Source organism: Anomaloglossus baeobatrachus, chromosome 3 (assembly GCF_048569485.1).
Source record: "Anomaloglossus baeobatrachus isolate aAnoBae1 chromosome 3, aAnoBae1.hap1, whole genome shotgun sequence".
In the NCBI taxonomy this organism is placed as follows: Eukaryota; Metazoa; Chordata; class Amphibia; order Anura; family Aromobatidae; genus Anomaloglossus; species Anomaloglossus baeobatrachus.
Genome location: NC_134355.1, coordinates 28,656,200 through 28,800,378, shown reverse-complemented (window position 1 = coordinate 28,800,378; position 144,179 = coordinate 28,656,200). Strand labels below are relative to the sequence as shown.

Below are 144,179 nucleotides of genomic sequence, written 5' to 3'. Positions count from 1 at the left end.
GGAAGGGGAAGAAGTACAGGAGGAGTCATATGTGGAAGGGATAACAAGATCTACGAGGTCCAGATGGTCAGCGGCACCTAGGCAGCAGTCATGGTTGGGGAGAGGGATTAACAAGGGCGCTTAGTATCAGCAAAAAGTGTTGAGGAAGGTGCAGGAGCCCATGAAGAAATGGAGGAGGAACTGGCGATGGGCATGGAAGACTCAGCAGATTAGTGAGAGCTTGCTCACATTTCGGTTGTGCGAGGTTGGGGGGAGAGGGCAGAGGAAGGAGGCACGATTCTCACCTCTCTGCCACCAACACACCAAGGACTTGGTCCTCCTGGATGCACAAGACACATGAGTGCCTTCTTGCTGCACTACCTACAACATGACCCTCAGATTGTACGAATTCGAAGTAATGCTAACTACTGGGTTGCCACACTGTTAGATCCCCGGTACAAGACAAAATTTGGCGAAATAATTCCTGCCATAGAAAGGGACGCACGTATACAGGAGTATCTGCAGAAGGTGGTACGCAATCTTAGATCTGCTTTTCCACTAAACACCAGTGCTGCACAGAGTGAATCTCAACGCTTTGTCATGGATAGGAGGAAATGGTCTTTTACTTGTCCACATCTGAGGGACCGAGGGCTGGCTGCTGTGCTGAGATGGCATTGAGTATGGTGTCCCTGCAGAGTTGCACTTTTGGTCATATACAATATGAGTTGAAAAAGGACAGATGCTGGTGGAAAGGGGAACAGGTGTGTTGGAAAGGGGAAAAAAGTTTTTGTCCGTGGGTTTGGTGGTTAAGCAAAAGTAACGTTTGCTGAAGAAACACCATCTGTTACGGTGGGACTGGCAGATTTGGATAAGGGCGTATACAATATGTTACCGCTATATAACGAAAAGTAATAAGAAAAGAAAGAGAAAGGTATATATCCCCATCAGCAGTCAGTGTCCACCATGCTCCCAGATGGAAAAGGAGAGGTTGGCAACTGGAAGGTTTGGTGGAGGATACAGATCTGTGTGGCTATGAAACTAATAGTAGCCTGAACCGAGTTAGACGCCACTCGGATCTGGAGACTGGGAGCCCTGTTAGCGTCACAGGGTCCACACGCCCACCCAGCCCAGGAACTCCCTGTTAACAACACAGGGGCCATTGAGTACGCTGACCGTGTGCGTAGGGGCCACACCTGTGGACAGCAGGCGCATCAGCAGCAGCAGGCCTGTTAATGCCACTGGGCTGCACAAACAGGACTTGTAGGATAGGAGCTGGTCTTAACCGTTCTGCGTTACCAACTGTGGTGGTGGCCTGCATCGACGCCCTATCCCTGCCTACCTCTGGCCTAAAGCCGTAATGGGTTCAACACATGGAGGTGTGCTCTTTCGGAGCATAATAGAAGACTGCGCACCTCCTTGTTGGCTCCAGCCCGTTTTATAACCTGGGTCCGCCCCAAACCAGGGTGGACCACAATGCACCTCCTGGAGACAAAAGCAGAGTGACACGTCATGAGTGGCATAACGAGCGTCCTATTTGGAACCGCAACTTCAATAATGACCTCATGGCTGCCACGACACAAACACCTCACCAGTCATTGTCTGACCATCAATAATGAGGTGACAAGTCATAGGGGCGGGCCTCTGCAAGCCATTTGGGAGTGGCCTGGCCACATCGTCAGGACACCTGATGCCCTGTGGTCTATATGGGCCCCCCACATCAGGGGCAGGGCCAAAGAGTTCATTACCGGACCTAGTCTCTGATGCAGTAAGTGCCTGAGCATGCTCAGTAGCATGAAATACAGTCTCTGAAAAAAGACTATCAGCTTTAGCATGGTGTCTAGGCACAAAACAGGACTTAGACCCGGCACAGAATGCAAGTACCTGTGCAAAGAGGCTTTTCGTACTAAGTGTGGGAGCATGCACTGTATCCCAAAATGAAGACTTAGCCTCAGGAATGGCACAGTCAGGCTGAGCATACTCACTAGGCGAAACACTGTAGTTAGGCTGCGGCTGGGGTAAATCGGCACACGCATACGCACTAGCTGCCCCTCCACACTTAGACGTGGAGGAGAAATTGCTCTTCGGGTGTGAACTTGGAGATGCTGTCTATGAACAGAAGGAAAAGCTAAAGGTGTGTGTTACAGCAAGGAGCCACCGCGGAAACACTTCGTTCAATTGTGAGGGGAGTCATTTTGGAGTTTGGTGAGGAGTACCGTAACGCCAGTGAGCAGCATCCTGTGCCACAGACCAACATTCTTACTGTGCTGTCTATACTGCTTACCGTGAGAGGAGCGTAAAGTCTGTATTTCTGGCAACTGGACATCACAGTACCCGGGTACGGTAGGCTGTGCCCAGACAATAATGCGGGCACGCAACACTTTGTTTTATTAGCAAAACACATATCTGTTCTGGGTAGGCCGACTATTTATAGACAATAAGACTTGCTGCCTCTGCACTGTCAAATTGTCACGTACAGTTTAAATCATAGAGGGACAGCGACACATGTTTGCATTGACTGTTGATTTTCAAGATTTCCATGACTGTGTTGCAGAGCTGTGTGGTTTGCATTCACACTGTTATCATCTGCATTATCTGTGAGGCTTCAGCTAACAAGGGTATTCAGGGGGGGTAATGTGTTTTGTCTATGTTTACGTAGATAACTGGGAAGCTCTTGTCATGCACCACTGGTAAATCGTGTTCGCACACACACACACACACACACACACACACACACACACAAACACACAATTACTGCTACGCAGAGGGATTAGCAGGTAGTAGGCAACAGAATAGATTTTTCAATTATTTAAATTGTATGCATGGTTCTTATTGTTTGTTTTGGTAAAGTTAAACAATCATTTATCAACCCAACTGCCTAGAGTCCTTTTCCTGTTGCGTGGTTTTGCTGCATACTGGGGAGCCCACCCTGTACACGACTTAAAATGAAGCATAAGTCGCAATGTGAATTTCACTGTGCTACAATGCGGCCTAGCGTGCCTGTGCAACCACCGCCTGCCCCATCAAGTGCATCTGCGTGCTCTTCATCCTCTGTGACTGGGGACAGCAGTCACACATGGTTTTTCACACTGAACTTCCACCCCTTTACACGCAACAGGGAGTGTGATTGGCAGGTCATCACTTGTTTTGGAAGTGGAAACAGATGGTATTGTTGAGCTGTCAGACATCGAGAAAACCAACATTGGATGCAGGCTACATTATATCCACGCCTGCACCTTCGTCACAGATTGCCTGGACTACCTGCAGTTAATAATTGCATTCCAGAAATGGAAAGGAGTGTAGAATGCACATGTGTTGTACCTTGCTTGGCAGCAAAGGAACACTAACTTCGTATTACAGACAATTTTAGGAAGGCTGAAAAAGAGTCAGCTCTTTGGGCAAATTAAATAGCGTGGCAAAAGTGGACAGGTGGGTACAGGGGCCGTGTTCTGTGGGTACCAGGACAGTAAAGGAAGCCTCACTTTCTATCCCTCCGAATGATCAAATGCAGCAAGGAATTCCCTGAGTTTGCTATAAAATTAGCGTAGCAAAATGTGCATGAGGGTGTCATGCAGATGTGCTGCAAATAGATTTGCACCAGTGGGGCACTAATGGAAGTCCAACAGTCACTTCTTGTATGCCACTAAATGGCAGCAGTTTTTGCTCTTATTATAGCTTATTAAAAACAGAGCAGGAGGGTGTCATGCAGAGGTGCTAGAAATAGCTTTGCACCAGTGGGACAATAATGAAGTCCAACAGTCACTTCTTGTATGCCACTAAATGGCAGCATTTTTTGCTATTATTATAGCTTATTAAAAACAGAGCAGGAGGGTGTCATGCAGAGGTCCTAGAAATAGCTTGGCACCAGTGGGACACTAATGGAGTACAACAGCCACTTCTTGTATGCCACTAAATGGCAGCATTTTTTGCTATTATTATAGCTTATTAAAAACAGAGCAGGAGGGTGTCATGCAGAGGTGCTAGAAATAGCTTGGCACCAGTGGGACACTAATGAAGTCCAACAATCACTTTTAGGATGCCACAAAGTTTCCTCAGTGTTTGCTAGTATAATGGCTTAGTAACAATGAGTTTGAGTGTGCAATGCAGGCAGACGTGCTGCAAATATCTTTGCACTAGTGGGACAATAATGAAGTCCAACAGCCACTTTTAGGATGCCACTAAATGGCAGAATTTTTTGCTATTATTATAACTTATTAAAAACAGAGCAGGAGGGTGTCATGCAGAGGTGCTAGAAATAACTTGGCACCAGTGGGACAATAATGGAGTACAACAGCCACTTCTTTTATGCCACTAAATGGCAGCATTTTTTGCTATTATTATAGCTTATTAAAAACAGAGCAGGACGGTGTCATGCAGAGGGGTGCTAGAAATAGCTTTGCACCAGTTCCAACAGTCACTTCTTGTATGCCACTAAATGGCAGCACTTTTTGCTATTATTATAGCTTATTAAAAACAGAGCAGGAGGGTGTCATGCAGAGGTGCTAGAAATACCTTGGCACCAGTGGGACAATAATGGAGTACAACAACCACTTCTTGTATGCCACTAAATGGCAGCATTTTTTGCTATTATTACAGCTTATTAAAAACAGAGCAGGAGGGTGTCATGCAGAGGTGCTAGAAATAGCTTGGCACCAGTGGGACAATAATGGAGTACAACAGCCACTTCTTGTATGCCACTAAATGGCAGCATTTTTTGCTATTATTATAGCTTATTAAAAACAGAGCAGGAGGGTGTCATGCAGAGGTGCTAGAAATAGCTTTGCACCAGTGGGACAATAATGAAGTCCAACAGCCACTTTTAGGATGCCACTAAGTTTCCTCAGTGTTTGCTAGTATAATGGCTTAGTAACAATGAGTTGAGTGTGCAATGCAAACGTGCTGCAAATATCTTTGCACTAGTGGGACAATAATGATTCAGTCCAACAGCCACTTTTAGGATGCCACTAAGTTTCCTCAGTGTTTGCTAGTATAATGGCTTAGTAACAATGAGTTTGAGTGTGCAAAGGGCAGGAGGCTACAGTGGCAGGATTGTGGGGCTCTGGGTAGAGGAATGGAAGCCTGCCTTTCTATCCCTCCTAATGGGGAAATGCAGCGAGGAAATCCCTGACCATAGCTACAAAGACACTGTCATCTTGTGTAGCTGTTAAAATCTGTTTTCACGGACCTGACTGTCACTGTAGAGAAGCACCCAGGCATCTTTCCTATTATGTTCCCATTCCATTTGAGTGTTTTTTTATACTCCTTTCAACGATTTTCCTCCCCCCTGCCACCCTCTTGCTGGGGTCTTCCGGAAATGTTCCAATTTCCCATTGACGTTCATTATACTCATTACTAGAATCAAGCCAGTCCGAGTGTCCAACGTGCTCAACTCGAGTAAAGACTGTATCCCACGATGAATTTGAAGTTTTGGATCATTCTCCATCTTTCCATCTTTTTATATAGATTACACATTTGAACGATTAATTTGTCTCAATACCTCATCCAAATACTGATGTGTCTTCACAACAAGCTAGGACTCGCCCTTATAATCAGGCTTGATTCTGAGGAACTGCCATCAGCTAATGCCTTCAAGGCACATACTGTAACGCCTTACTTGTTAAAATGGATTGCATGTCATCAGATGCGTTATCTGATTGTAATTCACCTATAACTTGCTTAACCTGTGCAATAAATGGATCCACTGCAAACACTTTCCATGATGATGATGATAATTAGTGATTGGCGGCGAGCAATAAAACTCAGGTGCTCGTTAATTTGTCCCATGTATACTTCCATACAGAATAATGGACCCCACATAGCTCTCCATACAGAATAATGGGCCCCATATATTCTTCCATATAGAATAATGAGCCTCATATAGCCCTCCATACAAAATAATGGGCCCCACATAGCCCTCCATACAGAATAATGGGCCCCACATAGTACTCCATACAGAATAATGGGCTCCACATAGTACTCCATACAAAATAACGGGCCCCACATAGCCCTCCATACAGAATAATGGGCCCCACATAGTCCTCTCTACAGAATAATGGGCCCCACATAACCCTCCATACAGAATAATGGGCCCCACATAGCTCTGCATACAAAATAATGGGCCCCACATAGGCCTCCTTTCAGAATAATATGCCCCACATTATCCTCCATACTGAATAATGCCCCCACGTAGTCCTCCATACTGAATAATGGACACCACATAGTCATCCATACAGAATAATGGGCCCCGCATAGCCCTCCATATAGAATAATGGGCACCACATAGCCCTCCATACAGCATAATGGGCCTCACATAGCCCTCCATACAGAATAATGGGCCCACATAGCCCTCCATACAGAATAATGGGACTCACATAGCCCTCCATACAGAATAGCAATGCCGGACAAATAAAATCAGCCTGCAGGTCAGATTTTTGCTACGGGCTAGACTTTGACATATGTAGTATATGGGAAAATAAAATTACACCTGCCGTTAATCACCCGTAAAAGTAATTTAATAATTTTACTATCTTATGCAGGCAAGTGGTGTATGTTACATGGTCAGACACATATTGTTTAATTTATGAAGAAGGGACTAAACTCACAAAGCTTATATGAACAATACAAGAACTTTCAAAAATAAGAAGGGAAAGCAACTCTGATACACCCTGTATTAGACATAAAGAAGGGCCACATACACATTCTGTTGGAATTGTTAGCTTGTGGGACTGATACGCTCAAAAAGTTCAGACAGTAAGTGCAAGGGCTGCCAAAGTTAGAAGGAGTAACTCCAATACTCCCTGGAAGCCATGTAGAGGTGGGTCTCAGTCATCATTTTTTCACCATTTTTAAAGAGTGGGAATTTTTAGACTGGTAAAGCCTATGCACTAAGTGCAAGGGCTGCCAAAAAATAGAAGGAGGGACTGGAATACAGTCAGCAAGAGACATGGAGTAGAGAGTCTGATTTAATTATGGAACAATAAATCAAAGACTCCTACTCTGAAACTGGCAAGTTTTGTAAGAACTATCTAGAATTCCAAAGAGGGACTGTACATGCATGATTCACACTCCTACCCTTGTACAGCCTATCCACTCATTGCAAGGACTATCTACAATGACAAAGAGGGGTTGTATACAGTTAGGTCCAGAAATATTTGGACAGTGACACAATTTTCGCGAGTTGGGCTCTGAATGCCACCACATTGGATTTGAAATGAAACCTCTACAACAGAATTCAAGTGCAGATTGTAACGTTTAATTTGAAGGTTTGAACAAAAATATCTGATTGAAATTGTAGGAATTGTACACATTTCTTAACAAACACTCCACATTTTAGGAGGTCAAAAGTAATTGGACAAATAAACCAAACCCAAACAAAATATTTTTATTTTCAATATTTTGTTGCGAATCCTTTGGAGGCAATCACTGCCTTAAGTCTGGAACCCATGGACATCACCAAATGCTGGGTTTCCTCCTTCTTAATGCTTTGCCTCATGAACTCCTGGGTAGCTTTGGCTGTATGCTTGAGGTCATTGTCCATCTGTACTATGAAGCGCCGTCCGATCAACTTTGCGGCATTTGGCTGAATCTGGGCTGAAAGTATATCCCGGTACACTTCAGAATTCATCCGGCTACTCTTGTCTGCTGTTATGTCATCAATAAACACAAGTGACCCAGTGCCATTGAAAGCCATGCATGCCCATACCATCACGTTGCCTCCACCATGTTTTACAGAGGATGTGGTGTGCCTTGGATCATGTGCTGTTCCCTTTCTTCTCCAAACTTTTTTCTTCCCATCATTCTGGTACAGGTTGATCTTGGTCTCATCTGTCCATAGAATACTTTTCCAGAAATGAGCTGGCTTCATGAGGTGTTTTTCAGCAAATTTAACTCTGGCCTGTCTATTTTTGGAATTGATGAATGGTTTGCATCTAGATGTGAACCCTTTGTATTTACTTTCATGGAGTCTTCTCTTTACAGTTGACTTAGAGACAGATTGTTACGGGGGGACCGGCAGATTAGGACCAGGGGGTATATATCCTAATCGCCAGTCGGGGCCCACCGTGCTCCAGATGATAAAGGAGCTGCTGGCACCTGAGGGTTAGGCGGAGACTATAGAGCTGGATGGTTCTGAGATAACCCAGGAACTCTGGGAACCGGTCACGTGTGTTGGGACACGTCAGACCGGACGACAACCCGATTAGCGTTTTGGTGCACCTAGCGCTACACCAACCACGTGTGCAGGAAACACGTCAGACCGGGTGGTAACCAGGTAGCGTTGACCGGAAGACCGCCACGAAAGCACCCTGTCGGCCACGTGTGTAGGACACGTCAGGCCGAGCGGTCCTCCGATTAGCGTTTCTGGCCACCTCTCGACTGGCCACGTGTGTGTAGGACACGTCAGGCCAGATGGGTACACCAGTAGCGTTGACCGGGAAGCCGAGGAGGATAAGGAACATCCTGTTAACTCCACAGGGGTCCTGGTGTACACTGTCTGTGCGCGTAGGGGGCACAATCGGACAGGTGGCACAGCAGGTGCGTTGTCCGTGTGCGTAGGGGGCACAATCGGACAGGTGGCGCAGCAGGTGCGTTGTCCGTGTGCGTAGGGGGCACAATCGGACAGGAAGCACAGCAGCCGCAACCCAGTTAACGCCACTGGGCTGCTATAGCAAGACTGGAACGGCAGGAGGGAAGCACGGCGCCTGACCCTGATGTGCCGAGCCACGAATCTTGGCGTGACAGGCACCGTTCGCCTAACCCTACCTACCGCTTCCCAACATAGGCTTATGCCGCAATGAGGCTCTAACATGGAGGTGTGCTCTGACTGAGCAAATGTGAAGACTGCGCACCTCCATGTTGTCTCCAGCCCCTTTTATAACCTGGGTCCGCCCCAAACCCAGGGTGGAACCACCAAGGTCCAATAGCAGAGTGCCATGTCATCAGTGACGTCACATGCAACCTATCCGGAACCGCCATGTCATTGATGACCTCATGGCAGCCACGCCCCAAACACTTCACCAGTCATCGGCTGACGACCAATACTGAGGTGCCAGATCATAGGGGTGGGCCTCTGCGAGCCAGTCCGGAGTTGCCACGTCATCAGGACACCTGACACCCTCTGCCCTATCAGGGCCTGCCACCTCACGGACATGCTCAGTGAGGTCCTTACCGGACCTAACCTCTGATGCACTAAGTGCCTGAGCATGCTCAGTAGCCTGAGCCACAGGCTTAGAAAGCAGACTATCAGTTTGAGCATGCTCAGTAGGCACATCCCAGAACTTAGACACAGCACGAAGTCCAAGTACCTGTGCAAAGAGGCTGTTAGGGTTAATTGTGGGAGCATGCTCAGTAGCTTGAACTGAGGACTTAGTCTCAGACATAACACAATCAGGCTGAGCATGCTCACTAGGCAAAACACCCGGCTTCAACTCTGGCTGGGGTAAATCGGCGCACGCATGCACACTAGCCGCCTCTCCACACTTAGACGTGGTGGAAGGAACAGCCAACTGGACGACCCGAGGCACGGCCAAGAACGGCAGCCGGTGCCTGGGCGCAACAAGAACCGCAGCAGGCTGCTTGCGGCTATGGCGGCGCCGGTTCGTAACAGTACCCCCCCCTCTAGCGGCCCTCCCACTCGGATGGTCTATAGTCGCCACAGATACCACTGAGCGACGGGCGGAAGATGGAGACATGCAGTGGGAGCTACAAGACTCGCTCCACCGCGTAATCACCCCAGACGACCAGTCGATATGTGGGGAATGCTGCTTCAACCAAGGAATACCCAGCAGAATATCATCTGCACCCTTAGGGAGAACCAGAAATGAAATGGTCTCCCTATGCCCAGATGACATGGCAAGGGTAATGGGCACTGTCTGCTGGTGAATTACCTTGGGCAACAAGGACCCATCCACCACACGGACTCTCACTGGCCTTGGCATTTGCACCAGCGGGATGGCATGCCGCCGGGCAAAAGAGGAGATGAAACTATCCCCAGCACCTGTGTCCACACTTGCCCTTATGGACCATGTTGACCCCTTAAAGGAAATGGACGCGGGAAACGTCACCCTAATGGATGACGCAGAGTCCAGTCTACTTCCAGCTATGGTCACCAATCGTGGTCGCTTATCCTGACGCTTTGGGCAACGGTTGGCATAATGACCATACTGCCCACAAGCGAAACAGGAAATGCCCTTGCGACTCGAAGACCTAGCAACACCAACCCTAGAGATGTCCATAAAGACAGAGATGTCCTCTAAGGGAGGTGCAGTAGGAGAGACCACTACAGTGGCTGAACGACCCTCTGACCTGCGCTCCAGCTGACGTTCGGAGGTCCGCAGGTCAATGCGGGTAGCCAGAGTCATGAGGCCCTCAAGGGTAGTTGGTACCTCACGCGACGCTAATGTGTCCTTCACGTGCGAGGCTAATCCCCTCCAGAACAGTGGAATGAGAGTCCTCTCTGACCACCCCAGTTCTGCAGCAAGTGTCCGGAAACTCACAGCATATTGACTTGAGGAGGTACGCCCCTGCTCCAAAGTCAGTAGCTGTAGGGCCGAGTCGTGAGTGACCTGAGGCCCCAGGAACACTTGTCGCAAGGACTCCAAAAACTCCTTAGAGTCCTGTACTACGGGGTCATTCCTCTCCCACAATGGTGTAGCCCACTCCAGTGCTCTATCAGAGAGCAAGGAGATGATAAACCCCACCTTCGACCTCTCTGTAGGAAACCGTGCACCCAACAGCTCTAGATGGACTGAGCACTGGTTCACGAATCCCCTACATGCCTTGCTGTTCCCCGTAAACTTGTTGGGCAGCGAGAGGTGAGGGAGGGTTGGAGTAGGCTTGGTGACTGACACCATTGCAGCCGCTTGAGCCACCACATCATCCATATCAGCAGCAAGAGCAGACTTCTCCAGAGACCTCACTCTGGCATCAAGCTGCAGCATGAACTGACGTAGCTGCTCCATCTCCGCCATGCCAGCCAGACCCTGGCGCAGTCTTACTGTTACGGGGGGACCGGCAGATTAGGACCAGGGGGTATATATCCTAATCGCCAGTCGGGGCCCACCGTGCTCCAGATGACAAAGGAGCTGCTGGCACCTGAGGGTTAGGCGGAGACTATAGAGCTGGATGGCTCTGAGATAACCCAGGAACTCTGGGAACCGGTCACGTGTGTTGGGACACGTCAGACCGGACGACAACCCGATTAGCGTTTTGGTGCACCTAGCACTACACCAACCACGTGTGCAGGAAACACGTCAGACCGGGTGGTAATTAGGTAGCGTTGACCGGAAGACCGCCACGAAAGCACCCTGTCGGCCACGTGTGTAGGACACGTCAGGCCGAGCGGTCCTCCGATTAGCGTTTCTGGCCACCTCTCGACTGGCCACGTGTGTGTAGGACACGTCAGGCCAGATGGGTACACCAGTAGCGTTGACCGGGAAGCCGAGGAGGATAAGGAACACCCTGTTAACTCCACAGGGGTCCTGGGGTACACTGTCCGTGCGCGTAGGGGCACAACCGGACAGGTGGCGCAGCAGGTGCGTTATCCGAGTGCGTAGGGGGCACAATCGGACAGGTGGCACAGCAGGTGCGTTGTCCGTGTGCGTAGGGGGCACAATCGGACAGGTGGCGCAGCAGGTGCATTGTCCGTGTGCGTAGGGGGCACAATCGGACAGGAAGCACAGCAGCCGCAACCCAGTTAACGCCACTGGGCTGCTATAGCAAGACTGGAACGGCAGGAGGGAAGCACGGTGCCTGACCCTGATGTGCTGAGCCACGAATCTTGGCGTGACAGGCACCGTTCGCCTAACCCTACCTACCGCTTCCCAACATAGGCTTATGCCGCAATGAGGCTCTAACATGGAGGTGTGCTCTGACTGAGCAAATGTGAAGACTGCGCACCTCCATGTTGTCTCCAGCCCCTTTTATAACCTGGGTCTGCCCCAAACCCAGGGTGGAACCACCAAGGTCCAATAGCAGAGTGCCATGTCATCAGTGACGTCACATGCGACCTATCCGGAACCACCACGTCATTGATGACCTCATGGCAGCCACGCCCCAAACACTTCACCAGTCATCATGTGACGGCCAATACTGAGGTGCCAGATCATAGGGGCGGGCCTCTGCGAGCCAGTCCGGAGTTGCCACGTCATCAGGACACCTGACACCCTCTGCCCTATCAGGGCCTGCCACCTCACGGACATGCTCAGTGAGGTCCTTACCGGACCTAACCTCTGATGCACTAAGTGCCTGAGCATGCTCAGTAGCCTGAGCCACAGGCTTAGAAAGCAGACTATCAGTTTGAGCATGCTCAGTAGGCACATCCCAGAACTTAGACACAGCACGAAGTCCAAGTACCTGTGCAAAGAGGCTGTTAGGGTTAATTGTGGGAGCATGCTCAGTAGCCTGAACTGAGGACTTAGTCTCAGAGATAACACAATCAGGCTGAGCATGCTCACTAGGCAAAACACCCGGCTTCAACTCTGGCTGGGGTAAATCGGCACACGCATGCGCACTAGTCGCCTCTCCACACTTAGACGTGGTGGAAGGAACAGCCAACTGGACGACCCGAGGCACGGCCAAGAATGGCAGCTGGTGCCTGGGCGCAACAGGAACCGCAGCAGGCTGCTTGCGGCTATGACGGCGCCGGTTCGTAACACAGATACAGCTACTTCACTGAGAGTGTTCTGGACTTCAGTTGATGTTGTGAACGGGTTCTTCTTCACCAAAGAAAGTATGCGGCGATCATCCACCACTGTTGTCATCCGTGGACGCCCAGGCCTTTTTGAGTTCCCAAGCTCACCAGTCAAATCCTTTTTTCTCAGAATGTACCCGACTGTTGATTTTGCTACTCCAAGCATGTCTGCTATCTCTCTGATGGATTTTTTCTTTTTTTTTCAGCCTCAGGATGTTCTGCTTCACCTAAATTGAGAGTTCCTTAGACCGCATGTTGTCTGGTCACAGCAACAGCTTCCAAATGCAAAACCACACACCTGTAATCAACCCCAGACCTTTTAACTACTTCATTGATTACAGGTTAACGAGGGAGACGCGTTCAGAGTTAATTGCAGCCCTTAGAGTCCCTTGTCCAATTACTTTTGGTACCTTGAAAAAAAGGAGGCTATGCATTACAGAGCTATGATTCCTAAACCCTTTCTCCGATTTGGATGTGAAAACTCTCATATTGCAGCTGGGAGTGTGCACTTTCAGCCCATATTATATATATAATTGTATTTTTGAACATGTTTTTGTAAACAGCTAAAATAACAAAACTTGTGTCACTGTCCAAATATTTCTGGACCTAACTGTATGTAGCATGAGATGGAGAGGAAGGCATCTGACTACATTTTGTGTCAATTCTAAAATGATTTACACTCCTACTCTGGTACAGCCTATCCACTCATTGCAAGGACTACCTAGAATGCCAAAGAGGCATTTTACACTCAGGAGGAGACAGAGTAGAGACTCTGGGTAAAATCAGGGATTATTTTAAGAACATTATCTGCCATTCCACCAACAATCTGTTGGTAGGAAGAAAAAGGGATCCAACTTCGGAAGCTGGATCCCTTTTTCTTCCTATACACTTTCCACGTTTCAGAGAGTTGATCCTTGCATACCGGTTGCTGCCACAGATGAGCGAGATTACCAATACTCTTTCAACAATCTGTTGGCACCATTAGGTCTTCAGGAGTGTTGTCTCATGCCCTCCTGCCAAGTGGAACAGATAGGTCTCGTGGATGAATGTTTTTGTTGTGCTCATGCAGCAGGCACAAATTCACCTTCCCCACGATCTCAACCTGTGTGCACACCATCAGCAGCGCATCAAGTTCCCCGCTCCTTACTGCACGGCTGGCGCATATTAAATTAGGCCGCTAATAGCAGTATTAGTATGTAATAGAATCTAATACATGTAGGCCGGAAAACGTAATTCGGTTTGAAGTTGCAAAAGCAAGGACTGTAAGGAAAGAAATCTTGCCTATATTCTGATAATGGTAAACTATCCCTTCTTCAGCAGCTAGCCATACAGTAATAAAGGCTATGCACTAAGTATAAGAGCTGCCAAAAATGAGGAGTCTCTCTGATCAACCTTGGAAGAGACAGAGAGGAGGGCCTCCAAATATTATTTTTTCGAATTTTGAAAACACTCTAAGGGGTACTTTGCACGTTGCGACATCGCACCTGCTATATCGTCGGGGTCAAATCGAAAGTGATGCACATCCGGCGCCGGTAACGATGTCGCAATGTGTAAAGCCTAGGAGAGAAGATGAACGAGCGTGAAACAGTCAAAAATCGGTGATCTGTGTCATGTCGTTCATTTTCATAATGTCGGTGCGTCCGCAGGTACGATGTTGTTTATCGTTCCTGCAGCTCCACACATCGCTGTGTGTGAAGCCACAGGAGCGAGGAACATCTCCTTACCTGTGCCCGGTGTCCACCAGCAATGCGAAAGGGGGAAGGTGGGCGGGATGTTTACATCCCGCTCATCTCCGCCCCTCCGCTGCTATTGGCCGGCCGCTTAGTGACATCGCGGTGACGCCGAACGCACCTCCCCTTGAAGGAGGGATTCTTTGGCAGTCACCACAACGTCACCGACCAGTTATATGCATGTCAAGCTGCCGTAGCGATAATGTTCTGTACGGCAGCTCGCACTACATATCGCATGTGCGACAGGGGAGGGGGCTATCGCGCTCGGCATCACTAGCATCGGCTAGCGATGTCGCAGAGTGCAAAGTACCCCTTAGTTCATGACTCTCAAAGTGGGAAGTGATGTGCAGACAGTGTGACGCTTAGCCAAAATGAGCATTAGGAATGGCAATACAGCCAGCCATAGACGTGCAGGAAACACTCTGATTCTAGTTTCGGATCAATGTTGAAAACACTCTTAATTCATCACTCTCAAAGTGATAAAGGATCTGCTGCCAGTCCGAGGCCTAGCCAAAATGTGAAGAGGAATGGCAACACAGCCAGCAACAGACGTAAAGGAGATGCTCTGATTCCAGTTTTGGATCAATTTTGGAAACACTCTTAGGGGCACTTTGCACACTGCGACATCGCAGGCCAATGCTGCGATGCCGAGTGCGATAGTCCCCACCCCCGTCGCAGCAGCGATATGTGGTGATAGCTGGCGTAGCGAAAATTATCGCTACGCCAGCTTCACACACACACTCACCTGCCGTGCGACGTCCCTGTGGCCGGCGACCCGCCTCCTTGTTAAGGGGCGGGTCGTGCGGCGTCACTGCGACATCACACGGCAGGCGGCCAATCGGAGCGGAGGGGCGGAGATGAGCAGGATGTAAACATCCTGCCCACCTCCTTCCTTCCGCATAACCTACGGAAGCCGCGGTGACGCCGGTAGGAGATGTTCCTCGCTCCTGCGGCTTCACACACAGCGATGTGTGCTGCTGCTGGAGCGAGGAACAACATCGGACCGTCGCGTCAGCGTAATTATGAATTACGCCGACGCTGCACCGATGATACGATTACGACGCTTTTGCGCTCGTTAATCGTATCATCTAGGCTTTACACACTGCGATGTCGCATGCGATGCCGGAAGTGCGTCACTTTCAATTTGACCCCACCGACATCGCACCTGCGATGTCGCAGTGTGCAAAGTGCCCCTTAGTCTTAAGGTATCACTCTCAAAGTGGTAAAGGATCTGCAGAAACTATGAGGCCCAGCCAAAATGGGCAGAAGGAAAAGCAATACAGACAGTAACAGTCATACAAGACATACAGGAGACACCCTGATCTAAATTTTGGCTCAATCTTAAAAACACTCAGAATTCTTCTTTAATTCTAGAAACTACTAACAACATCTCCGAATTTCCAAGCAATACATTTTTTATTTATTTTCTGAAAATGAGAAATCGTCAAAATAACAAAATAATGCATTGCTTTCAGACCGCAAATAATGCAAAGAAAACAAGTTCATAATCATTTAGAAACAACAATACTAATAATGTTTTATCTCAGGAAGAGCTCAGAAATCATTATTTTGTGGAATAACCATGATTTTTAATCCCAGCTTTCATGCGTCTTGGCTCCTTTCCACCAGTCTGTCACACTGCTTTTGGGTGACCTTATGCCACTCCTGGCGCAAAAATGTAAGCAGCTCTTCTTTATTTGATGGCTTGTGACTATCCATCTTCCTCTTGATTACATTCCAGAGGTTTTCAATGGGATTCAGGTCTGGAGATTGGGCTGGCCATGACAGGGTTTTCATGTGGTGGTCCTCATCCACATATTGATTGGCCTAGCTGTGTAGCATGGTGTATTGTCCTGCTGGAAAAAACAGTCCTCAGAGTTGGGGAACATTGCCTGAGCAGAAGGAAGCAACTGGTTTTCCAAGATAACCTTGTATGCAGCGTGATTCATACGTCCTTCGCAAAGTTTAATCCTCCCAATTGGACTGGAATAAGGGAATCTTCTCTGTTGAGTCTAAGGCTGGGGTCACACGTAGCGACCGCACCAACGATCCCACCAGCGATCCGACCTGGCAGGAATCGTTGGTGCGTTGCTACATGGTCGCTGGTGAGCTGTCAATCAAGCAGATCTCACCAACAATCAGCCACCAGCGACTCATGTAACGATGCTGCGCTTGGTAACCAGGGTAAATATCGGGTAACAAAGCAAAGCGCTTTGCTTGGTTACCCGATATTGTCAGCATTGTCAGTTGTCAAGCAGATGTGTCTATCAGTTATTATCCTAAGATATAATGCTAGTGGCAGGGCAGACCAGAACCTCCATTGTGTAGAGAAACAGTTCATGCCACGTGTCTAGCTTGAATACCAAACAGTTGTATGGCAGAGAGGAATCATGGAGGATGGTGCTACAGTTGGCTGTGTAATCCTTTACTATCTTCCAAAACTTTTCTTTCTTTGTGAGACTACCATGCGCATCAGGGTCTAGGTGCTAGGATGCTCTTATGAAATTGTCCCAGAGCTTTGAGGAGGTGGAGGAGGAAGCAAAAAAGAAGAAAACAAGGACTATATAACCTTGTATGGGTGGGAACAGTGCATGGGAACATACTGCAATAAAAGGTACATTACAATTGACTTTAGGTTTGTCTGCTGTCATCCGTTGTAGTTGAGAACTCTTCTAATCAATGCTTTGTTCATTTTGATAAGTCAGCCTGTCCGCATTTTCAATTGACAGGTGGATGCTCCTATCGGTTACTGTGCCTCCTGGGGCACTAAAAACTCACTCAGACAAAATGCTAGGGACAGGGAAGGCCCTCACTTCAAGGCATAGAGGGACACAATGTGTTGATCTTAGATGTCCAATATCTTCATGTAAGTTTCCTTCCTTGTGGGAGCACCCTGTGCATTAGGGCCTGATCGCAAGAAGGATCTAATGAAACTGTCTCAGACCATTGATAGTGTTCCTGTTACGGGGGCTGTCTGATAATAACCTAAAGGAGTATCAGACAGTCATGGTCCACCGTGCAAAGACTTTGCTGCAGACTATGGCAGAGTGCAATACCTCTGTCATACCTCCCAACTTTTAAAGAAGGAAAAGAGGGACAAAGTTTGCGGCGCGCTAAGCGCGCCGCGGCAAATTTTTAGGCCACGCCCCCTAACCACACCCATTTCACAGTCACGCCCATATCCACTCCCCATCCACACCCATTCAGCACAAACACGCAGGCAGCCGGCGGGCCTCCAGCACGGACACGCAGGCAGCCAGCGGGCCTCCAGCACGGACACGCAGGCAGCCGGCGGGCCTCCAGCACGGACACGCAGGCAGCCGGCGGGCCTCCAGCACGGACACGCAGGCAGCCGGCGGGCCTCCAGCACGGACACGCAGGCAGCCACAGTGAGGCGGCCGGTCGCCTTCACAGACAGGCGGCGGGCCGCCCGCACAGAGAGGCGGCCAGCCGCCCGCAGAGAGAGGCGGCCGGCCGCCCGCACAATGAGGCGGCGGGCCGCCCGCACAGACAGGCGGCAGGGGGGCGCCCGCACAGACAGGCGGCAGGGGGGCGCCCGCACAGACAGGCGGCAGGGGGGCGCCCGCACAGACAGGCGGCAGGGGGGCGCCCGCACAGACAGGCGGCAGGGGGGCGCCCGCACAGACAGGCGGCGGGGGGCGCCCGCACAGACAGGCGGCGGGGGGCGCCCGCACAGACAGGTGGCGGGCCGACCGCACAGACAGGCGGCAGGGGGGCGCCCGCACAGACAGGCGGCGGGGGGCGCCCGCACAGACAGGTGGCGGGGGGCGCCCGCACAGACAGGCGGCCGGCCGACCGCACAGACAGGCTCCGGCCGGGGGTGAGGGGGGAGGGAGGGAAATCAGCGCTGGGGAGATTAGTTTACTGTACCAGCAGCAGCACAGGCAGCGCTCCTCTCTATGCCACGTCTACTAGGATGGTAGGAGGGAAAAGCAGGGAGGCGGAGAGAGAGTGGGTGGGCGGAGCCTGGGAGCCGGCCGTCCCGCCCGTGGCAACGGGACAAACAACGTAAAGCGTGAAAGTCCCGCTGTATCCGGGACGGTTGGGAGGTATGCAGCATGTTAGAATGTGTACATAAGATCCCGCTGGTGGTGGCCGCAGCTTATAGGCCCCAAATCTGGTGACAGGTTCCCTTTAAAGTGAACCTGTCAGGTGCAATATGCACTCAGAGCCAGGAGCAGTTCTGGGTGTATATTGCTAATCCCTGCCTAACCGTCCCTGTATACACTAGCATAGATAAAGAGATCAAGAACAAATATTTTTAAAGATCTTATATCTTATGCTAATGAGCGCGGGGACTAGTCACAAGGGCGTTACTTCACTTGGCTAGTCGGCTCGCATAGCATGTTAGCATGTTATTACGCCCCTGTGTGAGTACTAACACGCTATATGAGCCGACTAGCCAAGTGAAGTAACGCCATTGGGACTAGTCCCCGCGCTAATTAGCATAAGATATAAGCTCTTTAAAAATACTTTTTCTATAGATGCCTTTATCTATGCTAGTGTATACAGGGACAGTTAGGGAGGGATTAGCAATATACACCCAGAACTGCTCCTGGCTCTGAGTGCAGATTGCACCTGATAGGTTCCCTTTAAAGGGAAACTGTCACCAGAAATTTAGCAAAAAAATAAAAGATTCCCCTCTGCAGCTCCTGGGATGAATTCTGGAAAGGTTCCTGTTGCTATTGTGCCCCCTTTGAGACCTAAAATAATACTTTATGAAGTCTTACCTTTTTGTATGCAAATCTGTTTTTATGGTCACGGGGGCGGGCTGCCTGGCGTCCGTTATTCCCCCTCCTGCCGTTGTACGCCGTCCCCCATTGCTCATTTCCATACATGAGGACGCCTTCCTCATGTAACTGTCCTCCTGAAGTTTTGTGCATGCCCAGTGCCACTCTCGCGGGAGTGAGCACTGTGCAAAGTGTGAACGCTTTTGAGGTGATTGCGCAGGCGCGAGATTATGGGCGGCGCTGTGATTGTCATCAGCAGCGTTATCCAAGTACCCACCCATAATCTTGTACCCACGCTTCTCACTCTGCCTCCACCGTTATGCGCAAGCACTGGCCATATGAACCACGTTACCTATTACCATGGGCGCGAGATTATGGGCGGCACTGTGATTGTCATAAGCAGCGTCATCCAAGTACCCGCCCATAATCTCGTGCCCGCGCTTCTCACTCTGCCTCCACCGTTATGCGCAAGCACTGGCCATATGAACCACGTTACCTATTACCATGGGCGCGAGATTATGGGCGGCGCTGTGATTGTCATCAGCAAAGTCATCCAAGTACCCGCCCATAATCTCGTGCAAGCAGTAATAGGTAACATGGTTCATATGGCCAGCACTTGCGCATAACAGTGGAGTCAGAGGGAAAAGTGCGGGCATGAGATTATGGGCGGGTACTTGGTTAACGCTGCTGATGACAATCACAGCGCCGCCCATAATCTCGTGCCTGCGCAATCACCTGAAAAAGCGTTCACATGCGCAAAACTTCGGGAGGACAGTTACATGAGGAAGGCGTCCTTGTGTATGTAAATGAGCAATGGGGGACTGCGTAAAGCGGCAGGAGGGGGAATAACGGATGCCAGACAGCCCGCCCCCGTGACCATAAAAACACATTTGCATACAAAAAGGTAAGACTTCATAAAGTATTTTTGTAGGTCTCAAAGGGGGCACAATAACAACAGGAACCTTTCTAGAAGCAGCCCAGGAGCTGCAGAGGGGAATCTTTTATTTTTATTGTGAAATTTCTGCTGACATGTTCCCTTTAACTGGTAGAGGAGCCAGGATAAAGCAGAGCTGAAGTTGTTGGGAAGCTAGGACCCAGCAGCTCTGCTCCACAGGCAGGAGACCACTGATCGGTAAGCTAATAGAAGCCTGCAGATGCCACTCTGCATAGGTTATTACTGGCCAGTGCTATCTGCAGGAGATAAGTGCTGATTGCACGGTCTCCTCAGCTTCCTGATTCCCCGCGTGTCTGCAGCAGTGAGAAGCCGCACACGGGGAATCAGAGAACAGCTGCAGACAAACGCAGGCTCCGGGACTGGGGGGGTCGGCTCTGGTGCAGGGGGGGGGGCTCTGCTGCAGGGGGGGGTCGCTCTGCTGCAGGGGGTGATTCATACCTCAGCAGCAGTCACAGGAGTAGGTGCGCGCTCGGCTCTGTAATGAATAGTAGAAGGGAGAAACAGCGAGGCGGGGCTACAGTGGGTGGGTGGAGCCGGGACAATCAGCCTCACGGGCGGGAGCCGGGATCAAAGGCTCAGAAGAGGGACTGTCCCGCTGTATCCGGGACGGTTGGGAGGTATGCCTCTGTTAACTCACAGAAGGATATAATAAGTAAGTAAAGCAATTCCTCCCTTACTTGGAGGGTGTGTGGAATGATCTCTGTTAATAATCACAGAGACAAAGGCAATGTGTGCGAAATGGCACCTACCTAGGTCCGCTCTTCTAGTGGTGCAAAAAAGACGAACAGCAGCGTAAGCCGCACAAAGCTCCTACCTGCGTTCGCTCCACTAGTGTGCGAGGACACGAACCACTAGATATGGCACCTGCCTAGGTCCGCTCTTCTAGTGGTGCAAAAAAGACGAACAGCAGCGTAAGCCGCACAAAGCTCCTACCTCTGTTCGCTCCCCTAGTGTGCGAGGATACGAACAACTGCCAGACGCAGTATAAGGAACGTTACCCTAGCGGCAACGTCCACCTACGAGTCGAATCACAAGGCCCAGCCAGACCATGTGCCTCAGGCACCTGCCTATGTCCGCTCCCCTAAGAGGTAAGGATACGGACAGCAGCCGAAGCTGTAAGGTATAAGAACGCTACCCTGCCGGTAGCGCTCACCTAGCATAGACAGAAGAATGCCTAGAGGAACGCGCACAGAGCGTCTACTCTTATGCATGAACCAAGAGGACTGAGCGCCATGCGGCGTGTGTCAGGGTCTTATATAGACTCTGTGCCTCATCCAAGATGGAGGACACCAGAGCCAATCCGCTGCCAGAATGACAGGAGTGACGTCATGCTGGCCTATCACCGAGCAAGGCGTCACAAGCACATGACCAGCGACCAATCGGCATAGAAGGTGTCAGAGACATGTGACATCGTGTCAGCGATGATGTCACCCGCACATGTGCAATGGCTCCAAGATAGGACTTAGTCTCCGGCGCTCGCACATGTGCAGTAGCAAGAAATCTGGACTTAGTCTCCAGCGCTCGCACATGTACAGTAGCAAGAAATCTGGACTTAGTCTCCAGCGCTCGCACATGTGCAGTAGCAAGAAATCTGGACATAGTCTCCAGCGCTCGCACATGTGCAGTAGCAAGAAATCTGGACATAGTCTCCAGTGCTCGCAGCAACCGTAACAGTTCCTCATGCCTTTGTTGGCTCTGCTGTGTGTCTCCCTATGCTCTACTCTACTTTAACTAGTTTGTCAAGGCTGCAAAGCCTCAGATTGTCCTCCAAAAACAAAACACAGTATCCTTACTAAGCAAAAACGCTGAGTCTTTGTTACTTTACTCGTGAAACACAGTGCAGAGTCTTTTCCTAGCTGTCCCTAACTAAAAGTAATGTGCACACTTAACTGCCAGTTTTAGCGTGGGATACCTCGTCACCGTTGGGGCCCGTATTCCGCCGGAAGACACCTCTAAAGTTCAGTCTTTGTCCCGGATCTGTAACTTGCCCGTGCTGTCTGGCACCTCGCTCCACATCTAGCCTCTTTGGATCTGTGTCTTGGGGAGACGCCACGCAACACTCTCAGGTACTTGGACCTCGTTCAGCAGGGCAGACTGCGGCCTTCTATCTTTCAGCAAAGCCGAGCACACTCCTTTCTCTTGTTCAGGTACACGTAGACTCCCCCTCCTCCTCCTGTTCAGGACTGTACCAAGTCACATGGAGCAGCAGGGGCTTTTTGCCCACTGTTCTCTGTTTTGAAAGCAGGTGGCAGCATAACACAAGGACAAGTCCACAAAACAGTCTTTTGTTTACATATTTTTTATTTTAAAATTTGGTTCAAACAAAACAAATTGTTCACACAGTAAAATTTAACAACAATTAGTCAAATTACAATCTAAAGTTAAATTAACATTACATTTTTTAAATAGAAAAAGTGGGGCAGGGGAAAAGGGGAAAAAAAAAAGAGGGGGGAGAGGGAAAGGCTATAGGATTAAAGAAAAAGGTAAAACAAAACAGTCTTTTAACCTATATATATATATATATATACATATATATATATATATATATATATATATACTAGAGGGTGGCCCGATTCTACGCATCGGGTATTCTAGAATTTACGTATTGTGTAGTTAATGTATGATTTTTGTTTTATATATATATATATATATATATATATATATATATATATATATATATATATGTATAGATGTTGTTGTCTGTAGTTACCAAGTGTTTGTGTAGGGGCTGTACATGTTCTGGGTGTTGTCTGGGTGTGGCGGGGGGTGAGAGCGGTGTTTGTGTGTTGCGTTGTGTGTCGTTATTTGTGGAGCGCTGTGTGTCTGTATCGTTGTGTATGTATGTTGCGCGGTTTGTGTGGGTGTGGGGTGTGTGTGTGTTTTGGGGGGAGGTATGTTTTGTGCAATGTGTGTGTTGTGCGGTATGTGCGTATATTTGTGTGTGCCGCGGTGTTTGTGTGTTGGGTGTTGTGTGTGCGGCGTTGTCTGTGTGTGTGGGTGTCTGTGTAGGGCAGTGTTTGTTTTTCCCAGTGTGTGTGTGGTGTGTCGTGCAGTGCGTGTGTGGCAGTGTGTGTGTGTTTTGGGGGGAGGTGTGCACCCCCCATCGTGCTCCATCCCCCATGCTGCGCACCCCCCATCGTGCTCCATCCCCACTCCCCATTGTGCTCCATCCCCCATGCTGCGTACTCCCCATCGTCTTCCATCCCCCATGCTGCGCATTCCCCATCGTGCTCCATCCCCCATGCTGCGCACTCCCAAACGTGCTCCATCCCCCATGCTGCGCACTCCCCATCGTGCTCCATCCCCCATGCTGCGCACCTACCATCGTGCTCTATCCCCCAAGCTGCGCACTCCCAAACGTGCTCCATCTCCCATGCTGCGCACCCCCCATCGTGCTCCATCCCCCATGCTGCGCACCCCCCATCGTGCTCCATCCCCCATGCTGCGCACCCCCCATCGTGCTCCATCCCCCATGCTGCGCACTCCCCATTGTGCTCCATCCCCCATGCTGCGCATTCCCTATCGTGCTCCATCCCCCATGCTGTGCACTCCCCATCGTGCTCTATCCCCCATGCTGCGCACTCCGAAACGTGCTCCATCCCCCATGCTGCGCACTCCCAAACATGCTCCATCCCCCATGCTGCGCACTCCCCATCGTGCTCTATCCCCCATGCTGCGCACTCCCAAACGTGCTCCATCACCCATGCTGCGCACTCCCCATCGTGCTCCATCCTCCATGCTGCGCACCCCCCATCGTGCTCCATCCCCCATACTGCGCACCCCCCATCGTGCTCCATCCCCCATGCTGCACACTCCCAATCGTGCTCCATCCCCCATGCTGCGCACCCCCCATCGTGCTCCATCCCGCATGCTGCGCACTCTCCATCGTGCTCCCTCCCCCATGCTGCGCACCGCTCATCATGCTCCACAGTCACACATCAGACAGTAAACACGCACACATCTGATCGCATACACTCACACACACACACACACTCCACTTCTCCCTGTGCCCACCGGTGTGCGGTCCCAGCAGCTGTGCTGCATGCCATGCTCCTCTGCCGACACTCACAGATCCGATCGCATACACTCACACACACACACTCACACATCAGAACACACTCACGCACATCCGATCGCATACACTCACACACACACACTCACACATCAGAACACACTCACGCACATCCGATCGCATACACTCACACACACACACACACACACACACACTGACGATATCGCACATACGCGCTGACACAATCACAACATCCGGAGATACCACATGCTTCCGGCCATGTGATCCTCCGGTAGGTCCTGGAAGATCACTGCATGCACAGGATCGCCGCCGATAAGCAAGCGATATCACGGAATGTTGTGAGTATGTGGATGCGATCTGATGTGTGTGTGAGGTGTGTGTGAGAGTGAGTGTGATTTGATGTGTGTGTGTGTCTGTTCTTATGTGTGTGCGTGTGTGTGTGTTTCGCCGCTGCAGGACGTGGATGCAATCCGATGTGTGTGTGAGGTGTGTGTGAGAGTGAGTGTGATCTGATGTGTGTGTGTGTGTGTGTTCGCCGCTGCAGGACCTTGATGCGCTCACCTCGGGGCGAGAGGCCATTCCGTGTGGGGGGCGGAGCCTGGGCGAGCGGCCAATCCGTGTGGGGGGCGGAGCCGAGGCGAGGCAAGCGGCCAATCCGTGCGGGGGGAGGAGCCAAGGTGAGCGTCCAATCCATGCGGGGGGGGGCCATGGCGAATCCGTGAAGCCGAGCGGCCAATCCGTGTGGGGGGGTGGGGCCATGGCGAGGCCAGCGGCCAATCCGCTGTTTGTCACCGTAAGGACATGGCCAATCCGTGCGGGGGGGTGGACCCAAGGCGAGCGGAAAAATCCGTGCGGGGGGGAGGAGCCGAGGCGAGGCGAGCGGCCAATCCGTGCGGGGGGCGGGGCCATGGCGAGGACAGCGGCCAATCCGCTGTTTGTCACCGTAAGGACATGTCACGGTAAGGACACAATTTTGGAGCAAGACAGACAGACAGAATAAGGCAATTATATATATAGATATATAAAAATGTTAACAGGTCTTACAAATCTTTGGAGCAGACCTCTGATGCCCATGAGATAGAATGTGTGAACAGCTCGGCAGACTCGCCCCTGTGTGGCTCACCACAGTCAGTTTGCTGGTTGAAGATTTGTGATGCGGGGAGAAACAAGTGTAATTGGGGTGGCACCTCTGAGGAATGAACTATATGTGATGTTAAGGTTCAGGAAGAGGAGGAGAGGCCACTTGATGCAGCTCTTGCTATCCACTCTAGCACATGCTGTTTATCAGCCTGATTTCAAAATTGAAACGATGTGCGGCTGCTAGAGAAATCTTTTGGAGTAGGCTGTTCAGTAATTTACGTTGTTCTCAATTCTCTTAAGACAAGATGATCCGGTGTTTGCTCATTACAGCTTTGATTAAAACTATTTCCCACACATACACCTCCAACACCCCGCCTATTCACCCTTCCCACACAACCACATTGTGATTTGCCACTCATGGTTGATCTACACTTTCAAATAGATGTTTTGCAACCCTTAGGCCTGCTTTACACGCTGTGATATTGCTACGGTATCGCTAGCCTGCGTACCCGCCCCCATCATTTGTGCGACACAGGCAAATTGCTGCCCGTCTCGCACAAAATCGCGTGGACCCGTCACACACTTACCTGCCTAGTGACGTCGCTGTGACCAGCAAACCGTCTCCTTTCTAAGGGGGCGGTTCGTTTGGCGTCACCGCGATGTCACTAAGTGGCCACCCAATCAAAGCAGAGGGACGGAGATGAGCGGGACGTAACATCCCACCCACCTCCTTCCTTCCTCCTTGCTGGCGGCCGCAGTTAAGGTGAGGTTCCTCGTTCCTGCGGTGTCACACGTAGCGATGTGTGCTGCCGCAGGAATGACGAACTACATCCTAGAAGCAGCAGCAACGATAATTGCGAATAGGGGGTGATGTCACCAATGAGTGATTTTGAACGTTTTTGCGACGATTCAAAATCGCTCATAGGTGTCACACACAACAACATCACTAAAACGGCCGGATGTGCGTCACAAATTCCGTGACCCCAACGAGATCGCTTTAGCGATATGGTAGCGTGTAAAGTCACGCTTAGCCCACACGTGTCAGACACCTAACACAAGAGATAAATTATTTATTCCTGCCTGAGTTCGCAATATTGTGAAGGCATTACAAAGTACCAGAAATGTGGTTCACTGAGTAATTTGGAGTAGACACTGAAAACTGCCAAGACTTTATCTACTTCACTAGCAAATTTACAGCAGACAGTACTAACTAACAATACCTAGAAATGTGATTAACAGCATAATTTTGAGGAGAAACAACCCAATAATTAAAACTTGATTTTATTTTGAAAATTTATAATATATTACGTCCCCTGATGAACAAGTGAAACGCATGTCGGGACAATGGAGGCCTCACACTAAGTCACAGATAGGTTGGTACCTTGATTTTCTGTTGTCATGTAGCATAATAGTGTTACACTAGGTCTATATGAAGTGGTTCTATCACATGTATTAACACCAGGCTATTACCAGGTATACTTTACCTTTGTAACCCCTTAACGATCGCGGGCGGCAATATTACGTCCTAGCAGTCATAATGTTAATCCACGTGGGCTGCTGCAAGCAGCCTGCGGCGATCAACGTACATGTCAGCTGATTTGTACAGCTGACGTGTGTCTGCCAGGCACGAGTGGAATCGCATTTTGCTCGTGCCTTTTAACCCCTTAAATGGCGCTGACAAGATGTGATAGCGCCATGTTAACGGCGATAGCTGTAGATCTGTACTCACAGGTCGATACCGGAAGTCATGTGACGTGATCACATGGATCCGGTGGTTGTCATGGTAGCACAGGGTCATGTGATGACTCCTGTAGCTCACATGACTCAGGTCCTGTAAGAAACAGCCGAGTACTGGCTGTTACGAGAGATGATCATTTCTCCCGGTCTGAGCGGTGCTGCTCTAATCGGGAGAAACTAATGAGCGATCAGACAACTGATCCGTACAGTCCCCTAGGGGGACTAGTAAAATAAAAAAGAAGTTAAAAAAAAAATTAAATTTGAAAAATTAAAAAAAATAAAAAAACGTAAAAGTTCAAATCACCCCCCTTTCGCCCCATTGAAAATTAAAGGGTTAAAAAAATAAAAAATATACCCACATTTGGTATCTCCGCTTTCAGAAAAGGCTGATCTATCAAAATATAAAATCAATTAATCTAATCAGTAAACGGCATAGCGGCAAAAAAATTCCAAACACCAAAATTACATTTTTTGGTCACTACAAATTTTGCACAAGGTGCAATAACAGGCAATCAAAACGTAGAATCTGCTCAAATATGGGACCATTAAAAATGTCAGCTCGAGATGCAAAAAATAAGCTGTCACTGAGCCATAGATCCTGAAAAATTAGAATGCTATGGGTTGCGGAAAATGGCGCAAAACGTACGCCACTTTTTTCGGACAAACTTCTGATTTTTTTAACCCCTTAAATAAAAGTAAACCTATTCATGTTTGGTGTCTATGAACTTGTATCGACCTCAGGCACCATATTGACACATCAGGTTTACCATATAGTAAACATAGTGAATAAAATCTCAAAAAGTATAGTGCAATCGCACTTTTTGCAATTTTTCCACATTTGGAATTTTTTTGCAGTTTTTCAGTACACTGTATCATACAACTTATGGTTTCATTTAAAAGTACAGCTCATTCCACAAAAACTGAGCCCTCACATGTGTATATTGACTGAAAAATAAAAAAGTTACAACTCTCGGAAGAAGAATGGTGAAAAATATCCCCCAGAAAGCGCAGAATCGGCCAGTCATGAAGGGATAAGGCTACTTTCACACATCCGGCTTGAGCCCTGCGGCTCAATCCGGCTGTGCAAGCTATGCAACGGATGCGGTGAAAACACCGCATCCTTTGCATAAGTTTTTCCCATGCGGCCCGCCCGGTTTTTGCCGCTTGCGGCATGCTACTGAGCATGCGCAGTGGCAAAAACCGCATGCGGCGGCCGGATGCGGTATTTGCCGCATCGCGCCGCATCCGGCCGCCATAGGCATGCATTGAGAGATGCGCCGCATCGGCCGAATGCGGCGCGATGCGGGTTTTTTTGCCGCACGAAAAAACGTGCCAGGCAACGTTCCATCCGGCCGCCGCATCGGCTAAATCTGCCGCATGCGGCAAAAACCGGATGGAACGCAAGGCCATGCGGCACAATGCGGCACTAATTAAAGTCTATGCAGGAAAATCGCAACCGGCAGCAAAAAAAAACGGTTGCGATTTTCCTGCAAAGTGCCGGATTGTGCCGCAGAAGAAAAACCGGAGGTGTGAAAGTACCCTTAAGGGTTAGTCTTTTTTGGTTTAGGGCTTATGATTTTAATTCCAGCACAAGCATTGGTAAACTATTTTATAATTGTTCTCACCAATTTTCTATATAGTAACTAAATTTAGTTGTTGAAGAATGTTATACTATATTTACATCTGTGATATGTGATCATTACTTGCCCTTTTTATGCAAGGCATTACAATGTATTATTACATTTTTCTATAGCAATTTATCCTGGTTGTGAGGTTATCACTGGTTATCGGACCCCTTGCTTGCTTTTTAATTCAATATTTTATCATATATTGTAAATTTTCAAAATTAAATTTAGTTTTAATTATTGGGTTGTTTTTGCACCATTTTTCTCTTCTGAAATGTTGTCTAATTACTTAAACCTATACTGGTGCTTCCCTATACTAATTTTCTAGGTCTATTCATAGTGACTAAGTATATATAATTTTGAGCAGGCAATGAACACTTTTGAGATCTTTTTAGCTAGTTCCCTAGCAAACTTACAGCAGGCACTACAAACTAACTATACCTAAAAATGTGGTGGACTGCTTAATTTTGAACAGGCAATGAAAACTGCCAATACCTTGTTAGCCACTTCACTAGCAAATTTACTGCAAGTAGTATTAACAATACCTAGAAATGTGGTTGACTGCATAATTTTGAGCAGGAAATTAAAACTGCCAAGATCTTTTTTAGCTACTTCAGTGGCAAATGTACAGCAAGGAGTACTAACTAATAATATCTAGAAATTTGGTTGACTGCGTTATTTTCAGCAGGCAATGAAAAGTGGCAAGACCTTTTTACCTAGTTCACTAGCAAATTTACAGCAGGCCGTACTAACTACCAATACCTAGAAATGTGGTTGACTGCATAATTTTCATCAGGCAGTGAAAAGTGCCAAGACCTTTTTACCTAGTTCACTAGCACACTTACAGTAGGCAATATTAACTAACAATACCCAGACATGTGGTTGACTGTGCATTTTTAGCAGGCAATGAAAAGTGTCAAGATCTTTTTACATAGTTCATTTGCAAATTTATAGCAGGCTATAGTAACTAACAATACGTAGAAATGTGGTTGACTGCATAATTTTGAGCAGGCAATTAAAACTGCCAAGACCTTTTTAGCTTCGTCACTAGCAAATTGACAGCAGGGAGTACTAACTAACAATACCTAGAAATATAGTTGACTGCATAATTTTCAGCAGGCAATGAAAAAGTGCCAAGACCTTTTTACCTAGTTCGCTTGCAAATTTACAGCAGGCAGTACTAATTAACAACACCTAGAAATGTGGTTGACTGCATAATTTTCATCAGGCAGTGAAAAGTGCCAAGACCTTTTTACCTAGTTCACTAGCACACTTACAGTAGGCAATATTAACTAACAATACCCAGACATGTGGTTGACTGTGCATTTTTAGCAGGCAATGAAAAATGTCAAGATCTTTTTACATAGTTCATTTGCAAATTTATAGCAGGCTATAGTAACTAACAATACGTAGAAATGTGGTTGACTGCATAATTTTGAGCAGGCAATTAAAACTGCCAAGACCTTTTTAGCTTCGTCACTAGCAAATTTACAGCAGGGAGTACTAACTAACAATACCTAGAAATATAGTTGACTGCATAATTTTCAGCAGGCAATGAAAAAGTGCCAAGACCTTTTTACCTAGTTCGCTTGCAAATTTACAGCAGGCAGTTCTAATTAACAACACCTAGAAATGTGGTTCACTGGCCAATTTATAGCAGGCAGTAATAAGTAGCAATACCTATTTAGATCCTTCACTGTCAACTGTTTATCATGAAATGTCGATTTGTGGCACACAGCTTTCCATACACTGCACGTCCCTATTCTACACTATCACTCTTCTATCTCAACTACTTATCATTAAAACCCTAGGTAAGCTAACTGTCTAGCAGCGGAATTAGCATCTTCCTAATGTTTAAGATTCACAAAATGGCGCCGATGTCGCATTTCCGCATTTTATATGTAGACAGTCATGTGACATAAGCAGCCAAAGATTCAAGGCCTTGTGTCTGAACCTTGTGGATGTTTGCAGTGCTGTGATTTTCTGCAGGAACAGCTGCAAATAAAGTTAAGAAAAAAAAATGGCGTCGGGCACTTCTGGCTTCTCCCGAGTCCCCACCCCCTTCACTCATTACACACATTCCCCCATTCATCATACAGCACTACAATCCTATTGAAAAGCATAACATGTTATTAGATAAAGGCAGAAAGGTCCAGCGCAGTGCTCAAGTTGTAAAATAATATCCAACGTTTATTAGGTATATTTCCATTGAACGTATAGCGGTGTACAGGGTGGCTAAGACTATGTGTCGAAATGCGTAGTGCGATGGGGCAATATCACCCTGCACACCGCTACAGTTTTAATGGAAATATACCTAATAAACATTGGATTTTATTTTACAACTTGAGGACTGTGCTGGACCTTTTTCCCTTTTTCTGCATATTTGGCAGCCAAGCCTTCCGTGCGCTTAGTCCTTACAAGGAGCGGTAGACAGCAGGATCGGTGAGCTGAATTACTCTTCTGTTTTATTAAATAAGCTTTTTTTTGTTTTGTTTTTTTAAACAGTATCAGTGATCGAACAAAACCGAATATTGCCAGCTTTAGGGGAAAGTTCTCGGTTCCCGAACCGGACAGTCTAAGGGCGGCTTTGCACGTTGCGACATTGCACGTGCGATGTCGATGGGGTGACGAAAGTGACGCACATCCGGCGTCGCAGTCGATATCGCAACGTGTAAAACCTTTTTGATACGATGAACGAGCGCAAAAGCGTCGTTATCGTATCATCGCTGCAGCCTCCGACATTTCCATAATGCCGATGGTGCGACAGGTCCGACGTTGTTCCTCGCTCCAGCGGCAGCACACATCGCTGTGTATGAAGCCGCAGGAGCGAAGAACATCACCTTACCTGCTGCCGGCTGCAATGAGAGGGACGGAGGTGGGCGGGATGTTTACATCCTGCTCATCTCCGCCCCTCCGCTTCAATTGGCCGCCTGCCGTGTGACGTCGCTGTGACGCCGCACGACCCGCCCCTCTAAGGAAGGAGGCGGGTCGCCGGCCAGAGGGACGTCGCACGGCAGGTATGTGCGTGTGAAGCTGCCGTAGCGATAATAATCGCTACGGCAGCTTTCACTAGATATCGCACATGCAACGGGGGCGGGACTATCGCTGCAGCATCGGTAACACATTGTTACCGATGTCGCAACGTGCAAAGCCCGCCTAAGGCTCGTAGGGGAAAGTTCTTTGGTTCCCGAACCGAACAGGCTAAGGCTCATAGGGGAAAGTTCTTCGGTTCCCAAACCAAACAGGCTAAGGCTCATAGGGGAAAGTTCTTCGGTTCCCAAACCGAACAGGCTAAGGCTCGTACCGAATTTGAAATTGGCAAACCTTTATCGAACAGGTTCATTCATCTTTACTTGGGATTTCCCACTCATGTATTATGTTTCCCTCTTTTAACCGGCTGTTTCACAATCTTAGTCCCACACCTGTCAGTCACCTATCACTAAATTAGCTATCACTATTCAGTTAATTAAATGACAATTTTGACCTGGAGCATAGATTTTGCAATATTGAGATAATAGAATAGCAATTTTCAGCTCCACCACATTATGTCCACTATTTAGATAATAAAATAGCAATTTTGAGCTCCACCATAGAATGGCCACTTTTACGTGAGTATATAGCAATTTTGAGCTGGAGCACACAATTAGCAATTAGTAGATGATAAAATGCCGATTTGTGGCACACAATGTTCCCTACATTGCATTTCCCTGCAATTCCCTCTTCTATACTATCACCCTCCTATCTAAACTATCTTCCACTATTAAACCCCCTAGCTAAGCTAACAGGCTAGCAGCAGCATCAGCAGCATCATCCATAAGCCTTAGCAATCACAAAATGGCTCCGACGACGCATGTCCACATTTTATATGCAAACAGACATGTGACTTAGGCAGCCAATGACACAAGCACTTGTGTCTGAACTCTGTGGATGGTTTCTGCCCCCTGATTGGTTGCCGGAAGATACACACATAAAATTAAGCAAAAAAAAAAAGCGTCCTCTGCTTTTCTGACCTCTCCTCACCCCCTCCCCTTATTAAACTTGTCCCAAAGCTCATCACACAGCACCACTAACATAACTAAATTTATAATACGGTATTAGAAAAGCTGCAAACAGCTACTCAAAAAAACCCTAACTATCGATTTTTGATAAAAGTGCTTGGAAATCCGAGCCCAACCAGAGTTGGCCAAGGCTCATACAATCTTTGAAATTGGCGAACCTTTTCTGAATAAGTTCGCTCATCTCTAGTCCTTAGGTTCCAACTCTGCACTTTCAGCAGGGGACCGGATGGAAGAGGATGCAAAGGAATTGGAGGCACTGGTAGCCATCCAATCTGAAGCTGCCTCACCATGTTCTGGTCTCACCATTTGTCCAGTGGTACTCGGGCCTAACTTGGCATGGCTGTGTTAGGCCCGGAAGTGCCCAGCCTTAAAGCTTATTGGTTGTCTGCGCTGCAACTTTCCACCAAGCTTCATTCTTGTGGAGAACCTGAACAGTAATATGTACTTCTGTTTAGAAGTCCATGTTTAGGGTTCGGCACCACACACTAAGTGTCCAGTACGAACCCCAAACGTTACCATTTGGGTTCCCTCATCAGTAGAGACGAGCGAACCCAATGACCGTTGTACGGAGTCCGTACCGAACACAGACTTTACAAAAAAGTAAGTGTTCGACTTTGGAGTTTTGGTGATTTACGTGTGCAGACCAATTAAGTGAGCAGTGCTATGCTCGGGTATGCTCGGTGCTCACCCCAGTCCGAACTGCTTCGAGTGTTTGAACGCCTCACACTGGGGGTAAAATTAGCGTTCTCCGTTACAGTATGTGCAGAAAAAAAACCCCGTCCACCCTTCCTCGGAAGTGGTCTTCTTATGGCTGGCTCCATGTGGGCGGAGACCCAAACTGCCAATCAGTGACGTCAAATGAAGCTCAGGTCAAGTTTGGGTCTAGAACAGAACTTTACATAAAGTCTGGCTGCACCTGCCGAACCCGAACATCCACAGGTCCACTCATCTCTACTCATCACTACTCTTTATCTTTAGTCTTCAGATAAAAGGGGAGACCGTAATGACTCTAACTGCAAAGTCCTGACCATATTATATTATTCCAGACAGTAGTTTACAATAGCAGTGGTTGGCAGAACGTTTCACTTAGTGGCAGATGCAGTGGAAACCGGCAAAAAGCTCCTCGGACTTGGCCATATTCAAACAAACCTTTCCTGTAATGTAAAGAGTGAATCTTTGTAGAAACCTATAAAACACATGAGAATAATGACAACAAGAAGCTCAAATCACACGAGAGAATATTCTGCAGATTTTATTGAAATAATCAACTTTTTTTTCTTATGACAGATATAATATGATTTTCTGAGCGTTGCAATTGGGGAATTAAATGAAGCCTTTATCCTGGATTCTCATCATTGTATCTATGGATCTCAGGCTAATTTTACGAGGAGCCACTGTGACACAAAAAAAGATAAATTAGGAAAAAAATAAACGGCATTAAGGTGCAGTCAGGATTACACTGGACTTGTGCCGGTCAGTGTTCGGTTTGCCCCCCCAGTGTGCCCAGTAAAACTGCACTGCTGGTCAGTACTCTGCTTGCCCCAGTGTGCCTAATAACACTGCACTGCCGGTCAGTACTCGCCCCCCCCCAATGTGCCCAGTAACACTGCACTGCCGGTCAGTACTCGGCTCGCCCCAGTGTGCCTAATAACACTGCACTGTCGGCCAGTACTCGGTTCGCCCCAGTGTGCCTAATAACACTGCACTGCCGGTCAGTACTCGCCCCCCCCCAATGTGCCCAGTAACACTGCACTGCCGGTCAGTACTCGGCTCGCCCCAGTGTGCCTAATAACACTGCACTGCCGGTCAGTACTCGGCCCCCCCCCCAGTGTGCCCAGTAACACTGCACTGCCGGTAAGTACTCGGCCCCCCCAGTGTGCCCTGTAACACTGCACTGCCGGTCAGTACTCGGGGTCCCCCAGTGTGCCCAGTAACACTGCACTGCCGGTCAGTACTCGGCCCCCCCAGTGTGCCCAGTAACACTGCACTGCCGGTCGGTACTCGGCCCCCCCCCCCAGTGTGCCCAGTAACACTGCACTGCCGGTCAGTACTCGGCCCCCCCAGTGTGCCCAGTAACACTGCACTGACGGTCGGTACTCGGCCCCCCCCAGTGTGCCCAGTAACACTGCACTGCCGGTCAGTACTCGGCCCCCCCCAGTGTGCCCAGTAACACTGCACTGCTGGTCAGTACACGGCACCCCCCAGTGTGCCCAGTAACACTGCACTGCCGGTCAGTACTCGGCCCCCCCAGTGTGCCCAGTAACACTGCACTGCCGGTCAGTACTCGGCCCCCCCAGTGTGCCCAGTAAGTAAGTGTGTATACAAAAAGGTCAGATTTTGGCAAGACAAAAGTTTTGTCGCCTACAGAAAGTAATGTGAAATTCAAACAAATAATTAACTTCTAATACAAAGATATGTTGCATAACATTGGTGAATGTAAAGTCAGGTTATAAGCTTTTATTTACATAACATGGATAAGTGACAGAGCTTCTGTCAGGGACTGTACACCTCCTTGGTAGAACTTTGACCTGTCTTTTCGAGTCGTAGTTATACTGGAGTATACAGTAAATCCATGTTATTGTGACGGGTGAATATGTTCCTGGAGCTGCTGCTTTTCTCTGTCTCACACTTTAGCGTTCTGACATTATTATACAAATGACTTTTCAGATAACATATAAAACAATAAGAAAATCTGCTCCTCTCACCTCATCTAAGGACAGATTGATAGATTCAGCAGGTTATACATGTCTGTAGGAATAAAACAATATAGACATCCGATTACTGTAATGTGACCTACTATCACTTCTATTACCAGCATAATGGCAGTTGACAGATAGGTGCCGTGTACCAGTAAAGGAAATGATTCACCAAATTGCTGACAAGTGCATCTCAATAAATTAGAAAATCATGAAAAACGTATTATATTTCAGTAATTCAATACAAAATTAAAATACCTATATTATATATAGTTATTACACAAAGAGATCTATTCTTATATATATATATACTAGCTGTACTACCCGGCTTCGCCCGGGTTAATAACTGCTGTTAACAAAATAGAATGTATTAACAAAAATGTATTCTGCACACAAAAATCACAAAACAAATAGATAGAAATGTAATTATAATGTCTGTCTCACCCTCTGTATATATCTCTGTCTCTCTCTCTTTGTCTGTCTGTCTCTTTCCCTGTCTGTCTCTGACTGTCTCTGTCTCTTTCTCCGTCTGTCTATCTATCTCTTTGCCTGTCTGTCTATATCTCTTTCCTTGTCTGTCTATCTCTGTCACTTTCCCTGTCTGTCTCTTTCCCTATCTGTCTCTTTCCCTCTCTTTCCCTCTCATTCCCTGTCTGTCTCTTTCCCTCTCTTTCCCTGTCTGTCTCTTTCCCTCTCTTTCCCTGTCTGTCTCTTTCCCTCTCTTTCCCTGTCTGTCTCTTTCCCTCTCTTTCCCTCTGTCTCTTTCCCTCTGTCTCTTTCCCTGTGTCTGTCTCTTTACCTGTCTTTGTCTGTCTCTTACCCTGTCTGTCTCTTTCCCTCTCTATCCCTGTCTGTCTGTTTCCCTGTGTCTGTCTCTTTGTCTGTGTCTGTATCTTTACCTGTCTGTGTCTGTGTCTTAACCTGTCTCTCCCTTTCCCGCTCTTTCCCTGTCAGTCTGTCTCTTTGTCTGTGTCTGTCTCTTTGTGTCTGTTTCTTACCCTGTCTGTGTCTGCCTCTTTCCCTGTCTGTGTCTGTCTCTTTCCCTGGCTGCATTGTGACACGTCAGCATTCCATTTAAGGGCGTGGCTGCGCATTCTTCTGAAGTTCTGGCTGCACTGTGGCTCCCAGCTCCATTCGCTTTAATGAAGGCAGGTTTTTTGGTGAATAACTGTAAAGTGCGGGGTTAAAATTTCCCCTCAAAACATAGCCTATGACGCTCTCAGGGTCCAGAAGTGTGAGTGTTCAAAATTTTGTGGCTGTAGCTGCGACGTTGTAGATGCCAATCCCGGACACACACACACACACACACACACACACACACACACACACACACTGAAAAAACTGCAGTTACTTTTTTAAGTGCAGAATTCAAGCTTTTCTGTCCTATAAAAAAACAAATAAAAACACATCTTCACATCTGCACCAAGAACACATAAAATAAGGGAAGAAGGCATAAAATATAGAATAATCAGAGGAGATTGTTATTCTGTCGTTTGGTGCAGATCCTGGAGTAAACAAAAATACAGAATTTCTGCAAAGTGTGAACACGGCCTTATAGACACAAAAAAAAGCAACCTGTCATATAGTGAAGATACAAATAGATGAGAAAGTTTTGGCTGATACGACTATAAATGGAAAAACAGTCCTGGGCATCTGCTGAACACCCCGTACTGCTGAATGGGTGTGGCCAAAATTTGCCACGAAGCGCTGTGCATGCCACATACTGTATGTGCCTCTTTATGTTCTTCCAAAGCTGAGAGGTATACTTAACTATTAATAATGGTCTAAGGGGAAAACTTTTCTCCTTGCGGAGACTGACAAACCAATCTGGCTATCAGTGGTGAGGACTCTTATAGCTACAATGCTCCTCAGGGAAATATTCAAATTGTCTCTTCAGGGAGGAAGGAGACAAACTCTAGTTCCTCGCTGAAGAGGCAATTTGAATGTTACCCGGGGAGCATTTGAGCTATAAGGGCGGCGTTACATGGTACGATATATTGTGTGATATGTTGTCGGGGTCACGTCGTTAGTGACGCAGATCCGGCATCGTTTGATATATCGTAGCGTGTGACACCTCAGAACGACTGTTAACGAGCAAAAATACTCACTTTATCGTTGCTCGTTGACACGTTGTTCATTTCCATAATGTCGTTCCTCCTTCTGCACGCCAGTTGTTCATCGTTCCCGTGGCAGCACACATCGCTCCGTGTGACACCGCAGGAAAGACGAACAACAAATTACCTGCCTCCCGCCGGCAATGAGGAAGGAAGGAGATGGGCGGCATGTAACGTCACGCTCATCTCCGCCCCTCCGTTTCTATTGGGCGGCCGCTGTGTGACGTCGCTGTGATGCCGAACGTCCCTCCCCCTTCAGGAAGAGGATGTTTGCCACCCACAGCAACGTCGTTAGGGAGGTAAGTACGTGTGATGGGGGTTTAATGACTTTGTGCGACACAGGCAATGAATTGCCATGATGCTCAAACGACGGGGCGGGTGCGATCACTCATACGATCGCACGATAAATCGTTGCGTGTAACGCCGCCCTAAGACTCCTCACTGGCAGCTAGACTGGTTTGTCAGTCTCCGCAATGAGAAACGTTTTCCCCTTAGACCCCACTATAGCTTCTCATACAGCCTGGCATAGATCCTAGGTCATATGAAAAGGCTCGTTGGAGGGTCATTTTTGACTTTTGGAATCGCTACTTCCAATAGGTGGCGCTAGAGTTTGTCTCCTTCCTCCCTGAAGAGACAATTTGAATATCTCCTAATAAAGAATTTACCGGTGAAACAGGATGGGCGGCCATGTTAGTTATCAATTCTGAATTAGTGTCTGAGAAATTGACTGTTTCCCGTGAATAGAATTCAATAATGACAACTAATATGGCTGCACTTCCAAATGCCAGTTATAGCAAAAAGGCCATAGCTAAGGAAAAGAGACATCGTTACCAATCTTTGGGTCTAGCCAAGACGGTGACATCTGATTTATTATAATATGGTCACATTTCCATTTTAGATGTAAAAATGACAACATTTTAATTTACAGCAGACGATCCCAAGTAATGGAAGTGTTTTCCGGAATCCGTACTCACTATGCTCCGGTTGGCTTCTCAGTGAAGATACGGAGGTAATAATCAGCATCTTCTTCTTTATTGTGGTTCGCTGCCACAATGACATAATTCCCTGGAAGAAGCTCAAATCGTTTTGCCACCTCTCGGTAGCGTCCACGTGAAAAAGATCCCACATCCTTATTGCTCTTAAAAAACTCCATCCCCAGAGGAAGTTTATCCGAAGGGTTAACCTGATGAGAGATGAGTTGAGTTATCCTCATTGTGTTGATTCAAGAGTGGTGGCATCAGTCTCGACTATCTTCACAAAGTGTTTTGAGGAGCGTTAAAAGGAAATCCTGATCAAAACGCTTCTAAAGAGGTTTATGTACAATCTACTTTTCAGTTCATGGGAATTTTTTGAGCATTTTTTCTTTCCTTAGGAAGCTTTCAAAAACATCTGATGGCTATGTGCTCACAGAGTTTTTAGAGGAGGTTTTGGAGAAGAATCGGAGCAGAAACTCTCCAAATCCTTCTCAAAACTCATCAAAAACTTGCAATTAAAAGAAGTGACCTGACAACTATTTTGGCATTTTCAGCTCAGAAGACACTGTACTTTACAATTGAAGTGAAAGATCAAAAGATGCCCGGGAGATGAGCAGATATTTTTGAGCATTTTCTGTAGCATTTTTCCACGGTTTTTGCTTAAAATAACACGAGTGGTTTCATCATTATTGAAGTGGAAGAAAGAGGAAAAAGTACAGTAAAAAAAAAGTACAGTATAAAAAGATTTCACAAAAACCTTGGGAAAACGCTAAAAAAAAGCCAATCACAAAAACCGTTGAAAAAAGTTACAGAAATGACTTATAAAACAACACAAAAGTCGCTTTAGGAACAAAAACGTCAGATTCCTAAAGCATCTTTTGTTTGAAAAACTCCCCGGATTTTTCTAAATTTAAAAGGCCCCATGTGCACATAAACTTAAAATAAAAGGTGCTTCCCTGCTTCTTAATAAACTAATGTTTTAATGGCTCAAAATTCTGGAGGTGGGCAACAATCGTCTATCCGTCTGAAAACACCAATTACGTTATAATGTGAATTGTGGCTTGCTTAATTGTGAAAGTGATGTGTCTTCTAAACTGTTATGTAATGTATAATGTGCAGTAGTGCTATATATGGTTTCCAGACCATAGGGAAAAATACAGTTAACAGATGAGACTAGCCCACAGTGGGAGAGATTAGTGTATGGAAAGTGACTGTATCCTGTGCTGCATCAGATAGTGCCCAACGTATGATTAGAGCAGATCTATGGTCTGAAAGGTTCTCAAGGCCACGTGCAGTGGGTGAACTGTGGCAAACAGGAGAAAGGAGAATGTAACTCAGATGGCGTGATCTGAAGAAACTGACCGAGATACAGATCGAGGGACTGCATTAGTTCCAGTGGCCAACCTTAGCATTGGAGTGCCCTGATCACAAAGGTCCAGGGGAAAGAGCAATTAGCATTCAGGCCCCAAATGACTTGCCAATCCTAATTGTAATGGACTAAGATGCAATAATTCAAGAAACAAGGTGACTGTCTCGGGTGAGAATTCTCTATGTGCCTGAAAGCTTGAATCTTGACAGCAACCATACTGGCAAATCCGCTCCTCTAGAAGGAGAATCAGACTTGGAACCCATGGGAATATAGAATGGATTTCCCGGACTGTACTGTCATGTTGGGTTAGGTTGTGCTAAAAATTGGCTAGACCTGTGAGAACAGGAACATGCCAGATGTGTCTGAAGAATGTGTGCTTAAAGAAACTGTGTTACCATAACGTATGAGGAGTTGTGTACCCGCTTTCTGTCAAAAAAAAAATTTGGCAATATGCTAACTACATGGGCATATTGCCCGTACAACACGAATGATCAGACCCAGGCAGGGCCTTGTTTCTCATGTAGTGTGCTGGGGAGCAGCGCCTCGTCAACGACTACTTCCCCGCGCCACATAACATGAACACAGCCTTTACTGTTAACCCTCTAATTGTTTTTTCCTGGGTTAAGATCTGACTAACTAAATCTTTAAACTGCAGAGGTAACAAGTGGTAAAAAGTATTGCTCATAGGGAATGCACTGGAAGCCTTCTGAAAAGCAGCACTTCCAAATATTTCCTTGTGTTTAACCCTGCAATGATCCTGATGGTGAAACCATGCGAACAAAATGCACATTCAAGGGGTTGAAGGTACATGGAGGAGATATGGATTGACCTCCTAAGGCTAGGTCCACATTTCCGTTGTTTTGCATCAGTCACATGCGTTGCTTGACGCTTGTGACTGATGCGTTGTACGACGGGTAACAAGAATTGGAATTCATTGTCATCATAAAGCGGATTCCGTTGTAAAACGTGAGAGAGAAAACGATCAGCTGATCGTTCACAATAGCCGGCCGCCGGCTTTTGAGAGCAATCAGATGATCTCGCGGTGGCCGGTTAATGAGAGCGATCAGCTGATCGATCACAATAGCCAGCCACCGGCTTTTGGGAGCGAACAGATGATCGTTCACAATAGCCGGCCGCCGGCTTTTGAGAGCGAACAGATGATTGCTCTCATTAGCTGGCCGCCGTGAGATCAGCTGATTGCTCACAGAAGCTGGCCGCCGGCTGATCATCTGATCGCTCACACAAGGCGGCTGCTGAGCGATCAGCTGATTGTTCGGCCGCCAAGAGAGAGCATGAACAGCGAAAACAAAAGGATTCCGCTGCTCAAAAAATGCTACATGCTGCGTTCCTGCCGCCCGACAGTCAGTTATTCCACGACTGATCAGTCGGGCGGCGGATGCAACGCAAGGGCATCAGTCACAATCCGCCGCTCATACAAGTTTATTGGAAACAATGGAATCCGCCAAATGGATTGCGTTGTTTATCAGAGCGGCAGATTGTGACTGATCATAAACCACGGAAATGTGGACCTAGCCTTAAAGAGTAACCTTTAACATTTACATGTATGAATATTAATTATATTACCAATATAAAAGTAATAGCAACCTTATATATATAGAACCCCGGGACAACGTAAGCTTTATGTCTAAATTTTAACTTTCTTCGATCCTTTTGCATCAGAGACACAACAATCTGACACTTCTTGCTGGTGTCACCATCTGGAGCTTTCAGCGTGATGGGGTACTGAGGGTTCATCCAAAACGTGTCTGTAAAAGGGAAATGTACTAAATGAGACATATATCAATAGTAAATGCAGTGAAAAATTCATAATACAATATATTCCATCACAATCACCATGGACCATTAATTAATAAATTTTTGAACATTCACTAACAGTGACAAGGAAAAGGACAAGAAAGGCGAATACAGTCCGGATTTATCATGCAAAAAACATTTATTACAATATATAAATTCATGGAGCAAGAGATATAGGTACAAACGATAAAAATCATTGGTGAATACTATATGCAGAGGACTGCCATATATCTCACTCAAAATAAACCATCAGCTATGCTAAAGATCACATCATAATTAACAATTAGAGATGAAGCTAAGGCAATGAGTTAACATATACCATGTCAGTAAGTGCTCAGGTACAAAGTCAAATATCTAATACAACCAGGCCATATAATAACCATAATAACTATCTGCCTAGGTCAGGCTCATACTGTAAGAAATGGGACTATAGGGCAATATATACCATAGAGTAAAAATGATAGATGTCTAAAAAGACAACACAAAATCCACAATATGAGGCCAATTAGCAATTACCAGTGCAATACATGATATGCACTAGTATGACCCAATAACATAGTATGCATATAGAAAAAAGGGCTAAGCTGCTAGCAGCAAGAATAGAGCTACAATTCAGTAACGAAATTACAGGAAGAGTAGTTGGCCAGAGGCGATATAGCAGTTATTACCTGAGCAGCTAGTTGGTGGAGACACTGGCAGGAGACAGCCCGACGGCCGTTTCAGAAACCTTATGATTACTTTTAACAATCCCATTATGTTATAAAATGTCAACACCAAAAAGAAAATAACGGCTGTGATGCACATGTGACATGATGAAGCAGCTGCCATTGCCCAGAAATATGTACCTGGTTAAAAAGGCGGATGGCACGCCCCTGTACTGGCTCACAAGCATATTTGAGTCTGCATACACATAAACATAGTACTTTTTTCAACGGCAGAGGGGAGCTGATTGTGCCCGTGATCAGATCCTAGCTAAAAGGGTGAAGATTTCTGCCGGGAATGCTGCTGAAAGACGGAAGAGACTGTGATCTAGCATGAGAGGTGATGGACATTGCTGAAGAGTCTAGCCTTGCTCATGTCTGTTATCTTTCACCTGCCGGGGAGGGCCCTCATCCATCTGTATTCACTCATTGTCCAGAACAGACTCTGGTCGGTAAGAAATGTTGCACAGCTTCTAGCTTCCCAGTTGCAGAAGAAAGTTCACAGAGCAGATTCCATGGGATAACAAGCTGTTTACTTCTTAGAACATGATGTAAAAATATGCACAGTCATACAGCACTGCATCAGGAAGAGAAGCCAAAACCAGGAAGAAACAAGAGACTTTTTAAAATACAGTGAGTAAGGAAACTTTACACATCGCCATCTACTGTTAGATCAGCATAAAGTCCTCCTTTGATGTGAGTCATGCTAGCACAGGAGTCATCAGATGACCCTGTGCTACCATGGCAACCATCGGCTCACAGTGATGACATCACGGCACCGCCGATGGAGCCCGGTGAGTATGGATTTACCGTTTTGGGCACTTAAATCGCGATGTCACATTTTGGGATAACAGCCACGCTTGGATTACGAATCTACCTGCGGCTGTAAGGCACACATGTCTGCTGTACAAATCAGCAGTCATGTGCGCCAACCACCACCGGCTGCCGACAGCAGCTGGTAGTGATTACATTATGGGCCTTCTGTATGGAGGGCTACGTAGGACCCATTCTGTATGGAGGACTATGTGGGACCTATTATTCTGTATGGAGGGCTATGTGGGGCCAATTATTCTGTATGGAGGGCTATGTGGGGCCAATTATTCTGTATGAATAACTATGTGGGACACAAATTATTCTGTATGGAAGCCGCTGGAAAAATGCTTGAGTTTCCCATAGACTTCTATTATATTTGTTACTCGAGATGAGCACTCGAGCACTTGAACAATAAAAATTGCTTGGCTCGAGTAACGAGCACACAAGCATTTTAATGCTCCCCCATCCCTAGTAATAAACATAAAATATGAATATTTAAGAATTTAAAATTGAGGTTTTGACTTTCTTAGGAGAATATCTGTGTGTGCAGAATTGTTATACAACTAAGTGAAAACTTCCATCCATGGACTTGGTCATTTTTGTAATCTTTTCATAATTGGCTTTTTGGGCAGTACCATCCAAAGGGAACTATATCCTTCAATGTAAATCCCCTGTAGAAGAGAAAAACGTTTTCAGTAGGGTTTAGGTCTGAGGAGGAAGGACCTGGGTCATTATTCTTCATTTTTAATTTGGTTGTCCACTACTTGCACAAACCCTTCTCATTCCCCATGTATGTCCCATAAAAGTAAAGCCTATGCTCACCTCAGGTTCCAGTAATGTTGGAACTTGTGTTCCCAGGGACCTTGTAACATTGTTATGACACCTGAGCACCGCAGCCAATCGGCGCTGGCTTCTGGCGACTCGCCGTTGGACGATTAAGTAAGTAACAATAGGTGAGTGCTATAGCTGCTGCTCATTCCTTTTAATTAATCCTGTATCTGAAGTCGGGGCATGAAAAGCCAGCACTCATTGGTTGCAAGTCATAAAAATGTCACATGAGCCCCGAGAACGTGAGTTTAACATCGATGTAAGTGTACCGACATCGGAGGTGAGTATGGGCTTTTTTATTTTTATGAGGGCGCACATTGGGAATGAGAAGGAGTTGTCCAAGTAGTGGACAACCCTTTTAAGGCCTTTACTGGCAGCCGAGCAGTGGATACTTTGATGCTGCGATGGAGCATTGCAGAAAAACACAAAACATTTCCTATATCACTGCTGTAAGAAAATGTTTTCCAAACATTGGAAAGGAGGTTTGGAGTTAATGTTGAGTCCATCTTCTTCTTCCTGAAAAAGTCCAATTAGGTAATCTTTACTAATCCCAGCCCATAGCAGGACCCCACCTCCACTTTGCTGGTGTCTGAGTGGGAGTGGAGATCTAGTTCCATTAGTCCCATTACTAGTCCAGCCACGACCCATCCATCTGCTCTGTCAGGAATCACGTTTATCTCATCAGTCCTTAAAATCTGTGAACACTCTGTCTACAGATATTTCTTGGCTGTGTTGGTGTTTCCACTTCTGTGTCTTGCTCAGTGGTGGTCAGAGTCATCCTCCTCGCGTTGGTTGCGTCTGTGAGCACTGATCATCTTCTACTTCTGTGTCTTGCTCCGTGGTTGTTAGTTTCAGCCTCCTCACCTCAGATGTGTCTCTGAAAACTGATCACTTTGTACTGTGTCTTGCTCATTGGTGGTCAGGCTCAGTCTCCTCACCTTGTCAATTTCTCTGCGAACTGATCACCTTGTACTTCTGTGTCTTGCTCAGTGGTGGTTGGGCTCAGCCTCCTCACCTTGGTCGTGTCTCTGAGCACTAAACACCTTGTACTTCTGTGTCTTGCTCAGTGGTGGTCGGGCCCAGTCTCCTCACCTCAGCCCTGTCTCTGAGCACTGAACATCTTGTACTTCTGGGCCTCCAGGAAAGGTACAGTCCTGGAATATTACAGCACTGGAGGATAATGGCTTCCATGATGCTTCATGTTTGAGTCTTCTTCTCTTTGGCAATCAATATCGTCTTTATTCTTTAACACATTTTTTGTGACCCTGTGATCGCACCCCAATATCTTAGCAATTTGTAGAGTGCTGCATCTGTGAAGCCCCACAGGTGTTGTGTCGGTGCATTACCTTCAGGGACTCCACTCGGCTGGATCTGGTCACAGGTAGGAGATCTTCTTCTTGTCGTGACGCCACTCTCAGTATTGCGGTCAGTGGGGACCGCCACTGCAGGTTGAGGGTCGCCTGGGACTGATGGTGGGTGCAGTCAGTTGGGATAGCCTCCTGAGAGTGAGGCAAGCCCCAGGGCCCGGTGTAGGTGCGTAGTACCACAAGGCGCAGAATGACTCAACACAGGCAGGATGTCTTTCAGGGTTTTTACTCACAGTTGATAGGGTGAGTGACCCGGGCGTAGCTGGGATGAACCAAGTGGGAACCAGGTGTCCTTCAGGCTGACTTGTGAGGGTGACTACTAACTCGCCTTCCTTAGCCCTTGGTGGTTTGGGATAACCCCGACTTTGAGTCCCTATGGGGGTCACCCAGGGAAGATGCTGAAGCCTCTCTCCCCTTCGTTTGCCGTGTGCTTGTCGCCTGGGCCAGGCCACTCCAGCTGCTTGCCTCCTGTGACCTATGGGCCCTAACTGTGGCTACGTGGCTGCGGCTTTTTGTGGTGTTGTGGCGTGGGCTTTGAGAGCCCCACACCGGCAGGTTTAGCAAAAGAAAGCTGGATCTATCTCCGCTTCGGGATCTGCCGCCCGTTTGGGCCTGGTACTCTCCAGCAGTCTCCTTACTTCCCACTCCGTGCTCTTCTCTCTAGCTGAGATGGGTTTCGGGTAGCACTCCTAGTTGACCGTTCTCCCCCGTCGGTAGCCACTGCGCGGACGCTGTCAGACTACAGCAGCCCAGGGGAAGGGGTCAGCTCCTCGGAGCTCCCTGGACTCTGCTCTGAACCGGCTCACATCTGGGACCTTCACTGCTGCTCCTGTCAGAGCCTCACTTTCCTGCTCCTCACTCCTCCACACTCTGCTTCAGACTCTAGACTGTTTACTCCTCCTTCTCTTTTCCCTTTTTGTGCCTGCCTACGCCACCTAGCAACCAGATTCTCTTACCACACCCCTTGAGAGGAGATGGAGGCTTTTGGCCCCCTCCACTATTCCAGTGAAGGTGAAGGCTTTTCCCCCTCCTGGGATCCCCAGGGGTCCTCTCATGGGTACATGTGTGAGACCTGATCACTATGCGCCTGTGTTCCACACCCCAGTCAGCCTTCTGGATTACCTGTGTTGTACTGTCCCCAGCATGGGTGCAGTACTCAGTGGTGCCTGACCAGGTCAGGGGCGCCACATTCCCCCTTAGTTATCACCAGCACGTCCTCGGGCTGCAAGACAACATTTTAAAATGCATAAAACATTAAAACATGTAAAACATTTTTAAAAGCACCAGGTACCATACATCACCACCCTCCACCCACAAGTCCGTTAACCCACCCAAACCCTTTCAGGTTGGCCGCGCCTTCAGCCACTTCTGGCAGGATGTAGAGGCGGCTTTCATGGTCTGGTGGTTTCAGGGTATACCTGGCCTGGTGAAGCCGCGCCTTCAGCCTCTTCTGGCAGGATGTAGAGGCGGCCTCCACAGTTGGTGCTGACCAGGTATCCTCTTTGTGGTGGAGAGCCAGGCCCCATAAACAGGCATGCTCTCTGGTTGCAGGTAAGCCAAGGCCCTATATACGGACGTGCTCCCTGGTTGCAGACGAGCCAAGCCCCTAAACAGGCTGGCTCTGGTGGTGGTGGTGCCCTTTGGTGTAACTATTTACACTGCGAGAGTTTGTGGCTATAGCCAGTTCATAGCCTTAAGGTTTATTTCTCACACAAGTTTATGTGGGCACATACTTGAACTTTTAAAACGTTGCAAAACAAACTTTTTCCAAACTGGTAACTTCTATGCTTCTTTCTATACTTTATGTGGATTCCTCCTCACCAGGGCTTGGGCCTGTAGGGCTGCGGCACCTGTTGGTTTCTTGACCTTTTTCCTCATCTGTAGTGGTCTCATCATTAGGTCTTTGATCTTTTCTTTCTTTATTACTGTCTTTCCTTTCTTCTTTGGGACATGGTACTACATCTAGCGCGTACCAGCCTCTTCTATTGACGAAGATACCTTCCTTTATACCAGGTGCAACGATGAATCCGTATCCTGACTTCAGGCTAAAGTCTTCCACAATTCCTCTACAAAGAGGTCCTCTGACCTGTGCCTTGGCTCTTCTCAGGAACCGTTTTTCTTCTAGGTCTCTGGCCGTTATGTCATCCTTCTTATCTGGAGATTGCTGTGCAGGTGGATCCCTTGTCCTGCGGGCTGGATTCTGCTGGGTTGCTACTTCACTGCTTGCAGACTCCCAGGTAATGTATCTGGACAGATCTTCCTCAGCGGAGGGTGTCGGGCTCTCTTCATCCCAGCGGGAATATGGCAACATCTCTGGCTCTGGGCATGGATCCACTGCTGATATCTCCTGAGTCAGCTCCTCAGCTTCCTGGCCTCCCCTCCCCCTTAGTTCTTTGGAGCACTCCTGTTGTGGCAGCGCCGGGGATGGGTGGTCATCAGCAGGCCCGGGCTGGGGACTCTTTGGCGTGGTTGCTGCAGAAGTCGCCTTGGGGGTGTGCGGAGGGAGCAGATACCGATCCACCATCTCTTGTGGGAACTGGGCCTCTAGATCAGCCTTCAGCTTCCAGTATTCGGGGTCCTCTCCTATCAGGGACTTCCTAGCAGGGACTTCCTTAGACTGGGGAGCGGTGTCTGCTCTGGCCTTGCAGGCCGGGGAAAATGGTGATGCAATCTCTTGGCGGGCCGCGCCTGGCATGGTGGCGGCCTGGTCTTGGCGGGCCGCGCCCTGTATGGCGGCGGCCTGGTCTTGGCGGGCCGCGCCCTGTATGGCGGCGGCCTGGTCTTGGCGGGCCGCGCCCTGTATGGCGGCGGCCTGGTCTTGGCGGGCCGCGCCCTGTATGGCGGCGGCCTGGTCTTGGCGGGCCGCGCCCTGTATGGCGGCGGCCTGGTCTTGGCGGGCCGCGCCCTGTATGGCGGCGGCCTGGATCGGCGTCGCAGCTGCGATGGGATCTGTGCACGCTGGGCTGGGCGTCGCTGCAGGGACCGGGTCTTGGTGGGCCGAGCAGGGCATCGCTGCGGCGGCCGGGGCTTGGCGGGCCGAGCAGGGCATCGCTGCGGCGGCCGGGTCTTGGCGGGCCGAGCAGGGCATCGCTGCGGCGGCCGGGTCTTGGCGGGCCGAGCAGGGCATCGCTGCGGCGGCCGGGGCTTGGCGGGCCGAGCAGGGCATCGCTGCGGCGGCCTGGGCTTGGCGGGACGCACCTGGCGTGGCTGCGGCCTGGCTCAGCGTCGCCGCGCCGGGCGCCTCATCAGGGACCGCGGGCGTGGCAGCAGGGGTCGGGGCATCCGGGCCGGCAGGGGTAATACTGGACTCATCCATCGGTGGCAGCATCGGGGTCTGAGTCGTCGCCGTCCGGTCTGGCACTCGTCGTGCGGTTCCCCTCTCATAGGCCTGAACCGCGGCAGCCATCTCCAGAAGTTCCATGCGTTCTTCTCTGATCTGCTCCACGACCCGGGTCTCCAGTCGGTCGCAGAACTGGGCCAGCTCCCGATACCACCAGGCAGCGGAGCCCGGTTCTGGGTTTCTGCGGTCAGACGCCATTTCTTCTGCGCCCTCTCCTGCACGATTTCCCAGCAGTGGACTCGCCGTTGCCTCTAGTAGCAAGCTGTTCAGTTTCCGCTCTGCCTCTTTCAGCAGCTCCTCTCCCAGCAGCAGGCTTCTGGCTCCCTTTCTGTCCCGACGTCTCTGAACGCCTCCGCTCTCTTCACCAGCGAGGTCAGAACTCTGCAGGGGATCTCTGGGTAGCCACACCTCTTCGTGGGCGGTAACTTCTCCCAGCGCGGGCTGCTGTTGTTTTTCAGCGCGCTTTTCATGGTGGCAATATGGCGGCGCTTCCAATTTTTCAAGCGGACCGCCCAGGCACATGGTCACCTGTCTGAACAGGTCTAGTCCTTATCCTGTTCGTGACGCCAGATGTGAAGCCCCACAGGTGTTGTGTCGGTGCATTACCTTCAGGGACTCCACTCGGCTGGATCTGGTCACAGGTAGGAGATCTTCTTCTTGTCGTGACGCCACTCTCAGTATTGCGGTCAGTGGGGACCGCCACTGCAGGTTGAGGGTCGCCTGGGACTGATGGTGGGTGCAGTCAGTTGGGATAGCCTCCTGAGAGTGAGGCAAGCCCCAGGGCCTGGTGTAGGTGCGTAGTACCACAAGGCGCAGAATGACTCAACACAGGCAGGATGTCTTTCAGGGTTTTTACTCACAGTTGATAGGGTGAGTGACCCGGGCGTAGCTGGGATGAACCAAGTGGGAACCAGGTGTCCTTCAGGCTGACTTGTGAGGGTGACTACTAACTCGCCTTCCTTAGCCCTTGGTGGTTTGGGATAACCCCGACTTTGAGTCCCTATGGGGGTCACCCAGGGAAGATGCTGAAGCCTCTCTCCCCTTCGTTTGCCGTGTGCTTGTCGCCTGGGCCAGGCCACTCCAGCTGCTTGCCTCCTGTGACCTATGGGCCCTAACTGTGGCTACGTGGCTGCGGCTTTTTGTGGTGTTGTGGCGTGGGCTTTGAGAGCCCCACACCGGCAGGTTTAGCAAAAGAAAGCTGGATCTATCTCCGCTTCGGGATCTGCCGCCCGTTTGGGCCTGGTACTCTCCAGCAGTCTCCTTACTTCCCACTCCGTGCTCTTCTCTCTAGCTGAGATGGGTTTCGGGTAGCACTCCTAGTTGACCGTTCTCCCCCGTCGGTAGCCACTGCGCGGACGCTGTCAGACTACAGCAGCCCAGGGGAAGGGGTCAGCTCCTCGGAGCTCCCTGGACTCTGCTCTGAACCGGCTCACATCTGGGACCTTCACTGCTGCTCCTGTCAGAGCCTCACTTTCCTGCTCCTCACTCCTCCACACTCTGCTTCAGACTCTAGACTGTTTACTCCTCCTTCTCTTTTCCCTTTTTGTGCCTGCCTACGCCACCTAGCAACCAGATTCTCTTACCACACCCCTTGAGAGGAGATGGAGGCTTTTGGCCCCCTCCACTATTCCAGTGAAGGTGAAGGCTTTTCCCCCTCCTGGGATCCCCAGGGGTCCTCTCATGGGTACATGTGTGAGACCTGATCACTATGCGCCTGTGTTCCACACCCCAGTCAGCCTTCTGGATTACCTGTGTTGTACTGTCCCCAGCATGGGTGCAGTACTCAGTGGTGCCTGACCAGGTCAGGGGCGCCACACATCCCTCTGTAAAGGGTACTTTACACGCTGCGATATCAGTACCGATATCGTTAGCAAGCGTACCTGCCCCGTCGGTTGTGCGACACGGGCAAATCGCTGCCCGTGGCGCACAACATCGCTAACACCCCGTCACACATACTTACCTGCCCTGCGACGTTGCTCTGGCCGGCGATCCGCCTCCTTTCTAAGGGGGCAGTTCATGCGGCGTCACACGGCAGCCGTCCAATAGCAGAGGAAGGGTGGAGATGAGCAGCCGGAACATGCCGCCCACCTCCTTCCTTCCGCATTGCCAGTGGATGGAGGTAAGGAGATGTTCGTCGTTCCTGCGGTGTCACACATAGCGATGTGTGCTGCCGCAGGAACGACGATCAACATCGTACCTGCAGCAGCAATGATATTAAGGAAAGGAGCGACGTGTCAACGAGCAACGATTTTTCACGTTTTTGTGCTCATTGATCGTCGCTCCTTGGTGTCACACGCTGCGATATCGGTAACGCCGGATGTGAGTCACTAACGACGTGACCCCGACAATATATCGTTACCGATATCGCAGTGTGTAAAGCACCCTTAAGACTTGTAACAATTTGAAGACTTTTTAGTTAAATATCTTTCGTGACCCAGTTTGGCTAAGTAGAATAAGCTGCCTAATAATTCTGCACACTATAATAAAGAACATTGTATCCTTAATCCGCATCCCTTATTACACAAATACACATCACCTGATCTGCTTTATCCAATTAGCATTGACATTTAGACATCTCGGAGGTGGGGAATCTGCATAAAAATGATCATATGGTAAAAAAAATCCTCACTTGCCTAATAATTTTACACTTGGGAATATTTGGCAGCGCCCAATGCGTCTGTTAAAGGTCCGACATAAACTTCAAAAAAAAAATTAAGCTAATCTGTGCTGTATTGTTATATAAATCACGCCTACATTATTTTTTTTGTTTTCTAACTTTTGTTCCTCTTGAATTATCCCTTTATTCTCTGCAGCTTTGTTTACATGCGGCTCAACCAAACATGACATTTTCCTAAGCCAAACCTCACAGTCACAGTGTCAGAGCTGGCACCGCCCAGCCTCACTGTCCAGCCATGCCCTCTGCCCGCCCTCTGCACACTCATTGGCTGTCAGTATTATGCCCCAGCACAGACCTCTCATCACTCCAGCAAAGATGGGCACGTTACTACATTATATGTGTGGTGGATGAAATATCACTGCTCTGTATTTCCAATCATCGGATAGTACAGAGCAGTGATCCTGCTTCTCTAATCTGTGACAGCACACTTACCTCACATCCACTGCACATATAATGTAGTAATGTTTCCATCCCTGTCCCTATAATGTAGTAATGTTTCCATCCCTGTCCCTATAATATAGTAATGTGCCCATCCCTGTCCCCATACTATAGTAATGTGCCCATCACTGCCCCCATAATATAGTAATGTGCCCATCCCTGTTCCCATAATATAGTAATGTCCCCTTTCCTTGTGCCCATCCTGTAGTAATGTCCTTTTTTGCTCCTCTTCTTGTAGCAATGCTCTCTCCTGTTGAATTGCCCCCTAGTCTGCCATTCTTCACACACACACACACACAAAAAAACAAACACAAATCCTTCTCACTTGTCCTCGTTCCCTTGGTGCCCTTTGTCCTGCCTCTTGCGGCCACAGCCTCCTCCTTGCTGATCGCTGCTGGTGCAGGGGCCGTGCAGTCAGCGCTTTATATCAGATGACTGATTCCCGGGCACTCTGCAGAGCCGAGCTGTGTATACAGCTTCTCCAGTGATCTGCTGCTGGCCTCTGATTGGCCAGCGGCTGATCACAGCTGTATACAGCGCTCCCATCTGTGCAGTGCCAGTGAATCAGTCAAATGATATACAGCGCTGACTGCACATCCTCAGCACAGGCAGCGTTCAGCAAGGGGGCCAGTAGCCTGTCCGCCGCCAGCAGCATGGGGGCTGAATGCAGCGTACAGGCAGCGAGACCCTTGCACTATGAAATGTGGGGAGGGCGCGGGGGAGGGGGCTGGGATTCTGGCGCCATGTACATGCCCAGCAGGGTGGCTACATGACGTCGGTTGTGATGCCCATCTACAAGGTGAGCATAAGCTCCTGCCCTGTCGTTGTGCACATCACAGGAAGCAGGTGGGCCACCGCCCAACCCCGGCCCTACGGTTCCGCGTTGATAGGCCTCTCCTGCAGACGGCCACCACCGTCTGCCAACCTTGCTGTGAGTGCCCGGGCCACGTACCCGGACACGGTCAGTCAGCTCCTCCACTACTACTTCCCTCAACTCCAAAACTCAACTCCCAAAACTGAACTAACTGCTTTTCCCTCCAGGACTGTGAACTCCTCGATGGGTGGGGCCAACCGCCTGGCTCCGCCCCACCTGGTGTGGACATCAGCCCCTGGAGGGTGGCAACAAGGATTTGTGTGTGCGGCTGATGTGCCTAACCGGGGTGTGGGGTGTGTTGTTGCAGTTCCTGGGATGTCCTGGCTTGTCCAGGTCGCCATATATCAATAATACAAGTGTTCCTACCTGAAGAAGTATTCCCTCCAGATGTGCTTCCTTTTTTCCAGCTCCCATTGAATTCGGTCAGGCGCCACTTATAGTTGTCACCACAGCAGATCTCACTCATGGTGACGTCACATATCTCTACTTCTGTAAACTCTTTTACAAACTCAGAGATTGCCATCCTGCAAATAACCAAATATGGATTTTTCCAGATTTTCCAAATTTATCATACCTAAATAACAATTTTAGGATGGAAATGATGTGAGGTGTGGTATGGTCTTGTTCTGGGGGTCCATGTCAAAGCACCTAATGTAAGATTGGTATGTAATTATTAAGCAGCACTTAGCTAGCTAGATTTAAAAGGGACCTTGGAACAAGTTGGGATTGTCCAAAGTAGACCTGATAGGCAATGATTAAGCAGGCAACTGTTTAAGGATGGATTTGGCAACAGACTGTCTAAAAGGGGCAATGTCAAGCGCTGTTCATGGGGGAGAACTGCTTGGTGTAAGCTGCCAACTCACCAAAACTCTCCATCTTCTTTCTGAGAGTTGAGATCTGCTCTTATTAAAGGATCCAGTTTGTTCCACTCTTCAGACCTGAGAGGACATGAAAATAATGCCATTGCAACAACAGAAATCAAGGTCCAGTTGATGTATAATTTCAGTCAAATGTGACTATTGTGCCCCCCACACCCCAAACTATGCATGCTCCGGTGAGAGTGCTTGCTTATTTAGTAGGAGAGAGGGAAAAATTATGGGTGTGGTAGATATTTAACCTTAAAATCTTCTAATACCAGGAATCCCTGGATCCTAACAGCTGTATGCATGTCTGATAGACATAACAAATAGGTTAGTAATAGCAATATTAGATATCCGGGAGAATAGTTATCATTTGGACTTGAATTTTGGTGCCAAAGGGGACAGTCCCCATGCCGTCTCTGGCTGTTTAATCTGATAAATGCCCTGATCGATATTGATCACAGCATTTAGGGGGCTTGGGGAGGGAGTACACCTCTCTCCGAATGGTGGCCCAACGTCATCGCGAGAGCTCAATCGTTGACATGGTGATTCGAGGTCATCATAACGACCTGCCGGTCAGCAAGCTACGGAATGCCTTTAAGATTTTGACAGGAGCATGATCTCAGAGGCTTCTGTCAATACAGCACTGACAGAAATAATGTATTGCAATCCTGGTGCATTACAATACGTTATATCAGAGATCAGATCAATAATAGTGATAGGCGGACCCGCAGATACCCATGATCTGCTTGCCCAACCAGGTGTAACCAGTTTGGTCTAGAATTCATCCCAGATATCTGGCTGCACGCCGATCCACATATAAGTGTATGGGGACCTGAATCAAGCACTTTAAAATGGTGGTAGAATGGATAGGGGGATTGGAGCAAGCGTGTTATACAGTACTTACCGAGTTTCCCGCGCAGCTGTAGCACAACTTCTGGGGCCGCTCATTAACCTTCATACATATTCACTGCTTCCCCCACTCACCAGCAGTCCTTGGAATCTCTGATTGGTTGCAGTCAGACCGTGCCCCCATCCTGCGTGACAGCGTGTCTGACTTCTTTTAATCACAGACATTGTGTGCATATCAAGACTGGTGTAAAAAAAAAAAAAAAAATTGGCGTGGGGCCTACCCAGATTATGATACCCAGCACAGATAAAGCATACGGCTAGAGGCTGTGTGCCGCCCCGGCGCAGACCGGGGTGCTCGGACGCAGACCGGGGTGCTCGGATCCGGGGTGGTCGTGGCTCAAGGGTAGAGTTGAGCGCGGTTCGTGGTTCGTGGTTCTCCAGTTCGCGGCTCGAGTGATTTTGGGGCATGTTCTAGATCGAACTAGAACTCGAGCTTTTTGCAAAAGCTCGATAGTTCTAGAAACGTTCGAGAACGGTTCTAGCAGCCAAAAAACAGCTAAATCCTAGCTTGGTTTCCGCTGTAATAGTGTAAGTCACTCTGTGAATCAAACTATTATCACATTTCAGTGTATAGTGTGCGTGAACAGCGCCTTCAGATCATTGCTGTTTCTATAATGGCGATCGCCATTTTTTTTTTTTTTTCTTGTCTTCCTTCCCTAAGCGCGCGCGTCTTGTGGGGCGGGCCAGCATGTCAGCCAATCACAGACACACACACACCTAAGTGGACTTTGAGCCAGAGAAGCAACGGCATGTGTGATAGGATCTGCATGTCACATGTCCCTGCATTATAAAACCAGACATTTTCTTCACGAACGCCATTATCTGCCTTCTGCGTCTTTGGTGTCAGACATCAGTGTCGCAGCTCCGTCCTCCTGAGTCCTATAGCCGATACAGCTGTATGCGCTGCATACACAGCGTTAGACAGCTTAGGGAGAGCACTTTATAGCAGTCCTTTTAAGGGCTCAAAGCGGCAGGGTCAGAGCCATAAGTGACAGGTCCTGCAAACAGCAACAGCGTCTGTGTAGCCAAGGTCAGGGATTTCCTCCCTGCATTTCACCATTAGGAGGGAATAGAAAGGCAGGCTTCCATTCCTCTACCCAGAGCACCACAATCCTGCCACTGTACCCTCCTGTCCTCTGCACACTCCAACTCATTCTAAGTAAGCCATTATACTAGCAAACATTCAGTGTACCTAGTGGCATCCTATACGTGGCTATTGGACTTTGCTATAGTCCCACTAGTGCAAAGACATTTGCAGAGCACGTCTGCCTGCATTGCACACTACAACTTTTTTAAACTAAGCAATTTTACTAGCAAACACTCAGTGTACCTAGTGGCATCCTATACGTGGCTATTGGACTTTGCTATAGTCCCACTAGTGCCAAGACATTTGCAGAGCGCATCTGCCTGCGTTGCACACTCCAACTAATTATAACTAAGCCATTATACTTGCACACACTAAGTGTTTTTTAGTGGCATCCTATACGTGGCTATTGGACTTTGCTATAGTCCTACTAGTGCCAAGACATTTGCAGAGCGCATCTGCCTGGGTTGCACACTCCAACTAATTATAACTAAGCCATTATACTAGCACACACTCAGTGAACCTAGTGGCATCCTATACGTGGCTATTGGACTTTGCTATAGTCCTACTAGTGCCAAGACATTTGCAGAGCGCATCTGCCTGCGTTGCACACTCCAACTAATTATAACTAAGCCATTATACTTGCACACACTAAGTGTTTTTTAGTGGCATCCTATACGTGGCTATTGGACTTTGCTATAGTCCTACTAGTGCCAAGACATTTGCAGAGCGCATCTGCCTGCGTTGCACACTCCAACTAATTATAACTAAGCCATTATACTAGCACACACTCAGTGTACCTAGTGGCATCCTATACGTGGCTATTGGACTTTGCTATAGTCCTACTAGTGCCAAGACATTTGCAGAGCGCATCTGCCTGCGTTGCACACTCCAACTAATTATAACTAAGCCATTATACTAGCACACACTCAGTGAACCTAGTGGCATCCTATACGTGGATATTGGACTTTGCTATAGTCCCACTAGTGCCAAGACATTTGCAGCACGTCTGCCTGCGTTGCACACTCCAACTAATTATAACTAAGCCATTATACTAGCACACACTCAGTGTACCTAGTGGCATCCTATACGTGGCTATTGGACTTTGCTATAGTCCCACTAGTGCCAAGACATTTGCAGCACGTCTGCCTGCGTTGCACACTCCAACTAATTATAACTAAGCCATTATACTAGCACACACTCAGTGTACCTAGTGGCATCCTATACGTGGCTATTGGACTTTGCTATAGTCCCACTAGTGCCAAGACATTTGCAGCACGTCTGCCTGCGTTGCACACTCCAACTAATTATAACTAAGCCATTATACTAGCACACACTCAGTGTACCTAGTGGCATCCTATACGTGGCTATTGGACTTTGCTATAGTCCCACTAGTGCCAAGACATTTGCAGCACGTCTGCCTGCGTTGCACACTCCAACTAATTATAACTAAGCCATTATACTAGCACACACTCAGTGTACCTAGTGGCATCCTATACGTGGCTATTGGACTTTGCTATAGTCCTACTAGTGCCAAGACATTTGCAGAGCGCATCTGCCTGCGTTGCACACTCCAACTAATTATAACTAAGCCATTATACTAGCACACACTCAGTGTACCTAGTGGCATCCTATACGTGGCTATTGGACTTTGCTATAGTCCTACTAGTGCCAAGACATTTGCAGAGCACATCTGCCTGCGTTGCATACTCCAACTAATTATAACTAAGCCATTATACTAGCACACACTCAGTGAACCTAGTGGCATCCTATACGTGGATATTGGACTTTGCTATAGTCCCACTAGTGCCAAGACATTTGCAGCACGTCTGCCTGCGTTGCACACTCCAACTAATTATAACTAAGCCATTATACTAGCACACACTCAGTGTACCTAGTGGCATCCTATACGTGGCTATTGGACTTTGCTATAGTCCCACTAGTGCCAAGACATTTGCAGCACGTCTGCCTGCGTTGCACACTCCAACTAATTATAACTAAGCCATTATACTAGCACACACTCAGTGTACCTAGTGGCATCCTATACGTGGCTATTGGACTTTGCTATAGTCCCACTAGTGCCAAGACATTTGCAGCACGTCTGCCTGCGTTGCACACTCCAACTAATTATAACTAAGCCATTATACTAGCACACACTCAGTGTACCTAGTGGCATCCTATACGTGGCTATTGGACTTTGCTATAGTCCTACTAGTGCCAAGTAGTGATGAGCGAGTACTAAAAAGCTCGGGTGCTCGAAGCTCGGGCCGAGCCTCCCAAGATACTCGTGTACTCGGCCCGAGCAACGAGCCCAATGTTATCCTATGGGAGACCCGAGTATTTTTGTGAAATGACCTCCCGGCAGCATGGAGAAACCCTAAAAATGTCACAAAAGTCTCAGAAGAGTGCTCAAATGACATGGCAACAGCATGGGGAAGACCCCTTGAAGCATTTATCACTCAAAAGTCACAGCTGTGAACAATTTTGTCCGCGTTTTACGCCATTTTTACGGACTCACCAGAAAACCTTCCAAAATGACCCCAAAATGATTTTTCATGGCGGAAATGTTAAGGGCACATACCCAATAGTGAGATAGAGCTGGTGTATGTTACTTTTTGAGATCAATACATGAAAGATTTTACGTGAAAACATTGTGTGGCACTCCGATGTCCCTGAGAAGAGACGTACATGAAGGCCTCTTGAGTCTAATGTGCCCATTTTGAGGAAGTGAGTCTTTGTAGTATTTTCCTTTGCCAGGGCAGTCCTAAATTGTGAGGTTCACCAATGCCCCTGCATACAGACGTGCATGAGGGCCTGTAAACCTGAAGTGCCCATTGGAAGGAAGTGGGTGTATTATAGTATAGCCCTTAGGCAGGGAAGCCAAACATTGGGAGGCTCCACGTTGTCCCTGGATAGAGACGTGCATGAAGGCCTGTAAACCTGAAGTGCCCATTGGAAGGAAGTGGGTGTATTATAGTATAGCCCTTAGGCAGGGAAGCCAAACATTGGGAGGCTCCACGTTGTCCCTGGATAGAGACGTGCATGAAGGCCTGTAAACCTGAAGTGCCCATTGGAAGGAAGTGGGTGTATTATAGTATAGCCCTTAGGCAGGGAAGCCAAACATTGGGAGGCTCCACGTTGTCCCTGGATAGAGACGTGCATGAAGGCCTGTAAACCTGAAGTGCCCATTGGAAGGAAGTGGGTGTATTATAGTATAGCCCTTAGGCAGGGAAGCCAAACATTGGGAGGCTCCACGTTGTCCCTGGATAGAGACGTGCATGAAGGCCTGTAAACCTGAAGTGCCCATTGGAAGGAAGTGGGTGTATTATAGTATAGCCCTTAGGCAGGGAAGCCAAACATTGGGAGGCTCCACGTTGTCCCTGGATAGAGACGTGCATGAAGGCCTGTAAACCTGAAGTGCCCATTGGAAGGAAGTGGGTGTATTATAGTATAGCCCTTAGGCAGGGAAGCCAAACATTGGGAGGCTCCACGTTGTCCCTGGATAGAGACGTGCATGAAGGCCTGTAAACCTGAAGTGCCCATTGGAAGGAAGTGGGTGTATTATAGTATAGCCCTTAGGCAGGGAAGCCAAACATTGGGAGGCTCCACGTTGTCCCTGGATAGAGACGTGCATGAAGGCCTGTAAACCTGAAGTGCCCATTGGAAGGAAGTGGGTGTATTATAGTATAGCCCTTAGGCAGGGAAGCCAAACATTGGGAGGCTCCACGTTGTCCCTGGATAGAGACGTGCATGAAGGCCTGTAAACCTGAAGTGCCCATTGGAAGGAAGTGGGTGTATTATAGTATAGCCCTTAGGCAGGGAAGCCAAACATTGGGAGGCTCCACGTTGTCCCTGGATAGAGACGTGCATGAAGGCCTGTAAACCTGAAGTGCCCATTGGAAGGAAGTGGGTGTATTATAGTATAGCCCTTAGGCAGGGAAGCCAAACATTGGGAGGCTCCACGTTGTCCCTGGATAGAGACGTGCATGAAGGCCTGTAAACCTGAAGTGCCCATTGGAAGGAAGTGGGTGTATTATAGTATAGCCCTTAGGCAGGGAAGCCAAACATTGGGAGGCTCCACGTTGTCCCTGGATAGAGACGTGCATGAAGGCCTGTAAACCTGAAGTGCCCATTGGAAGGAAGTGGGTGTATTATAGTATAGCCCTTAGGCAGGGAAGCCAAACATTGGGAGGCTCTACGTTGTCCCTGGATAGAGACCTGTTAGGTTCTTAGTGCCTCCGTGCTTGCATTTAAAAACCGCACGTGTGTGCCTGTTGGTGGCAGCTTTCCGCTGCATTTGTGTGAGTTTTGCACAAACTTGGATATAACACACAAGTCTAGTGAATACACATCAGCACAGCATTGCAAAATGCGCAAGGGCGTTGTCAACGAACAAGGAAGTGGACGTGATGGTGGTGCAGGCAGACACCGAGGTTGTGTGCAAGCTCTAATTTCGCCACAACAAAGGGCCACATCTAGTCGCTCGCACGTCCTGTCCCAAATTCTTGGGGACCGCAGCAGTACACCCCTCTTGAACCAAGACCAGTGTCAACAGGTTGTTAGTTGGATAGCGGATAATGCTTCCAGTCAGATTGGCACCACCACAAACACTCTGTCTTCCACACGGTCAAGTGTCAGTAGCCGTGATACTGCACCGCACATTTCAGAACCTGATCCTCCTTCCTACCACCAGGCCGAGTACACGTCCACGGACATTACTGATCCCACACTTGGACACTCGGAATAGCTGTTCGTTCACGTTTCCATTCACAAATTCTGGCCTCTCGCCAGCTCCTGTTGAAGTGGGCCATGACGAGATTGTATGTACAGATGCACAAATATTTGAGCAGCCACGTTCTCACGAAGTTGGCAACGTGTCTCAACAAGGGGTGGCCGATGATGAGACACAATTGTCAGGAAGTCAGGAGGAGGAGCAGGGTGCGGAAGAGGAAGACGACGTGGTGGATGATCCAGTAACTGACCCAACCTGGCAGGAGGATATGCAGAGCGAGGACAGCAGTGCACAGGGGGAGGGAGGCGTAGCATCACAACAGGCAGTAAGAAGCAGAGTGGTGGCCCCAGGCAGACGTCAGTCAACTGTTCCCCGGAACAACACGACACAAGGTGCCTGTACAAATGTTAGGTCTTCCCGAGTCTGGCTGTAATACTATTGTATGTATTGAGGATTTCGATTGCGTTAGGGCAATGACAACCAGAGACGAGTTCTTGGTGCAAGACATTTATAATATGCAACCAGCAAATATGTACATAAACGGAACAAAAACACAGTAGAACATAAATACAGGAAATACCTTCCAGGGACTGAGCGAAAGGGAATTCCCGGTACCGCGCACCGGACTCCCCCAGGGAGACCACCAACAGCAAACCCCTATACAGGGACTGTCTGGCAATCACCCCAGAAGCCCTAAATGCGCAGCAGCCGGGACACAAAAGGGCAATAGGTAAGTCGAAAAATGTCTGTACGTGATGTGAGTCCAGAGTGGTATTAAACGGAAGGAACCGGGCAGAAGTTCCGACCAAAGACGGCAAACGGAGTCCAGGTACAGCTAGATGATACCAGATGAAGTCCAGAGTCGGTGTCGGTTGTTTTCCAAGAGGATCCGAATAACAATCAGGAACCAAAAGCAGCAGGGCAGGAGCACACAGGAAGCAGTATACTCAGGCACTGGACTAAGCTTTAGGGGCGGCTTTTAAACAGATGGACAGGAAGTAGGGCAACATAACAGAAAACTCCATGTTAACAAAGGGCAAGCTCTTTCAAAAGAAAACTGGAAAACCAGGAACTCTGACACTGGCAGTTTTTTAAGTTGGCTCCAGATGATTCTAAAAAGGCCATTTGCAACACCTGCCATGCCAGCATCAGCAGGGGTACCAAAACTAGCAGCCTGACCACCACCAGCATGATCAGGCACATGTCAGCCAAGCACCCGACTTTGTGGGAAGTACAACAGAGTCGAGGAGCAGTGCTTGCTGATGTCACTGCTACGTCTTCGCTGGTTGTGCATGCGAGCCAATCCCCTGTCCATGCTGCCTGCGAACAAGCCTCCTCCACTCCTGCACCTGCAGTTGCCTACGCAGAAAGAACACCATCATCAAGCACGTCCTTGTCCCAGCGCAACGTTCAGTTATCCATTCAGCAAACCTTTGAGCGCAGGCGCAAATACACTGCCAACACCCCACATGCCACAGTTCTAAATGCTAACATTTCGCGACTGCTTGCGCTGGAAATGTTGCCTTTTAGGCTGGTTGAGACAGAAGCATTCCGCGAACTGATGGTGGCAGCTGTCCCACGTTACTCGGTCCACAGCCGCCACTATTTCTCCCTGTGTGCCGTCCCCGCATTGCATAACTAACCACGTGTCACAAAACATCACACGTGCCCGGAACAACGCTGTTTCAGCCAAAGTCCACCTAACCACAGACACGTGGACAAGTGCATGTGGGCAAGGCCGCTACATCTCGTTGACGTCACACTGGGTTAATATTGTGCAAGCTGGGACCCAGTCTGAGCGAGGGACGGAATACGTCCTTCACACACCAAGTTTTGCAGGCCCTACCTCAGTCAGGGTTTCACACACACTCTACAGCTCCGGAATGTCATGCTCCTCAGCCTCCTCCTCCTCCTGCGCATCCTGATCCACTTTACCCTCCACACCAGTCCCAAGCTGTAAGTGTCGCTGGCGGAGGAGGGGACGGTGCGCTCTCCCACTGCTCGGGTCCGGCTGACGCAGCTCTACGGCTGCTGCTGCTCGTTGGCTCGAGCGATGGCCGGATCCCGGGGACTCGAGCGGCGCTACTCGCCCGTGAGTGAAAAGGGGTGGTTTGGGTTTTGGGGATATTGTCCGTGACGCCACCCACGGTTGTGGTGATTGTGTGGACACCACCGCTGCTCTGGACGGGGATCCCGGGAGCCTGTGACAGGGAGCAGCTTTGTTGTTATTTCTCCCCTACGTGGGTAGGGGGGTTGGTTGTCCCGGGGCCTGGTGATGGGGTAGAGATGGATGACAGGCGGGTTGCGGGGCCTGATGAAGTGCATGGTCGCAGGGGCAGCGCTGTGCCGCACGGCACGGAGGTACTCACTCAGCCCAATGATGATGACACAGTTCAGGGTAAAACAAGTGGCTGGATGGACAGGTCACTCGGACGGCTGCGGTTGTTCCTCCCTGCAGGTTAGTGATGACTGTCTCTCCCTGCACCGAAGTTAAGTGTTGGTAGTGATGGTTTCCCAACGGTAACCCGCTCCCTGACCTGGATATGGGCCGGAGGAGCCCCTTTTGCCCACAGGCGCTGGCCCTGGGAGACGGTTGCCCTTGCCGGTGGCTGTGTCTCCCCTTCACGGTTGTACGGTTGCCTTCTATCTGGACTTGGCTGTTTGGAAACCCTGAGGTCCCCTTCAATAACGGATTTGGCAAATTCACGGCGACACCAAGCCTTGCCGGGATCCGAAAGTCCTCTGCCAATGGTGCTGGCTTCGCTTTGTATACCGGTCCGGTACGGCCGGGTCACCACCCGTCCACGGTCCTTACGGCAGACTCCAATCGGCCTCCACTGCAGACGGTCACCACATCCTGCCAACCTTGCTGTCCTGTCCAGGCCACACACCCGGACCAACTTCAGGCTCTTTGCTGTCACTTTTCTCCTCTCTACTACTTTCCTCCTTCCACTTCCTTAGCTTAACTCTCACTGCCTGTGTTTTCCCTCCTCCTCGGTGGGTGGAGACCAACCGCCTGGCTCCACACCCTGGTGTGGACAACAGCCCCTGGGGAAGGCAACAAGGATTTTGTGTTTTGACTATGATATGCCTGCAGGGAGTGTGGGGTGTTTAAGTGTTGTGCTCTGTGGCCCCTGGCTTGTCCAGGGCGACACAGAAGCACTGCAGCACTGCCTCGGCGAAGCGGCAACAGGCAGTGCTGAAGCTAATCTGCATAGGTGACAAACCCCACAATGCAGAAGAGGTGTGGACAGCTCTGAAACAGCAGGCAGATCACTGGCTCACAACTCTGAACCTAAAGCCAGGAAAGGTGGTGTGTGACAATGGCCGGAACCTGGTGGCGGCTTTGAGGCGAGGCCAGCTGACACATGTTCCATGCTTGGCCCATGTGCTCAACCTCGAGGTTCAGCGGTTTCTAAAGTCATAGTCAGAGCTGTCTGATCTGCTGGTAAAAGTTCGCCGCCTGTCTGCACATTTTCGAAAGTCACCTACTGCTTCAGCCGGCCTTGCCGCCTTAAGACGCCGTTTGCATCTTCCGGCACACAGACTGGTGTGTGATGTCCCCACGCGTTGGAATTCAACTCTGCACATGTTGGTCAGGATATGTGAGCAGAAGAGGGCAGTTGTTGAGTACCTGCATCACCTAAGCCGTCGGGAAATGGGTCAAACTCCACACATAACACCTGAGGAGTGGAGATGGATGTCCGACCTATGCACCATCCGCCAAAACTTTGAGGACTACAACAAGATGGTGAGCGGCGATGACGACATTATTAGCGTCACCATACCGCTTCTCTGCCTTCTAAAATGGTCTCTGCTCAGAAAACAAACATGATGCATTGCAGGCGGAGCGCGATGAGTTTCAGCAAGAAACAGTAGTGGGTGTGGGTGATGATAACACACAGCCCAGCCTCGTCTCATCACAACGTGCAGTGGAGGACTATGACGAGGAGGAGGATGAAGACATGGAGCAACTCTCTGGCCAAATTGAGGATATGACATGCAGTCATATCCTCGGTTCAGCGTGGCTGGCCAGAGGACAGGGTAGATGATGAGGAGGAGGAGGACAGCATGTTCAGTCATCGTGTCGGTCAGGATACTGAAGTGATGGCTGTTAAGAGTCTGGCACACATGGCTGACTTTATGGTAAGCTGCCTGTCTCGTGACCCTCGCGTTAAGAACATCTTGGCCGACAATCATTACTGGTTGGTAACACTGTTAGACCCACGCTAAAAGGAGAACTTTATGTCTCTTATTCCCGAGGCGGAGAGGTCAGGCAAAATGCAGCAGTTCCAGAAGGCCATAGTCACGGAAGTAGGCAAAGCATTCCCCTCACAAAACGCTAGCGGCATAGGTCATGAATCAGTGGACAACCGAGGCGTACAGCCGAGAGAGGCACAAGTCCAATCCGCCAGAGGTAGGGGAACAGTCTTTAAGATGTGTGACAGTTTTCTCAGCCCCTCACGTACCACAGCCCCTGAGGTGCGGGGTAGTGCCACAAGAAATCCTAAGTTTGCCCAGATGCTGAAGGAGTACCTTGCAGATCGAACAACTGTACTCCGACATTCCTCTGTGCCTTACAATTATTGGGTATCCAAGCTGGACACGTGGCATGAATTGGCTCTCTACGCCTTGGAAGGCCTGGCCTGCCCTGCTGCTAGCGTTTTGTCAGAGCGTGTTTTTAGTGCCGCAGGTGGAATCATTACAGATAAACGCACCCGCCTGTCAACTGAAAATGCTGACAAGCTGACTCTGATCAAGATGAACAAGGGTTGGATTGGGCCAGACTTCACCACACCACCAGCAAATGAGAGCGGAATTTAAAGTTTGCCATGTACCTCCACTCACCCATGGGTACACACTTCTGGAGTTTGGCTAATCGCTGGACTGCTCCTCCTTCTCCTCATGCGCCACCATGATGATGACCGTTACAAATTGCAATACTTAGGCCTTTGTTTCAGGTATACCCCCAGTGGTAAATTTTTTCGCCCATTCTTTGCAGAATGGACATTACAACGACAGGAGACCCACTCCTTTGCAATGGGAACAATGTTTTGAGGCCCTCATGCACGTCTCTATCCAGGGACAACGTGGAGCCTGACGCTGCCACCGACTGCCACACACGTGCTGTTTTTAAATGCAAGCACGGACGCAATAAGAACCTAACTGGTTTTTAGGAGCGACAATTACTGAGAAGTCTGACACTATCAGACACTGCTGACTGACGTGTATTATACACTAGACTTGTGCGTTATATAATAGTTTGTGCAAAACGCGCACCTGTACCCTGCCACCGACTGCCACACACGTGCTGTTTTTAAATGCAAGCACGGACGCAATAAGAACCTAACTGGTTTTTAGGAGCGACAATTACTGAGAAGTCTGACACTATCAGACACTGCTGACTGACGTGTATTATACACTAGACTTGTGCGTTATATAATAGTTTGTGCAAAACGCGCACCTGTACCCTGACACCGACTGCCACACACGTGCTGTTTTTAAATGCAAGCACGGACGCAATAAGAACCTAACTGGTTTTTAGGAGCGACAATTACTGAGAAGTCTGACACTATCAGACACTGCTGACTGACGTGTATTATACACTAGACTTGTGCGTTATATAATAGTTTGTGCAAAACGCGCACCTGTACCCTGCCACCGACTGCCACACACGTGCTGTTTTTAAATGCAAGCACGGACGCAATAAGAACCTAACTGGTTTTTAGGAGCGACAATTACTGAGAAGTCTGACACTATCAGACACTGCTGACTGACGTGTATTATACACTAGACTTGTGCGTTATATAATAGTTTGTGCAAAACGCGCACCTGTACCCTGCCACCGACTGCCACACACGTGCTGTTTTTAAATGCAAGCACGGACGCAATAAGAACCTAACTGGTTTTTAGGAGCGACAATTACTGAGAAGTCTGACACTATCTGGACTGTTTTACACTGTGTACACCAGCCCCAGATATGATGAAGGCTGGTATACGGTCACCACTAGGAATGGCTATATATACCCTGCCTGCCTGCCTGTATACTGCTACAATAGTCCTGACAAGGACTCTTCTGGTCACTAGCCTGTATTCCGACCTGGCTATACCCTGCCTGTATATAGCAACAATAGTCCTGAGAAGGACTCTGCTACTGTACTCCGACCTGGCTATACCCTGCCTGCCTGTATACAACTAGAATAGTCCTGAGAAGGACTTCTGGTCACACTGTTTGCAGCCCTGCTCCGGAACTAACTATAAAGGGCCGCAAAGCTTTCCCTGAATCAGCGACACTCTCCCTACACTCACTGTCAGAATAGCTGTGAGCAGAGCACAGCGCGCCGGCCTATATAAAGGCTCGGTGACGCTGTGCAGGCCGGCCAATCACTGCAATTCCACAACTAACAGGGCTGTGGCATTGCAGTGGTCTGCCAGCCAATCCCTGCATGAGGGCTGGCTCTCAAAAGAGCGCCAACATGCAGAAATGAAGACCACGAGTAAAGCACGAGTATCGCGAGATTACTCGGTCCCCGCCGAGCAGCCCGAGTACAGTGATACTCGTGCGAGTACCGAGTAGTGACAAGCATGCTCGCTCATCACTAGTGCCAAGACATTTGCAGAGCGCATCTGCCTGCGTTGCACACTCCAACTAATTATAACTAAGCCATTATACTAGCACACACTCAGTGAACCTAGTGGCATCCTATACGTGGATATTGGACTTTGCTATAGTCCCACTAGTGCCAAGACATTTGCAGCACGTCTGCCTGCGTTGCACACTCCAACTAATTATAACTAAGCCATTATACTAGCACACACTCAGTGTACCTAGTGGCATCCTATACGTGGCTATTGGACTTTGCTATAGTCCCACTAGTGCCAAGACATTTGCAGCACGTCTGCCTGCGTTGCACACTCCAACTAATTATAACTAAGCCATTATACTAGCACACACTCAGTGTACCTAGTGGCATCCTATACGTGGCTATTGGACTTTGCTATAGTCCCACTAGTGCCAAGACATTTGCAGCACGTCTGCCTGCGTTGCACACTCCAACTAATTATAACTAAGCCATTATACTAGCACACACTCAGTGTACCTAGTGGCATCCTATACGTGGCTATTGGACTTTGCTATAGTCCCACTAGTGCCAAGACATTTGCAGCACGTCTGCCTGCGTTGCACACTCCAACTAATTATAACTAAGCCATTATACTAGCACACACTCAGTGTACCTAGTGGCATCCTATACGTGGCTATTGGACTTTGCTATAGTCCTACTAGTGCCAAGACATTTGCAGAGCGCATCTGCCTGCGTTGCACACTCCAACTAATTATAACTAAGCCATTATACTAGCACACACTCAGTGTACCTAGTGGCATCCTATACGTGGCTATTGGACTTTGCTATAGTCCTACTAGTGCCAAGACATTTGCAGAGCACATCTGCCTGCGTTGCACACTCCAACTAATTATAACTAAGCCATTATACTAGCACACACTCAGTGAACCTAGTGGCATCCTATACGTGGATATTGGACTTTGCTATAGTCCCACTAGTGCCAAGACATTTGCAGCACGTCTGCCTGCGTTGCACACTCCAACTAATTATAACTAAGCCATTATACTAGCACACACTCAGTGTACCTAGTGGCATCCTATACGTGGCTATTGGACTTTGCTATAGTCCCACTAGTGCCAAGACATTTGCAGCACGTCTGCCTGCGTTGCACACTCCAACTAATTATAACTAAGCCATTATACTAGCACACACTCAGTGTACCTAGTGGCATCCTATACGTGGCTATTGGACTTTGCTATAGTCCCACTAGTGCCAAGACATTTGCAGCACGTCTGCCTGCGTTGCACACTCCAACTAATTATAACTAAGCCATTATACTAGCACACACTCAGTGTACCTAGTGGCATCCTATACGTGGCTATTGGACTTTGCTATAGTCCTACTAGTGCCAAGACATTTGCAGAGCGCATCTGCCTGCGTTGCACACTCCAACTAATTATAACTAAGCCATTATACTAGCACACACTCAGTGAACCTAGTGGCATCCTATACGTGGATATTGGACTTTGCTATAGTCCCACTAGTGCCAAGACATTTGCAGCACGTCTGCCTGCGTTGCACACTCCAACTAATTATAACTAAGCCATTATACTAGCACACACTCAGTGTACCTAGTGGCATCCTATACGTGGCTATTGGACTTTGCTATAGTCCCACTAGTGCCAAGACATTTGCAGCACGTCTGCCTGCGTTGCACACTCCAACTAATTATAACTAAGCCATTATACTAGCACACACTCAGTGTACCTAGTGGCATCCTATACGTGGCTATTGGACTTTGCTATAGTCCTACTAGTGCCAAGACATTTGCAGAGCACATCTGCCTGCGTTGCACACTCCAACTAATTATAACTAAGCCATTATACTAGCACACACTCAGTGAACCTAGTGGCATCCTATACGTGGATATTGGACTTTGCTATAGTCCCACTAGTGCCAAGACATTTGCAGCACGTCTGCCTGCGTTGCACACTCCAACTAATTATAACTAAGCCATTATACTAGCACACACTCAGTGTACCTAGTGGCATCCTATACGTGGCTATTGGACTTTGCTATAGTCCCACTAGTGCCAAGACATTTGCAGCACGTCTGCCTGCGTTGCACACTCCAACTAATTATAACTAAGCCATTATACTAGCACACACTCAGTGTACCTAGTGGCATCCTATACGTGGCTATTGGACTTTGCTATAGTCCCACTAGTGCCAAGACATTTGCAGCACGTCTGCCTGCGTTGCACACTCCAACTAATTATAACTAAGCCATTATACTAGCACACACTCAGTGTACCTAGTGGCATCCTATACGTGGCTATTGGACTTTGCTATAGTCCTACTAGTGCCAAGACATTTGCAGAGCGCATCTGCCTGCGTTGCACACTCCAACTAATTATAACTAAGCCATTATACTAGCACACACTCAGTGAACCTAGTGGCATCCTATACGTGGATATTGGACTTTGCTATAGTCCCACTAGTGCCAAGACATTTGCAGCACGTCTGCCTGCGTTGCACACTCCAACTAATTATAACTAAGCCATTATACTAGCACACACTCAGTGTACCTAGTGGCATCCTATACGTGGCTATTGGACTTTGCTATAGTCCCACTAGTGCCAAGACATTTGCAGCACGTCTGCCTGCGTTGCACACTCCAACTAATTATAACTAAGCCATTATACTAGCACACACTCAGTGTACCTAGTGGCATCCTATACGTGGCTATTGGACTTTGCTATAGTCCCACTAGTGCCAAGACATTTGCAGCACGTCTGCCTGCGTTGCACACTCCAACTAATTATAACTAAGCCATTATACTAGCACACACTCAGTGTACCTAGTGGCATCCTATACGTGGCTATTGGACTTTGCTATAGTCCTACTAGTGCCAAGACATTTGCAGAGCGCATCTGCCTGCGTTGCACACTCCAACTAATTATAACTAAGCCATTATACTAGCACACACTCAGTGAACCTAGTGGCATCCTATACGTGGATATTGGACTTTGCTATAGTCCCACTAGTGCCAAGACATTTGCAGCACGTCTGCCTGCGTTGCACACTCCAACTAATTATAACTAAGCCATTATACTAGCATACACTCAGTGTACCTAGTGGCATCCTATACGTGGCTATTGGACTTTGCTATAGTCCCACTAGTGCCAAGACATTTGCAGCACGTCTGCCTGCGTTGCACACTCCAACTAATTATAACTAAGCCATTATACTAGCACACACTCAGTGTACCTAGTGGCATCCTATACGTGGCTATTGGACTTTGCTATAGTCCCACTAGTGCCAAGACATTTGCAGCACGTCTGCCTGCGTTGCACACTCCAACTAATTATAACTAAGCCATTATACTAGCACACACTCAGTGTACCTAGTGGCATCCTATACGTGGCTATTGGACTTTGCTATAGTCCCACTAGTGCCAAGACATTTGCAGCACGTCTGCCTGCGTTGCACACTCCAACTAATTATAACTAAGCCATTATACTAGCACACACTCAGTGTACCTAGTGGCATCCTATACGTGGCTATTGGACTTTGCTATAGTCCCACTAGTGCCAAGACATTTGCAGCACGTCTGCCTGCGTTGCACACTCCAACTAATTATAACTAAGCCATTATACTAGCACACACTCAGTGTACCTAGTGGCATCCTATACGTGGCTATTGGACTTTGCTATAGTCCTACTAGTGCCAAGACATTTGCAGAGCGCATCTGCCTGCGTTGCACACTCCAACTAATTATAACTAAGCCATTATACTAGCACACACTCAGTGAACCTAGTGGCATCCTATACGTGGATATTGGACTTTGCTATAGTCCCACTAGTGCCAAGACATTTGCAGCACGTCTGCCTGCGTTGCACACTCCAACTAATTATAACTAAGCCATTATACTAGCACACACTCAGTGTACCTAGTGGCATCCTATACGTGGCTATTGGACTTTGCTATAGTCCCACTAGTGCCAAGACATTTGCAGCACGTCTGCCTGCGTTGCACACTCCAACTAATTATAACTAAGCCATTATACTAGCACACACTCAGTGTACCTAGTGGCATCCTATACGTGGCTATTGGACTTTGCTATAGTCCCACTAGTGCCAAGACATTTGCAGCACGTCTGCCTGCGTTGCACACTCCAACTAATTATAACTAAGCCATTATACTAGCACACACTCAGTGTACCTAGTGGCATCCTATACGTGGCTATTGGACTTTGCTATAGTCCTACTAGTGCCAAGACATTTGCAGAGCGCATCTGCCTGCGTTGCACACTCCAACTAATTATAACTAAGCCATTATACTAGCACACACTCAGTGAACCTAGTGGCATCCTATACGTGGATATTGGACTTTGCTATAGTCCCACTAGTGCCAAGACATTTGCAGCACGTCTGCCTGCGTTGCACACTCCAACTAATTATAACTAAGCCATTATACTAGCACACACTCAGTGTACCTAGTGGCATCCTATACGTGGCTATTGGACTTTGCTATAGTCCCACTAGTGCCAAGACATTTGCAGCACGTCTGCCTGCGTTGCACACTCCAACTAATTATAACTAAGCCATTATACTAGCACACACTCAGTGTACCTAGTGGCATCCTATACGTGGCTATTGGACTTTGCTATAGTCCCACTAGTGCCAAGACATTTGCAGCACGTCTGCCTGCGTTGCACACTCCAACTAATTATAACTAAGCCATTATACTAGCACACACTCAGTGTACCTAGTGGCATCCTATACGTGGCTATTGGACTTTGCTATAGTCCTACTAGTGCCAAGACATTTGCAGAGCGCATCTGCCTGCGTTGCACACTCCAACTAATTATAACTAAGCCATTATACTAGCACACACTCAGTGAACCTAGTGGCATCCTATACGTGGATATTGGACTTTGCTATAGTCCCACTAGTGCCAAGACATTTGCAGCACGTCTGCCTGCGTTGCACACTCCAACTAATTATAACTAAGCCATTATACTAGCACACACTCAGTGTACCTAGTGGCATCCTATACGTGGCTATTGGACTTTGCTATAGTCCCACTAGTGCCAAGACATTTGCAGCACGTCTGCCTGCGTTGCACACTCCAACTAATTATAACTAAGCCATTATACTAGCACACACTCAGTGTACCTAGTGGCATCCTATACGTGGCTATTGGACTTTGCTATAGTCCCACTAGTGCCAAGACATTTGCAGCACGTCTGCCTGCGTTGCACACTCCAACTAATTATAACTAAGCCATTATACTAGCACACACTCAGTGTACCTAGTGGCATCCTATACGTGGATATTGGACTTTGCTATAGTCCCACTAGTGCCAAGACATTTGCAGCACGTCTGCCTGCGTTGCACACTCCAACTAATTATAACTAAGCCATTATACTAGCACACACTCAGTGTACCTAGTGGCATCCTATACGTGGCTATTGGACTTTGCTATAGTCCTACTAGTGCCAAGACATTTGCAGAGCGCATCTGCCTGCGTTGCACACTCCAACTAATTATAACTAAGCCATTATACTAGCACACACTCAGTGAACCTAGTGGCATCCTATACGTGGATATTGGACTTTGCTATAGTCCCACTAGTGCCAAGACATTTGCAGCACGTCTGCCTGCGTTGCACACTCCAACTAATTATAACTAAGCCATTATACTAGCACACACTCAGTGTACCTAGTGGCATCCTATACGTGGCTATTGGACTTTGCTATAGTCCCACTAGTGCCAAGACATTTGCAGCACGTCTGCCTGCGTTGCACACTCCAACTAATTATAACTAAGCCATTATACTAGCACACACTCAGTGTACCTAGTGGCATCCTATACGTGGATATTGGACTTTGCTATAGTCCCACTAGTGCCAAGACATTTGCAGCACGTCTGCCTGCGTTGCACACTCCAACTAATTATAACTAAGCCATTATACTAGCACACACTCAGTGTACCTAGTGGCATCCTATACGTGGCTATTGGACTTTTCTATAGTCCTACTAGTGCCAAGACATTTGCAGAGCGCATCTGCCTGCGTTGCACACTCCAACTAATTATAACTAAGCCATTATACTAGCACACACTCAGTGAACCTAGTGGCATCCTATACGTGGATATTGGACTTTGCTATAGTCCCACTAGTGCCAAGACATTTGCAGCACGTCTGCCTGCGTTGCACACTCCAACTAATTATAACTAAGCCATTATACTAGCACACACTCAGTGTACCTAGTGGCATCCTATACGTGGCTATTGGACTTTGCTATAGTCCCACTAGTGCCAAGACATTTGCAGCACGTCTGCCTGCGTTGCACACTCCAACTAATTATAACTAAGCCATTATACTAGCACACACTCAGTGTACCTAGTGGCATCCTATACGTGGCTATTGGACGTTGCTATAGTCCCACTAGTGCCAAGACATTTGCAGCACGTCTGCCTGCGTTGCACACTCCAACTAATTATAACTAAGCCATTATACTAGCACACACTCAGTGTACCTAGTGGCATCCTATACGTGGCTATTGGACTTTGCTATAGTCCTACTAGTGCCAAGACATTTGCAGAGCGCATCTGCCTGCGTTGCACACTCCAACTAATTATAACTAAGCCATTATACTAGCACACACTCAGTGAACCTAGTGGCATCCTATACGTGGATATTGGACTTTGCTATAGTCCCACTAGTGCCAAGACATTTGCAGCACGTCTGCCTGCGTTGCACACTCCAACTAATTATAACTAAGCCATTATACTAGCACACACTCAGTGTACCTAGTGGCATCCTATACGTGGCTATTGGACTTTGCTATAGTCCCACTAGTGCCAAGACATTTGCAGCACGTCTGCCTGCGTTGCACACTCCAACTAATTATAACTAAGCCATTATACTAGCACACACTCAGTGTACCTAGTGGCATCCTATACGTGGCTATTGGACTTTGCTATAGTCCCACTAGTGCCAAGACATTTGCAGCACGTCTGCCTGCGTTGCACACTCCAACTAATTATAACTAAGCCATTATACTAGCACACACTCAGTGTACCTAGTGGCATCCTATACGTGGCTATTGGACTTTGCTATAGTCCCACTAGTGCCAAGACATTTGCAGCACGTCTGCCTGCGTTGCACACTCCAACTAATTATAACTAAGCCATTATACTAGCACACACTCAGTGTACCTAGTGGCATCCTATACGTGGCTATTGGACTTTGCTATAGTCCCACTAGTGCCAAGACATTTGCAGCACGTCTGCCTGCGTTGCACACTCCAACTAATTATAACTAAGCCATTATACTAGCACACACTCAGTGTACCTAGTGGCATCCTATACGTGGCTATTGGACTTTGCTATAGTCCCACTAGTGCCAAGACATTTGCAGCACGTCTGCCTGCGTTGCACACTCCAACTAATTATAACTAAGTTACATTGTCAGAGATATTTATTCTTTATTATTCTGCTGTTAATAAAGCTAGACCACCACTGCAATCTTCACCACCTCTCAATTTTTACTACCACATTTTCAGTCCACAATCTTGTCGCAATCAACATGAGTGGCAAAATGACAGATGCTGGTGGAAAGGGGAAGAGGCGTGGTGGAAAAGGCAAAAAAGGTTTTGTCAGTGGGGAAGGTGCCAAAGCTCCATTATCATCTGCTGAAGATAGACCATCTACTAGCAAAAGTAAGATGTCTACTACTTATTGTGGACAATCCGATGTGCTCCCTTTTTTACGGACACGAACAAGAGGAACAAAGGTAGATGATGGGCAAAAAAGGAAAATGCTTGAATGGATCTCAAGTGGTCCAACAAGTGCCCTCTCAGCCACTTCAAGTACCACATCCAAAAAACACCATTCCTCTGAGTTGTCATCCCAATCACACTTGATTTCTCCCAGCTCTGAAGTCTCCATCAGCCCTGCACAGTATGGTGGAACTGAGATGGCTGAGTCTGCAGAGCTGTTCAGTCACACTATAGCCTGGGAATCAGAGGTCTGCTCCCAAGCTACAGTGAGTACAGAACAGGAAATGGTCTGCAGTGATGCCCAGAACCTTTGTGACTCAGATTCAGGCCGTGAGGACCAAGTTTCTGAGCATAATGTTGACCCTTTGTCACAAACTGTAACACCTGTGGTTATAGACAATGAGGAACATACTGATGAAGATGAGACGCAGATACCCGATTGGGATGACAACTTAAATATTCGGTCAGGGCAAGAAGAGGCTCGGTCTGAGGGGGAGGGGAGTGCGAACACAACAATTGATGATGACGTTCTAGATCCCACCTACTGTCAACCCCCAGTCAGGCACTCGAGGAGGTCAACAGAGGCGGTGGAGGAGGATGCAACCGACGACGAAGTTACCTTGCGCCTTCCTGGACAGAGTCGGAGCACTGGTAGCACGTCTACAACTGCATCCTCAGCCACCACTCTGCCTATGAGCATTATTCGGGGTGGATCAACAGGTCGCATGGCCTCTAAGCCTTGCCTAGCCTGGGCCTTTTTTCACATCGAAAAAGATCGCCCAACTCATGTGATATGTAACATTTGTCATGATTCTGTTAGTAGAGGTCAAAACCTCAGCAGTTTGACAACTTCTTCCATGAATCGTCACATGAATAAATATCATAAGTCCCGGTGGGAAGCTCACCGTGCTGCAATGCCGGCTAGCGGAGCGAACCATCCACCGCCCGCCCCTTCCAGTGCATCCGCGCACTCTTCATCTTCTAGGACTGTGGGGACAGCTGTCACACCTGTTTTTCCACGCAAAACTTCCACCACTGTAACCGCAACAGGCAGTTTGCTTGTAAGGTCGTCAGTTGGTTTGGAAGGGGAAACAAGTGAGTGTGTACAGCTCTCTCAGACATCGATAGCACCAACGTTGGATGAAGGCAACATCATGTCTCCGACTGCACTTTCCTCACAAACCTGCATTTTTCCAGGGACACCCTACTCAACACCGTCTACACACAGCAGCCAGATCTCTGTCCCTCAGATGTGGTCAAATAAAAGGCCACTTCCTCCGACCCATGACAAAGCTAAGAGGTTGACTCTATCCCTCTGTAAGCTGTTGGCTACCGAAATGCTGCCTTTCCGCCTAGTGGACACACAGGATTTTAGAGACCTTATGTCTGTCGCTGTGCCCCAGTACCAGATGCCTAGTCGCCACTACTTCTCTAAGAAAGGTGTGCCCGCGCTACACCAGCATGTCGCACACAACATCACCGCTTCCTTGAGAAACTCTGTGTGTGAACGGGTGCATTTCACCACCGATACTTGGACCAGTAAGCATGGACAGGGACGTTACATGTCGCTGACTGGGCACTGGGTAACTATGGTGATAGATGGTGAAGGGTCTGCTGCACAAGTCTTGCCGTCCCCACGACTTGTGTGTCAATCCTCTGTCTGTCCAAGTTCCGCCACAGCTTCTGCATCCTCCACCTCATCTGGGTCCTCCACCTCCGCCCCAAGCCTGCCTGGTCAGGCCACCAGCGTTCTCACTGCGCAGAAGGAATCACGCACGCCTCATTACTATGCTGGCAGCCGAGCGCAACGGCATCAGGCGGTCTTTAGCTTGACATGTCTTGGTAATAAGAGTCACACAGCTGAGGAGTTGTGGTCAGCTCTGCGGTCCGAGTTTAATAAATGGTTGTCTCCACTCAACCTGCAGCCTGGTAAGGCCGTGTGCGACAATGCTGCAAACCTGGGTGCGGCCCTTCGCCTGGGCAAGGTGACACACGTACCTTGTATGGCTCACGTGTTGAACCTTGTCGTGCAGCAATTTTTAACACACTATCCCGGCCTAGATGGCCTTCTGAACAGGGCACGAAAACTGTCTGCTCACTTCCGGCGTTCAAGCGCCGCAGCTGAGCGACTTGCATCGCTACAGAAGTCTTTCGGCCTGCCGGTTCATCGCCTGAAATGCGATGTGGCGACACGCTGGAATTCAACTCTCCACATGTTACAGCGACTGTGGCAGCACAGCAGAGCCCTGGTGCAATACGTCATGACGTATAGCCTGGGCCAACGAGATGCAGAGGTGGGGCAGATCACCCTGATGGAGTGGTCTCAGATCAAGGACCTATGCACCCTTCTGCACAGTTTCGACATGGCGACGAATATGTTTAGCTCTGACAATGCCATTATCAGCATGACGATTCCAGTCATTTACATGCTGGAGCACACGCTAAACACTATTCGGAGTCAGGGGGTGGGACAACAGGAAAGGGAGGAACTACAGGAGGATTCATATGCGCAAGACACAACAACATCACCAAGGTCCAGACGTTCATCATCACCAACGCAGCAGGCATGGGACCATGGGGAACAGGGATCGACAAGGGCGCATAGTAGCAGGCGAAATGTTGAGCAAGGTGCAGGAGAACATGAAGAAATGGAGGACGAACTGTCCATGGACATGGAAGACTCAGCGGATGAGGGAGACCTTGGTCAAATTTCAGTTGAAAGAGGTTGGGGGGAGATGTCAGAGGAAGAAAGAACGGGTAGCACCTCTATGCCACAAACACAGCGTGGACTTGGTCCGCATGGCTGCGCAAGACACATGAGTGCCTTTTTGTTGCACTACCTCCAACATGACAGTCGTATTGTCAAAATTAGAAGTGATGATGACTACTGGATTGCCACACTATTAGATCCCCGGTACAAGTCCAAATTTTGTGACATAATTCCAGCCATAGAAAGGGACGCACGTATGCAGGAGTATCAGCAGAAGCTGTTACTCGATCTTAGCTCGGCTTTTCCACCAAACAACCGTGCAGGTGCAGGGAGGGAATCTCCCAGTTGTAACTTGACAAACATGGGACGGTCTCGTCATCTTCACCAGTCTACCCGTACCAGTAGGACCGTATCTGGTGCCGGTAACAGCAATTTTATGGAATCTTTTCATAATTTTTTTAGACCCTCTTTTGCAAGGCCACCAGAGACAACAAGTCTGACACATACTCAACGGCTGGAGAGGATGATACAGGAGTATCTCCAAATGAACATCGATGCCATGACTGTGCAACTGGAGCCTTGCTCCTTTTGGGCTTCAAACATAGAAAAATGGCCAGAGCTCTCCAGTTACGCCTTGGAGATTTTGTCGTGTCCAGCTGCCAGCGTTGTCTCTGAACGTGTATTCAGTGCTGCTGGGTGTGTGCTGACAGATAAGCGCACGCGTCTGTCCAGTGACAATGTGGACAGACTGACGTTCATCAAAATGAACAAGTCATGGATCCAGAAGGAATTTACTACCCCTGTGTCATCCTGGGGAGAGTAAATGCTTGTGGATTTGGAATGTGCTTGATGCAAATCAAAACATCCTGTTTGCAACTAGGGCCCAAGTGCTGCCACTGATGGGGTGGGTGTCTGTGTGGCCCAATTTTTGGAAAAAAGGGAGACTCCGCTTGGAGTAACCCTTGCTTGATGTGTTTTTAAAAGAAGCCAAGATGAACAGAGCTGGGATCAGCAAAGACTTTGCTACCTACCCCGGTGTCATCCTGGGGACGGATAAGAATGGCGTATTTTTGAATGTGCTTGATGCAAATCAAAACATCCTGTTTGCAACTAGGGCCCAAGTGCTGCCACTGATGGGGTGGGTGTCTGTGTGGCCCAATTTTTGGAAAAAAAGGGAGACTCCGCTTGGAGTAACCCTTGCTTGATGTGTTTTTAAAAGAAGCCAAGATGAACAGAGCTGGGATCAGCAAAGACTTTGCTACCTACCCCGGTGTCATCCTGGGGACGGATAAGAATGGCGTATTTTTGAATGTGCTTGATGCAAATCAAAACATCCTGTTTGCAACTAGGGCCCAAGTGCTGCCACTGATGGGGTGGGTGTCTGTGTGGCCCAATTTTTGGAAAAAAGGGAGACTCCGCTTGGAGTAACCCTTGCTTGATGTGTTTTTAAAAGAAGCCAAGATGAACAGAGCTGGGATCAGGAAATACTTTGCTACCTACCCCGGTGTCATCCTGGGGACGGATAAGAATGGCGTATTTTTGAATGTGCTTGATGCAAATCAAAACATCCTGTTTGCAACTAGGGCCCAAGTGCTGCCACTGATGGGGTGGGTGTCTGTGTGGCCCAATTTTTGGAAAAAAAGGGAGACTCCGCTTGGAGTAACCCTTGCTTGATGTGTTTTTAAAAGAAGCCAAGATGAACAGAGCTGGGATCAGGAAAGACTTTGCTACCTACCCCGGTGTCATCCTGGGGACGGATAAGAATGGCGTATTTTTGAATGTGCTTGATGCAAATCAAAACATCCTGTTTGCAACTAGGGCCCAAGTGCTGCCACTGATGGGGTGGGTGTCTGTGTGGCCCAATTTTTGGAAAAAAAGGGAGACTCCGCTTGGAGTAACCCTTGCTTGATGTGTTTTTAAAAGAAGCCAAGATGAACAGAGCTGGGATCAGGAAAGACTTTGCTACCTACCCCGGTGTCATCCTGGGGACGGATAAGAATGGCGTATTTTTGAATGTGCTTGATGCAAATCAAAACATCCTGTTTGCAAATAGGGCCCAAGTGCTGCCACTGATGGGGTGGGTGTCTGTGTGGCCCAATTTTTGGAAAAAAAGGGAGACTCCGCTTGGAGTAACCCTTGCTTGATGTGTTTTTAAAAGAAGCCAAGATGAACAGAGCTGGGATCAGCAAAGACTTTGCTACCTACCCCGGTGTCATCCTGGGGACGGATAAGAATGGCGTATTTTTGAATGTGCTTGATGCAAATCAAAACATCCTGTTTGCAACTAGGGCCCAAGTGCTGCCACTGATGGGGTGGGTGTCTGTGTGGCCCAATTTTTGGAAAAAAAGGGAGACTCCGCTTGGAGTAACCCTTGCTTGATGTGTTTTTAAAAGAAGCCAAGATGAACAGAGCTGGGATCAGGAAAGACTTTGCTACCTACCCCGGTGTCATCCTGGGGACGGATAAGAATGGCGTATTTTTGAATGTGCTTGATGCAAATCAAAACATCCTGTTTTCAACTAGGGCCCAAGTGCTGCCACTGATGGGGTGGGTGTCTGTGTGGCCCAATTTTTGGAAAAAAAGGGAGACTCCGCTTGGAGTAACCCTTGCTTGATGTGTTTTTAAAAGAAGCCAAGATGAACAGAGCTGGGATCAGGAAAGACTTTGCTACCTACCCCGGTGTCATCCTGGGGACGGATAAGAATGGCGTATTTTTGAATGTGCTTGATGCAAATCAAAACATCCTGTTTGCAACTAGGGCCCAAGTGCTGCCACTGATGGGGTGGGTGTCTGTGTGGCCCAATTTTTGGAAAAAAGGGAGACTCCGCTTGGAGTAACCCTTGCTTACATTGTTTTTAAAAGAAGCCAAGATGAACAAGTCATGGGTCAGCAAAGACTTTGCTACCTACCCCGGTGTCATCCTGGGGATGGATAAGAATGGCGTATTTTTGAATGTGCTTGATGCAAATGTAGCTGTGAAGTGTACAACTGGGGCACAACTGCTGCCACTGAAGGGGTGGGTGTGTGTGTGGCCCAATTTTTGGAAAAAATGGAGACTCCGCTTGGAGTCACCTTGCGGTGTTTTACATGATTTTAGAAGGGCGTGCCATGCCTATATCTGTGTGTCCTCCTCTTTTTCCTTGTCCAGCTGTTTTGTTTTCGCATGAGTATATGTCCTTGTCACTTTCCAATGTGTTTGAGTTGTTTGTCACCTTTAGGACACCTTTGAGGGTGTTTTCTAGGTGTTTTTCTGTGTTTGTGATTGCCTGCCATTGTTTCCTATGCAGTTCGAGTTCGGTTCGTCGAACGTTCGACGAACCGAACTCGAACGGGAGGTCCGTTCGGCGAACCAACCTCGAGCCGAACCGCGACCGGTTCGCTCATCTCTACTCAAGGGGTCCGGACCCGGGCTCGGCAAACACTCCAATCCTTAAAAGGGGATTATTTACAGGGGAGAAGTTCATGACGCCACCTGTGGGTTGCGGTAATGGGAGTACCGCCACTGCTGTAAGGAGTACCGGGGCAGATGGAGTTAAGCAGCCAAATGTTAGTCCCTCCACAGGTAGGGAAATCCCTGGGCTCAGGATGTTTGGTGGTTATTTTGGAGAGCAGAGTGCAGGGAGATCAGAGTACTCACTGTGGGTAGTCGTGGTGCAGGATGAGGATTACAAAGGAGACACTAACACTGAAGATAAACCAAATTCTCTGTGCATCACAGTCACTGCGGGGAGCCCGCCCAGGTGTCCGCTCCCACTGTTGTCACTTGGTAATCCGGAGCCCACCTTCGTGCACAATTTAGTTGTCTGTTTGTGGTCCCTTGGCTTGAAGCTGTTGGGGCCTCGCTCACTATGTGTAGTGTAGCTGTGCTCTTGATGGCTGGCACTTGAGATTTCAGTGGGTTGCTTTACTGGAAAACCCTATCCCCTGCGTTGTGCTGATGCCTTCAATCTCTGAGCTCCTAGGGAAGATAATCTCCCTCCCAGGTTAATAATCAGGACGTTGAATCTGTTCCTGACCTGCGGTCCTGTACCCCGTCGTGCTCGGTACCGGTCAGTTTCTTTTGGGCTTGCTGGTGCCGACAGTCCTCCTAGACTATGTCCGTTGCACCCTCTTCCAATGTCACTGCCACCTGTCCCCGACTCCTCTGTTCCCGGACTACCGTCTGAGACCCAACCTCGGTCTAGCTCCCCGGGAGCTACTACTCCCGCACCTCACTCCTTGAGGGCTCTCACTTGACTCTCTCCTAGACTCAACTGACTCACTTCCCTCCCACCACTCTGCCCGACCCCTAGGTGGGTGGCCCTATTCCAGCTTGACCAACCCACTGGTGTGTCTGACAGGTCATGATGTTAAGTGTTAATTGGGATTTGTCGTGCTAATGGTAGCGACACGGGGGGTAGGCCCTGGGTGACAGGATGCAGTTCCCTGTGGCACCCTGATATACTCAGGGGTCCCATAGCTGCATCCCCCAGCCGTGTGCTTTTCTTGGTTGTGTATCAAAATAAGAGGGACAATCCAATTACAATCCATCACACAGTCAAATTGCCTCCCCCAGGCTTCTGCACCATGTGTACGTTTGATAAAGGTCCTATTGACCAAAACGCCACCTGTACATACTCTTGTAAAGCCACCATTAAACCATATTCACAGTTACATAGGACTGCTAGGAAAATCTATGACGTTTCTGCAAGAAAATAAGCCTTTCAATTTTGGTTACTGTTTCTTATATTTTATGAAAGAGACCAGGAAGTGTAATTCAGTGTGGGCTTAAGATATGGGGTGTAGTCTCCCTCATGCAAACAGGAAACCTGCCGCCTACAAACCTATGACCCCAATTCTTCAAAGTGCTTACCCCAGAAAACCAGCGAGAAACACTTTGAAAAGGCACATCATTTTTGTGCAATATGGAATTTTGCAACTTTCATCATTTTCACATCACTTTTGGCCAGCTCTACCAAAATGGGAGGAACTTGGGTGGAGGCAAGATGGGGCAGGGCAGGGCTACATCCGGCTGTCAAATTCATCAACTGTTGCAGTTACTCCATTCACAGATAAAATGTCCCAGATGCGCCACTTAATGTATTCAGTGCATCATATTCCTGCTCTGCCATCATTTAGACTGGCATATGGAACACCTATCTTAATGAATCAGGACCTATTTGCTAATGTAAGGAGGTGGTCCGGCTGACATGTTTCCACTGATGACATTGATCGCATTATTATATTGTATTATTGTTAAAGCGCTCCAATCACCAGGATTTCCATATATAACCTATAGCCAGTGCTATACTGGCACTATCAGTCTGATTCTATACATACCTGTAGTGGTCAGCTCGGATGTATAGGTTTTGAAATCCAAGAAAGTAAAGTTTATAAATTAGCAGCTTGTTGAGTGGCAGCAGCTGAGGAGCAGATAATATCTGGGGGTAATTCATAGTTATCCCCTCCCTCTGTTAGAATTAGCATAAGTATGATACAATCGACATAGCAGGACGACCTGTGGTGAGGTCATCAATAACTGACAAGGGACACTCTAAGAGCTAATTCCATATTCCCATGTCCCTAGATCAGCAGCACCCTTACTTCATTGGGTCTTCTCAACTACCATACACTGAACTCATTATGTTTTTGGGTTCTTCCTCCTTAAAGGTCTCATCCAACTTGGTAGCCAAAATGAATCTCGGTCAGAGGCACATGCGCGGCTCTCGTTGACGATAGATATGCCGTATATATATATGTTGAGCTCCGCACTGTAGACACAGAATAAGAACCTCATTCCCGCCACCATACTGTCCGATTCTGGGTTAGTCCTCCGCTCCTGGCACAGGGATTTTGCGCAGCAAGAAGGGGACTACTACAGAGCCAGCAGCGCGCCTCATCACCGAGCTTCTGGACACGCGCACCAGTCCAGTCAGACCACACAGGGTTGGGGCGTGGTCTGACTGCAACCAATCACAGATGCCAGGACTGACGGTGGGCGGGGGAAGCAGTGAATATTTACGAGGGTTAATGAGCAGACTTGAAAGTAGAGTTACAGCCGCGCTTTAATCTCTCTAGCCCTTTCTACCAGCATTTTACAGCACAATGTTCGAGTCCTCTTAGACTTATATGGTGTTCGGCATCTGGGCAGATGTTCAGGTTCAAGACCGATCCCACTCAAAATTTTCTTTGAAGTCTGGCTGGAACTGCCAAACCCAAAAATTTGCGAGTTAGCCCATCTCTAGACATGGACCAACAATGATGCATAAAGGCCCCGTTACACGCAACGACGTATCTAACATTATATCGCCGGGGTCACGGATTCCGTGACGCACATCCGGCATAGTTAGCGATGTCGTTGCATGTGACACCAACGAACAGCCATTAACGATCAAAAATACTCACCTTATCGTTGATCGTTGACACGTCATTCATTTTCATAAAATCGTTGATTGTTGAAGACGCAGGTTGTTTGTCGTTCCCGAGGCAGCACACATCGCTACGTGTGACACCTCGGGAACGACGAACTACATCTTACATGCGGCCGCCGGCAATGAGGAAGGAAGGCGGTGGGCGAGATGTTACGGTCGCTCATCCCCGCCCCTCCGCTTCTATTGGGCGGCCGCTTAGTGACGCCGCTGTGATGCCGCACGAACCGCCCCCTTAGAAAGGAGGCGGTTTGCCGGAAACAGCGACGTCGCTAAGCAGGTAAGTCCGTGTGACGGCTCCAAACGATTTTGTGCACAACGGGCAACGATTTGCCCGTGAAGCACAGAAGACGGGGGCGGGTACGCTCGCTAGCGATATTGTTAACAATATCGCTGCGTGTAACGGGGCCTTAAGGCTAAACATCATGCACACTAGTGGTGGTGAACGAGTGACCAGTTTGCTGTGTCTATTGCCAGCTGTAGTAAGAATATCTACATATGAATGATACTTCAAGAAATCTAGATCATACTTATCATTCCATTTTCCGGTCCATTCTTCATTACCATAGGGATTCCTGATTTTGATGAGTTGTTCTTTATTTTCACCATAAGTGACCTTCAAAGAAAAGATCACAATGTATTAGTGAAAATAGAACCGTGTGATTATAATTACCATGGGCTAAGGTGAAGTGTGTGTTGTAGTTTCCTCACCTCCTCCACTCTGATGACGGAGTATAGATGACTTCTAGTGATACTTGCACTAAAATCACTTTGATCAGGAGCCGTCTGTAGAGAAAAGTTGATATGATTGAGCATCTTTGTTTGGATGACTTATTACAACATTTTCTTTACTTTGGTCCAGTACATTGTGGTGATCATCAAGATCAGCTTCCCCAATCAACTGATTACCTGGATCAGAACATTATATGGATTGTATGAAACAAAATGCAGTTAAGCGGGCTTTACACACTGCGATCTCGCTAGCGAGATTGCAAGCGATCCTACCCGCCCCCGTCGGTTGTGCGGCACGGGCAAATCGCTGCGCCGCACAACCTCGCTTACCCCCGTCACACGGACTTACCTGCCCTGCGACGTCGCTCTGGCTGGTGAACTGCTTCCTTTCTAAGGGGGCGGTTAGTGTGGCATCACAGCGATGTCACACGGCAGCCGCCCAATAGAAGCGGAGGGGCGGAGATGAGCGGGACGTAACATCCCGCCCACCACCTTCCTTCCTCATTGCCGGTGGAGGCAGGTAAGGAGATGTTCGTCGCTCCCGCGGTGTCAAACATAGCGATGTGTGATGCCGCAGGAGCAACGAACAACATCGTACTGACAGCAGCAACGATATTAAGGAAATGAGGAACGTGTTAACGAGCAACGATTTTTCACGTTTTTGTGCTCGTTGATCATCGCTCATTGGTGTCACATGCTGCGATGTTGGTAACGGCGCCGGATGTGCGTCACTAATGACGTGACGCCGACGATATATCGTTACCAATATCGTAGTGTGTAAAGCACCCTTTAGGGTTGCCTACGTAACAATATTTTTTACTGACACATTGGTAAACCATAATGAATCAATAAGATTATAAAGGTTATACATTTCTACAGCAAATAATGCTAATATGAAGACTGTGGTTGCATTCACTGTGCACTGGAAAGTGATAATTACAATAATTACAAGATTTCCATTGGAGGAGAGCTCACTACCTCCTGTGGTCGCCTGATGCACACTTTGACTGCCCTCACTGCCTCTTTTAGTTGCCTGTTCCACTCACTGACTGCCCTCACTACCTCCTGTGGTCACCTCTTCCACTCACTGACTGCCCTCACTGTCAGAAAGTTTTTACTAATGTCTAATCTGAATTTCCTTCCTTTTAGTTTCCTCCCATTAGTTCTTGTACTTCCTTGTGCTAATGAGAATAGGGTGGTTCCCTCTGCACACTGACTACCTTTCAGATATTTTTAGATCGCTATTAAATCTCCTCTCAGCCTTCTTTTAGAGGAGATTTAATAGCGGTCTACAAATATCTGAAAGGAGACTGTAGCTCTCTGAAACGCGTTGACCTGAATAAAATGAAATTGAAATAACCATCTGTACTTTCTGGTGACAGCGCGGCATACTCCCGTTTCCTTCTCTACTCTTATATCACGACCATCTCAAGGCAGCGGCAGACGCCATCTCTGAATTCTTATGTAGGGGTTGTGACTGGCACAACCCTAATAGGTGAGTTCCTTTACCTTGTATTGATCTTTGCCCTACCTGGTAAGACCCTATCTGTGCTTCTTATCCTTAGTTTCACATGTTCTTTTAATTTTTATTTTTATAAATAATAGTACATATAAAAATAAACTTCGAAAACTTTAAGAGAAATCTGATTGTTTCTGTGCCAGGAATGATCATTCATTTTCAAAATTCTCAATTTTCAGGTTAAATCTGTATTCGGACTTTTGCATTACTGAGATAGGAGATGGAAGTTGGTGCTGATAAAATTCTATGGAAATAGGAGAGGGAAGAGCTAGAGGCAGAGGGAGGAGCTAGAGGCGGATCTCCTCCTTCCTCTTATCCCTCTGTATATAATATTATCAGTAGCACTCCAATCTCCTATCTCACTATTGTAAAAATCTGTCTTCTTTGAATACAGAGTTTACCTCAAAAGTTTGAAAATAATTTTGAAAATTAAGAATCAGCCCAAGAGGAGAAAGAAGAAGATTTGTCTGATAAAATATATTACAAAGTTTTTATTGTCATGTGTATTATTCATTTATGAAACAAAAATCATAGCAATGGTTACTCTTTAATCTCATTCACGACCTTAGTCACATCTGTGGCGCCCCTGCGGCTTCAGGCGCCACAGGGTACTGCACCTCACCCGACGTGCAGTATTCATCTCGGATATGGAAGATATCATCACCGGTAAACCACCACAGCACATCCAACACACAACCTGGGAACTCTGTCACTGGGACTGGGCCAGGGTAGGTGCTAGGGGTGGCAATCATGAGGTATGGGACCTCTTGCCCACTAGTTCAGCAACCCGGGAGGCAGGGCACATGTAGGGGAAGTGAGGAGCCATCTCACACACAAGTCAGTCAGAAGTTAGCTCAAGGCGCAGCCAGCGCCAGGTGAGACTCAGGAAGAGACGTTGGAAGCCACTGCACAGAAAGGGGCTCGTGGTCAGGAGCTGGAGGCTTGACCCAGGTTCTTAGGAAGAAGGGGATCCCAGGGTTTGCTGGGAGTGCAGCAGGCACCCATGACCCATTCCACGGCCCAAGAGCTGGGGTAGAGGGATGACCACTGGAAAGGACACACAGAGGGAAACACCGGCCTTGACCTCTGAACTATCCAGGATCGGCTGGAGCCCGTAACAGCGGAGCATGTCACTCCAAGGGTGGTGTAACTTAAGTGAGTAAAGAACTTGAACTGCACCCTCTGTGTTGTCCCATAATCGCGCCCCTGCGCCATAGGCGACTACTACTCCAAACATCCTCCCTGGGGCCTAGCTCTACCTGTGGAGAGCTACACTATCTGAGCTGTGTTGTCATCCGCCCTGGAGAAGATCTCCCGCAGCGGTGGCTAATACCTGGCCGCACACCACAGGTGGCGTCACAAAAACTACAACTCCCATAATTCCCCATCCCCATATTTATTGACACCGCTGGAGTCATGGAACAGGGCCAGGCCGCTATGACATCCCAAACCGACACCATCCCGGTGACGAGTGTCTCCCCAAGACCCCGTGGGCACGTCATATCCATACGTCTTGTTTGGGATAGAGTTCCCGATATAGTACATATAATAATACTAATTTTATTTATGTAGCTCCAACATATTAAGCAGCGGCATGTTCAGACAATAAAAACAATAAAAGTAACACATAGTTCACTAGTTCCAGGAGAAGTGAGGGTCCTGCTCACAAGCTTACAATCTCTAAGAAAATAGGGGGACACAATAAGTAGAATGTGCTTGTTATTTAAGGTCAAGCCATCTTTAAAATAGATAAAAGTATACATATAAAGCTGCATGAGCCGGTCATCAGCCAGTACCTGTCAAAGTACAGTTAGCATGAGCTACTAGGTGCATGGAGGATGTGGAGACAGATGAATAAGGGGTAGCATTTAGAAGAAGGGAACAGGGGAGAAATAGGTTAGTGAGTTGAGGTGTTAGGTCTGTTTTTGTAGCAGGCTTAAAAATATGGCGACTAGATATTCATCGGATCATCTGGGGTAGTGCATCCCAGAACCTCGCATTGTTCAAGAGAAGTCTTGGAGATGGAGGTGAGAGGTTTAGATTATGGAGGATGTTAGGGGTACTTTGCATGTTGCGACATCGCTACTGCGATATCGTCGAGGTCAAATCGAAAGTGGCACCGGTAAATCCGGTGCCGGTAACGACGTTGCAACGTGTAAAGCCTAGATGCGGCGATAAATGATTGCAAAAGCGTCATAAATCGGTGATCTGTGTAGCGTCGGCCATTTTCATAATGTCGCATCAATAGGAGATACGATGTTGTTCCTCGTTCCTGCGGCAGCACACATCACTGTGTATGAAGCCGCAGGAGCGAGGAACATCTCCTTACCTGCCTCCACTGGCTATGTGGAAGGAAGGAGGTGGGCGGGATATTTACGTCCCGCTCATCTCCACCCCTCCGCTTCTATTGGCCGCCTGCCGTGTGACGTTGCTGTAATGACTCGCCCACCCCAGGGCTGTGGGACACCCGGTGCCGGGCCGGACTAGTCCGGTGGTAGTCAGTGGTGGCTGGGCCCGACTCCGTGGCCCTGGTGGGTGTCAGTAGAATATGTGGCTTGATGAATAAAGTTTATGTCCGTGACGCCACCTGTGGTCTGCGGCTATTAAGCCGCCGCTGCTGTGTGAGGCCTCCGGGGTGATGTTATGGCAGCAATGGTGGTACTGCTCCCCACAGGTGGAGCGGAGCCCCGGGGACACTGTTAGTGCTCGTGAAAGTCTATGGGGTTGTGTGGCTAACACGGTGCAGGGCCGACAGGCAATGAAAGAACCAGGCACAAACAACAGTCTCTTTACCTTTTCCTCTTTTACTTTGGGAACAGTCCAGTCCTGGGAGACCGTTACAGGTGGTGATGGGGATCCGGTCGGCCTGGAAGTACTTGGGGTGATCTTTCTGGCCAGCTGAGTATGAGGCCTACTCCTGAGCTTTTTTTTGTTATGATAGGACCCTGCTTCTCTGAATCCAGCATTGGCCCTCTTTGCTGCTGGGACTGGTGGTACGTCCCTTTCCCTCTGTAGCAGGCTGCGCAGGCCCTCTCTGGTGCTTCCCTGCTGGAGTCCACACCGGGCCCTGATGCTGCAGCTGTACCTTTGGGATGTTTATGGGCCAGGTGCTTGCAGCCCTCCTGCCCTTCGGATTCGGCTACCAGGGAGTATTTTAAGCCCTGGTGGCCACAAACTCCGATGTCCGAGTCTCTCCGCTGCCTCTCTGCTACTCCTGCTTCCCTGGGCCAAGCTACTCTAGCTTTAGGCCCCAGATCCACAGGACAGCTCACTCTGCGTCTGCTTCCTTCCACTTCTCTCTACAGACTGACCACTACTTCCTCCCTCAGGCCAGACTTGAGGAAGCTCCCTGGAATTCCAGGTTCAGAGCTCCCCCTGCTGGCCGGAGGGAGAACTGCGTTGGGTGTTAACTTGCTGGCCAATGGACCTCCCCATTACCTCCAGGCTCAGCATTAACCCTTTGGAAGGTCAATGCTGTTGTGGCGACCAGGTCCTGGGGTGCCACAGTAACGCCGCACAACCCGCCCCCTTAGGAAGGTGGCGGGTCGCCGGCCAGAGCGACGTCGCAGGGCAGGTGAGTGCGTGTGAAGCTGCTGTAGGGATAATGTTCGCTACAGCAGCTATCACAAGATATTGCATCTGCGACGGGGGCGGGTGCTATCGCACTCGGCATCGCTACCATCAGCTAGTGATGTCGCAGCGTGCAATGTACTCCTTAGATCAGATGCAGAACAGAGGATACAAGTAGGGTGATAGACAGAGTTCAGGGAGGAGATGCAGGGCAGTGCAGAACTGTGGAGAGGACGGGTAGGGTGATAGCCAGAGATGAAGGAGGAGATGCAGGGCAGTGCAGAACTGTGAAGAGCTTTGTGGGGGAAATTAGTTTCTATTGTACTCTATACCAAATGGGTAGCAAGTGCAATGATTGGCACAAGGCAGAGGCCTCGGGTAGATGGTTCACTGGCAAGTTTTAGCAGGCTACTGTATCTAAAGTACCAATAAATATTTAGATGTTTCACTAGCAAATTTTGGAGGACGTGGTAGAAGAAACGAGAGTTCAGCCGTGCTATCACCACATCAGAACGTATTATAAATTTATGTCTTTATTCTTTTATGCACAGGTCAACGTGTTTCAGGAGTCACAGCTCTCTTCATCAGGACAACAGGCAAAAACATTTAATTTATGTTTTTGCCTGTATACATATATTATAATACAGTATATATGTATATTATATTTGTTAAATAAATTATTACATACAACTTACTGAGTTACAAACAACAAATGACTTCTGCTTTAGTGCCGTCTGGATCTTTTGGAATAAGCCATCTGGAGCATTTATGAATATTTCATTGACCCCACCAGAGAAATCTACTAGTGCTTCCATTGTTGTAGATGACACAAGGTTTTCATATGATCCATTAATTCTGTGGAAAAAAAAAGTTGCATTATTTTAAGTGAAATGAGGAGTCACCCTAAGGGGTACTTTGCACGTTGCAACATCGCTACTGCGATATCGTTGGGGTCAAATCGAAAGTGACGCACATCCGGCGCCAGTAACGACGTCGCAACGTGTAAAGCCTAGATGCACCGATAAACGATCGCAAAAGCGTCGTAAATCGGTGATCTGTGTAGTGTCGGTCATTTTCATAATGTCGGACCGATAGGAATTTCAATGTTGTTCCTCGTTTCTGCGGCAGCACACATCGCTGTGTGAAGCCGCAGGAGCGAGGAACATCTCCCACCTGCGTCCCGCGGCTCACGCCGGCTATGCGAAAGGAAGGAGGTGGGCAGGATGTTTGTGTGGCGCCCTGGACAAGCCAGGGGCCACAGATAACAACACACACACACCCCCACCCCCAGCAGTTCACAGCAGACATCCCCAAAGTGACCTACTTTCTTCCTCGGGCTCAGACAGACCCACCAGGTGGGCGGAGTTAGGAGATGGAGACGCCCACCCAGGAGTTTGGCTGGCTGAGGCAGGAAACAAGCCCAGTCAAGTTCAGGCAGAGGAAGAGAGAGGAGGTCTGCAGAGAGGCAGACATAGCCAGGGGCCTAGGTTGGAGCCTAAGGCCCTCATACAGAAAGTCAGGCAGACGGTAGTGGCCGTCTGCAGGGAGCCGGGGAGACAGTTGGTGGAACCGTAGGTAGCCGGGGCTGGGCGGTGGCCCACCGGTACTGAACCGGGGAGCCAGCTGGAAACCGGAACGCAGGAGGAGTGTGCACGGAGGTGAAAGAAAGGACTTACACCACCAAACTGGGTCAGGGGAGAAACAACAACCGCAGCCGTCTGTGGGACCCGTCCATCCAGCCGTGTGTTTTACTGAGAACTGTGTCATCATCATTACCGGCTGAGTGAGTACCACCGTGCCGTGCGGCACCGCGCTGCCCCCGCGACCCTGCACCTCACCAGGCCCCGTAACCCGCCTGCTACCCATCCACCTACCTCACCGGGCCCCGGGACAACCAACCCCCTACCCACGGAGGGGAGAACTAACATCTAGCTGCTCCATACCATCACTCCCGGGATCCCCGTCCAGAGCAGCAGTGGTGTTCCAATCTCACCACAACCGTGGGTGGCGTCACGGACAATCTCCCTTACCAAATCCCCTTTTACTGTGGAGCCTGGGATCACAGACCGGGTCACGCCACCATGATACCCACAGAAGTGACCCCGTGGCCCGGATCTGAGTACCCCTGGTCCCCGGGCGACACATTTGGTGTCACGAACAGGATGCTACCGCTCTGCCGTTTGGTAGAGGTGCGCCTTGTTACCGCCGGAGGTGTCCGGCCGAAAGTTTTGCAAAGCCGCCATCTTGGGCGCGAAAAATTTCCCGCTCGAGCGTCTTCCCCGAGCAGGAAAGGCGCGAAAGTGGAGCCCCGCCCCCTGAAGAAGGAAGTGCTAAAAAGAGGCTAAGGGGGAACGGGATGGCGTCCGGCCGCATGTGAACCGCGGCTGTGGAAGCAGGGACGCCAGGACTCTGCCAGTGTTTGGTTCCTGGAACACCGCTGCACGAGATGTCCCGTCCGTCCGGCACCGCTGAAACCTCGGTGCCCGTGCCCGCGGCCAACGCCCCGACCGACCTGTTACCCCTGTCACTGGTAGCGGAGCTCGCAGCGTCTGTGAGGGAGGGCCCATGCCTAACCATCGTCACTGCCCTGCCACCGGTCCCGGCTTCCATCTCAGCCGCACCGCCGATGACGACGGCTCCGGCAGTCCGCCCGGCCGCAACGGCAGCGAAGCACCCATCCCGTTAACTATCTGGGCAGCCTGGTTCTGGACTGGGGTCAAGGGGTGCTGCCCACTTCTTAGGGGCAGCATCAGGGACAGGTTGTTTGGGTGGGTGACTGAAGGACCCGTTACGTTGCCATTATTAAAAGTGTTAATTGTTGTTGCAACGTTAAAGTAATGTGCATCCCGTTGTGGGAAGATTGAAAATGCATGTGTGAAAATGTTTAAAACGTTTTATTCTTTTTGCAGTTAAAAGAAAAATAAAACCGGTGATGGACGGGCAGCCCGCGGACGGTCTGCATTTTGCTAAGGGGGAATGTGGCGCCCTGGACAAGGCAGGGGCCACAGATAACAACACACACACACACCCACCCCCAGCAGTTCACAGCAGACATCCCCAAAGTGACCTGCTTTCTTCCTCAAGCTCAGACAGACACACCAGGTGGGCGGAGTTAGGAGATGGAGACGCCCACCCAGGAGTTTGGCTGGCCGAGGCAGGAAACAAGCCCAGTCAAGTTCAGGCAGAGGAAGAGAGAGGAGGTCTGCAGAGAGGCAGACATAGCCAGGGGCCTAGGTTGGAGCCTAGGGCCCTCGTACAGAAAGTCAGGCAGACGGTAGTGGCCGTCTGCAGGGAGCCGGGGAGACAGTTGGTGGAACCGTAGGTAGCCGGGGCTGGGCGGTGGCCCACCGGTACTGAACCGGGGAGCCAGCTGGAAACCGGAACGCAGGAGGAGTGTGCACGGAGGTGAAAGAAAGGACTTACACCACCAAACTGGGTCAGGGGAGAAACAACAACCGCAGCCGTCTGTGGGACCCGTCCATCCAGCCGTGTGTTTTACTGAGAACTGTGTCATCATCATTACCGGCTGAGTGAGTACCACCGTGCCGTGCGGCACCGCGCTGCCCCCGCGACCCTGCACCTCACCAGGCCCCGTAACCCGCCTGCTACCCATCCACCTACCTCACCGGGCCCCAGGACAACCAACCCCCTACTCACGGAGGGGAGAACTAACATCTAGCTGCTCCATACCATCACTCCCGGGATCCCCATCCAGAGCAGCGGTGGTGTTCCAATCTCACCACAACCGTGGGTGGCGTCACGGACAATCTCCCTTACCAAATCCCCTTTTACTGTGGAGCCTGGGATCACAGACCGGGTCACGCCACCGTGATACCCACAGAAGTGACCCCGTGGCCCGGATCTGAGTACCCCTGGTCCCCGGGTGACACATTTGGTGTCCCGCTCATCTCCGCCCCTCCGCTTCTATTGGCCGCCTGCCGTGTGACATCGCTGTGATGCTGCACGACCCGCCCCCTTAGAAAGGAGGCGGGTCACCGGCCAGAGCGACATCTCAGGGCAGGTAAGTGCGTGTGAAGCTGCCGTAGCGATAATGTTCGCTACGGCAGCTATCACAAGATATCGCATCTGAGACGGGGGCGGGTACTATCGCGCTCGGCATCGCTAACATCAGCTAGCGATGTCGCAGCGTGCAAAGTACCCCTAAAGTCCCCGTCACACACAGAGATAAATCTTTGGCTGATCTGGGGTTGCAGACAATGAAATCATGGACATATTGTTCCATTTGTGCACAGCCTCAAACCTGGCACTGATTGTCCACAATTTCACTGCAACCACAGATCTGCTGCAGATTTATCTGTGTGTGTATGACAGGGCCTTAAAAAAAATGCTCAAGAGGAGAGTGTTGGAGTGAGGAAACTTTGAGCCACCATGGGAGATTATTCTAAAAGGCTTCCCTCCATCTATACAGAACATGGATGTCCATTTTTAGTTGCTTCGTAATTCAGGTTGAGTCTCCTTGGAGTTCAGTTGGCCATCACACCATATCCCTGTGAACTTCTTACCTGTTGACATTGTTGGCACTTCTAATTTTTAGTCTGCCCCCCCTAAAAAAAATTGGGTTTGGAGGTCAAACATGACCCCAAACAACAAGCCCTATATATGACGCCCCTGGACTAGTCAGGGCGTCACAGGGTACTGCACTTCCTATTCTTTAGTGCAGGACTCAACCCCTCATCGTTCTGGGTTCCAACCTGTGGTACTGCCTCCATCAGCATCCAAAATCCCAACCACACCTTACACCACACCCTGTCAGGCACACCAGTGGGCTGCCTAGCTGGAATAGGGCCGCCCACCTAGGGGTCAGGCAGACTGGTGGGAGGGAAGGAGGAGTGAAGTTGTAGCCCTCGAGAAGTGAGGAGCTGGGGAGTGCTGGCTCCCTGTTTGTGGCAGGTTGGGTCGCAGACGGTGGTCTGGGCCCAGAGGAGACCCGGTCGCAGGGTATTGAGGCTGGGTGCCAATGTGACGCCCTGGACCAGCCAGGTAGTCACAGGTAGGCCCTTGCACAAACACCCGTCCCTTAAAAAGGTGTCAGCACCCACCCTTAAAAAACCTAGTCACCCCCCTCAGGGTTTGATGGGCACACCAGGGGGGGGCGGAGCCAGGCGGTTGGCATGCCCACCGAGGAGTCCACAGGCTCGGAAGCAGGAAACACAGCAGATTGGAGTTGAGTTTTGGAGTGTGAGGAGGTCAAGTGAAGAGGCAGACCTGTGCCCAGGTCTGCCACAGTCTGTCTGACAGCTGTCTGGGTCGGAGCCCAGTCACCTCTGGCTAGGAGGCATACGGTGGCCTCACCCTGCAGGAGCCGGGAAGACGGCTCGGTGGAACCGTAAGGGACCGAAGCAGGGTAGTGGCCCACCGGTACCGAACCGGGGAACCGACTGGAAACTGGAGCACAAAGGGGGGTACTCAGACCCTGAAACTCGGTCCAGAAACCAGTGGACCCAGTTAATTAACTGATTGAGGTCTGGACTTTAGGTCCTTTCCCACCCAAGTCCCGACTGAAGACAACAGCCCAACGAGGGGGATAGAAAGCCACCGCACAGGCAGAGAGATCCCACGGGCCAGCGTCTGCAGGCAAATGGGCTCTCCCGGCAGTACAAAGTCGGGGAGCAGGCTCCCGTTGCTGAAGCACAGGCAGTCCACAATTACAAAGTGCAGGAGAAAGGCGGAGACCACCAACCTGAATAAGGGACCAACTGCAGCCGGCTGCGGGTACCGACCACCATCTTTCTGGTTTACCAAAGACTCTTGTGCATCTTTCATTGTAAGTACAGCTGTGCCTTCGGGCCACGCACCACACTGCCAAGCACCAACATACCAGTCCCAATCAGGCCCCGGGGCCATCACCCCTACCCACGGAGGGGTTAACACCTTTGCTGCGCAACATCTCCCCCCGGGCGCCTAGTCAACGGCAGCGGTGGTGTCCACATTCACCACAACCCGTGGGTGGCGTCACGAACTTATCAACAACCACAGGTCCGGCCGTGACCCTAACCCCTTCAAAGCGCCAGCCCCTTTCAGAACGAAGTGACCCCCAGTCCGGAGGCGCTCGAGCCAGCCACCGAAGAGCCCAGATCCGAGTGGCTCGGCTGCAGCCGAGCGCGGGGCGGTACATATCGACTCTTCTGGCGTCACGAACAGGATTCCTACCTAATCACTTAACCAGGGAAGTGCGCCTTGAAGTTGAAGTCAGCGGTGACCCGTTGAAAAATTTCAGAATCCGCCATCTTGCTGCCATCTTTTGGCGGGAAGATTCCCACCAAAGCCTTCTTCCCCACGAAAAGAGTGCGAGAGTTGAAGCCCCGCCCCCTGGGAACTCAACGGTGCCAGAAAGCAAGCAGTTGAAAAACGAAACTGCTCGAGAGAAGAAGCGAGTGCCACGAAAAGTACAAGGGGGAACAGATGGAGGATGTCTGCTCCCAGGCCTGATGCCGGCCCCGCACCGACCACTGGAGTGGCGGCGCACGCGGAGGAAGCAGCCGGCGGAGAAAATGCGGTCCCGGCTCCGGTAGCAGGGGGCGGTGGACCCCTGGGCTCCGGTGGTGACTCCCCGTGCGACCGCTGGCGGCAACCCACCTGCCGCAAGAAGGATGTCGGCCCCGGCAGTCCGCCCGGCCGCGACGGGAACAGCGTCCGGTGCAGAAAACCCCTCCATTACCAGATCGGGGTCGGAAGAAAGCGACTTAGATGGCAGCGACCCGGTAGCCACTTACATCCCGCGGGAGGGCGAAAACGGATACCGGATCGCCCTGTCGCCCTGGGCGTATTATGCATTGGCGTTGGACGAGGCGGATACAGAGTCCGTCTCTGAAGATGAGTCCTTGCCGGTTGAAGGAGCTCTGGTGCTGCCGGTCTGCCGGCGTTGCGAGCTACCTGGGCACTTTGCCAGTGCGTGCCCCGGGAATGGCCGGCCTTAAAGGAACCAGAACCCACCTTCAGTTGAAGTTTTAAAGTTGATATTCCCGGTTGTTTTGCCCCTGTTAAAGAGACAAGGCCGAGAACTTGCAGGCCAACCCAATAACTGTTGGGCCTTGTAAATAGCTCCTTGGACCACTCTTTCCCATCCACAGTCTCCGAAGAGGCTGGTTGGAGGAAGAACCTGCAGCAGAGGAGGCCGAGGTCCCGTCACCAAGGCAACCGGTGACTAACCTCCGAGGCCAGGGGTCCCCTGGACGTGGGGCCTCTGAGAGACTGCCGGGTATGGAACTTTGTACCCGGCCCGTTGTAGGCAATCCCCGGACCTGACCCCGTTCCTGGACTGGGGAAAAGGGGTGCTGACCTGGTTCTTAGAGGCAGCATCAGGGCCAGGTTTGCTTGGGTGGGCAAATGGAAGGACCCAGTCTCGTCCCGTTCCCGTTAATAAAAATGTTTATAATATTTGCAACAGTTAAAGTAATTTGCCTCCCGCAAGGGAAGAAGTTAAGCATGCGTAAATTGTATAAATGTTAATATACTCGTAACATTGTTTTATTCTTTTACAGTTCAAAAGCAACAAAAATAAACCGGTGGTGGTCGGACAGCCCGCTTACAGTCTGTATTAAACCAAGGGGGAATGTGATGCCCTGGACTAGCCAGGTAGTCACAGGTAGGCCCTTGCACAAACACCCGTCCCTTAAAAAGGTGTCAGCACCCACCCTTAAAAAAACCTAGTCACCTCCCTCAGGGTTTGATGGGCACACCAGGAGGGGCGGAGCCAGGCGGTTGTCACGCCCACCGAGGAGTCCACAGGCTCGGAGGCAGGAAACACAGCAGATTGGAGTTGAGTTTTGGAGTGTGAGGAGGTCAAGTGCAGAGGCAGACCTGTGCCCAGGTCTGCCACAGTCTGTCTGACAGGTGTCTGGGTCGGAGTCCAGTCACCTCTGGCTAGGAGGCATATGGTGGCCTCAGCCTGCAGGAGCCAGGAAGACGGCTCGGTGGAACCGTAAGGGACCAGGGCAGGGTAGTGGCCCGCCAGTACCGAACCGGGGAACCGACTGGAAACCGGAGCACAAAGAGGGGTACTCAGACCCTGAAACTCGGTCCAGAAACCAGTTAATTAACTGATTGAGGTCTGGACTTTAGGTCCTTTCCCACCCAAGTCCCGACTTAAGACAACAGCCCAACGAGGGGGATAGAAAGCCACCGCACAGGCAGAGAGATCCCACAGGCCAGCGTCTGTGGGTAAACTGGCTCTCCCGGCAGTACAAAGTCGGGGAGCAGGCTCCCGTTGCTGAAGCACAGGCAGTCCACAATTACAAGGTGCAGGAGAAAGGCGGAGACCACTAACCTGAATAAGGGACCAACTGCAGCCGGCTGTGGGTACCGACCACCATCTTTCTGGTTTACCAAAGACTCTTGTGCATCTTTCATAGTGAGTACAACTGTGCCTTCGGGCCACGCATCGCACCGCATCGCCAAGCACCAACATACCAGTCCCAATCAGTCCCCGGGGCCATCACCCCTACCCACGGAGGGGTTAACACCTTTGCTGCGCAACATCTCCCCCGGGCGGCTAGTCAACGGCAGCGGTGGTGTCCACATTCACCACAACCCGTGGGTGGTGTCACGAACTTACCAAAAACCACGGCTCCGGCCGTGACCCTAACCCCTTCAAAGCGCCAGCCCCTTTCAGAGCGAAGTGATCCCCGGTCCGGAGGCACTCGAGCCACCCACCGAAGAGCCAGGATCTGAGCGGCTCGGCTGTAGACGAGCGCGGGGTGGTACACCTAGACCTGGTCTTGGAGGACGGGATTCATCTGAGTCTAATAACCGGTCCGGGACTGAAAGCACGGTGGGGTACAGGACTCTAGGTCGAGGAGTAACTTCAAGCAACCCGGCAATTAACCTGCAGAGGATAGGGACTTTATGGACTGTCCCCAAGTAGCTCAGAGATCAGGGGCACTAGCGCAACGAGGGGGATAGGGCTTTCCAACCCACACAGCAAACAGAAATCCCAAGCGTGAGCCCTTGAGAGCGCAGCTCCACTACTAACAAGTAGGGAGCGGGCCCGGACAGCTCTAAGCCAACGGGCCACCAGAACACTTCTAATTTGTGCACGGAGGCAGGCTCTGGATCACCCGGCAGTACCAGAGGGGACGGATACCTGGAAGAGCTCCCCCAAGAGGACAGCGGCACCCAGAGACTTGCTTTACCTTGTTGTCAGAGTCTGCTTTGCGGCCGCTTCATCACCAACACTGCCTGAGTGAGTACGTGGTCATCCCCTACTCCCCACCGGCCCTGCGCTCCCCTGCTCCAACACCATCCAGAGTCCCGGGGCCTCCCCTACCCGTGGAGGGAACGTCATCTGGCTGCCCCACTCCATCTTCCCCGGGTACTCCCATCAGCAGCGGCGGTACTCCCCCTTACCGCGAACTACAGGTGGCGTCACAAACTCTAACATCCCCTGTAAATACCCCCTTTCCATTTGAAGTGGCCGCGAGCCCCCAGGTCCGGAGATCCTCGAGCCACAGCATATCCCGGATCCGAGCGGTTCGACCGCTGCACGGGCGGCACATATACATGTCAATGGGGAGCTGTCACACTGAGTTTAGCTCAAAACTCATAGAATCATAGAATCATAGAATATTAGAGTTGGAATAGACCTCCTGGGTTATCTAGGAGTGTCATGGCAGCATCAGACGCTGATCACACTCATGAGTCTGACACTCCTCACTATGGTTTCTAGGGGGGCCTCTGAGTTACACAGGTAGGGTTGGGTGTCTACTAGCTGTGTGCTCATTAATGGTCGGGCTAACAATAGTTAATCTCCGCTACTCTGCTGCTTACATCTGGACCACATGTGGGAAACGTAGCACAGTTACTCCTGGCCTTTTTAAGATGGTGAAATCTGTCTTCCTATGCCGACTATTGCTTTTGCTATTCTGGTCCATGTGCTGTGTGTCCCACTTTGCTGGAGATTACATTGCGTGCAACTTGGAGTTGTAGAGTTTTGGTTTCCCCTGTTTGTCTACCACTGTTGGTGTTCTTATGCTCCGGTCCCGCCCCCCCACCTGGGGTACGAAAGGAGGGGGTTCTAGATCAGGGCTTTTCTACAATGGCTCTGTAAGTGGCCACAGCTGCTCTATAATATTTCAACAAGCTTTATTTGGATGATAAACCTGAACAGGGATCGGACATACAGTCAAAAGTCTGTGTTCAATGTTCAGCAATGTCCGGTCCGGCCCTCAAACTTTACAGTTCGGGTTCACTCATCCCCTATCATTGTACACACTGGACAGAGCATCAGAAGCATCTAACAGATCATTTGTGAATCATCCCATATGAGATAGACCTTAGGTGTAAATAAATAACTGTTCCCAGTGTCACCCACAAATGGGGTTGTCTTATTCTAGTCAAGTAGGGCATAAGAGATTGTCAAAAGATGGACCCACTTCTGGGCCAGACTGGCTTTTATATAATCTTCATCATTCTAAGGGCTTACCCTATCAGCATTTATTCCCTGTCCTGGCATTGATTGTTTACTTAACAAATAAAACATCTTTGTATTAAATGTACATTACAATTTTTAGATTTTTGACTTATTTTTAAGCATGGTGTTACTATTTGCAATGCTGACAGAAAGGTCTTGAAACACTTTGAATCTCCTATATAGTTAGAGCCACCACTAGGGGGAGCTCACTGGACGGCAATACACCATTGAGTTCATCTGTATATATCTGACTTTAATAATCGTTCTCCGTGGTGGTTGTAAGCAGCTGTATTGTACAATTTACCCTATGGCACTGTATTGTTCTATAGGTAAGTAATTTCTATATTATGTGTGTGGAGGGGTGATAATAATGAGATATGGCATCCATTGCATTTCTTCACTTTTAGAGCATAGATACATTCCATCTCTACTATTTATATTCTGAACCATAGATTGATTCACAATTTTACTTTCTCTTGGCACATCTACTGTACACTTCCCAGATTTTTCCCAGATATGTAGTATTTATATCTATTCCACTTACTTCGCATAGGCTTTTTCCAGGAGGGAACTCCAGAATTCATTAGACGTTTTGGATTTTGCAAAATTTGGTTTGCCATCCACGGTAGGCAGCAAATCATCCATAACCAAATTCACCCATTCTCCAAACTGCCAGAACTGCAAGAAGAGAGAAGTTACTCTTGATATACAAGTATGTACATTGAACATGTTCTGTTAGTGCTGACAGTTGGGTTAACTGTTGGCCCAAACTGTCTTCCGATAGGAGCCAGTACAACAATCAGCTCATGGGTCTCTGAAAATACAAATCTATATATATAATTTCCTTATTCTGTCTGTCTGTCTGTCTGTCTTGCTCCAAAATTGTGTCCTTACGGTGACACAAAGCTGATTGGCCGCTGGGCTCGCCATGGCCCCGCCCCCCCGCACGGATTGGCCGCTCGCCTCGCCTTGGCTCCACCTCCCCACGGATTGGTCGCTCGCCTCGGCCTGGCCCCGCTCTCCGCATGGATTGGCCGCTCGCCCCGGCCCTCCGCACGCATCGCCAGTAGTGATGAGCGAGTACTAAAATACTCGGGAGCTCGAGGCTCGGGCCGAGCATCTCAAAATACTCGTGTACTCGGCCCGAGCACCGAGCCCAATGTTATCCTATGGGAGACCCGAGTATTATTCTGAAATGACCCCCGGCAGCATGTAGAAACCATAAAACTGTAAATTAAAAAAAAAACCGTGCGTGTGTGTGTAAGCGTGCATATATATATACACGCGGAGTGGAGTGCGGGAGGGGCCGTAGCCGAGCGGGGAAGTGTCGGGCTAAAGGCACGGTCACGCTGTGCGGGCTGGCCAATCACTGCAATTCCACAACAGGGCTGTGGCATTGCAGTGGTCTGCCAGCCAATCCCTGCATAAGGGATGGCTCTAAAAAGAGCGCCAACATGAAGACCACGAGTACAGCACGAGTATCGCGAGATTACTCGGTCCCCGCCGAGTAGCCCGAGTACATTGATACTCGTGCGAATACCGACTAGTAACAAGCATACTCGCTCATCACTAATCGCCAGACATAACCTTGCGCTGCTGGGATCGTGACGGAGCCGGTGTACGCTGGTAACCATTATACACATCGGGTAACTAAGGTCCCTTAGTTACCCGATGTGTATCATAGTTACCAGCGTACACCGGCTCCCGGTACACATGTGCAGGGAGCCAGAATTATACTCCTCTCCCCCCAGGACTACTCCTCCTATTACAGTCCTCCTATTATACTCCTCTCTGAGTATAATAGGAGAACTATTATAGCATGGGGGATGGAGCACGATGGGGTGCGCAGCATGAGGGATGGAGCACAATGGGGAGTGCGCAGCATGGGGGATGGAGCACGATGGGGTGCGCAGCATGAGGGATGTAGCACGATGGGGGGGTGCGCAGCATGGGAGATGTAGCATGATGGGGAGTGCGCAGCATGGGGGATGGAGCACGATGGGGAGTGCGCAGGATGGAGGATGGAGCACAATGGGGAGTGTGCAGCATGGGGGATGTAGCACGATGGGGGGTGCGCAGCATGGGGAATGTAGCACGATGGGGAGTGCGCAGCATGGGGGATGGAGCACGATGGGGAGTGCGCAGCATGGAGGAAGGAGCACGATGGGGAGTGCGCAGCATGGAGGATGGAGCACGATGGGGAGTGTGCAGCATGGGGGATGGAGCACGATGGGGAGTGTGCAGCATGGGGGATGTAGCACGATGGGGAGTGCGCAGCATGGGGGATGGAGCACGATGGGGAGTGTGCAGCATGGGGGATGGAGCACGATGGGGAGTGTGCAGCATGGGGGATGTAGCACGATGGGGAGTGCACAGCATGGGGGATGGAGCACGATGGGGAGTGCGCAGCATGGAGGATGGAGCACGATGGGGAGTGCGCAGCATGGGGGATGGAGCACGATGGGGAGTGCGCAGCATGGGGGATGGAGCACGATGGGGGGTGCGCAGCATCGGGGATGGAGCACGATGGGGAATGCGCGGCATAGGGGATGGAGCCCGATGGGGGGTGGGCAGCATGGGGGATGGAGCACGATGAGGAATGCACAGCATGGGGGATGGAGCACGATGGGGAATGCGCAGCATGGGGGATGGAGCACGATGGGGAATGCGCAGCATGGGGGATGGGGCATGATGGGGGGTGCGCAGCATGGGGGATGGGGCACGATGGGGGGTGCACAGCATGGGGGATGGAGCACGATGGGAGGTGCACACCTCCCCCCAACACACACACACACAACACACCACACACACACTGGGAACCACAAACACCGCCATACACAGACACCCACACACACAGACAACGCCGCACACACACAACACCCAACACACAAACACCGCGGCATACATAAATATAATACGCACATACTGCACAACACACACATTGCACAAAACATACCTCCCCCCAAAACACACCACACCCACACAAACCGCGCAACACACACACAACGCTACAGACACACAGCGCTCCACAGACAACGCAACACACGCAACACACATACAACACCGCTCTCACCCCCTGCCACACCCAGACAACACCCAGAACATGTATAGCGCCCTACACAAACACTTGGTAACTACACACAACAACAACTATATATATATATAACAAAAATCATACATGAACTACACAATACGTAAATTCTAGAATACCCGATGCGTAGAATCGGGCCACCTTCTAGTACAGCTATATTGTCTAAAGACAAGAAGATGAGTGGGTGCTCTTCTGGAAACAAGTTCCTTCTAAGCTGGGGCATAGCCATAACAAATACAGTCCCACCTATGCCTTGATGCCTGTTGGTTCCTAAATATCCTCTTACCAAATAGGAAAAGGCTGTATTATACTGTACATGGCTCACAGTGGGTGGAGGCTCCATTACACACTTTGCATTGTGATCCAAAAGCTTTACACTTTTAAGTCATTTACCTGAAAATTGAACACCCCAGTATAGTCCTTGTCAAAGGATTGGTCTAATGGAACCACACGGGCCAGGCAATCTGGATTTGTTGTGAGGCATGCAATGGATCCGACGAGCCAACAATCACCTGTATGAACGGAATAGGCAAAAGGTTATAGGGAACACCTACTTTTGTTCATATGGGATAACCCCCAAAAAATATTTATCAAGTAAAAGAAAAGGGAGGGTTAAGGCCCCGTTACATGCTACGATTTATCTGACGATATGTCGTCGGGGTCATGGTTTTTGTGACGCACTTCTGTCATTGTTAGCAACGTCGTTGCGTGTGACACCTACGTGCGACTCCGAACGATCGCAAATAGGATGAAAATCGTTGATCGTTGACACGTTGTTCAGTTTCAAAATATTGTTCGTCGTTTGGAACGCTGCAGACATATTGCTATGTTTGACATTCTGCAAATGATGAACAACATCCACATGACCGCCTTGTTAAAAAAAAAAATATCGCTGAACGATTTTGCGATGTTTGTGAGATCGTTACGAGTGACCACTACAAAACGACCTACGTGCGATGTCGGCAAATCGTATCAACGATCTGGGCGTGTCACATCGTTAACGAGATCGCGAGCGATGTCGCTGCGTGTAACGGGGCCTTTACACTGGTGGATCGGCACCGATCAGAGGAATAATAGAATTCTGTTCAGTATCTGAATGAAGCATCGATCACGCATGCGCAATACCACTGCGTCCAATCACTATGGGATTTACAAAGGTCCAATAAACCGGTAAATGGTATAAAAATGAAAATAAAAAAGGGAGTGATTGAGTGCGACAGACAGGCAAGAAATATATTCAGAACAATTTATGAAAAGAATAAGAGATATGCATTTCAACATCAGACTGACGACTTCCTCATTCCTGGTATGTATGTTAGTAATACAGTAGACAGAGATTAAATAGATAAAAAAGGAGGAAAATAAAAATCACGCACTGACATCATGGGCTCACCAGTCAGTGCATATAAATAATCTAATATATAAAGCGGAGTGTATGTACAGTATGTATGTTTGTGTGTATGTATGTGTGTGTGTGTGTGTGTGTGTGTATGTCCATTAAAGGAATCCACACCGTCGCATTTACAATCACGAATTTTTTTTTTTTTTTTTAGAAGGACAATACTTTTTATTTCTGTACATTTTATTTTCACTCTCGAGCCATGAGCTTCTGCTTTTTCAGCTTCTTCTGAGAGATCTTTTTCTTTTGAGCGACCTCCTCCTCTGGTTTGGGGACAATCTGCTCCTTTTCGGTCAGAATCATCTCAATGTGGCAGGGGGAGCTCATGTAAGGGTTGATGCGGCCGTGAGCGCGGTAGGTTCGTCTGCGCATCTTGGGGGCTTTGTTCACCTGAATGTGCTCGATGACCAGAGAATCCACATCCAACCCCTTCAGTTCAGTTCATTGCTCTCTGCGTTCTTCAACATGTGCAAGAGAAACTCTGCGCTTTTCTTGGGCCAACGTCCCTGTGTCCAGCCCCACTGCTTGGCCTGAGCACAGCAGCCAACGCCTCCATTGTAACGACGGAAGGGGACGCACTGCTTCTTCACGGTTACAATTTTTAAGTATTTGGTGGCCTTGCGGATGTGCATGCCCTTAATGGCCTGGGCAGTCTCACGAGTGTTCTTGAAGTGCACTCGCAGGTTGGAGCCCCGGGCCTTGCATGATTTTGTGGGGTTTTCCGGGTCGAGTGAGTAGCAGACCATTTTGAGATTTTACCTCAGGCCGCGCAGGAAGAGCCAATCACAACATTTTGCACAGACACTCCATGTGACTCAGGGAATGTCATAGACTATGTTTTGATAGGAAAATTTAACCCCGCAATTTAGTTTTTCACCATAAAACCTGCCTCCATGAAACTCAATGGAGCTGCGAGCTATAGGTTATTAATAGCAGCTGTGAGTGGTTGCTATAGGAACAAAATATATTGTTAGTATAAGAAGCTTATGTGTTAGGTAATAAGATGTCAGTGGGTGGATGGATGGAGAGAGAGACAGAAAAAGACAGACAAACATAGAGAGAGTAAGAGGCAGACAAGGAAAGAGACAGAGAGACAGAGAGACAGACAGTCAAAGAGACAGTCAAAGAAACAGACAGACAGTTAAAGAGACAGAGAGACAGACAGTTAAAGAGACATAGGCAGACAAACTCAGACAGACTGGGAAAGATACAGGCAGACAGGGAAAGAGACAGATAGAGACAGGGAAAGAGACAGAGACAGGGAAAGAGACACAGACAGGGAAAGAGACACAGACAGGGAAAGAGACACATACAGGGAAAGAGACACGGACAGGGAAAGAGACACGGACAGGGAAAGAGACACGGACAGGGAAAGAGACACGGACAGGGAAAGAGACACGGACAGGGAAAAAGACACGGACAGGGAAAAAGACACGGACAGGGAAAGAGACACGGACAGGGAAAGAGACACAGACAGGGAAAGAGACACAGACAGGGAAAGAGACACAGACAGGGAAAGAGACACAGACAGGGAAAGAGACACAGACAGGGAAAGAGACACAGACAGGGAAAGAGACACAGACAGGGAAAGAGACAGGGAACGAGACTGATGGGGAATGAGACAGACGGGGAACAAGACAGATGGGAAACGAGACAGATTGGGAAAGAGACAGACAGGGAAAGAGACAGACAGGGAAAGAGACAGACATGGAATGAGACAGGCAGGAAAAGAGACAGAGAGACAGACAGTCAAAGAGACATAGGCAGACTGACTCAGACACACTGGGAAAGATACAGGCAGACAGGGAAAGAGACAGACAGAGACAGGGAAAGAGACAGGGAAAGAGACAGAGACAGGGAAAGAGACACAGACAGGGAAAGAGACACAGACAGGGAAAGAGACACGGACAGGGAAAGAGACATGGACAGGGAAAGAGACACGGACAGGGAAAGAGACACAGACAGGGAAAGAGACACAGACAGGGAAAGAGACACAGACAGGGAAAGAGACACAGACAGGGAAAGAGACACAGACAGGGAAAGAGACAGATAAAGAAAAAGACAGGGAACGAGACTGACGGGGAACAAGACAGACGGGGAACAAGACAGACGGGAAACGAGACAGATGGGGAAAGAGACAGACCTGGAATGAGACAGGCGGGGAAAGAGACTGACAGACACAGAGATGGAGAGAGACTGAGATTGAGACTGATACAGAGACAGAGAGATAGACACAGACAGACAGACATGGATAAAGACAGAGACACATGGATAGAGACAGACACACAGACAGACAGAGACAGACAGGGAAAGAGACAGACACAGAAAGACACACACAGAGACAGACAGGTAAAGAGACAGAGAAACAGACAGACAACCACAGAGACAGCAAACAGACAGATAAATAGAGACAGACACAGAGACACACAGAGAGAGACACACAGACAGACACACACAGACAGACACAAACAGACAGAGACTGGGAGAGAGAGAGACAGTTACTATCCTGGGCAACAACGGATACTACAGTTAGTCTAATATATAAAGCTGAGTGTATGCATGTGTGTGTGTGTGTGTGTGTGTGTGTATGTCCACTAAAGGAATCTGCACCGACGCATGTACAAACATGAAATATTGCACAGACACCCCATTTGACTCTGGGAATGTCATAAGGGTGCTATCTGGTGCAGTAAAGAAACATGTAGCAGCACAAGAGAGAAAAAGCTACTGCACATAGAACAGATGCACACCAAGCTATTTAAATGAGACAGACACCTTTATTATGTACCAAAAACAAATATCAAAAACACTTAAAATTTGTACAATAGACAAAGAAAAAAAGGGAGGGTCAGTTCACCCTGAGAAACCCCAATCATGACATGTAAGGTAAGACAACAATAATGATCACTATGATATGTAACCCTGTGCCAACATGCAATGTAGAGTATAAGGGGTTGGAAAACAGCAAGCTGAAACCCAAATACTGATCAGGCCGTGTCCCATCAGTAAACCAAAATGCGGAGGTAGAAAAAAATGATGTGAACTTGTATGCATCAAAAAACACAATTGTATGAAAACGATCTCAATTATACTGATACACCAGAGATAATGGTCTAAGGGTTAAAGATGTAGCCACACAGGGCGCAGCCATGCGGAGTATCACAGAGGGGAAACCTGTTATGTATATGTGGCGCCCCAGGACCTGGTCGCCACAACAGCATTGCCCTCCCAAAGGGTTAATGCTGAGCCTGGAGGTAATTGGGAGATCTATTGGCCAGTAAGTTAACACCCAACACAGTTCTCCCTCCAGACAGCAGAGGGAGCTCTGAACCTGGAATTTCGGGGAGGATTCCTTAAGTCTGGCTGGAGGGAGGAAGTAGTGGTTAGTCTGTAGACAGGAGTGAAAGAGGACAGACGGAGAGTAGTGCTGCCTTGTAGAACTGGGGCCTAGAGCTGGAATAGCTTGGCCCAGTGAAGCAAGAGGTGCAGAGAGGCACAGAAGAGACTCGGACATCGGAGTCTGTGGTTGCCAGGGCATAAAATCCATCCCTGGTAGCCGAATCCGGAGGGCAGGAGAGCTGCAAGCCCCCTGGCCCAGAAGTAATCTGAAGGTACAGCTGCATTCCAAGGGCCCGGTGTGGACTCCAGCAGAGAAGCACCAGAGAGGGCCTGCGCAGTCTACCACACAGAAAAAGGGACGAACCACCAGTCCCAGCAGCAAGAGGGCAATTGCGAACCCAAAGTGCAGTGTCCTAAAACAGCAAAGAAAGATTAGGGAGTAGGCCTCATACTCAACTGGCCAAAGATCACCCCAGGCACTTCCAGGCCGGCCGGACCATCTTTACCATCTGTGACGGTCTCCCTGGACTAAAGTTCTGCCGAGTAAAAGAGGAGAAGGTAAAGAGACTACCGTTTGTGCCTGTTTCTTTCATTGCTTGTCGGCCCTGCACCGTGTTAGTCACACAACACCATAGACTTCCACAAGCACCAACTGTGTCCCGGGGCACCGCTCCACCTGTGGGGAGCAGTATCACCATTGCTGCCACTTCATCACCCCGGAGGCCTTACACAGCAGCGGCGGCTTAATAGCCGCATACCACAGGTGGCGTCACGAACACAAACTTAAAGTCGTCAGCCACATATTCTACTGACACCCACCAGGGCCACGGAGCCGGGCCCAGCCACCACTGACTACCACCGGACTAGTCCGGCCCGGCACCGGGTGTCCCATAGCCCTGGGGTGGGCGAGTCAACTTTTGGCGTCACGAACAGGATTTCGTGCCCGGTCACACCGGGTACTGTGCACCTGCAGGAATTGTGCTTAAAAGACTGTGTACTGTCTGCAAACCGCCGCCGCCATTAGCCTCGCCGAGCGCAGGAAGAAGGGGGGCGTGCCTGACAAAGAGCGCGAAGGGAGCGCGCCATCAGAGCAGAGCACTGTTAACCCCACGCGACCCGGAAGGAAATTTGAAAAGTGAACGGAGCCTGGTAAGGTTCACTAAGGGGGAGGAAGGTGTCCGACTCAGAGGGAGAGCAGGTGGCTGCCATAGCCCGAGACGCCGCAGCACCAGCCGAAGCAATCCCAGTCGCCGTCGCCCCAGCCCCCGCTGCAGCGCTGGTAATGCCGATCACAATGCCGTACATCCCGGGAGCGGAATGGCTACCGCAGTACTCCGGGGAGTCCCATACCTTGAGCGACTTCAGGGAAAGCCTGCACAGCTTGTTCCGGGTGTATCCTCTGACTGAGAGCCAGAAGGTGGGCATATTAATGGGACAGCTAGCCGGCGCAGCCCAGCGTGAAGTGAAGTCCTGGCCTGATACAGATAAAGGGACAGTAACCCAGATATTGGCCAAGCTAAAGAGTACTTTTGACACCCGCACCGCAGCAGAGATAAAGATGAGATTCTTTGGGTGCAAGCAACGGGCCACAGACAGCATAAGGGACTATGCCTTAAACTTGCAGGAGGCCCTGAAAGCAGTTAAACAGGTGGACCCGGAGAGTGTACGTGAAGAACACAAACTCCTAACTGAGCAGTTCATAGAAGGGCTCCTGTCAGATGCCCACAGGACACAGCTGCGTATCATGGTCCTGCAGAACCCTGCTCTGGACTTTGCAAAGTTTAAGGACCAGGCCATCCGGGTACTGAGAGAATCTACACCGAATGACCCAGTATCCCTCCGGCCTCTTGCTATCACGTACCCCGGGGTGGTGCCTGCAACACGAGCCGCTGCAGGGGCTGACGCGCAGTCCCTGGATAAGGACCCTACTGCAGAGCTCAGACAGCAGGTCCAGGAGCTGACCAAGACTGTAGCTGCCCTGGCCAAGACCGTGCAGTCTCTGCAAGTGACCCCATCGCCTGCAAGACTCGAGTTGGCCTCCAGCCCAGATGACGTCCCCTGGATGCGACAGAGGAGGATTCCGCCGACCCGAGGCAGAGACACAGACCGGTATGATTCAACGGGACAACCGATCTGCCGCCGCTGCAGCCAGGCGGGCCACATTGCACGACGCTGTCCTTTAAATGGGCCGAGCCTGGGGCCAGGAGCCAACCCCCAGGTGTGAGGAAGCCCGGCTCAACCCCCAGCCGCAGCAAGTATGTGGGAGGACGCCCGGTCCTTCCTATTGTGCTGGATGGGATCCCTTTGAATGCCCTCCTGGATACGGGGTCCCAGGTAACAACCATCCCCTACAAACTGTACAAAAGATATTGGGCTGATTCAGACATTGACCATGGCCCAGATGATGATTTAACAATTGTGGCCAGTAATGGTCAGCCCTTACCCCAAATTGGGTACAAAGAAGTAACCATTAAAGTGCGGCGGGTAGAATTGCCATGTCAGGGGATGATAATTGTAGATATAGATCGCAAAGAATCTGAACCACTGCTAACCATTGGTACAAATGTGATAGAAAATTGTATTGCCGAAGTGATAATTTTGTTGCAACAGGCGTCTGAAACCGCCAGCTCCGGGCAGCAGCGTGCCCTACAGAGGGAGATCAGAGCCCTGATGAGGAGGCAGCAGGTAGAGCTGGCCGGAGGAGAAATTGGCAGTGTGAGGGTAAGTGATCCCCTCCCCATTGCAATACCCCCAAGAAGTGAAATGTTGATATGGTGTCGGGCAGCAATAGGCCTCAAGGGTCAGGATTACCATGCCTTGGTAGAACCGGTGTATTCAGACAGTAGGCCGGGAGTCCTGGTAGCCAGAGGGGTAGCAGACGTCCGCAAGGGGAGAGTGCCCGTCCGGGTCCTGAATTGTGGGGAGGAGGAGGCCAAATTGCCCCGGTACGCCACTGTAGCAAAACTGTACACTGTCAGCAACAATACCATCAAAGCAGTGGAACCCTTGATCCCGTCCGACCAGGCGGAAGACAATGGCTCCAAGGGGCAGCTGGAAGACTGGTGCCAAAACTTACATGTGGGCACCGACTCCACCCCCTCACACCAAAAGCATGGGGTTTACCGGGTGGTACAGGAGTACGAGCGGGTCTTCAGCAAACACCCCCTAGATTTTGGGCAGGTGAAAGGGGTTAAACATCAAATCCCCACGGGTGATCATCATGCCATTAAAGAGAGATACCGCCCTGTGCCCCCCGCACAGTATCAGCGTGCCAAAGAAATGTTGCGGGAAATGAAGGAGGCTGGGGTTATCAGAGATAGTTGTAGCCCCTGGGCAGCTCCCCTAGTGCTCGTAAAGAAAAAAGATGGTACAATGAGAATGTGCGTAGATTACAGGCAAATTAACCGCATTACACATAAAGATGCTTATCCACTGCCCAGAATAGAGGAGTCACTAACAGCCTTAAAGTCAGCTAACTATTTCTCCACCTTGGATCTCACCAGTGGGTATTGGCAGGTTCCCGTGGCAGAGGCGGACAAGGAGAAGACTGCATTCACGACACCAATGGGCCTCTGTGAGTTCAACTGTATGCCATTCGGGCTCTGCAACGCTCCAGGGACATTCCAAAGGCTGATGGAGTGCTGCTTGGGCCACCACAACTTTGAAACCGTGCTGTTGTACCTGGATGACGTCATAGTCTACTCCAAGACTTATGAAGACCACCTGAGGCACTTAGCAGAGGTGTTTGAGTCCTTGTCGAAATATGGCCTGAAGATAAAGCCGTCCAAATGTCACCTCTTGAAGCCAAAGGTACAGTACCTGGGTCATGTGGTCAGCGCGGAAGGTGTGGCACCTGATCCGGAGAAAGTCACCGTAATCAAGGACTGGCCAAGACCCACCACGGTAAAGGAGGTGCGGCAGTTCCTTGGGCTGGTGGGCTACTACCGAAGGTTCATTGATGGTTTCACCAAGATAGCAGTGCCCCTTCAAGATCTCCTGGTGGGCCAGCCAAAGCAGGCTAAGAAGCAGAGCCCTCCATTTGAATGGAGCAGCCAACTAGAAACATCCTTTGTCCGGCTGAAAGGGGCTTTCACGGGAGAAGAGATTCTGGCCTACCCTGACTACAGCCAGCCGTTTGTACTGTATACAGACGCCAGCAACGTGGGACTGGGAGCAGTTCTGTCCCAGGTGCAGGGAGGTAGAGAGAGGGTGATAGCGTACGCCAGTAGGAAGCTACGGCCCACAGAAAGGAATCCAGAAAACTACAGTTCCTTCAAGCTGGAGTTCCTCGCTATTGTTTGGGCAGTGACTGAACGCTTCAAGCACTATCTGGCATCGGCTAAGTTCACCATCTTCACGGACAACAATCCGTTGACACACCTGGCAACAGCCAAGTTAGGTGCGTTGGAACAGCGATGGATGGCCCGGCTGTCTAACTTTGACTTTACCATCAAGTATCGGGCTGGCAAGAAGAATAGCAATGCTGATGCGCTGTCCAGAATGCCTCACTTACCCGAGTCTGGAGAAGACCTGGATGAACTCGAAGAGATAGAGTTACCGGCTTTCCATCACCAAGGTGTGTCCCAGTGTGAGCATGCTGTAGGAGTGAAGCGCTCGAGCCAGCACGAAGTCTCGGTCAACCCATTACTCCACCATAATTGGGAAGAGACGCAGAACGGTGACCCGGCCGTGCGATTGGTCAAAGAAAAGCTAGCACAAGCTGAGACTCATCTTGGCCCAGATGCTCCAGAAGAAGCCCAGCAGTTGTGGAAGGAGAGGGGACGGCTGTTCACCTATCAAGGCAAGCTCTGTAAGAGATATGTCAACTGGCGAACGAATGAACTCGTCTGGCAGATAGTGGTCCCACAGAGGGATGCTCCAATGGTCCTAGCAGCTTATCATGATAATGCAGGACACTTCGGGTGGAAGAAGTTGGAGACCCTACTCCGTGATCGGTTCTACTGGGTGCACATGAGAAAGACAGTCGAGAAGTGGTGCCGAGACTGTGGTCCGTGTAACCTGAGGCGGAAAGATGATGCTAGCCAGAGGTCTCCCCTACAGCCAATTGTCACGAAGCAGCCCCTGGAGTTGGTGGCTCTGGACCACGTGAAGTTAACACCAAGCCGGTCAGGTTATGTGTACGCCCTCACCATTGTGGACCATTACTCTCGGTTCCTGGTAGTAGTGCCCGTGAAGGACCAGACAGCCAGAACAGCAGCGAGAGCATTTCAGGCCTACTTTTGTCGACCTCACGGTTACCCTGAAAGGGTACTGACTGATCAGGGTCCTGCATTCGAGGCAGAAGTGTTCCAAGAGTTCTGTAACCTGTACGGTTGTAAGAAAATCAGAACCACACCGTACCACCCCCAAACCAATGGATTGTGCGAGAAGATGAACCATGTGGTTATTGACATGCTCAAGACTCTACCTTTGGAAGAAAGAAACCAATAGCCAGAAAAGTTACCAGATCTGGTAGACTTGTACAACCATATCCCGGTAAATTCGACCAACTGCAGCCCTGCTTACCTGATGCGAGCCAGACCTGGCAAGTTACCTGTAGACTTTGAGATGGGGACTGTGTCACCTGAGGCGGTTCAGGAAATGGAAGATCGGGATACAGAGCGGCAGCAGCGGTACCGTAAGGTCCAGGAATGCGTAGAGAGGGCCCTGTCTCAAGCAAGAATGAGACAAGAGCAGCATTACAATCAAACAGCCCCAGCAACTCCCTTAGCACCTGGAGAACAAGTCCTCAAGAAGAAGCGGAGGACGCATAAATTGGATGATCAGTGGGAAAACGAGCCCTACACCATTATCCCCTCCAACTTTGACAACAGTAAGGTATGCCTCATAAGCAAGGATGAAGGCAAGACCTATCAAGCAGTCTCTCGAGACCGCCTGAAAGCGTGCCCTGAACGGTGCAGAATCCAAAGAGAAATGGAAGAAGTACAAGGAAGTCCCCAAAGTCAAGAGAAAGAGGGGGAGATGATCCAAACAATCCTTGGAAAATTCCCCAAAACTTGGACCCGAATAAACAATGCCATAGTGGTACCAGTTTTGACGTTTCCGCAGTTGGTCGAGCCAGAAACAGAAGAGGTTCCGGATCCACCTAAAGAACCGTCCGCTCCAACACGAGATGACACGCCAGCACTGGAACAGGAGGATCAACCCCCTGTCAGTGGTGAACCTGTCATACCCTTGGCGACTCTTAGACCACATAGGCAATCATCACGCTTACCTATCGGGGTTAGGCCTACCTGTAGTGCTGAGGTAGAAGACACACCAAGTAGTCAGGGGCAAACACCAGAGCTACGCAGGTCTCAACGCAGCACTCGGGGACAACCCCCTCCAAGGTATAGAGAGTCAACTGTATAAGGGAAAAAGAAAGAGTACTTATTAGAATGTAAATAGTTATGCGAAATGTCTGTAATGTTGTGTACCAAAATGTTTTTCTTTTTCTTTGATTGCGAAAATGGACAACTGGGCCACTGGACTATGGGTGGCCAACACCTAAATTGTTCATAGTTAGCACCAGTGTGCTCAACACCCCTGAAGAAAAACCCGTCCGGCGTGCATAGAGTGGGGTCATCAATGCTCTGACGCACGCCCAGAGCCTACGTTGAGGGTTTGATCGCGGCGGGTCCCCCATGGAGCAGTGTAATGGACGCCCGGCAGGGAGCCACACTGGACTCTTATAGTAATGTTTAAGTTTGTAACGTTCAAGTAATGCGCCTCCCATAATGGGATGAAATGTTCTAACATGTCATGTTTGTTTCTACAGTCCGGGAGTACTGAATTTAACTAAGGGGGAGTGTGGCGCCCCAGGACCTGGTCGCCACAACAGCATTGCCCTCCCAAAGGGTTAATGCTGAGCCTGGAGGTAATTGGGAGATCTATTGGCCAGTAAGTTAACACCCAACACAGTTCTCCCTCCGGACAGCAGAGGGAGCTCTGAACCTGGAATTTCGGGGAGGATTCCTTAAGTCTGGCTGGAGGGAGGAAGTAGTGGTTAGTCTGTAGACAGGAGTGAAAGAGGACAGACGGAGAGTAGTGCTGCCTTGTAGAACTGGGGCCTAGAGCTGGAATAGCTTGGCCCAGTGAAGCAAGAGGTGCAGAGAGGCACAGAAGAGACTCGGACATCGGAGTCTGTGGTTGCCAGGGCATAAAATCCATCCCTGGTAGCTGAATCCGGAGGGCAGGAGAGCTGCAAGCCCCCTGGCCCAGAAGTAATCTGAAGGTACAGCTGCATTCCAAGGGCCCGGTGTGGACTCCAGCAGAGAAGCACCAGAGAGGGCCTGCGCAGTCTACCACACAGAAAAAGGGACGAACCACCAGTCCCAGCAGCAAGAGGGCAATTGCGAACCCAAAGTGCAGTGTCCTAAAACAGCAAAGAAAGATTAGGGAGTAGGCCTCATACTCAACTGGCCAAAGATCACCCCAGGCACTTCCAGGCCGGCCGGACCATCTTTACCATCTGTGACAGTCTCCCTGGACTAAAGTTCTGCCGAGTAAAAGAGGAGAAGGTAAAGAGACTACCGTTTGTGCCTGTTTCTTTCATTGCTTGTCGGCCCTGCACCGTGTTAGTCACACAACACCATAGACTTCCACAAGCACCAACTGTGTCCCGGGGCACCGCTCCACCTGTGGGGAGCAGTATCACCATTGCTGCCACTTCATCACCCCGGAGGCCTTACACAGCAGCGGCGGCTTAATAGCCGCATACCACAGGTGGCGTCACGAACACAAACTTAAAGTCGTCAGCCACATATTCTACTGACACCCACCAGGGCCACGGAGCCGGGCCCAGCCACCACTGACTACCACCGGACTAGTCCGGCCCGGCACCGGGTGTCCCATAGCCCTGGGGTGGGCGAGTCAACTTTTGGCGTCACGAACAGGATTTCGTGCCCGGTCACACCGGGTACTGTGCGCCTGCAGGAATTGTGCTTAAAAGACTGTGTACTGTCTGCAAACCGCCGCCGCCATTAGCCTCGCCGAGCGCAGGAAGAAGGGGGGCGTGCCTGACAAAGAGCGCGAAGGGAGCGCGCCATCAGAGCAGAGCGCTGTTAACCCCGCGCGACCCGGAAGGAAATTTGAAAAGTGAACGGAGCCTGGTAAGGTTCACTAAGGGGGAGGAAGGTGTCCGACTCAGAGGGAGAGCAGGTGGCTGCCATAGCCCGAGACGCCGCAGCACCAGCCGAAGCAATCCCGTCTGGACCCCTGAGACTATGTTTTGAGGCTATGTTTTGAGGAAAAATTTTAATCCCGCGCTTTACAGTTATTCGCCAAAAAACCTGCCTCCATTAAAGTGAATGGAGCTGGGAGCCACAGTGCAGCCAGAACTTCAGAAGAATGCGCAGCCACGCCCTTATATGGAATGTTGGCATGTCACAATGCAGCCAGGGACAGAGACAGACACAGACAGGGAAAGAGGCAGACACAGACAGGGTAAGAAACAGACATAGACAGGGTAAGAGACAGACACAAAGAGAGAGACACATACAAAGAGACAGACTGACAGGGAAAGAGACAGACTGACAGGGAAAGAGAGGGAAAGAGAGACAGGTTAAGAGACAGACACAGACATGTAAAGAGACAGACACAGATAAAGAGACAGAGACAGACACAGGGAAACAGACAGACCGGGAAAGAAAGGGAAAGAGACAGACAGGGTAAGAGACAGACAAAGACAGGTAAAGAGACAGAAAAAGAGACAGACACAGGGAAAGAGACAGAAGGAAAGAGGGAAAGAGACAGACAGGGAAAGTGACAGAGATAGATAGACAGAAAGGGAAAGAGATTGAGACAGACGGAAAAAGAGACAGAGACAGTCAGAGACAGACAGGGAAAGAGACAGACAGACAAAGAGAGAGAGAGAGAGACAGAAAGATATATACAGAGGGGGAGACAGACATTATAATTACATTTATAGCTATTTGTTTTGTGGTTTTTGTGTGCAGAATACATTTTTGCTAATACATTCTATTTTGTTAACAGCAGTTATTAACCCGGGCGAAGCCTGGTAGTACAGCTAGTTGTAAATAAACCTGAAGCACTCTGACATGTATAAATAACCTCCTGACAGCTATTGCTAGAAGCCCTGTGCCCAAAACAGCAGCACAAAAGATAATGCAGAGTTATAGGTAGCTACAACACCAGAAGCAAGCGGTACTGTGGGTCACAGGGATACAACCCAAAGGTCTGAAGGCAGGCACAGGTGGGGTGGATGAAGAATGCTCAGGGTGAGCGGGCCGTCGCGTATTGCCGCCTGAGCGGCTTCCTCAGGGAAAGTGACAATTAGGACACAAAGCGGTGTACTATATACATGGATTAATTAATTAATTACACTAACCTGTGCAATCGAATGAGGACAAAATCTAAGAGGTTAGCCAAAAACGAGTCATGCATACGGTCAGAGCAGCATTGTTGATCCGAAAAATACATGACCTCTCTCATGCCCTCAATGTGACGGATGTTGGTGTAAAGAGATTCAATGTCACAGGTCTTTAATATTAGTTTTGGTGGTAGCCAGCAGGGTCCTGTCGTGCTCTAGAAGCATGTTAATCAATATACTTGAGCATTTCAATAGGCCTTGCTCCCAGGTGTCCTGGAAGGCTACCGAGGGCTCCCATGCTGGGAAGATGTTAACACGAAAACCCCGTGGAACAATACCAGCCCTGAGGTATTCCTCAAGGCTGCGTATGTTCCACCAAAGGAGTGTCCCTGTTTTGTGAGCTGATGTAAGATCAGAGGTCAATAGAGAAAACTCATCCGAGACCTGGGGAACAACTCAATGAGTGAAGATGTTATCTGAGTGACCCTGCCAGGCGGCCTCCCTGGAATCCCAATCCATACGAAATATTTGAACACGCTGCCCAGACTGCAGAAAGATGATTATATGGACAACCACAGAGAAAAAAGTGTACACAATGCACAGAAGTATTATCTCAACAAAAAGATTTTTTTGTTGCAAATATCTTGTATAATAACACGGTGTGCTGCTCCAAGAAAGTACCTTCCACACCCAGGAGTGGGGGGACGGGTACAAAAGAGTAGTCAACAAGGCAAAAGATGGAAGCGCACCACAATCATAAAGAAATGAGGAATAAGATATAAACACAAGGGTGCTATCTGGTGCAGTAAAGAAACATGTAGCAGCACAAGAGAGAAAAAGCAAAGAAATTTGCATACCGTTGTAGGTTATTTGAGATATTTTTGCATATCTCTATTTCAATAATAATATACAAGATGCTATCTTTCTCAAATATATGGCTTCACCTGTATAGGAGCCTTGTATTTGCGCATTAGCAGCATTTATTACTATCATGTATGCGGTCAGCGTTTTCTCATTAGCATTTTTGCTTCTGCTGCCTTTTTGACTGCTATGCCTCTCCATAGAATATCACTGCGCATGCGCTAAGATGGCGCTGCCCAGTGCTTACGTTGCATATACAGTTAGGTCCAGAAATATTTGGACAGTGACACAATTTTCGCGAGCTGGGCTCTGCATGCCACCACATTGGATTTGAAATGAAACCTCTACAACAGAATTCAAGTGCAGATTGTAACGTTTAATTTGAAGGTTTGAACAAAAATATCTGATAGAAATTGTAGGAATTGTCACATTTCTTTACAAACATTCCACATTTTAGGAGGTCAAAAGAAATTGGACAAATAAACCAAACCCAAACAAAATATTTTTATTTTCAATATTTTGTTGCGAATCCTTTGGAGGCAATCACTGCCTTAAGTCTGGAACCCATGGACATCACCAAACGCTGGGTTTCCTCCTTCTTAATGCTTTGCCAGGCCTTTACAGCCGCAGCCTTCAGGTCTTGCTTGTTTGTGGGTCTTTCCGTCTTAAGTCTGGATTTGAGCAAGTGAAATGCATGCTCAATTGGGTTAAGATCTGGTGATTGACTTGGCCATTGCAGAATGTTCCACTTTTTTGCACTCATGAACTCCTGGGTAGCTTTGGCTGTATGCTTGGGGTCATTGTCCATCTGTACTATGAAGCGCCGTCCGATCAACTTTGCGGCATTTGGCTGAATCTGGGCTGAAAGTATATCCCGGTACACTTCAGAATTCATCCGGCTACTCTTGTCTGCTGTTATGTCATCAATAAACACAAGTGACCCAGTGCCATTGAAAGCCATGCATGCCCATGCCATCACGTTGCCTCCACCACGTTTTACAGAGGATGTGGTGTGCCTTGGATCATGTGCCGTTCCCTTTCTTCTCCAAACTTTTTTCTTCCCATCATTCTGGTACAGGTTGATCTTTGTCTCATCTGTCCTTAGAACACTTTTCCAGAACTGAGCTGGCTTCATGAGGTGTTTTTCAGCAAATGTAACTCTGGCCTGTCTATTTTTGGAATTGACAGATACACCTACTTCACTGAGAGTGTTCTGGACTTCAGTTGATGTTGTGAACGGGTTCTTCTTCACTAAAGAAAGTATGCGGCGATCATCCACCACTGTTGTCATCCGTGGACGCCCAGGCCTTTTTGAGTTCCCAAGCTCACCAGTCAATTCCTTTTTTCTCAGAATGTACCCGACTGTTGATTTTGCTACTCCAAGCATGTCTGCTATCTCTCTGATGGATTTTTTCTTTTTTGTCAGCCTCAGGATGTTCTGCTTCACCTCAATTGAGAGTTCCTTAGACCGCATGTTGTCTGGTCAAAGCAACAGCTTCCAAATGCAAAACCACACACCTGTAATCAACCCCAGACCTTTTAACTACTTCATTGATTACAGGTTAACGAGGGAGACGCCTTCAGAGTTAATTGCAGCCCTTAGAGTCCCTTGTCCAATTACTTGTGGTCCCTTGAAAAAGAGGAGGCTATGCATTACAGAGCTATGATTCCTAAACCCTTTCTCCGATTTGGATGTGAAAACTCTCATATTGCAGCTGGGAGTGTGCACTTTCAGCCCATATTATATATATAATTGTATTTCTGAACATGTTTTTGTAAACAGCTAAAATAACAAAACTTGTGTCACTGTCCAAATATTTCTGGACCTAACTGTATTGGACTGCACAGGTTAGTGTAATTAATTAATCCATATATATAGTACACCGGTTTGTGTCCTAACGTCACTTTCCCTGAGGAAGCCGCTCAGGCGGTGATACGCGTCGGCCCGCTCACCCTGAGCATTTTTCATCTGTGACACCCTGGCAAAACCAGGGAGTCACAGATAGGCCCCTGCACAACACCATCCCCTACTTCCACTTAGGAAACACACAGCCGACCTGAAACCCTAGTCACCCCCCTTAGGGAAAGATAGTCACACCAGTGAGTGGGACCAGACTGTTGGACACGCCCACCCATGGGTCTAGACAGCCCGGGGCGGGAAAACAGTTAGTCTAGTTAGTAGTTCAGTTTGGAGAGGAGTGTGGGCTGGAGCTAGGTGTAGCTCCAGCAGAGGAAGTTCAAGTTGAACGGTGCCAGCGTAGGAGCCCTGGTACCTTGGCTAGGAGGCAGACGGTGGTCTCCGTCAGCAGGAGATGGAAAGATGGCTCAACAGAACCGAGGTGGACCGGGACAGGGTTGTAGCCCACCGGTACCGACACTGGGAACTGACCCAGAAACCGGAGCACAAAGGGGGGTACTCGGACCCTGAAGCCAGGACCGGAAACCAGCGGCCTGGTTAATTAACCGATTGAGGCCAGGACTAGAGGTCCTGTCCCACCCACCCTGTCCCTCATAGAAGACAACAGCCCACCGATAGGGATAGGAGGTCACCGCTAGGGCCCATAGATCCCACGGGCCAGCGTCTGCGGGCACGGCTCCTTAGGCCACATCCAGCCGGGAGCGGACTCCTGAGTTTCAGACTAGGAAGTCCACTTTACACAAAACAGTGCAGAGGAAAAGGATAGAGACCACCAGCCCGGGTGGGGGACCTGAATGCAACCGGCCGCGGCACCGGCAACCAGCACCTTGGTTTACCGGAGACTCGTGTGATTCATTGATTGTGAGTAATCAAGCATCCCCTGCCGTCGCTATACCCTGCACAGAGACACTGGGTCCCGGGGCAACCATCCCTGCCCACGGAGGGGTTAACATCTAGCTGCCACAGCATCTCCCCGGGGTGCCCCATAACAGCAGCGGTGGTGTCCCACCTAACCACACACCGTGGGTGGCGTCACGAACTTAATACGGCCTAGCCCGTATATCTACGTCTCCCCTTTTTATTCGGCGTGTCCGCGAGACCCCCGGGTCCGGAGACCCTCGAGCCACCACCGCAGAAGGCCCGGATCCGAGCAGCGACGGCTGCTGGCACGGGGGCGGCACACATCCACCCCACCTGTGCCTGCCTTCAGACCTTTGGGTTGTATCCCTGTGACCCACAGTACCGCTTGCTTCGGTTTCCCATATGGTATTGTAGCTACCTATAGCTCTGCATTATTTTTTGTGCTGCCGTTTTGGGCACGGGGCTTTTAGCATTAGCTGTCAGGAGGTTATTTATATCTTTCAGTGCTTCAGGTTTATTTACAATACAGTTTTTTCATCCCTGTGAGACTTTGTATAAGTGATATACTTGTAATCTATATATGCCATCCATACAATTGTGATCTTCTCCATGCACTTGTGTGCACTTATCTATGGGTATTGCAGCCATTTATAGCTCTGTTATTACTGCCTGTGCATGTTCTGGACATGTTGTTCGCCATCAGCTGCCAGGGTGCCACCTATACCCACTAGTGTGTTCCATGCTTAATATACATAACAGGTTTCCCCTCTGTGATACTCCGCATGGCTGCGCCCTGTGTGGCTACATCATTAACCCTTAGACCATTATCTCTGGTGTATCAGTATAATTGAGATAGTTTTCATACAATTGTGTTTTTTGATGCATACAAGTTCACATCATTTTTTTCTCCCTCCGCATTTTGGTTTACTGATGGGACGCTGCCTGATCAGTATTTGAGTTTCACCTTGCTGTTTTCCAACCCCTTATACTCTACATTGCATGTTGGCACAGGGATACATATCATGGTGATCATTATTGTTGTCTTACCTTACATGTCATGATTGGGGTTTCTCAGGGTGAACGGACCCCCCCTTTTTTTCTTTGTCTATTGTACAAATTTTAAGTGTTTTTGATATTTGTTTTTGGTACATAATAAAGGTGTCTGTCTGATTTAAATAGCGTGGTGTGCATCTGTTCTATGTGCAGTAGCTTTTTCTCTCTTGTGCTGCTTCAGGGAATGTCATAGACTATGTTTTGGGGGGAAATTGTAACCCCACTCTTTACAGTTATTCGCCAAAAAACCTGCTTCCATTAAAGGCAATGGAGCTGGAAGCCACAATGCAGCCAGAACTTCAGAAGAATGTTGGCATGTCACAATGCAGCCAGGGAAAGAGACAGACAGAGACAGACACACGAAAAGAGACAGGCAAATAGACAGACAAAGAGACAGACAGGCAAAGAGACAAAGAGACAGACAAAGAGACAGACAAAGAGACAGAAAGGGAAAGAGACTGACAAGAGACAGATAGAGATAGACAAGGAAAGAGACAGACAGGGAAAGAGACACACAGACAGGAAAAGAGAGAGACAGACAGGGAAAGAGAAATATAGGCAGAGGCAGACAAAGAGACAGACAGGGAAAGACAGGGAAAGAGATAAAGAGAGATACAGACAGGGAAATAGAGAGACAGACAGGGAAAGATGTGCCGCCCCAGTCCCAAAGAGCCCGGCTGCTCGGATCCGGATCCGCAGTGTGGCTCGAGGGATTCTATCGGACCCGGGGGTCGCGCGGACACTTCAAATAAAAGGGGACGTATTTGTACAGGATTTGCCGTAAACTGTCTGAGTCGCCACCCACGGTGTGTGGTGAAATGTGGCACCACCGATGCTGTTGTGGGGTACCCGGGGGCAATGGGATGGCAACTGGTTGTTAACCCCTCTGTGGGAAAGGTTGAATGCCCCGGGGCCCAGTGTCTCTATGCTGAGGATGGTGACTGCAGGGGCTGGCATGCCCAGTCAGACCGGGGGATGTTAGTTAAATCACGATTGAATGAATCACACAAGTCCAATGGTAAACCAAGGTGCTGGTGGCTCGCCGCCACGGCCGGGTGTAAATGGTCCTACACCCGGGCTGATGGTCTGTGTCACTTTCCTCTGCACTGTGTTTGATGTGGTGGACTTTGTTGGGATCCTTGCCCGCTGACGCTGACCCTTGGGATCTACCGGGCCCTGGTGGATGCCCTATCCCCCACTGTGGGTGGTTGTCTGCTTTTGGGACTTTGGTTGGGACAGGACCTATAATCCTGCCCTCAATTGGTTATTTAGCTAGGCCGTTGGCTCCGGTCCTGGCTTCAGGGTCCAAGTACCCCCTCTGTGCATGGTTTCTGGGTCGGTTCTCTGGTGTCGGTACCGGCGGGCTTCAACCCTTTCCCGGTCCACCTCGGATCTCCGGCAGCCGTCTTCCTGTCTCCTGACAGACACGGACCACCGTCTGCCACCTAGCCAGTACGCCGGGGCTCCAACCCTGACGCCTTTCCTTTCTGACTCTCCACTTCACCTCCGCCTTCAACCTTGAACTCCCACTTTCAACTCCACTCAACTTAACTTAACTACTGCTTTTTCCTGCCCTGGGTTCTCTAGACCCCTAGGTGGGCATTCTCCATCCGCCTGGTCCCGCCCACTGGTGTGCCTTTCCTACCCTGGGGGGGAGTGACTAAGGTTTGGTTGGCTAGGTGTAACCCTGTGAGGGAAGGTGTTATGCGGGGGCCTATTCTGTGTGACTACCTGGTTTTGCCAGGGTGTCACAAAGAGATAAAGAGAGATACAGACAGGAAAATACAGAGAGACAGACAGGGAAAAAGATAGAGAGAGACAGACATAGAAAGAGACAGACAGACAAAGAGAAAGAGAGACAGACAGGAAAAGAGATAGTGAGAGAGACCGAGAAAGACAGACAGAGAAAGAGACAGAAAGGGAAAGAGAGAGACAAGAAAAGAGATAGACAGAGACAGAAAGGGAAAGAGACAGACATTGAAAGAGACACACAGACAGGGAAAGAGAGAGAAACAGACAGACAAAGAGAAAGAGAGACAGACAGGAAAAGAGATAGTGGGAGAGACAGAGAAAGACAGACAGAGAGGGAGACAGACAGAGACTGGGAGAGAACGTAGAGAAATACTTTGGCGTAGTGTTGGGGCTCTATTGCATTGATCAATTCAGTAGCTAAATTTCTCTTGATTCATATGTTCATGGCAGTAATGCAGATTCCATTTTTCACATATTCACTCTTGCATATAGCTATTGGGTTTTTCAAGTCAGTATTCACACAGCAGTTTCTGCTATTTCATGTATTCCCCTTACATAGTCACTGGTGTGCATACCTTATCTCCCCATAGTGATGTTTTTTTAGGTTTTTGCACCCAGTTCGGACTTAGAATGGTGTTCCAAACGTTATTCCTATTTGTTAGTATTTTTTCGTTTGTGAACCCTCCCCAACCACACCTATTGCCAATCCATATCATACGCATAAATAGCCTGTGTCTCAGCTTCCCATACACGGTAGGTTTTTTAACTGCATGAGAGGACACACACAAGCTAGGGACCCCAACGTAGAGAAATACTTTGGCGTAGTGTTGGGGCTCTATTGCATTGATCAATTCAGTAGCTAAATTTCTCTTGATTCATATGTTCATGGCAGTAATGCAGATTCCATTTTTCACATTTTCACTCTTACATATAGCTATTGGATTTTTCAAGTCAGTATTCACACAGCAGTTTCTGCTATTCCATGTATTCCCCTTACATAGTCACTGGTGTGCATACCTTATCTCCCCATAGTGATGTTTTTTTAGGTTTTTGCACCCAGTTCGGACTTAGAATGGTGTTCCAAACGTTATTCCTATTTGTTAGTATTTTTTCGTTTGTGAACCCTCCCCAACCACACCTATTGCCAATCCACATGATACGTATATATAGCCTGGGTCTCAGCTTCCCATACACGGTAGGTTTTTTAACTGCATGAGAGGACACACACAAGCTAGGGACCCCAACGTAGAGAAATACTTTGGCGTAGTGTTGGGGCTCTATTGCATTGATCAATTCAGTAGCTAAATTTCTCTTGATTCATATGTTCATGGCAGTAATGCAGATTCCATTTTTCACATATTCACTCTTGCATATAGCTATTGGATTTTTCAAGTCAGTATTCACACAGCAGTTTCTGCTATTCCATGTATTCCCCTTACATAGTCACTGGTGTGCATACCTTATCTCCCCATAGAGACTGGGAGAGAGACAGTTACTATCCCGGGCAACGCCGGATACTACAGATAGCTAAAGATAAAAGTATATAATATATATAATGCTAACTAAAGGTAGTGTGCAATATAAAATAGGAATCTAATAACATAAACATCCCATGTTAAAATAAGAGCAATACAAGTTTATACACTGACATCACGAATCACAAATAAGTAAAGGAGACCAAGTAAGAAGTGAATAATAGATAATACCAAACAACAAAGTATACGACAATTTAGGGAAAGTGAGATAAACATTCATTATTAAAGAGAAAAACAGTAAAAGCAGGGACATGGGCTGGGAATAGTAGTACTAATATAATCAGATATGGTGATAAGGATACCGAACAAATGTTTAAATAAAAAACATAAAGCAATATTGAATAAAAAAGAATGAGATAAATGAAATGAACGTTAATCTAAAATGCTGGGGCTTGTGATACTACATAGACAAACATGGAATATATCCATTTTTATTCTCATTATAGGTTCATTGTGATTGATGGTGGTCCCAGCGGTGGGTGGACGATGGTCAGGTGGGATTCTGTGAATAGGTGACAAATGTCTGTAGAGAACTGTTGGATTAAAGTCTCTGTTTTGCCTTCAGTGACAAGATAGTGACAGGGAAAGGGATCGGCCGCATACGTGTGTATAGTTTTGCCCAATATATCTTATATTTCAATAACATCTTGAGCTTTTGATATTTCATAACATTTTAGTTCCACTCACCTAAGTACTGCTGACAGACATAATCAAGCTCTGTCCCTCCTACAATAAATTTGGGATCCTTCACTATATCCTGCAAAATTAAACATGTATTTATTTATGTATTTTGTCACAATTTATCTAACCAAGTGACTATATTTTTCGCAAGATATAATTTACAATAATTGCCAAATACAGCCAATAAGACCTGGTCACCAGTGGTGAGCGAGCGTGCACGGCATTGCTTGGTACTCAGTCAAGCATTGGGCTGCTTGAGACACTCGATACTCGAGTATTCTTGTACTCGAGCGCCATGCTCGAGTCTCTGTCCCGCATGTTTTGTGGCATTTTTCAGCCTCTAAACATGCAGGGATTTCCTGCCAATTATGGTAATGCTGTACCTGTACGCTGCTGTCATTACTATGATTGGTCAGCCCGCATAGCATCATCGGATCTAAATAAGTGATGCCACGCTTACCGTGCTATACCTGGAAATAGTATAGGGAGAGGATCTGCTGGAGAAGGGACTGTGTGTTATAGTGTGACAGTACCTGCTGGTGCAACATTAAACCAACAGTCTTTTTCAGGCTAATTGAAATATATTCTATTTTATACTAATACCACTCATAGCTGCATTTAGTATAGGGCAAGCTGCTGGAGTAGGGATAGCGTATTACAGGCCTTTAGGCAGGGATTCTAACCTTACATACCATGCTGCTAATACGTAAAAAATCTATTACTGTATATTACCTAATAATACCGCTCTTATCTGAATTTAGTGTGGGGCAAGCTGTTGGAGGAGGGATGGTGTATTAGAGGTCCGTAGACAGGGATTCTAGTCTTACAAACCATGCTGCTGATTCCTGAAAAATCTATTTTATTCTCTAATAGTAATGCTCTTGGCTCCATTTAGTATAGGGCAAGCTGTTGGAGTAGGAATAATGTATTGAAGGCCTATAGGCAGGGATTCTAGCCTTACAGACTGTGCTACTGATACCTAAAAAATCTATTCTCTAATGCTGCTCTTAGCTGCATTTAGTGTAGGGCAAACTGCTGAAGTAGGGGTAGTTTATTAGAGGCCTGTAGCAAGGACTCTAGCCTTATAGACTGTGCTGATGATACCTAAAAAATGTATTCTATTCTCCAATAATATTGTTCTGAGCTTCAAATATCGTCAACTGAGCTTCTCGAGTAGGGATAGTGTCTTACAGGCCTGCAGGCAGGGATTCTAGCCTTAAGGCCGCTTTACACGCTGCAATATTGTGACCGATATCGCTAGCATGCACACCCGCCCCCATCGTTTTTGCGTCACGGGAAATTCGCTGCTCGTGGCGCACAAAATCGCGCGGACCCGTCACACGGACTTACCTGCTCTGTGACGTCGCTGTGACCGGCGAACCGCCTCCTTTCTAAGGGGGCGGTTCGTTCAGCGTTACAGCAACATCACTGCAGCGTCACTGAATCGCCACCCAATAGAAGTGGAGGGGCGGTGATGAGCGGGACGAACATCCCGACCACCTCCTTCCTTCCTCATTGCCGGCGGCCGCAGGTAAGGTGAGGTTTCTCGTACCTGCGGTGTCACACATAGCGATGTGTGCTGCGGCAGCAACGATAATCGAGAATAGGGGGGCATGTCACCGATTAGCGATTTTGAACGTTTTTGCGATGATTCAAAATCGCTCATAGGTGTCACACGCGACGACATCGCTAACGCGGCCGGATGTGCGTCACAAATTCCGTGACCCCAGCAACATCGCTTTAGCGATGTCGCAGCATGTAAAGCACCCCTTACAGTCTGTGCTGTTGATACCTAAAAATATATTCTATTATCTAATATTACCGATGTTAGCAGCATTTAGTGTAGGGCAAACTGATGGAGAAGGGAGATTGTGCCGCCCCCGTCCCAGCAGCCAGCGCTGCTCATATTCGGATCTACAGTACGGCTCGAGTGGTCCTCCGGACCCAGGGGTCGCGCGGACACTCTGAATGAAAGAGGGGACGTATTTGTACGGGATTGGTTGTAAACTGTCTGTGACGCCATCCACGGTGTGTGGTGAGATGTAGCACCACCGCTGCCGTTGCGGATTTCCCAGGGATGTTGGGCTGGCAGCTGGATGTTAACCCCTCCGTGGGTAGGGTTGGATTTCCCGGGGCCCAGTGTCTCTGTGCTGAGGGTTGGTGACTGCAGGGGCCGGTGCACCCGGCCAGGCCGGGGGTGTTACTCACGGTCAAATAAAGCACACAAGTCCTGTGGTAAACCAAGGTGATGGTGGCTGGCTGCCGCAGACGGGTGTATCTGGTCCCACACCCGGGTTGGTAGTCAAAGTCTCTCTCTCCTCTGCACTTAGTGTATTGTAGGTAGACCTTCCCGGCTTGAAACACGGGAGTCCGCTCCCGGTCCTTTGGTTGGGAGCCGTGCCCGTCTGACGCTCACCCTTGGGATCTACGGGCCCTGGCGGTTGCCCTATCCCTTTTGGTGGGTGGTTGTCTACTTTTCGGGACTTAGGTTGGGACAGGACCTATAATCCTGCCCTCAATCGGTGAATTAACCAGGCCGTCTGTGCCGGTCCTGGCTTCAGGGTCCGAGTACCCCCTCTGTGCACACGGTTTCTGGGTAGGTTCTCTGGTGTCGGTACCGGCGGGCTCCAACCCTGTCCCGGTCCACCTCGGATCTCCGGCAGCCGTCTTTCCGTCTCCTGCAGACCTTGACTACCGTCTGCCACCTAGCCAGAACGTCAGGGCTCCAACCCCGATGCCTGTCAACTAGCACCTCACTCCACTCTACTCAACTCCACTTAACTCTAACTTGAACTGACTATTTTCCCGCCCCGGGCTCTCCAGACCCCTAGGTGGGCGTTCCCCAACCAGCTGGTCCCACCCACTGGTGTGTTTGTACTTCCCTTAGGGGAGTGACTAGGATTTCAAGTCGGCTGCTTTAACCCCGTGTGGGATGGGTGTTGTGCGGGGGCCTAAACTGTGTGACTACCTGGTTTTCCAGGGCGTCACATTCCCCCTTGGTTGAATACAGACCATCCGCGGGCTGTCCGACCACCACCATTTATTTTAACGGGAACTAGAAAAAAGTAGAAAACAGGAATACAAGTATACTAAACTTTTTACAATTTCTTCCCTTACGGGAGGCACATATCTTAAACATTGCACATATAAACGGAACGGGACGGACCGGCCCATCGTCTCGTTGCTCCCACCCAAACAACCTGTTCCCTGGTGCCACCACTAAGCACTGGTGCACACCCCTTTGCCCAAGTTCAGGAACGGGTCCGGGTGACGCCCACATGGGCCGGGTAAAAAGTTCATTACCCAACAGTCCTTGTCACGGGTTCCCATGTCCGGGAACCCCTGGCCTGGAGGTTAGTCACCGAGTGAGATGGGTAGCCGGAATTATTTACAAAGCCCAATAGTTTTTGGGTTGGCTCGCCAGTCCTGAGCCATGGTCCTTTAAACTGTAAAACTTTTCAACGTGGGGTTAACTGGGGTAGCCGGGAACTGCTACCTTAACAATCTTCCTAATCAGGTGAAATATTCGGTTGATTAAAATGCATTCACACACTATTTACACAGCAAGCAGGCACCATTCACTAAACTATGGTTTCTCGGTACCGGAGTGGTGGCTGACCTAAGTTAGGGCGTGTGGACCTTCTTAGCCCTCCACTCTCACTTAGGACTGTTGGAGGAGAGTGAATTACGGGTCCCTCTTCCCTACTGTCAGGTATAGCCGGTAAGGACCTACGGGGGCGTGGTGTAGGTGCATCCCTGGGCACTTGTGTTGGTATATCGCTGATAGACTGCTCTGGCTCTGTATCTTCCACGGGTTGTGGGAACATTATAACAGGAACAATCACCGCTCCATTCTGCATAGGCCAATCAGCTGGAAAGTCACCCATAATAGTGTGGATCACCTCTTTCTTCCTCTCCATGCCCGGAGTGGGAATGAAACCTTCTCCACCATTTTCAGTGGTTCTGGACACTTCTTCAGGTGGTCTCTGGAGACAGTGGCCGTAGTCTTCCCTTGGTCACGACTGACAAGGTACGTTTTTTGACCTTCCCAACCGGTGGGTTGGATAACATACGGGGTCCTTTTCCACTGATCGTCCAGCTTGTGCAGTCTTCTCTTCCTTTTCAGTACCACATCTCCCGGTTCGAAGGGGGCAGCCTGGGCTCATCTATTGAAACGCTGCTCTTGTTTCTCTCTGTTCTGGTGCAAGTTTCCCTCCACATATTCTTGGATCTGTCGGTACTGCCTCCGACGCTTGGTGTTCCAGTCGACGGGATTGTTTCAGGTACTTCTACATCCAACTCCAGATCCACTGGCAGTCTTCTGGGTCTTGCCCTCATTAGATATGCCGGAGTGCATTTAGTGGAGCTGCAGGGGATGTTATTGTACATGTCCACCATATCAGGTAGTTTCTCAGGCCACAAGTTCCGCTCTTCGAGGAGTAAGGTCTTGAGAAAGTTGAGGACCAAGTAGTTCATCTTCTCACACATCCCATTGGTCTGGGCGTGATACGGGGTGGTACGGATCTTCTTGCACCCGTACAGGTTGCAGAACTCCTGAAAGTTTTCCGCTTCAAAGGCAGGGCCTTGGTCGGTGAGCACCCTCTCCAGGTAGCCATGCGGCCGGCAGAAGTATGCTTGGAAGGCCCTGGCTGCAGTGCGAGCCATTAGATCCTTGACGTGGGTACCACTACCATGAATCTGGAGTAGTGATCTACGATGATGAGGGCATAGCTAATGCCGCTACGGCTTGGTGTGAGCTTGATGTGGTCCAAAGCGACAAGTTCCAGTGGCTGGTGAGTGACAATTGGCTGCAACGGGGCTTTCTGGCTGGTTCCATCTTTTCTTCTTAGCACACAGGGACCACAATCCCGGCACGATGCCTCAATAGATTCTCTCATCCCAATCCAGTAAAAGCATTCTCTCAGCAGCATCTCTAACTTCTTCCAACCGAAGTGGCCAGCTCCATCATGGTAAGCTTTCAGGACCACGGACACATACGCTTGCGGGACTAAAGGCCGCTTTACACGCTGCAACATCGCTAGCATCGGCTAGTGATGTCGCGTGCGATAGCACCCGCCCCCGTTGGTGGCACGATATGTGGTCATCGCTGCCGTAGTGAACATTATCGCTACGGCAGCGTCACACGCACATACCTGCTCTGCGACGTCGCTGTGACCGGCAAACCGCCTCCTTTCTAAGGGGCGGTTCGTTCAGCCTCAGAGCGACGTCACAGCAGCGTCACTAAACCGCCGCCCAATAGAAGCTGAGGGGCGGAGATGAGCGGCCGGAACATGCCGCCCACCTCCTTCCTTCCTCCTTTTCCGGTGGACGCAGGTAAGGAGATGTTTGTCGTTCCAGCGGCGTCACACATAGCGATGTGTGCTGCCGCAGGAACGACAAACAACATCGTTACTGCAGCAGCAACAATAATTGGGAAGAGGGGGGCATGTCACCGATGAGCGATTTTGAACGTTTTTGCGACGATTCAAAATCGCTCATAGGTGTCACACACAACAACATCGCTAAAGCGGCCGGATGTGCGTCACAAATTCCGTGACCCCAACGAGATCTCGTAGCATGTAAAGCCACCTTAAGATCTAGCAGACATTCTCATGCATCTTAGGGGTACTTTGCACGCTGCGACATTGCAAGCCGATGCTGCGATGCCGAGCGCGATAGTCCCCGCCCCCGTCGCAGCTGCGATATCCTTGTGATAGCTACCGTAGCGAACATTATCGCTACGGCAGCTTCACATGGACTCACCTATCCTGGGACGTCGCTCTGGCCGGGGACCCGCCTCCTTATTAAGGGGGCGGGTCGTACGGCGTCACTGCGACGTCACACGGCAGGCGGCCAATAGGGGCGGAGATGAGCGGGATGTAAACATCCCACCCACCTCCTTCCTTCCGCATATCCGATGGAAGCCGCGGTGACGCCGGTAGATGTTCCTCGCTCCTGCAGCTTCACACACAGCGATGTGTGCTGCCGCAGTAGCGAGGAACAACATCGGACAATCGCGTCAGCGTAATTATGGATTACGCCGACGCTGCACCGATGATACGATTACGACGCTTTTGCGCTCGTTAATCATGTCATCGAACCTTTACACACTACGATGTCGCATGCGATGCCGGAAGTACGTCATTTTCAATTTGACCCCACCGACATCGCACCTGCGATGTCGTAGTGTGCAAAGCCCGCCTTAGGATTAGTCAGCTCTCAGTACAATTTGCCCTGATGCAAGTACAACCGGTCCCTTTCTCTCCACAGCCGCTGTTATTCTGCGGGGGCATCGGGCCCCATCCTATTGTGGGCCCATGAGATTAACATCTTGATTAACCGGACTGCAGGGTCTTTGTCCTGAGCTTCCTGCCACCCATGGTGGGGCAAAGGATTGAAGGCTGCCTCCTGTTGGCCACTATACGGCCTGGTTTCTCTCTCCCTATCAAGTTGATGGAATGCAGGCAACTCAAGTTCTTCCAACTCGTCTTTATCCACTCCCCCATCAAGTGAGTGCGGCATTCGAGACAGTGCATCTGCATTGGTGTTTTTATGAATGGCCCTGTACTTGATGGTAAAGTCAAAATTTGCTAGTTGAGCCACCCAGCGCTGTTCCAGGGCACCAAGCTTCGCCGTGTCCAGGTGAGTTAGAGGGTTGTTGTCCGTATAGGCAGTGAATCTTGCAGAAGCCAGGTAATGCTTAAACCTCTCGGTTATCGCCCAGACGAGTGCCAGGAACTCCAGCTTGAAAGAGCTCTAATTTTCAGGTCAGAGCTTCCTGCTTGCGTAGGCTTGCGTAGGCAATCACCTTCTCTTTGCCATCTTGCATCTGAGACAGGATGGCTCCCAGGCCTTCGTTACTGGCATCTGTGTATAGAATGAACGGGAGGCCATAGTTGGGGTACGCTAAGATCTCGTCTCCAATCAGAACCAACTTCAGCTGCTGGAAAGACCCTTCTTGCTTTTTGCCCCAAGTAAATGGGAGACTCGGGCTCTGGCAATTCTTGGTTTGTCCCACCATGAGGTCTTGCATGGGAACGGCCATTTTGGTATAGCCCTTAATGAAGCGACGGTAATAACCCACCAGACCTAGGAACTGCCTCACCTCTTTGATCGTGGTAGGCCATGGCCAGTTCTGAATGGCTGTAACTTTCTCTGGGTCCGGCGCTACGCCTTCAGCACTCACCACGTACCCGAGGTACTGTACTTTAGGTTTCAGCAGATGGCACTTGAAGGGCTTCAGTTTCATCCCGTAGTTAGAGAGCTTCAAATACCTCAGCAAGGTGCTCCAGATGTGTTTCGTATGTCTTGGAGTAGAAAATGACGTCATCCAGGTACAGTAGAACTGTCTCGAAGTTGCGGTGTCCCAAGCAGCACTCCATCAGCCTCTGGAAGGTTCCTGGAGCGTTACACAACCCAAAGGGCATGCTGTTGAACTCGCAGAGGCCCATCGGGGTAGCGAAAGCAGTTTTCTCACGGTCTTCTTCCGCAACCGACACCTGCCAATAGCCACTAGTAAGGTCAAGGGTAGAGAAATAATTAGCTGTCTTCAGTGCGGCCAACGATTCTTCAATGCAAGGAAGAGGGTACGCATCCTTCTGAGTTATGTGGTTGATCTTCCGGTAATCCACACACACTCTCATGGTGCCTTCCTTCTTCTTTACCAGGACCAACGGAGCTGCCCAGGGACTACAACTATCACGGATGACCCCTGCTTCTTTCATGTTCCTCAACATGTCTTTGGCACACTGGTTATGTGCAGGTGGAATCGGCCTATATCTCTCCTTAATGACTGGATGTGTACCAGTAGGGATGTGGTGTTGGACCCCTTTGATCCTTCCGAAATCTAACGGGTGTTTGCTGAATACCTGCTCGTACTCCTGTACTACACTGTACACCCCTCCCTTTGGTTTTTAGGGAGCAGTCCTCTAGATGCGGCTTGCTAGTTTCGATTTTGGCCTCCGGGTTTTCCTTCCGGCCGTGTTCCCAGGGGTCGGGGCTTCTGTGAAGCCGCTCACCTGCAGCGGTCGCCTCAGGGACTGCTCTCCACCTCTAGGGACGCCACCGGGTCTTCACGTATTGGGAATCTTCTGCCCACAGGTAGGTCAGGTTAACTTCTATATTAATCGTGACGCCACTCTCGGTAATTGCGGTCAGGGGTGACCGCCACTACAGTTTAGGGAGCAGAAGAACTCACACACAGGCAGCAAAGTCTTTCAGGGTTTTTACTCACTTTTCTGATGGTAACGTAAGACAACCCGGGCGATGCTATGATGAACCAGGTGGAACCAAGTATCCTTTAGGCTGATCCAGGGGTGACTGCTGACTCGCCTTCCTATCCCTTCTTGTTTCGGGTGACCCCTGACTTGTAGTACTGTGGGAATCACCCAGGGAATTAGCAACTGCCGTTCTCCCCTTTCTGGCCCGTTTCCTGACAGCCTGGACCAAGTAATTCTGGCTGCTTGCCTTCTTTTACTTATGGGCCCCCTCATTGCTGTTGATGCTGCGGACTATGTGTAGTTCGGTGAGGTACATCTAGCACCCTCACCAGCAGGTTTAGCAGGCCGAGTAAATGGGTTCCTTCTCTAGGGACCTGTTTTCCCGTGCGGGCTACATCCCAACATCCTTCATCCCCATCATCCCATCCATCCATCTCCTTTTTGTGGACACCTCGGAGTCATGATGCCGGGCTGGGCCACCTCTGACATACCCTGACCATTCACTAGCCTGGTGACGAGTATTCCCCAGCCCCCATGGGGTGCTCCAACTTGGTGTCACGAAAAGAGCAACGTGCCCGCAACAACGGGTACTGTGCGCTTTACAGAACTATGTAAAACGTATTTCTTGGAAAAGACAGTTGCCATTGACCATTCCACGCAGGAAAAGAAGGGGCGGACCATCATGGGCGGGAACCAAAAGAGCACGAAAGCGTGGGTGGAGCCCATAAAGAGCGCGAAGGAGAGCCCCACTGCCAGAAACGAGCAGGAGACCCCGTGCCTCTAAACCAAAGCGGGAGACCCCTGGTTAAAGCATGTTCAGTGAGGTAAGAAACCAAACCGTCCCTATTGCCGGAGCTGCAGCATTAACCCCAGCTCTGGTGCTACCGTTTACCATACCGTACCTCAAAGAGCAACATGGCTACCCCAGTATTCTGAGAGGCATATACCCTGGCTTACATCAAGGAGAGACTATACAGTTTATTCTGGGTATACCCTATGACGGAGGACCAGAAAGCCAGCGTCCTTATTGGCCAATTGACTGGGGCAGTTGTCGAGAAGTCTAGTCCTAGCTGGAGACCGATAAAAAAGTGGCAAAGGACATTTTCAATAAACTCAAGGAAACTTTCGATACCTGTACAACAGCTGAGATAAAGATGCAATTTTACTGATGCAAGCAAAAGGTGCAAGACAGTATTCAGGACTATGCTTTAAACCTTCAAGAGGCAATGAGAGCTGTCCGGCAGGTGGAACTGGAGGGGGTGATAGATGAAAACCTCCTGCTGGCCAGTCAGTTCATCAAGGGGCTTCAGTCCGATGCCCACCGGACCCAGCTGCGCATTATGTCCATGAAAAACCTTAAACTCAGCTTTGAGGAAATTAAAGATCGAGCAATCTGGGCATTGCATGAGCCAGATTACTGCAGCGCTATGCTTCAGCAACTGGGGTTGGTGCCAGCTACACCAGTGCTGGTGGGAGCCAAGGTACAAACCGTGGGTGAGGACTCAATCAATGAACTGCGGCTCCAGATCCTGAAATTGATCAAAGGTATGACTACCCTGACCAAAGCAGGGCAATCCAAGCAAGGAACTCCGCAACCTGCAACCATTGCACTTGCTTCCAGTGCTGATGACCTCACCTGGCGGCGACACGGGAGAAACCCGCTACCACAAATTCCTGACCGGTACGATGCCGATGGCAGCCAATCTGCCATCGCTGCAACAAGGTTGGACACTTTGCTCGGGGATGTCCCTTGAGTGCCCAGAGCCAGGGGGCTGGGACCAGCCCCCTGGCACCACCAGCAGCCAAGAAACAGTAAAAGTTTTCATTTGCAAATGTTTATGTTTTGTTGCATTGATCACACTGATGACTGGTAACTGTTTAATGTTTGAAACTGTTGATTGATAATGCCTCCCATAAAGGGAAGATTGTTAACTTGTTTAATGCATAACAAAATGCAGTATACAATTGTTATTTTATTGCAGCCCAGGGGTGCTGCAATTTGCTGTGGGGGAAGGGGGACCCCTGAGGCTTCAGTCACAGGGTACTGCACCTCACTTAAGTATTCATCTCAGGTGAGGGGGGTTAATCACCGGTGTTTCCACATTTCACCTTACATACAGCTTAGGTGTCTTCTCACTGGAGACTGGATTAGGGTAGGCTGGGGGTGGCCATCACGAGGCATGGGACTTTCCCGGTCACTAGGACAACCACCTGGGGGTGGGGGGGCACCACTTGGAGTAGAAGTAGGAGCATCCTGGACACAATCTTCAGTCAAGTCGGGACTACAGTTCTGGTGACACGACACCACTTTCTTCTTTTTTTCTTCACGGTACCTGAGGCTTGGAGTGGGAAGCTAAGCCCGGGTTCCTCACTTCTGAAGAGGCATCCCTGGGGGAAGGACATTTTCAAACACCGGTGGCCATCTCTAACTTATCCGGGATCGGCTGGAGCCCATCACGGCGGAGACCGGCAACTCCCGGGCAACCCACAGACAATGAGTAAAGACCTGGAACTGCAACTACTGTGTCAGCCATTCATTGTTGTCGCCGTTGCACTGCGCTTTGGCGCATATGGCTACTACTACCTCCATCATCCTCCCTGGGGCCTAGCTTCACCTGCGGGAAGCTGAACTATCCTAGCTTCAACACCACCTGCCCCAGAGGACAGGGACCGCAGCGCTGGCTAATCCCTATCCACATACTGCAGGTGGCGTCACGAGACAACTATTGCTCCCAACATTCTTCATCCCCATCATCCCATCCATCCATCTCCTTTTTGTGGACTCCTCGGGGTCACGATGCCGGGTAGGGCCACCCGTGACATCCCCTGACCCTTCACTAGCCTGGTGACGAGTATCCCCAGACCACGTGGGGTGCTCCAGATATTACCCAGCCTGATGAAAATACACAGGGTGATATTACCTAGCCTGACGAAAATACACAGGATGATATTACCCAGCCTGACGAAAATACACAGGGAGATATTACCCAGCCTTATTTCATTTTCCTAGCACAGATATAGTAATAATGAGAAGGAAAAGGCTGAGGATGAAGAGGAAAAGCAGGAAATGGTTACCTGTGCTACAGAATGTACTATCCAGACCAGCTTCATCCCATCTGTTCAGCATGGATGGCCTGAAGAGGAGGTGCAGGAGCTGGATAGTCATCCTTCTGGTGAGGACAGTAACATCTTGCCTGTGGGGAGTCTGGCACACATTCAGACTTTACATCCTGTTGTCTTTTCTATGACTTGTGATATTCACATTTTGGCTAACGCCGATTACTCTTTGTGCACCCTTCTTGACTCATGCTACAAGGAGAACTTTCATTCTCGCCTTCCTGTATTTGATAAGGCTGCTAAAATTGTGCATCACCAGAAGGCTATAGTTTAAGAATTGTTGAAAAAAATTCCCATCTCACCACAGAGGCTCTCTCATATTTAATATGGTGCCCTATCTGTGAGCATCATGTTATATAGTAGAAAGAGCTGAGAACGTCACTATATAGTTTTCTATGAAAGGTCTCAGAATAGGATGTGAATTATTGATATCAGTCCTTGCTCCTTACAATGAGTCCAGTAGGCGGTGCCATTGTGTGAGACCACCCAGGAGACTAATAGGACAACGACACTTATAATGAATTTTGATTACAACATTATATATTGATCTGCTCAGCTCTTTTTTTGCATAACATACTGTCATTAGAAGAGCACCGTCCAGGAGCGTAATGTGAAATTGAAAAAGCTTTAGTAAAGTAATGTGAAAGTACCTGAGATAATATTGCATTGTATAAGACTTTGGTTCCTGCCATCTTTTAAACAAATAACATTAATTAAAAAAAAATAATAATAACAACAATAATAATAATAATTATTATTATTATCTTCTATAAACAAATATTCATATAAATTATTTATCAGATTCTTACCGTGGGTCTCTGCCTCTCCATCCCAGCAATAAATTGTTCATCTTGAAATAGTTTGTAGATGACAAACATTCTGAAGTGGGAATACAGGCTGTGTAAGGGACCTTTCTACATTGGTGGTCTATGGATAATCTATGAAATCCATCTCTGTGGGGTCTCGGGCCTCACGGCTAAAATTTTTTGTTTTTTCCTTTACAAGCTATGTAACTGTGGCGCCCTGGACAAGCCAGGACGTCACAGGTACTGCAACAACACACCCTACACCCCGGTTAGGAACATCAAGGTCAGACACAAATCCTTGTTGCCTCCCTCCAGGGGCTGATGTCCACACCAGGTGGGGCGGAGCCAGGCGGTTGGCTTCACCCACCGAGGAGTTCACAGTCCTGGAGGCGGGAAAAGGAGGGCAGTTCAGTTAGGGAAGTCAAAGTGCGAGGAAGTCGTAGTAGAGGAGCTGACTGGCCATGTCCGGGTACGTGGCCCGGGCATAAAAACAGCAAGGTTGGCAGACGGTGGTGACCGTCTGTAGGAGAGGCCGATTGACGCACAACCGTAAGGACCGGGGACGGGCGGTGGCCCGCCGGTACCGGATCGGGGAGCGAAGAGAAGCCAGCACCATCCGGCAGGGCCTACGGACCCCAACCAGGCTAGGAGTCGCCGTAAAACCGGTCAAATCCGTCAGCGACGGGAACCTCCGGGGTTTCCCAGCAGTAAAGACCCGATTGAAGGCAACCGTCCAAACCGTGAGGGAGAGAAAGCTACCGCCAGAGCTAGAGCTCCCAGGGCCAGAGCCTGCGGGCAAACAGGGGCTCCCTTAGCCAACCAACCGCTGGGGAGCGGGTTACCGGTGGGAAGCCATCGGGGCCGAAAACACAACAAAGGTGCAGGGAGAGACAGTTACCGCCAACCTACCGGGAATGACCGTCGCAGCCGTCTGTGGGACTCGTCCATCCAGCCGCTTGTTTCACCAGAGACTCCGTGTGCGTTATTGGCTGAGTGAGTACCACCGTGCCGTCTGGCACTGCGCTGCCCCGCGACCCTGCGCTTGGCCAAGCCCCGCAACCCACTTTCCGACCTCCACCACCGGGCCCTGGGACCACCAAACCCCCCTACCCACGGAGGGGAGAAAACATCTCAACTGCTCCCTGTCAACGCTCCCGGGATCCCCGTACAGAGCGGCGGTGGTGTCCCAACCTCACCACAAACCGTGGGTGGCGTCACGGACAATATCCCTAAACCAAACCACCCCTTTCACTCACGGGCGAGGAGCGCCGCTAGAGTCCCTGGGATCCGGCCCACCGCTCGAGCCACCGACCGAGCGAGCAGCAGCAGCCGGACCCGAGCAGTGGGTGAGTGCAGCGCCCTCCCCGCCCGCGACAACTTGGCGCCACGAACAGGATCTTACCGCTCTGCCGTCTGGTAGAGGTGCGCCTTGTGTCCCGCCGGAGGTGTGCGACGGAAAATTGTCAGAATCCGCCATATTGGGCGCGAAAAGTCCCCACTCGAGCGTCTTCCTGAGCAGTGGAGGCGCAAAAACCAAAGCTCCGCCTCTGAAGAGGAGGTGCCGGAAAGACACCAAGGGGGGACAGAAACAAGATGTCTGCGCCTGACGGAGAGAAGATGTCCGTGTCTGGCGGAGGAGCGCTGGCCGCGGGAGCGGCAGTGCTTGAAGATTGCATGTAATTAACGCTGCAGAGTGCAGGGACACCAGGACTCTGCCGGAACAAATTCCTGGGCCCAGCAGCAAGACGTGACAGGAGCTCCAGGCCGCGGTCCACTCCATGATGGCGGAGTGGACGTCGGAGAAGAAGGGCCTGGCTGCAACCGTGCGGGCATGCAGAGTGGAGGTGGTTCCAGCGGAGCAGGTAAGCGGCCCACGCCCTATGTCCCCGAGGGAACGGCCGCTGCGTCTGAGGGGCCCGGCCTGCTGCCATCCACTATGCCACCTCCATTACTGCCCCTGTTCGCGGCCACCACCCCGACCGACCCGTTACCACTGTCACCGGTAGCGGAGCCCGCAGCGTCTGTGGGAGAGGGCCCAGACCTGCGGCCCCCAGGCCTTACCTTTACCACCGCCCTGGCACCCGTCCCGGCCGCGACGGAGATGACGACGGCCCCGGCAGTCCGCCCGGCCGCAACGGAGGCGATCTTCAATCCGACGCCAGCACCGCCAGTCCTGCTGACCGCTCCCAGACACCCAGCTTTGGCTGAGGCACCGCGGGGATGTAGCTGCCAAGCGGCAGAGCAGGCCATGTCACAGCGGGGCCCCTCAATACTGAAGGTGCCGGTCGTAGCCGGCACGGAGGGACTCCGGCTGGGCCCGTCCCCCACACCGACTGACCTGGAGCGGCAGCTACGGCAGCTGTGCCCTAAGACTGCTGCTTCGAAAAAAAGGATGTGGTAGCGGTTCCTGGCTACCTTGCTGTCGGTCCCCATCGGGACCCTGTGATGTTCCCGTTGGCCCTCACGATTCCAAGAGTCCGGTTGGAGGAGCAGCCATACCCGCACTGCCGGCAGTTTGAAGTGGAGTCCTGTGGGACATTGTCACCCCTGTGTGAGGGTGGCATTGGGGGCTCGTGCTGTCCGGTGGTGGACCGTGGGAAAGCTGCAGGAGGAAGTTGTCCCGGAGTCAGGTGTAGTGAATAGCCCCTGGGACCCAACTGATAGTCCCCGCTGGGACCCTACAGCAAGTCCCCGATGGGACCTTACCGTCCGAGAAGAACCGTCCCTGTTGGGACTGCAGTTGTCCCTGTTATACCGTTAACCCCCACCGTGCGTAAGGAACTTCTTACGGACAAGCCCGAGAACTTGCAGGGCAACCACAAACTTAGTGGCATGTAAATAAATTGTTGGCTTAATACCATGACCGCCTCCGGAGAGGCTGATTTGGGAGGATGGGCCTGGAGGATATGGATGGCCCAGGCCCGCCACTACCGTAACCGGTGGCAATCCTCCGGGGGGTTCAGGGGTCCCCCATGGACGTGGGTCCCCTGAAAGAGACCGTACCCGCTCGGGCAATTTGGTTCTGGACTGGGGCAAGGGGTGCTGCCCACTTCTTAGGGGCAGCATCAGGGCCAGGTTGTTTGGGCGGGGGAGAGCGGAAACCGTACCGTTTAATAAAAATTTTTAGTAACGTTAAACAAAGTGCCTCCCGTTAGGGGAAGTTTTATAAGAATGCTTGTGTTTTATATGTTTTACCGTTTTCTATTTTTCCTAGTTGTGAAAATAAAACCGGTGATGGACGAGCAGCCCGCGGACGGTCTGTGCTTAACCAAGGGGGAATGTAGCGCCCTGGACAAGCCAGGACATCACAGATACTGCAACAACACACCCTACACCCCGGTTAGGAACATCAAGGTCAGACACAAATCCTTGTTGCCTCCCTCCAGGGGCTGATGTCCACACCAGGTGGGGCGGAGCCAGGCGGTTGGCTTCACCCACCGAGGAGTTCACAGTCCTGGAGGCGGGAAAAGGAGGGCAGTTCAGTTAGGGAAGTCAAAGTGCGAGGAAGTGGTAGTAGAGGAGCTGACTGGCCGTGTCCGGGTACGTGGCCCGGGCATAGAAACAGCAAGGTTGGCAGACGGTGGTGACCATCTGCAGGAGAGGCCGATTGACGCACAACCGTAAGGACCGGGGACGGGCGGTGGCCCGCCGGTACCGGATCGGGGAGCGAAGAGAAGCCAGCACCATCTGGCAGGGCCTACGGACCCCGACCAGGCTAGGAGTCACCGTAAAACCGGTCAAATCCGTCAGCGACGGGAACCTCCGGGGTTTCCCAGCAGTAAAGACACGATTGAAGGCAACCGTCCAAACCGTGAGGGAGAGAAAGCTACCGCCAGAGCTAGAGCTCCCAGGGCCAGAGCCTGCGGGCAAACAGGGGCTCCCTTAGCCAACCAACCGCTGGGGAGCGGGTTACGGGTGGGAAGCCATCGGGGCCGAAAACACAACAAAGGTGCAGGGGGAGACAGTTACCGCCAACCTACCGGGAGTGACCGTCGCAGCCGTCTGTGGGACTCGTCCATCCAGCCGTTTGTTTCACTAGAGACTCCGTGTGCGTTACTGGCTGAGTGAGTACTACCGTGCCGTCTGGCACTGCGCTGCCCCGCGACCCTGCGCTTGGCCAAGCCCCGCAACCCACCTTCCGACCTCCACCACCAGGCCCCGGGACCACCAAACCCCATACCCACGGAGGGGAGAAAACATCTCAGCTGCTCCCTGTCAACGCTCCCGGGATCCCCGTACAGAGCAGCGGTGGTGTCCCAACCTCACCACAAACCGTGGGTGGCGTCACGGACAATATCCCTAAACCAAACCACCCCTTTCACTCACGGGCGAGGAGCGCCGCTCGAGTCCCCGGGATCCGGCCCACTGCTCGAGCCACCGACCGAGCGAGCAGCAGCAGCAGCCGGACCCGAGAAGTGGGTGAGCGCAGCGCCCTCCCCGCCCGCGACATAACCATAATTGCTGTGGTGACAGAAGCTTTACAAGTAATTTACCTATCTATATTTGTTAGCAGGGCAATTGTCCTGCTCTTACCCCCATTTAGGTTCCTTTTGCAGCTCCCTAGTCCTTACTATGACCAATTTACAGCCCCAACCTTGGGGCTCCCCATTGAGTTATATGGGTTTGTTGTTCGGTGTCAAGTTCGGCATCCGAACCTGGTTATTTTTTCGGTCTGTGCAGGTTTGGCCAACCCGACATTCCCGGGGATTGCTCATCACTAAACATTATTCTTCATGCCATCCTTTTTAAACAAATATTAATATCAATATAATAATATATTACTATAAATGAATATTCATACTTATGATTATTGAACAGATTCTTACCTTGGGTCTCTTCCACTTTACCTCTATTCCCTTTAATTTTTCAGAATCTGGACCCAGCCCGTCCGTTTCTTTTCCTAGGGATGACTGATCAGCTTTAAATTCTGGATCTTCAAATAGTTTTTTAGATGCCAGGCACTCTGCCTTCAGTTTCTCATAGTCCTGACCCAAAAATTTTATTGGGTTAGTGAAGGAGCCAAGACCCGCAGCCTTAGAGGCAATTCCGGACATGATGTAAAGCTGTGTGTACTGCAGAGGATGATTACAGGGACTGAACACAGAGGTATTTATACACCGTACTATACGTAAGAAAACCCTGAGGATATGAATGACATAACATCTAAGGTGTGCGCAACATAAACATATGACTCACAGGGATAAATTATTCAAATTATCTCTCCAGTAAAGGAGACAAACTCTAGCGCAGCGCCATCTATTGGAAGTAGCGATCGTAAACGTCAAATGTGGATTTTTAACAATTTTTTGCATATGACTTAGGGGCACTTTGCACACTACGACATCGAATGCCGATGTAGCGATGCCGAGCGCGATAGTCCCCGCCCCCGTCGCAGCTGCGATATCTTGTGATAGCTGCTGTAGCGAATATTACCGCTATGGCAGCTTCACATGCACTTACCTTCCCTGCAACGTCGCTCTGGCCGGCGACCCGCCTCCTTCCTAAGGGGGCGGGTTGTGCGGCGTCACAGCGACATCACACGGCAGGCGGCCAATAGAAGCAGGGGGGCGGAGATGAGCGGTACGTAAACATCCCGCCCACTTCCTTCCTCATTGCAGCCGGGACGCAGGTAAGGCGATGTTCCTCGCTCCTGCAGCTTCACACACAGCGATGTGTGCTGTCGCAGGAACGAGGAACAACATCGTACCTGTCACTGCAGCAAAATAATGAAAATGCCCGACACTACACCGATGATATGATTACGACGCTTTTGCGCTCGTTAATCGTATCAAAAATGATTTACACACTCCGATGTCGACAGCGACGCCGGATGTGCGTCACTTTCGATTTGACCCCACTGACATCGCACCTGCGATGTCGTAGTGTGCAAAGTTCCCCTTAGGATATATATGCCAGATCAGAATCCCAATTTGCAGACACGGTGTTTCGGGGTGCTTGCCCCTCGTCAGTGCAAAGTATAGGGTGTCTGATCTGGCTCATGAGAAGCTTTGTGGGGACCACGGGGGAACACTATTCTCCTTAAGGAGACTTTGCAAGCCAGTCTGGCTGCCAGTAAGGGGACTTATAGCTGCCATTCCCCTCTGGAAAATATTCAAATTGTCTCTACAGGAAAGGAGACAACTCTAGCGCAGCACCACCTATTGGAAGTAGCAATCCTAAAAGTCAAAAGTGTATTTTTATCAATCCTTTGCATATGACTTAGGATATATATGCCAGATCAGAATCCCAATTTGCAGACATGGTGTTTTGG

At 49.6% G+C, this 144,179-nt stretch overlaps 1 protein-coding gene across 1 annotated transcript; it reads right to left on the bottom strand.

The window, feature by feature from the left end:
- Window positions 1–33,870: 33,870 nt before the first annotated feature.
- LOC142295958 (calpain-2 catalytic subunit-like) lies at window positions 33,871–142,990 on the bottom strand. Its single transcript, XM_075339097.1, has 13 exons — window positions 142,735–142,990; window positions 125,773–125,842; window positions 103,430–103,548; window positions 100,490–100,623; window positions 90,212–90,371; window positions 84,407–84,481; window positions 84,226–84,311; window positions 53,503–53,577; window positions 53,006–53,163; window positions 41,392–41,552; window positions 38,418–38,626; window positions 35,339–35,381; window positions 33,871–34,027 (listed from the first exon to the last, which is right to left on the bottom strand). Coding segments are annotated over exons 1-12 (1,476 nt in total). The 5' UTR covers window positions 142,963–142,990; the 3' UTR covers window positions 33,871–34,027; window positions 35,339–35,380.
- Between the last annotated feature and the right edge of the window lie 1,189 nt (window positions 142,991–144,179).

What these genes read in the sequence shown, in the direction of transcription:
- LOC142295958 (XM_075339097.1), bottom strand. Translation starts at nt 142,962, where the DNA reads ATGTCCGGAATTGCCTCTAAGGCTGCGGGTCTTGGCTCCTTCACTAAC. An exon ending in AAAGAAGATGGAGAGTTTTG is followed by an intron (nt 53,164 to 53,502) that starts GTGAGTTGGCAG and finishes GGTTATTTGCAG; the next exon opens with GATGGCAATCTCTGAGTTTG. An exon ending in TGGAGGGAATACTTCTTCAG is followed by an intron (nt 41,553 to 53,005) that starts GTAGGAACACTT and finishes TCCCTTTTACAG; the next exon opens with ACACGTTTTGGATGAACCCT.